This window comes from Malania oleifera, chromosome 4 (assembly GCF_029873635.1).
Source record: "Malania oleifera isolate guangnan ecotype guangnan chromosome 4, ASM2987363v1, whole genome shotgun sequence".
NCBI lineage: Eukaryota > Viridiplantae > Streptophyta > Magnoliopsida > Santalales > Ximeniaceae > Malania > Malania oleifera.
In genome coordinates this window covers 27,336,049-27,480,227 of record NC_080420.1, presented here as the reverse complement: position 1 = coordinate 27,480,227, position 144,179 = coordinate 27,336,049, and the positions used below count along the sequence as shown (strand labels likewise).

The window sequence follows — 144,179 nt, the reverse complement described above, 5'->3', positions numbered from 1 at the left end:
TAAATAAATTATTTTTTATATTTTTTTAAAATAAAACTATTAGTGATGGTTCTCTAAACTGTCACTAACAATCAACTATTAGGGACAAATTTCCAAAATTATCACTAATAGTGTTAAATAAATTATTTTTATATATATTTTTTAAAAAAACTATTAGTGACGGTTCTCAAAACCGTCACTAATAACCGACTATTAGTGACGAATTTCTAAAACCCTCACTAATAATTTTAACAAAATTATTTTTATATTTTTTAAATAAAAGCACTAATACTAACGAATCCCTAAACAGTCACAAATACCCTATTATTAGTGACGAATTTTCCAAACTGTCACTAATATTGTTAACAAAATTATTTTTATATTTTTTAAATAAAAACACTAATAGTGATGAATCCATAAATCGTCACTAATATCTTATTATTAGTAACGAATTTTCCAAACCTTCACTAATAAGTGACTTTTAGTGACACCTTAATCAAGTAATGATCTTGTTTAAAAAAATATGTATATGTATAAGCAATTTCAAGATCAACCTTTTAATACCTAATCAAAGATAGATTTTTCAATAATATGCTCTATGAACACTATTTATATAAACTTATATACTCTTGAATCTATAACAATCAATTAATAGCTTAAACAACTTCCTCAAGTAATGATCTTTTCAAAAATAATTTTTTATATGTATGAACGCACACAAGATCAAATTTTTCTAAAGATAATCAAGAACACGTAATGAGATGAGAAGTTCTTAAGAATAATAACTTGAATGATCAAACCTTAATACTAGATTGAAATACAATTGAATGAATGAATGCCCTTTGATTTTCGGAGTAGATTTGCCCAAAGAAAATGAAAGTAGAATGAAGTGCAGACAATCATCTCAAGTTTCTCTATATTCTTGCAATAAGGTGTGTTCTTCTCTTGTTGTGTGTCTTAGCTTTGTTCTAGTATTTAGATATTCAGTATATATAGTGTCTTACCCTTAGGATTGATCTCAACCATTGGATCAATGAAATAGCTCGCGAGTTCTTTTAATAAAAAATAAGTTTTTAAATTTCCCGCTGGTTCAGGCGCCTGAGCGTGAAAGCCCAGGCAACCAAGTCCTTTAAACCTTTGAAAGAACAAGTTGAGCTGCAGGGTCAGCGCCTAAGGATAAGGTCAGACTCCTGAAGTGGTTCAGGCGCCTGAGGTTCCAGGGTCAGGCGACCAAGATGCCTCAGCCAACTTACTGTGTTTTCCCATTAATTCTTCAGGCTACCGAACTTAATCTTTAGGCTCCTGAAGAAATTCTTCAGGCTACTGAGGGTGAGTTCAGGCTACTGAAGTCCCCTTTTTCTCAATTTTTCTTTTTTTTTTAATTTAAAAATCTATTTTACTTTCTTTCTTGGCTTTTTTATAAAGGTACTTTCCAAGGTTTTAAGAATATTTCTAAGTCCATGAATGTCCCCTAATAATATACATGAAATGCATGAATCCTAAAATCATTCTAAGTTATGTTGAGCCTCAAATTAAATCATATGAAAATGTAAGTACATGAGTTCTAAATACCCATTCCCAAGATGTTCTTGAACTTTATCGCTTGCATCTTGATTCTCGTACTCTTTGAGTTCCATGGATCTTGTCAAGATATGTTAGCTTTACTTTGTGACTTCCATAACTCGTTATTTTTCCGTGTATGCTTAATATGGTTCCTGTTCACAAACTCAATGCACAGATCAAATACGAAGTGATTTGTCATTATCAAAACAGGATTAGACTCGTAGACTCAACATTCCAGGTTTTGTGAAATTGCCATGTCTCGGCTAATTACAGTGGGCAAACGCCATGTCTCGGCAAAATATTATGGGCGAGAGTGTCTGACTCTATATCCGAGGGTGTGGAATATCACATGTTTGTTTCGGTTGGTCACCGATGGGTGTGAGTTGACAACGTATTAGCAATGATATCGCTTTGGGGCTTCGGCTAATGCTAGGTTATCGAGTGCTCGTATTAGCAACGATATCATTGTGGGGCTTCGACTAATGTCAAGTTATCGGGTGCTCCGTGTAATGCAGCCAGTTTCGGCCAAAAAGTGTGACAACGTTAACCGTATGTTTTGTATCGTATGTACTGGAACTAGATTGTGAAAATACTAGAATTGTATCGTGTTATGTTTTATGTCGAAATAACACTTGTATGCCACACACTGATATAACTTGTTTCTTCCCTACTGAGAGGTGTCTCACCCCAATTATACAAATATTTTTCAGGTCCTTCGAGTAGCCGTCACTAGCGTCCTAGCGTAACGAGAGTGTGGTTGTTGGTTAGCTGCATATAGTACTTGTGTAAGTACAGATTTTGTAACTAGGTTGTCATTATTGGGTTTTGTAGACACACAGGATACGTATTGTATTTTGGAGCATAGAATCTAGTTATGTATAAACTCTGGTATGGTATGTTGTATGTATTAGAAAGAACATTTTCGCTATGTATGTGATGTGTATATATGTATATGTGAATGTGTATAGGGTATACATGTACCCTACGGGGTTGAACCCTCATTGAGTATAGTATCATGTATGTTTTAATTGATACAAAGATAGGTTACGTTACTAAATTCACACCTGGGGCCCATCCGTAGGTTTGGGGCATAACAACTTGGTATCAGAGCTAACCAGGTTGTTAGGTCTTGTAAACTTGGTTAGACATATTTATGTGAACATACTAGAGTATAGGATGTAGGAAATGGGTAGATTAGGTCGAGGGTTGTCTTCTAGCTAGACGGGGACTCATTGGCGGTGTTTTGTGTTTTTCGTAGAATGGCGATTTCAGTAAAATCATGGCAAACCATTGATGGTTTCGTGTCAGTGTGGTAGGATAAACCTAGACCTGTGAGAGTTGTAGTTAACATGATTAGCTTTCAATGATTATGTTAACTGTGTATGATATAGGAATTCTAACCGATTCCTATCTTACTTTCATAATGGAGCCCAAGGATAACAACTTGGATAATGGCTCCGAGGGGACTGCGAGTGATGAGTCTCCTTCTGTGCCTTGGGGTTTGACGAGGCAGATCATGCGGGAGATCGAGCGAAGGGTTAGGAGACGTGAGCATTCTTCTACTGCTACAAGTTGTACCACAGAAAGGTTCACCCGCATGCACCCTCCGACGTTTACGGGAGGAGTTGATCCGATAGAAGCATAAAATTGGGTGTAGAAGATAGAGAATATATTGGAAATTCTGCACTGCACTGACTAGTAGAAGGTTCTCCATTCTACCTTTCAGTTTGCAAAAGAAGCTGAAAAATGGTGGACGGTTGTGAGTCTGCTTGAGAAGCAGAGAGTTGGTACATCTGGTATGACTTGGAGCCGCTTCAAGGAGGTATTTTTCGAAAGATACTTCCTAACTTTCACTTGTAATGTGAAGGCCGATGAGTTCTCGAGCCTGACTCAGGGAACCCTGACGGTGCAGAGATATGCTGCCAGATATATTGAGTTATCTCATTTCGCACTGTGTTTGATCTTGAACGAGTATGAGAAGACTCGGAGGTTCGATAAGGGTCTAAGGAAGGACATCCGCATGCCTGTGGGAATGCTGAATTCTTTGTTGTGGTGGATAAATCCACCATAGTTGAGGCTGACCTCTAGGGGGATGAGGTGGTACAAGAATAGAAGAAGAGGCCAATGTCTTCTGGTTCTCAGACTAGTTCTTGGCAGGGACCGTGGAAGAAGAAGAAGAACTATGGTTCGAGTTATTTCCTGAATACTGAATGGCAAGGTTCTCAGGGGGATCCATCTTCCGCACAATACACCAAGTGCCGTAAATGGCATGATGGTGAATGTCATCCGTTTGTGGATAACTGCTACAACTGTGGCAAATCAGGCCACATGTCCCAAAACTGTTCTGCATAGATGAGCAATGCGCCTGTACCGAGCCAGAACCGGGGAAGTAATTAGGTACCTCAAGGAAACTATCAGGAAAACATGATCCTGGCAAGGGTGTGCTCACTTACTTCAATCGATGTTGAGCTTGCTGGAATTATGGTGACAGGTATCAAGTTATTGCTTTCGAATAGAGTAGTTGTTTTATTTGATTCGGGAGCAACCCATTCTTTTATATCTGCAAGTTTTGTGAAATTGTGGGTGTCACGCCCTGACTGCGGAAATGGGACCCAAGGGTGAAAATGTAATCTAACCTGTCCCTGTATCCATGAAATCATCCAAAGATACAATACAATGAATGAGGGTCCAATCCCGTGGGGTTCCCAAACACCCTATACACATTCATACACAACAGAATATACGCAGCGGAAAAAAAAGTCATTCTACACATAATTTGTACCATACCAGAGTCTATACACAAAGGAATCCAGGTCCATAATACAAATACAACTCGGGTGTCAACCAAAACCACAAAAGACCACCCGATACAATCCTACTACTTACCCAAGTACCTCTCGCAGTACACCAAACACTACGCTTCCAACTCAAAGGACGCTAGTTCCGGTTACTCGAAGGACCTGAAAAATATGTAAATACAGTAGGGGTGAGACACCTCTTACTAGGAACACTTGATCTAGGTTTATGGTATCCAAAAGATACTGATTTCAAAATGATAAGTTATTCTGATGCTGATTATGCTGGATATAAAATTGATAGAAAAAGTACAAGTGACACATGTCACTTTCTCGGACAATCCTTAGTGTCATGGTTTTCAAAGAAACAAAACTCCATAGCTTTATCAACTGCCGAAGCTGAATATGTGGCAACCGGAAGTTGTTGTGCACAAATACTATATATGAAACAACAATTGAAAGACTTCAATCTGGATTACAAAATAATACCAATAAAATGTGATAATACAAGTGCGATTAATATATCAAAAAATCCTATCTCACACTCAAGAACCAAGCATATAGATATAAGGCATCACTTTTTAAGAGATCATGTTCAAAAAGGAGACATAATTCTCGAATTTATAAATACACATGATCAATGGGCGAATATATTTACTAAACCTCTCACAGAAGATATATTTATAAATATTAGGAGAGAGCTAGGTCTATTGCACAATAGAGAAATTGAGTGAAGAATAAATAAATAGGATGAAGTTAGCCGACTAGCTCCAGACCCAGCCGACTGACTGAATAATAAATATTCGAAATAGAGAGTAGTCAGCCGACTGTCTCCAAACCCAGTCGACTAACTGACGAAAAACCCGAACTTTATTTATCGAAATACGAGTCATTCGCGTGGTCAGCCAACTGACCTAGGTTTTCCTCTCAGTCGTACATTCTACCTCTTCCTCTCCTTTGTTATTCTTTCTCAAAATATCACCAAAGATCCACCTCCAACACCGAAAAATCATCAAAATGCCAAGGATCAAGTTCGTTGGAAGCAAGAAAGAATCTACCTTTCTGCAACAACACATAGAAGATCCAGCCATTGAACTATGGCTCATGGCTCTTCATGTCAAAACCTTTTACAATAATCAACTAAGTATGATGGAACCTCTTCTTGGTAAAATTCTCGACACTTCCTTCTTTTCCTCTGATTTTCCACACATCCTTTCATTATTCGAAACTCTTGGATGGAAAAACTTCATTATATTCCAAGCTAAGGGTCACTTCCCGACTCTTATCAAACTTTTCTATGCGAATCTTGTTCAAGAAGCGAACAGGCTTTCAACAAAAGCCATGGGGAAGTCCATATCTCTTACACCGAAATCACTTGCAAAAATTTTTCACATACCAAATGGCGAGTTTAGATGTCTTACTTTTGGAACGTCTTGGATTTACGAACAAGACTTCACTCCGGAAGAATTTATTCCTTTTGTATTGGACCATGCCTCTGTTTCATTTGAAGGTCCTCCCTTATATAAACACCTAAATCTTCAGGCGCAAATACTACAGAAAATCATCACATATAACATCCTTCCTCAAGCAGGATACAACAACAACAACAAAACCAAGCCTTAGTCCCACTAAGTGGGGTCGGCTATATGAATCCTTTTCCGCCAATTTATGCAATTATGGACCATTTCTTTTGATAGATTCAAAGACATTAAATCCTTACTCACTATCTCCTCCCAAGTTATTTTAGGTCTACCCCTACCCCTTCTACTGCCCCCCACAGTAACTAAGTCACTCTTCCTCACAGGTGCACTATAAGGCCTATGTTGCAAGTGTCCATACCATTTGAGTCGTCTTTCTCTTATCTTATCTTCTATAGGAGCTATACCTAACTTACCACGAATATGTTCATTCCTTAATTTATCTTTTAATGTTATACCACTCATCCATCTAAGCATCCTCATCTCGGCAACTTTTACTTTTTGGATATTATGTTTCTTCATCGCCCAACATTTTGATCCATATAGCATAACTGGTCTTATAGCTGTCCTATAAAACTTCCCTTTCAATTTTAAGGGTATTCTACGATCACATAGAACACTTGAAGAACTTCTCCATTTTACCCAACCTGCTTTAACTCTATGCATTACGTCATCTTCAATTTCTCCTTCAGCTTGCATAATAGATCCAAGGTATCAAAATCTATAAGTGCTATTTATTTTTTCATCATCAAGTTTAACTTTGTCTCCAATATTCCTCCTATCATTACTAAAATTACATTTCATATATTCTGTTTTATTTCTACTTATCTTAAAGCCTCTAGATTCCAAAGCTTCTCTCCATAATTCTAACTCAGCCTCTACTCCATCCCTAGTTTCATCAATTAATACAATATCATCTGCAAACAACATACACCATGGAACCTCCTTTTGAATACTCTTAGTCAATTGGTCCATCACTAAAGCAAAAAGATAAGGACTCAAAGCAGATCCTTGTACACCTATGGTAATTGGAAATTCTCTAGTTTCTCCATCTATAGTCTTTACACTAGTCATTACTCCATCGTACATATCCTTCATGACATCGGTATACCTACAACATACACTCTTTTTTTCTAAAACCAACCATAGAATTTCCCTAGATATCCTATCATATGCTTTCTCAAGGTCAATAAATATCATATGCAAGTCCCTCTTCTTTTCCCTAAACTTTTCCATTAATCTTCTTAAAAGATAAATAGCTTCTGTGGTAGATCTCCCAGGCATAAAACCAAATTGATTTTCAGAGATCTTCGTTTCTAACCTTAATCTTTGTTCAACTACTCTTTCCCATAATTTCATTGTATGACTCATAAGTTTAATTCCACGATAGTTATTACAATTTTGAATATCTCCTTTATTTTTGTATATAGGTATTAAAGTGCTTTTCCTCCATTCATCTGGCATTTTCTTAGTTTTTACAATTGTATTAAATAAATTAGTTAACCATATAATTCCGTTATCACCCAAGAATTTCCAAACTTCAATTGGGATGTTATCTGGTCCCATAGCTTTCCCATTTTTTATCTTTTTTAGTGCAAACTTAACTTCGTTAACTCTAATTTTTCGAATAAATCTTATATTTTTAGTCTTTTCCTTATTTGACAATTCTAAATTTAAGCCTTCTATTTGGTTTTCGTTAAACAACTTACTAAAGTAACTTCGCCATCTTTCTTTAATATCTTTGTCCTTAACCAAGACAATATCATCCTCACTTTTTATACATTTTACATTTCCTAAGTCCTTGTTCTTCCTTTCTCTAGCTTTAGCAAATTTAAATTTATCTCTTTCCCCTTCTTTTGTACCTAATCTATCATACAAACTATTAAATGATCTATATTTAGCTTCACTAACGGCCCTTTTTGCATCTTTTCTTGCCTCTTTATATTTTTCAAAGTTATCACCGTTTCTACATTTTTGCCACGTTTTATACCAAATTCTTTTTGTCTTTATGATTTTTTGTACATCTTTATCCCACCACCAACTTTATTTGCTATTTGAGAATCTTCCCCTTGATTCGCCTAAAATCTCTTTTGCTATCTTTTTAATAGAGCTAGCTAATCTATTCCAAAGAGTATTTGAATCTATCCCATCCTCTAAGGTCCAATCCCCATCTTTGATCATTTTATCTTTAAATTTTATTATATTTTCTCCTTTCAGGTTCCACCATCTAGTTCTCCTACACTGGTTTATTTTATCCTTTTTCTTCCATTTTTTAATGCATATATCTAACACTAAGACTCTATGTTGTGTGGTTAGACTTTCACCTGGAATAACTTTACAATCCTTGCATGACACACGATCTACCCTCCTCGTTAAAAAAAAAAATCTATTTGACTTCTATTTTGTCCACTTTTAAAGGTTATTAAGTGTTCTTCGCTCTTCTTAAAGCAAGTATTCATTATACTAAAATCATATGAAATAGCAAAGTCTAAGATCATCTCCTCAGACTCATTTTTGTCTCCATATCCATATCCTCTATGTATCCTTTCATAATTTTTATTATCTCTTCCAATGTGTCCATTCAGATCTCCTCCTATAAATATTTTCTCAGTCCCTAGTATGCCTTGTATAATACTATCCATATCTTCCCAAAATTGTCTCTTAAGATTTTCTGCTAAGCCAACTTGAGGAGCATAAACACTAATGATATTTATTATTTCTTGTCCTAATACCATTTTGATTTTTATAATTCTATCCCTTACTCTAATTACATCCACAACGCTATCTTTTAAGTTTTTTACTATAATAATGCCTACTCCATTCTTATGTTTTTCTTTTCCAGTGTACCAAAGTTCAAAACCTGATTTATCGATTTCTCTAACTTTCTCCCCCACCCACTTAGTTTCTTGAAGGCAAATTATATTAATTCTTCTTCTAATCATTGTATCCACAATTTCCATGCTTTTACCCGTAAGTGTCCCTATATTCCAAGTTGCTAATCTAATCATAGTTTCCTAAACTAACGTCTTTACCTGCCCACGTCCAAAATGATGCAGGAATCCTCCCATATTTGACACCGTACCCAGGCGCCGACACGGCGCGTCGCTTCGAGGCGACGACCTAGCCCACCCTCGCCCACTTTTCACTACACCCGGGTGGTTCAAGTGCAACGCGTCGCTCGTAGGGGACGCCCCAGCAAATATTCGGTAAGGATTCATATCATAGTGATCTAACAAATTTTACGTTGGCTGTCAGCTACCTAACGCAACCCTCCTCCTTAACCCGGGCTTGGGACCAGCTGTGTGTGAAAAAATTAGGACATTTAAGTGCATCACAAGCGGAGTTTCCTCAAGCAGGATCTCATGCCTATATTTCTTATATTGATTGCTTCGTTCTCTAGTGCCTGCTCAAGGGCAAGAAGCTGGACTTACCAAACCTTATGCTTCAATGGATGATCACACATGTAGAGGCACGACGAGTTACCTTGCCTTATGGAGGAACTCTAAATATGCTTTTTGCCAAATTACATATATCCTCATCATCTGATCTTTTTGTCAAACGGACTCACTATGATATTTTTAACTCTACTACTCTTAAGTTGATGAGATATGAAAAACGCAATGATGATTGGGTTCTTAAAGGAAGTGGAGGTCACGCACCTCCTCCTCCTCCTGTTGCTGGACCTCCTGCTTAGTTCAATCCATTTTTTCAGCAGTTTACTAGTTTTAGTCAAAACATGCAAACGGAACTTCACTCTCTTCAAACCAACTTCTCCACTCTTCAAGCAAATTATTCCTCACTTGATAAACATGTTGGTTGCATTGAAAAACACCTTGTTAGTTCATCTCGTCCTTCAGATCCTGTGGATATTAGTTCAGCTCTTGCGAGTACTGATGGTAGTGATGAAGATGACTCTCAAGATGGCAACGGTGATGATGAGACAAATACAGAAGAAGAAAATGAGGAAGGTGAAGCTGATGAATCAGGCGAAGAAGAAGAAGATGAAGGTGAAGCTGATGAATCAAACAAAGAAGAAGAAGATGAAAATGAAGCTGATGATAATTGATGTTCTATTTTCATTGAAAAACTGTTTTTTATGTACTATAATTTTGGATGGTAGATTTGCTTCTTTATTTCTCCTACTTTTTTATTGATGCCCAAAGGGGGAGAGTTTTTGTGACAAGCAAAGATGGAAGTATATGAGTACTTATGTTATGTTATGACTATGCATTTTTTTCCTATGAATGGAATATTATGAACTATGTATCTGATGCTTATATGGATGTATATTTATGGATGTGTATGTGCATGAAAACTATGAGTTTTGATACTGGATACATATGCATATAGTAAGGAGGAGCATATAGTAAGGGGAGTTTATTTTTATCCTTATCTTTGCTTCTCATTTGTCATTATAAAAAAGGGAGAGATTGTTGGCCAAACGAGGCTTTTCAATATTATTTTGATGATAACAAATGACGCTGGTATAACTTGCTTGTTGAGTGATTTTGTTTCAGGAATATATATCTCAATACAAGAAAAAGAAGCTATGAATTAAAGCATCATCAAGAGAAAAAGTTGTGCATCTTCATCATATCAAGAGAACAAGTTATGAATATCATGAGAAAGCTTCAACTAATCTTTTCAAGCAGTAAAGAAAAAGACTTGATGCCTCAGTACCTAAAAGCTTAAAGATAAAAAGGGGACTTGAAGTCAAAAAGCTTATCGAAGACTTGAAGCATCATGTTTAAAGAATAGCTTATTGTAAGTACTTCGTATCAAGTGACAATTTAGAAAATATGAAGCTCTTTAAAGGACCAATATAAACTTAAGAAACTCACTTTTAAATCCCTGAAATATTTTATGAAAAATCAAATCATAAGTGTAAAGTTGAAATAGAAAAATCAAAAAGAGAAACCAAGTCTTTTGTCTGTCCAGCCGACTAACTTAACCAAGGCAAAATTACCTAGCCAACTGACTTAAAATGAACTGTGTTTTGCCAGTCGACTGACAATTTCTTGAAACTATTTTTGGGAGACAGAATGTTTCCAGTCGCTTGTACAGTCGACTAACCCTATGATTTTTGGACTCCCCAGTCGCCTGTCTAACCGACTGACTCCACGAATTTTATTTTTTAAAAAAACAACAAGAAAATTTCAAGTTTTGGTTTTTCAAAATATGAACGTTGTAAAAACTTGGAAACTACTCAAAAACTCTTGGGAACAAGGAAACTAAGCCAAGAATGCCTATAAATACTCCTTTAAACTCGAGAATTCAATCATCTAAGCAATTACTCAGCTCTCTTGAAATTAAAGCCTTCAATCTCTCAAAGCTTTTTATTGCTCACACTCCATTTGGGAGAAAAATTATGAAACTCTGCTGAAATATCAAAGCCAAGATTCATACTCTGAGTTTGATTATTCAAAACAAACTCTTGATGATCTCTAAACACTTGAGCTTCATAGTTTCTTTATTGTTTATTTAATTGAAGTATTCATTGCGCTCTAACTTGTACAACTCTACTATATTTTAAGAGTCTCTTTTGTACACAGATCATTATAGCAATCTCTTTGTATTATTGATTGTTGACCTGATAGGTTATACCCTGTTTTGATTATGATAAATACTCTGATATTTAATGTCTATCAAGTTTGTGTGCAGGTTTATATTAGCTTGATCATTTGATGGCACGTGAAAGCTTGAAGACTGAAGACCCTGAAGACTATCTTCTTGTTGTAATTTATATTATTTGGGTATGTAATAGTAATTAGGATATGGTCTGTAATAATCTCTACATGTCATGCATTTAGGTTTCTGTAAGCTCAGAAATGTCATAGATTGACCATAGAGACCGAATGACTTTAGGGCACCCTTCGGGTCGACCGACGCCAGGTTTTTGGGCGTACTTAGAAGGACCCTAGGTCCCGGAACTTGCACGTAAGAAAGTCCCCATAATCACTTGCTCAATCAAGGGATCAGATTGAAATTAAATTGAACATAAAAGGAAAATATGTGAGAGATCGGGCGACCGAACCCTAGGAGTTCAAACCTCCTCGGGCACCTGAACTGCTAGAAGGTTAGCAGTTTGACCAGGTTTCGGGCAACCGGACCTATAATGAACGTATCTCTCTCGGGCAATCGAACCCATGTCAAAGAGCTTTTTCACCAACACGGGCACCCAGGCCTTCGCGTTCAAAAAGGCCTCGGGCGACCGAACTTGCTGGTTTGGTTAACTGAACTTAGCTTCGAGCACTCGAACCACGGACAAAAAGTTTTTGTCTTCAGTTCAGCCACCCGAACCTTTCTTCGGGCACCCGAACCTTTAAAAATTGATTTTCTAACTGAGTCTATTTGGGCACTCAAACCTTAGACCGGGCACTCGAATCTCATAGGTTAAATTATTTTTACCAGGGATAAATTTTAATTAAACAGGGTTAATTTTTACTAAACTTCTTTAACAAATTTGAGAATACCCTATGTGTCCCCCAACAATCATAATTTACCCATTCTCTATATATAGGGGTTCATTTGCAAAAATTAGTAGTGATTAGCAAATAGGATTAGCCAAAGACTCTCTCAAATTTCCTAAACCCTATTTGTTCATTCCAACCCTATAACACTCAAACACCTTTATTCCTTTGAGAAATCTTACTTTGTGAGTGTTTATTTATTGCTTAGTATTGCTCATACTCCCATTATTTTACTCGGTTGATTGATATTGATTTTGGGGAGTTAAGCAAGGTTTTCCCACAGATTTCATTTAATAAATCTTGTGTTGGGAAAAGCCTAGTAGCTTAAGGATTTTTGCATTGTCATTGCGAAGATTCCTATAGCTTGGATTTTTGTTGTGCAAATATTTTTAAACAAGCAAACTATTTTCAAACTAGTATTGTGCTTATTTCATTGAGGAAAATATTTTTGAACTAGTTTGATTATTTGATTTGTATACTTGGAATATTGATGTGCTATTGAAATAGCTTTGATTCCAAGATACTGCTTGTTGTGAACACTCTTGAGCATATTAGCGATCATATCCTGTTGAGTGTAGCTTGCACAAAAATACACATCACTGAGCTCACATTTACCTACATGGTTGATGTGCGTTTGATTGATTAAGTTTACTGCACGTATCTGGATACACATCTACTTTACATGAAAACATAATCACTGTACCATTTCGTTGTATTTCAAATACAGTTGTATTTCCAGGCACGGGCCTGAAGAGGGAGACTAACCCTGTGGAATAGTCCCGGATTGGCTTTGACCCGGTTAGGAAAGCTAGGTGCACCATCCTGATAAGGCGTGTTGGTTGAGGTCAACCCTTTAATTGACCTGTTTAAGGTTGAGGTCAGTCCTATGGTAATTAACCTAGTTGTATTAGGTGCTGCTCCACTTGTTAAGTGAGCTTAAGTAGAATCCTCAGGCTTGCGAGCTTGAGGCGGGGACGTAGGCACAGTTGGCCGAACCCCGATAACATATTGTGTGTTTGTTTATATTTCGCACTTTATATTTACCGCACGTGTATGTTATTATGTGAACGATGCGCTTGATCTAAATTTTCGTATATTATATTTATCGGTGTATTTGGAATTGCATAGAAAGACCCTAGGTTGTAATATTCTGCTAACATCTAGTTCAACCTGGGAGAAAAGTTTAAAATTCCAATTCACCCCCCCCCCCCTCTTGGGAGTACACCAATTTCTAACAATTGGTATCAGAGTCTCGTTGCACTAGACTTAAACATTTTTGCAAAAAGATCGCTATAGCTCAAATTGGTGTATCCCCATTTAGAGAGGGACAGTCACCTACTAGTCCTCCATTATTTTGTGGTGTGGATTACACCACGTGGAAAACTAGAATGAGCATATTTATAAAATCTATGAGTTGTAGGGCTTGGCAAGTGATTGTCAAAGGAATTTGTATGCCTGTAAACGAAAATGATATTATCTTGATACATGCAAATTCATATGCCATGGAACTATTATATTGTGCTTTGGACTCTAACATCCTTCTTGAGATCATGGCATGTCGTAGTGCACAGGAAATCTGGGATGACCTAGAAAAGAAATATGGAGAATCCCAGGAGATGGATATCGTAACTCTTCCGAATGCTCCAAGCTCAAATGATTAGGAGGAGGTAAATCATGAGCTAGAAATCAACGAGGAGGTATATGATTCTCACTCTCACTCGTTTGATGATTCTTGTGATGATGTGTGTGATGATTCTTATGTTGAATGCTATGTTATGTCATATGATGAATCATCAAATATTCCCTATGATAATACTGTTGAACATGCATGCAATGATTCATATAATAATTATGACATATCTTTTGATGAATCATGTGCTGAATTGAATATTAAAAACATGTTGTCACATGAAAAACTAGAAAAGACTCAAATTAGGAATAGCTTCCCAAGAGGGGGGGTGAATTGGATTCTTTTTTATTTTAATATTTTTTAAGCTTTTGCTTATGATACCAAGGAGAACACAATTAATAACTGATAATCACACTTGAAAATACTGAAATTTAAATTCATAAGCCAATTAATGAAATCAAAACAATTCAATCACTCAACCAAGAATATTAGTGCTTTTGTTAATTTTCCTGAAAATGTTTATCACCTTCTTTGGATAAGCTCTTAGTATGCACTTCTCTTGATCAAGATTTCCGTAGCTTAACCAAAATACTCCCTTTTTGGGTTTTCGCAAACGGTTAATCAAAACGTACTTTCTAATTATCAAGAGTCTTTGTTTCTTTCTCACTTTAAAACCTGCAACCTACACTTTTAAATCATACAATAGCAACAAGTACAGACTATAAAATAAAGAAGAGAGAAAGACAATATTTTTTACGAGGTTCAGCTTCAACACAGCCTATGTCCTCGCCCTTGGCAAAACACCGAAGGGTTCCACTATAGCAGTTCCGTTACGAGGTGGAACAACGCCTGTTTACAACCACTCATTGGCCAAGGATGGAGCCCGCCTTCTCCAAACAATATACCCTTGTTTGGTCAACGATCCAACAACCTAGAATCATCCAAAATCTACAAAAGAAATATCAAAAAGCTGGTGTACAAGAGATGCTCACACAAAGAGCAGATTAGTACAAATTGAAACTATGTACTTCAAAAGATAAATATCAAGAAAGAAATACACTTTTGAAGCTTTATAAGAATTTCACGAAATTCCTTTTCTCCAGATGAGAAATCAGTAATCTTTCTTCAGGAATTGATGAGCAATAATATTATAACAACAATACTTTCAACTTGCAAGAGATTGATCAAGGAGAGATTTTGAAAGCAAGAGAGCTTGAGAGATTTTCAATGCTTGGTATATTTTTTATTTACAAGAACCATGTATTTATAGGCTTCCAAGCAAGTTTCCTTGTTGCAAGAATTTCCTTAAAAAGTTTCCTAAGTTGTTAGAAAATTTGGGATTCAAACGGCTATAATTTAAAAAAATAAGATTTTTAAAAATTTGCCCATTGAACATTGTTCAGATGTCTAAGGATTCGAGGTCAAACATTTGAAGTTCTTGAAACCCTTTAAAAATTAAACTAGATACAGGGTTAGATGTCTAAAGATAAGGTTCAGACGTCTGAGGTGCCAGGTTCAGATGTCTAAAGTCACGAGTTCAGGCGTCTGAACTGCTACTGCCTCTTTCTATTTTGATCCATAAAATCTTCAAATGCTTGCACTTAATCTTCAGACGTCTAAAGTAATTCTTCAGATGTCTAAACATGAAGTTTAGTCATTTGATCTGCCAAGAACCTGTTTCAAAAAATATTTTTCTTTAAAAACTGATTTGCTCTCCTATGATTTTTACAAGACTTGATTCAATATACTTAAATAGGTCTTTAAGTCCTCATAATCCCTTGGAAGAGCTTCAAAAACATATTTCAAACAATATTTTAGCTTTTGAAATACTTACAATATATTTCCTAAATCTTTGTAGACCAATCTTGATATCCTTCTCAATCTGGCTTTTGAAGTTCTTTGCTTGAGCTGCAAATGTCTTAGATTCTCCTTGGATCATTGATTAGTTGTCCCACACTTGATTCATACTTGATCTTTACTTGAACCATATTTGAGCTTTACTTGAACCATACTTGAGCTTTGTTTGAACCATACTTGATCCTTATTTCCTGAAACATAAAAACTCAACCTTTCTAAGTTAAATAGTCATTTGTTTGTTATCACCAAAACCGATTGAAAAACCTTGTTAGGCCAACAAAGACTTTATTGAAAATGCACAAGTTTCTAGTTAGAGTTTCTAAGCATAAAATATTTTTGAAGAGTAAGAACAAAAGAATAGCAAAACAATTAAAGGGGTTGGAAAATTCTTATGCTATTCTTGAAAAGAAAAAGATTAAGAAAATATTGAAAATTACATGCTTAGATGAAGAAATAGATGATTATTCTAGATTTACACTCAAAGTTAAAAATGGGACGAATAATCATAATAAACCCTTTGGAGTTAAAAGAAATAAATCGTTTAAAAAGGGTTCATTTTATAAATCCCATTGTCATCAAAATTTTCATGTCTCATTGAGTAAAAACAAAATAAATAAGCATATCCCTTCATGAAAATGCAATACCTGCTTATTTTGCAAAACTATGTGGTACGTATGGTTTAATTGTTTACTTAAAAGTGCCAGAGGCTTAGAAAAGGAAATGAAATGGATAATTAGCAAAGCGAACCCCGTAGGATCTAAGGAAAAATGGATTTAAATTAATACTATTTAATTATTTAATGCTTCCTTAGATCTTAGGTTTAGGTTTAGGGGTTTGTGACGACTGTAGGTTTGGGAAGTTGTTGTTGCGTAAAATGAAAATCTTAGTATATGCATTCACTAAACACTATCCAGTCATACTAAGAATCTTTATCCACTTCCAAATGGATTGGGCATCATTGCTAGGTAAATATTTCCAAAATGCTTTACTCATACTTTAAAACAAAACATCTTAAGTTAAGCAACTATTATCCATTGCACAAAAATGAACTTTAGGGTCTCATCGTATTCTATATATCCTTAACCCTAATCTAATCAACCAAACACTAGTCATCACCCTAGGTATAAGCAATGTTCATTAAAATTCCATATTTATTGTGTGCTTATTAAAAGTCATCATTCTCAATCAAGATTAGAGGCAACCACTAAGGGATTCACATTTCATTGATAAAATCAAAATATTCCCTTTGACCAAAAATACAAAAATCCTCTAATTTTGGTTTATCTCATCTATAGGAAATCCTTACCAAACCATGATCACATTTGGTAAGGTTTCACCTATCTACTTGTATCCTTGATTTAGATTGTAATTATATTTATAGGATACTTTCCATTCTCCGAAGAGCATTATTCACAACATTTACATATCTTATATGCTCTTTGCCCAAGCATGGACATGATTACTAAACACAAAAACATTTTTGAAAGTGTCCACTCATTCTAAATACTCTTCTGAACTAAATGATAATTTGATTGTCAAGAGTATTTACTCATCCTCACTTCACAAGCTCCCAAATTATTAAGTCATATCTTTTAGAGCTTTATATACTCATAGATGAGTTGAATGACTAACTTGATTGCCTAGGTCTCAATCTAGATGAATGCATAAAATTCAAGTAGACTAATGCATGTGTACTTTTAAATTGAAAGTCATTCTAACTTGTGCCTCTCACACATATCGAAATTCATATCAATAGAAGCAATACTGGCTTAGCTCACTTAAAGAAATATCTATTGTGACTGTTTGGTCCTCTAAGCCTATTCATCCAAAGCCAAGTATATATCATCAAAAATCTTAAAACACTTGGCTAAAGAACTAGAAAATGAAAAAGGCATAAATTGAATAAGTGCATAACTCAGGGGGAGCATTTCTCTTCATGAATATATGTATATATATATATATATATATATATATATATATATATACATTAAATGCTCTTATTTGTCTTTCATGCTCATATGCCTTCATATGAAAAGCACTGAATTCCTACTATTCATTATGCTTTAAATGAGTATATCTTATAATAGATAGCTTATCTTTTGTATCATATGTTGATTATACTACTAGATTGCATGTCTGTGTTGAAAGCCTCCTGCATGGCGAATGCAGTTGATGAGAATTGCATGCTGGTAGTGGATTATAGGTTCTCGCATGCTCAAAATACTATTTTGAATTGATTGCTTGAATCTATCAGGTTTTGGTGCATGAAAATTTGGAAAATGTTCGATTTACAGACGGCATGTTGCTGAAATTTCGACAGGATTTTTTCCAAACCAAAACCTTGTGTTAAAGATGATTATGATGAAATTAACTTCAAAATTTTTTTGAAAGGATGAGTGAAAACTCAAATAGATAATTAATCTTCATCCTAACATAATCATCAATTGTTTAGAAAGGCTCAGATCCATTCCGATAGGAAGCGCATAAATGATTTATATGTATTACTTTCATTTATTGAATATCGAGGCTCTTGGGAATACCCAAAACATTATATCTTGTGCTTAAAGGCTTATGTTTCGATATGAAATGTTCTTGGGTCATGAACGCTATTGCATGCCTTAATATACACTTTTATGATGCATCTTTGGTCTATAGGGACAACTATACTGATAGGGGTAAATAGAGTTGATTAATATTCAGTATAGATGTTTTTAAAGTGTCAAAATGAATGGCTTATACTACTGAGCAAAATGAAATTAATCTTTGGATAGTATAAGTAGTTAAAGAATCTAAGCACGTACTCAAATTGATAAGGGGAGCATCTAAACATAAATTCCTATCTTGTTATGCTCACCAATACTTTTGGCTTAGATCATTTTGTTATTCACTATGACATGTGCTTAATTGTGATGACCTTATTGAATATCTAAATTGAAAAGTATAATACTTAGTCACATGTTCTTTGTGTTTGTCATATGATCCTTGTTTTGAATTTGCTATATTCTTAGGATTTACATGGTTGTATTTTTTTGGTCATGTTTTATTCTATACTTAAATGCTAAACTAGAAAAATGTTGCTTGCTTGCATGATCTTCAATTTTTTTTGGCAAGCAACCCCCAGTATTTTAAGAAAACATCATAAAGGGGATATATATTTATATATGTGTATATATACATATATATTTAGTGGAATGCTTTATGGCAAGAACTAATTTCAAAACTAAAACATTTTCTCCTGCCTCATTATTACTATATACATATATGTTTTTATGTCACATAACTGGTTCAGTAACTAAACATGAAAATGCATGCGAACTAGTTAGACTGTTTTTATGTTCAAACCTTCTATTTAGTATCATATGTCGTGTGGTTTTAACTCAAATCTTTCACGGGTCTTATGATATTATTTAAACTGCTATGGTTTGTGGATAATTTTGGTCTAATTATGTTTGTTTTTCATTTAAATCTTTTAATGACCAGTTACATAGTTTGTGTGTTTAATTACTAAATCTAAATTTGAAATGCATGACTATCATATCTCTTACATGATTGATAGTTATATTTATGTTTTGAGAATACTGAACTGTTTGAGTTAATTGTTGTGAAGATATTGTAAATTTAAAACTCAATCGGGTCATTTCTATACAGGTATTTTTGGGAAAATACTCTATTTTCAAACGGTATGCTGCCAAAATTTCAAAAATTTTCCCAATCTTATCGTGTATTTAAGTGATTCATACTCAAATGTCTTGCTTACATGCTTTATATTTATAGCCCTTTTTGCAGTTGCCAAAAGGGGGAGAAAAGGCAAAACTGGGTACTTTGCTAAAATCTAAATTTAATTACCCACTGATAAATCATTTAATTTGAGCTTAAATTGTCTTTATGCATAAAGTTGGGGGCAGTCTTTCTTGGTTATACCAACTTTTACATAAAGTATTTGTCATCATAAAAAAGAGGGAGTTGTTGACCTAATAGGTCATACCCTGTTTTGATTATGACAAATACTCTGATATTTAATGTCTATCAAATTTGTGTGTAGGTTCATATTAGCTTGATCATTTGATAGCACGTGAAAGCTTAAAGACTGAAGACCCTGAAGACTATCTTCTTGTTGTAATTTATATTATTTGGGTATGTAATAGTAATTAGGATATGGTCTGTAATAATTTATGCATGTCATGCATATAGGTTTCTGTAAACTCAGAAATGCCATAGGTTGACCATGGAGACTGAATGACTTTAGGGCACCCTTCGAGTCGACCGACGCCAGGTTTTTGGGCGTACTTAAAAGGACCCTAGGTCCCAGCACTTGCACATAAGAAAGTCCCCATAATCACTTGCTCAATCAGGGGATCGGATTGAAATTAAATTGAACATAATAGGCAATTATGTGAGAGATCGGGCGATCGAACCCTAGGAGTTCAAAACTCTTCGAGCACCCGAATTGCTGGAAGGTCAGCAGTTTGACTAGGTTTCGGACAACCGAACCTATGATGAACGTATCTCTCTTGCGCGATCGAACCCATGTCAGAGAGCTTTTTCACCAACCCGGGCACCCGAGCCTTCACGTTCAAAAAGGCCTCGGGCAACTGAAGTTGCTGGTTCGGTAAACCGAACTTAGCTTCGGGCACCCGAACCACGGACAGAAAGTTTCTATCTTCGGTTCAGCCACCCAAACCTTTCTTCGGGCACCCGAACCTTTAAAAATTGATTTTCTGACTAAGTCTATTCGGGTACCCGAACCTCGGACCGGGCACCCGAATCTCGCAGGTTAAATTATTTTTACTAAGGATAAATTTTTATTAAACAGGGTTAATTTTTACTAAACTTCTTTAACAAATTTGAGAATACCCTATGTGTCCCCCAACAATCATAATTTACCCATTCTCTATATATAGGGGTTCATTTGCAAAAATTAGTGGTGATTAGCAAATAGGATTAGCCAAAGACTCTCTCAAATTTCCTAAACCCTATTTGTTCATTCTAACCCTATAACACTCAAACACCTCCATTCCCTTGAGAAATTTTATTTTGTGAGTGTTTATTTATTGCTTAGTATTGCTCATACTCTCATTGCTTCACTCGGTTGATTGATATTGATTTTGGGGAGTTAAGTAAGGTTTTCCCACAGATTTCATTTAATAAATCTTGTGTTGGGAAAAGCCTAGTAGCTTAAGGATCTTTGCATTGTCATTGCAAAGATTCCTATAGTTTGGATTTTTGTTGTGCAAATATTTTTAAGCAAGCAAATTATTTTCAAACTAGTATTGTGCTTAATTCATTGAGGAAAATATTTTTGAACTAGTTTGATTATTTGATTTGTATACTTGGAATATTGATGTGCTATTGAAATAGTTTTGATTCCAAGATATTGCTTGTTGTGAACACTCTTGAGCATATTAGCGATCATATCATGTTGAGTGTAGCTTGTACAAAAATACACATCACTGAGCTCACATTTATCTACATTCTTGATGTGCATTTGATAGATTAAGTATACTGCGCGTATCTGGGTACACATCTACTTTACATGAAAGCATAATCACTGCACCATTTCGTTGTATTTCAAATACTGTTGTATTTCCACGCACGGGCCTGAAGAGGGAGACTAGCCCTGTGGAATTGTCCTAGATTGGCTTTGACCCGATTAGGAAAGCTAGGTGCACCATCCTAGTAAAGCGTGTTGGTTGAGGTCAGCCCTTTAATTGACCTGGTTAAGGTTGAGGTCAGCCCTGTGGTAATTGACCTGGTTGTATTAGGTACCGCTCCACCCGTTAAGTGAGCTTTAGTGGAATCATCAGGCTTGCAAGCTTTAGGTGGGAACGTAGGCATAGTTGGCCGAACTCTGATAACATATCGTGTATTTGCTTATATTTTCGCACTTTATATTTACTGCACGTGTATGTTATTATGTGAATTATGCGCTTGATGTAAATTTCCATATATTATATTTATTGGCGTATTTGGAACTGCATATAAAGACCCTAGGTTATAATATTCTGCTAACATCTAGTTCAACTTAGGAGAAAAGTTTAAAATTTCAATTCACCTCCCCTCTTGGGAATACACCAATTCTAACATTGACGGTTCAAGGCTTGTTTGGATCATTGTACCGAGTGAGGATTGTTCACTTGGAGAGATTTCTCTACCTAAAAAAGGGATTTTTGTAAAGGCTTGCTCTGCCTGGTAAAAAACATACTTAGTGGAATCCTTTGGTGAAATTGACCAAAGGCGAGGATGTAGGCTGGGAACAAGTTGAACCTCGTAAATCTCGGTGTTCTTCTTCTCCTTACTCTCTTTACTTTCTGCATTATATACTGCGTATATCAAGTGTAGGTTGTAGGTGTAAGAACCCGATTTGTGTTGTACGGGTTAATTATGTAAAAGAGGGGTAAAAAGGGAATTCTGCAGATTTCGTCGACGAGGCCATAATTCGTCGACGAAGGCAGAAGGCTTCTTGTCAACGAATTTCAGAGGTTCATCGACGAGGAAAAGTCGAGAGGTTTGGAAAATTTAAATATCAAGGTTCGTCGACAAAATTGCTGCTTGGTCGACGAAATCCCTGAAGACCTCGTCGACGAGGACACCATTTCATCGACGAAATCCTCTGGGTCAAAGGTCTTTATAAGGATATTTTAGTTTTCTTCTTAGCTAAGTTTTTGAATTTCTCTCTCTCTCTCTCTCTCTCTCTCTCTCTCTCTCTCTCTCTCTCTCTCTCTCTCTCTCTCTCTCTGTCCCTCCTTGATTGCTTCGCTATTTGTTGCCCGAATCGTAAATCCAAAGTTATTGCGAGGATCAGTGAATGATTCTCTACGTTTCTAGTGGATTGGAATCTCGTTTGGAGCGATTTTGGGTTTCGGGCTAAAATCGAGGTAAGACTCGATTTTCGTTTCTGATTTAGTATATGTATAGTAGTACAGATTGTAAGTATGTTTTGTAATATGGTTTGTAGGTTTTGGAGTCTCAATTTGTAGTTTTGAGGACCGTAGAGTTCGTAGTTGGTTTTCGAGTTAAGGTAAGGGGATTTTGTTTATATCAGTTCATTTTTGAAATCAAGATCGGTAAGCCTGTAGGCTACGATCGTATGTATGTTTTGACTACTTATTTGGGGAAATCTATCGGGTAAAAATGCGGGATTTTTGGGTTACAGTTTTTCGGGAAAATTGAGGATTTCGGGTATCATCTCTATTTTGTTTGGAAAATTGTTTGATGTATTAAAATTGTATTATTGAGGTGACCGTAATCCATATTTGCATAAAATGTGTACTTGAATTTGTAAACAATATGATTTTCTGTAGACCAAATAAGTGTGGTATGTTTGTATGTATGTATTTTGTTCCAGATATTTGTGAAACAGTAATGGGGCGGCTAATTACCGTACGCTGAAATGTATAGGAACATGAGTTCCAAAATGATTCCAGGAGTTTGTAAAAACCGCCATGTATTGGTTAACTACCGTGGACGAGAGTGATCGGCTCTATATCCGAGGTGTGAAATATCACTAGTATGTTCCAGCTGGTCACCGAAAGGTGTGTTTTACACCGTATGTAGCAATGGATTTATAGTGGGCCTAGGTCGTCACAGCGTAGTTGTGCATGTGGAAATGTAATCGGGGTGAGACTCGGTGACCTTGTGTAGTTGCATATGTAGCAATGTAATCACTATTGGGCCTGAGTCGTAGATCTTCGTAGTTGCATGTAAAGTAATGTAATCACTGTGAGACTGGGTGACCTTGTGTAGTTGCAAATGTAGGAATGTAATCACTATTGGACCTGAGTCGTAGACCATTGTAGTTGCGTATGTAGCAACGTAATCGATGTGAGACCAGGTGACCCTTGCGTATGTAGCAATGTAATCGATGTGAGACCAGGTGACCTTGGGTAGTTGCTTATGGAGCAATGTAATCACTATTGGGCTTTGATCGTCGCAGCGTAGCTGCGTAGGTAGCAATGTACTCGCTGTGAGACAAGGTGACCTTGTGTAGTTGCGAAACTGGTGTGACAACATTGACCATATGTATGTATGTATAGTTGGGTATCGTATGAAGTTGAATGGTTTTTGTGGAAAATACTGGAACTGTATGGAAATGTATGAAACTGTACGAATTGTTTCAAACTGTATCGTATGTATAGTGTTATGAAGTATGTAAAATGACACTGGTATGCCACACACTGATATAAATTGTTATCTTCATTACTGAGAGGTGTCTCACCCCGAATGTACGTACAATGTTTTTCAGGTCCTTCTGGTAGCGATAAGTAGCATCCTAGCATTTGGGAGCAAGGGTGTCGTAGATTCTACTAGTACCTTTTAGGTACCCATTTTGGTATCCAGGTTGTCAGGATAGTTTTGTAAACACCTGAGTATGTTTTGTATTATGGGAATGTGTATCCTACCTTGTATAGCATAGACTCTAGTATGGTATCATTTATGTATAAAGATCGTTTTCCGCTGCGTATGTTGGATCAGTATGGATGTATGTATGTATGTATGTGGGCATCCGTTCACCCCACGGGGTCGGACTCCCTTTAGTATTGTATCATGTATGGTTTAAATTGATACAGAGACAAGTTATGTTACTTTATTCACACCTGGGACCCATTTCTGGGTTCGGGGCGTGACAGTAGGGCTTATACATCATATTCAAGGAAGTCTCTTGATTTAAGAAAGTAAGTTTTTATTAACCGTTTGCGGAAACCCAAAACGGAGTACGTTGGTTAATTTGCGGAAATCTTGGTTAAGAGATAAAGTAATAAAAATTCATTCAAAACAGGCTTTGCAAAACAGCTGCAGGACTTCTATCAAAGAAAAAAATTATTCTTGAATGATTGGTTGAGTTTTATATTTGATTGGATTGTATTTTTTTTTAAGTTTGTGGTGTGATTTGGTTTAAATTGAAAATTGATTAATTCACTTTTAGAGTCTTGAATCACAACAAGTAACAATAAAAATAAAAATAATAAGTTTAATCTAAATATACCAATTCACCCCCCCTCTTGGTTGCTATCCTAAATTTCAAATACATACCCTCACTTATGGTGGAGAAATACCGTGGTTACATATACAACCGTTTCAAGAGTTCACAATACACATACTTCCAATGACTGACCGCTTATCCCAACCCAAAGTAGGGCAATTCAGACACTTAGAGCAACTGCGGATACTTCCAGCGTATTTCCGTTTTTAGTTCCCAAGAGGCTTCCCCAACCTCATGATTCCGCCACAATACCTTCACTAATGGTATATCCTTAGTGCGAAGCTTCTGAATTTTACGGTCCAAAATCTGAATAGGTATTTCCTCATATGCTAAAGTATCCCCAATCTCCAAGTCTTCATAACTAATAACATGTGAAGGATCCAACACGTACCTTCTCAACATGAATACATAAAACACATCATAGACCCTCGAGAGTGCTGGGGGTAGTGCAATCCTGTAGGCTACCAAACCCACTCGCTCAAAAGCCTCGAATGGTCTGATATACCTCGGGCTCAGCTTGCCCTTCTTTCCAAATCTCATCACCCCTTTCATCGGAGCGATTCTCAGAAATACCTTACCCCCCCCCCTCGAACTCCAACTCACGGCAGCAAACATCTGCGTAGCTCTTCTGCCAACTCTGAGCAGATTTAATCCTCTCCCAAATCAAACCCACCTTCTCAGATGCCTTCTGCACAAGTTCAAGTCCTAACACCTGACGTTTACCAACTTCACTCCAATATAGGGGAGATCGACACCTCCGACCATACAAAACCTCGAATGGTGCCATCCCGATACTAGCCTGGAAGCTGTTGAAATAAGCGAACTCTACTAGTGGCATAAATTGTATCTAGCTACCACTGAAATCTAACACACAAGCCCATAACAAATCCTCCAAGATCTGTATCGTCCTCTCCGACTGTCCATCAGTCTAGGGGTGGAACGTTGTACTAAAAGTAAGTTTCATCCCTAATGCTTCCTGCAAACTCGTCCAGAATCGAGAAGTAAACCTTAAGTCTCAATCTGATACAATGGACACCGGTACTCTATGCATCCTAACTATCTCATGCACATACATGTCTGCTAGTTTACTCAAAGGGTAGTTAACCTTCATCGATATGAAATGAGCATATTTCGTCAATCTGTCCACGATCACCCAAATAACATTCTGCTCGTGAAGAGCTGGCGGTAATCTGGTCACAAAATCCATAGAAATATGCTTCCATTTTCACACTGGAATAGGCAAAGGCTGCAACGGCCCTGCCGACCTCTAATGTTCAGCTTTCACCTGCTGACACGTCAGACACTGCTCCACGAACTGAGCAACCTACTTCTTCATATCACTCCACCAGAAGGTCTCGCGCAAGTCCCGATACATCTTTGTACTACCAGGATGTACCGTATATAATGAACGATGCGCTTCTTCCAAAATTGTCCTTCTGATCTCATCGTCGTTTGGAACACATAGGCTAGTCCCAAACCTCAACACACCTCCCTCAAGGATGTTGAACTCCGTAGCCAACCCCTATTGTACCTTTTCCATAACCTCCACCAACTCCACATCACTGGCTTGCGCGGCCTTTATACGCTCAAACAAAGTCGACCGGACCACCAAACTAGTAAGAAAAGCCTAATGATCACCAAGCACCAACTCTATACCTGAGCTCTCCAGATCTTCTCTGATGTGATGCTGAGCTACAACTGTACATACTGCCACGTGATCTAATTTCCGACTCAACGCATTGGCTAGCACATTAGCTTTTCCTAGGTGATAACTGATGGTGCAATCGTAGTCCTTAATCAACTCAAGCCACCGTCTCTACCTCATATTCAACTCCTTCTATATGAAAAAGTACCTGAGACTTTTATGATTAGTGAAAATCTCACATCGCACACCATACAAATAGTGTCGCTAGATCTTCAATGCATATACAACAGCAGCCAACTCCAAATCATGCGTAGGATAATTCTTCTCGTATTCCTTCAATTGCTGAGAAGCATACGCTACTACCTCACCCTGCTGCATAAGCACACATCCAAAACCTTTCAGAGACACGTCGTTATAAATCACAAATCCGCCATCCCCTGAAGGAATGGTCAAAACCGGAGCAGTAACTAGTCGGTGCTTCAACTCCTGAAAACACTGTTCGCAATCACTGGTCCACTCAAACTTCATTCCCTTTCTGGTCAATCAAGTCAGAGGCCCAGACAGTTTAGAGAAACCTTCCATGAACCGACGATAATACCCTGCCAGTCCCAGAAAACTCTGAACCTCCTGCATACTCTTCAGCTTTACCCAGTCAACCACAAATTCAATCTTGCTAGGATTAATTGAGATACCATCTCTAGATACCACATGGCCTAAGAATGCAATCTGATTCAACCAAAATTCACATTTCTTCAGCTTAGCATACAACTTCTTCTCTCGTAGAATCTGTAACACTAACCTCAGATGGTTCTCGTGCTCTTCCGAACTCCTCGAGTATACCAGAATATCATTAATGAACACCACTACAAACCGGTCCAGGTACTCATGGAAAACCCTGTTCATAAGATCCATAAATGCTGTTGGAGCGTTCGTCAACCCAAAAGGCATAACCAAGAACTCATAGTGGCCATATCTGGTTCGGAAAGTCGTCTTTGCAACATCCTCCGATCTAACCCTCACTTGATGATACCTTGACTGTAGGTCGATCTTCGAAAAAACCTGTGTCTCCTGCAACTGGTCAAAGAGATCATCGATACGAAGTAAAGGGTAATGATTCTTCACCGTCACCTTATTGACCTCATGGTAATCAATGCACATGCGCATCGAACCGTCCTTCTTCTTCACAAACAATACTGGAGCTCCCCAGGGCGAAACACTAGGTCGAATGAAACCCTTATCCAGTAATTCCTGTAACTACTCCTTCAACTCTCAAAGTTCTGCTGGAGCCATCTGGTAGGGAGCTTTAGAGATTGATGCCTTACCAGGCAACAACTCTATCGCAAACTCCACCTAACGATTCGGAGGTAAACCGGGTAAATCATCTGGAAACACATCTAGGAACTCGCTGGCTACCCGAATATCCTCGAGTCTCAACTCATCCCACGACAGTTCCTTCACACAAGCTAGGTACCCCTGACATCCATCCAAGAGTAATCTTCTCACCTGTAATGCTGATAAAATCTGTGGCGTCGAACGCACACACAATCCCACAAACTCGTACTCCTGCTCCTTAAGAGGTCTGAACACTACCACCTTCCTACAACAGTCGATCGCAGCAGAACTGGAGAACAACCAATCTATCCCCAAAATAACATCGAACCCCGACATGTCGTATATCACAAGATTCGCCAGTAACAGATTCCCCTAGATTACCACTAGGCAGTCTTCCAACATCCTCCTACAGAATGATACACTCCCAGATGGTGTGGCTATAGACAATACTCCATCCATGACTTGGGTCTCCACTCCACACAGTTTCACAAAGTTAACAGAGATAAAGGAGTGGGTCGCACACGAATCAAATAAAACCACAGTTCTATTTAAAAGCAACGTCATAGTACCTGTCGCCATATTCCCCGTATGCTCTGCATCCATTGGAGTAAGCGAATACACTCGTGTCGGAGCTATGTTCGCCTGATAGGTCCTCTCGGATACTTGATTACTCCCCCAATTATGACTAGAAGAAGGCGTACCCCTTTTCGGTGCATGACAATCTCGAGCCATGTGACCTGACTGGCCACAGTTATAACAGTTACCCCCAAACGACTGGCACTCACCACTATGCCATTTACGGCACTTGGTACAACGATCACCCGACTGGCTCACCTGAGAACTCTAGCACGCTGTATTCTAACGGTAACCCAAGCCCTGTTCCTCCTCCTCCATGATCCCTGACGAGATCTAGACTAAGAACCAGAAGGTACTGGCCTCTTCTTCGGCTCCTGATCCACCTCATCCTCTAGGATACCTGTCTCGATCACAGTGGCTTTATCCACCAAAACTGAGAAGTCACGGATCTGAAGCATACCCACTAATCTACGGATGTCCTTCCTCAGGCCCTTCTCGAATCTCCGAGTCTTCTCATACTCACTCGAGATCAAACACGGCATGAACCGGGATAGCTCTATATACTGAGTAACATACCCCTGCACCATCATACTCCCCTAAGTGAGGGCAGAAAACTCATTCGCCTTCGCATCACGTACAGAAGCAGGGAAGTATCTGTCAAAAAACACCTCTTTGAAACAACTCCATGACATCTCCTCAGGACCACCCCTCTGCTTCTCCAGCAGATTCACTGCAATCCACCATCGACCCGCCTCCTGAGATAGTTGGAAGGTAGCATAGAGGACTCGCTGCCTATCTGTGCAGTGTAAGACTTCCAAAATCCTCTCAGTCTTCTCCACCCAGTCCTTTGCTATCGTTGGGTCAGGTCCCCCAAAGAATGTCGAAGGATGCATGTGTGTGAAACTCTTAATGGTGTACCCCGCAGCAGTAGGAGAGCATTCGCGTCTCTTGAAACTCCGCCCGATCTCCCACAAAACTTGTCTTGTCAATCCTTGAGGCACAGTAGGAGACTCGTCACTCCCAGTCTCCTCGGAGCCACTTCCCAGGTCGTTATTGTAATGACCCAAATAATAATGGTATTTAAATAATAAAGAGGGAGGGAAATGGAAACAGTAACAAAAGGAAGCAACCAACTTCGTCGACGAAAGTGAATTGGGATGCAATGACCCAAGAAAATTTATCACGTCCTCATCAATGAACACATGGGTTTTATCGACGATGGTACAAGAGGGCCTCGTTGACAAAGACAAGTTTCGTCGATGAGAAAATACTAAGAGAGTATTTGGGTGACTCTAAATTTCGTCGACGAAGGGTAGGGTTTATCGACGAATTGTCTCTTGACCTCGTTGAGGAGGTGACGTGGCTCGTCGACGAGGGTCAATGTATAAAAAGGCCAAACTTCATTTTTCAGCAAAATTTTGATACACAAACCCTCTCTCTCTCCTCCCTATGGCTCCTCCCTCTTCTCTCTTCGATTCTGACCCCGTTAGTGGCCAGATCAACGATCTGAGGCCACCACAATGCTCCTTTGGAAGTTCTCTCCAAGTCTGCCAGAGCGGATCGTCGGTGGGACGAAATTGGATTTCATCCTATATTTAGGGTAAGGACTTTTTGTTGAAATTTGATTTTCCAGAAGTTGTAAGAAATGTTGTAGATGTAGAAATAATAATATTTTTTCTGGGATATATGGTTTTCAGGGTGTTGAGTGGAGGACCCTGCGCGTCAGAGTAAGGGATTTTTAGCAAGAATCAGGTAAGGGAAATATGCTATGCTAGGCAGTCCTAGAATGATTTTCAGTATGAAATGTATATTTTTACCAGGTTATTATTCACAGCAGAACTTTATATAATTTATCAATTATGAATAATATGTTTTAAATTACTGTGTGACTTGAGAATATAGATATAGTACAGAAACATGTTTTATAGTATTTTTAAGAGTTATGTTTTACAGAATATACAGACATTGGATATGTTTTATACCAATTATAGAATACTATGATTATACAGTTTACAGTACCATGACATATAGATTTACAATTAATTTCAGAAACACAGTGGATATAGATACAGTTTACTACAGCGTCATAGTTAATACAGTTATTACAGAATCATGGTAAAACAGATAGTTGTATATAGAGATGTATTATATAGTATTAGACCCTGATGGACCATTATAGATTCAGTTTACAGAGCACAGTACCGTTGCTATATACACAATAGAGTGCAACCACCTATTTAGATAATACGTGGTAAGTAGGTCGATCGTGCCCATGTGTGGACAGGCTCCCCATCAGATATAGGTTGAGGAGAGCTGATTAGACTGACGGAGTATAGTGGTTTATCCTGGTCAGCCAGCCAAGTTAGATCCCGCCTATGGACCGCACAACCCTGTCATGAGGGGTTAAATCATGACATATAGTTATCCATCCAAGAAAGTTTTCAGTTATTATTATGTATGTACAGTTTCACAGAAACAGGGAATATACGTATATATATATTAAAAATATTATGTATAGAAACCTAAAACACAGATATGTTAAGCAACATGGTAAAAGGTGGTGGTTTATATTACTTGTATTGTATTTACAAATTCAGTTATACATGATTATATAGAAACATATTTTCATAGTATTGTAACTCATTTGCCACACACTAGCAATAACATATTTCGTCTTATTGAGCGTCGTCTTATCCCATTAAATTAGTATTTTTCAGATGATCCAGCCAGGTGAGCATAACAGGCTCGCAGGTATTGGGGTTTCAGTACTGCCCTATCAGTAGAGTAAGTATTTTTGGGAATATTTCTGTATAGCCTTAGCCCAGTTGAGGGTATTTTGAGAAACAGTCATTTATGTATAGTTTGGGAACAGTGTAGCTCTCTAGTATTGTACATATTTATATATGGTGGTGGTTATGTGATTTTAGCTTCTCGCTGCTTAAGTGAATGACTAATTTTATATAAGAAGGTATCAGAGAAATTGAATTTCACAATAATTTTTTTAAAAAATATACTGGAAAATAAATAGTAGGTCATTACAATTTGGTATCAAAGCCTAGGTTGCTAGGTTCTGTAGACTTTAGAGTGCAGCGGAAGCAATACCAGAGTATAGGAAAGGATTTAAGGTTTGTTCTGTGGTCTGGGTACAGGATTATCGTGGTCGTTTCTATGTTTTTCCTGGGGTGACGATTTCAGGAAAACCATAGTAAACTATTGTTCGTGTGTTTAGAAAACAGAACTGGATATTGACTTAAGGTCAGGGAAGGTAGTTAATTTTGAATTGGTATATGATAGGTCTATGTAGGAGATAAGGTACTTAAGTGTGTTTCTTATTTTTAGGATGGACCCGGGAAGCAGTGGCACGAATGCTGGGGGAGACAGGCCAAGACCTTCCAGCATATGTGGAGGAGATAATGATGTTGTACTGTGTAGCATCACTCAGCAGGTGATGGCTGAGATGGCCAGAAGCTCTAGGGAGCGTGGCTATTCGATCGAGCAATTTATGCGAATGAAGCCCCCATCCTTTGTTGGAGGAGATGACCCGATTGTAGTTGAGAATTGGGTCCGGGACATCGAAGAGGCGTTGGTAGTGCTTCCCTGTTTGTATGAGCAGAAGGTAGTATTTGCAACATTTAAGCTGACAAGGGAGGCGAAGCGCTGGTAGAGATCAACGCGATTGATAGAGGAGCAAAGGTCGGTTCTAGTACCAGTGACGTGGGACCGATTCAAGGAACTGTTCTTCAAGCAGTATTTTCCTGCTATAGTTCGGAGAGCGAAAGCAGCAGAGTTTATGCACCTGGTACAGGGGCAGATGACCGTATCTCAGTATGCGGCTCGGTTTATCAAGTTGTCGCCTTTTGCTCCACATCTAGCACCTGATGAAGAGAAAAAGGCAAGGAAGTTTGAAGAGGGACTGAGACAAAACTTGTTTGAGCAGGTGATTGGCTTCAGAGTTCAAACATTTATGGAGGTTGTAGACAGAGCTATAATCATTAAGAGTGGTATACAGAGGGGTATAGTGGCCCAGAGTCAGAGGAAGAGGTCGGCGCCTCAGGGTTTTCAGGCCGGCTCCAGAACGGGTCCATGGCGATGAGGTCGTGATAGGGGAGATCAGAGACAAATGATAGGACCTCGTGAGAATCAGGGTGCGCCGACTTTCCTGGTGTGTCAGATGTTTGGAAGACGTCATTTGGGGGAGTGCCGGGTAGGGAGAGATGTATGCTATCACTGTGGGAGACCCGGGCACATGGCACATGCATGCCCAGGTCTACCAGACAAAGTCCCAGCTTCCACGCTTTATCGGGGAGGATACCAGGTGTCTTGTGGAGCTTAGTAAGGAATGTGGCTCCGGCGAGGGTTTACGTGTTGACGTCAGGTGATGCTGAGGCTGCTACGGATGTGGTGACAGGTACTTTTACTATTTTATCACATTCCGTTATTGTTTTATTTGATTCAGGCGCTACTCATTCCTTTGTCTCTACATTGTATGTTAAATTATTTGGAAGTGAGACCCAATTATTAGATATGGAATTGTCAGTAGCTACACCGTCAGGGTCAGTGATACGGCGTTAGAGGATGCTCAGGGGTTATCCAATAGAAATTCAGGGGAGAGTGCTACCAACAAATCTAGTTGTGTTTGATATGTGTGGGTTTGATGTAATACTGGGAAAGGATTGGTTGGCAGTTAATCATGCTAATATTGATTGTCATCAGAAAGAAGTAGTTTTCAGACCCCCTCGTGAGAAAGAATTTAGGTTTACTAGTTCACGTGTACGTGCGCTGTCGCAGTTGGTATCTGCTATACAGGCAAGTAGACTACTCCGGGACGGAAGTCAGGGATTTGTGAATTTGGTAAAGGAAGTGTCATAGAATGATTCAAAGTTTGGCAGTACACCAGTCGTGCAAGATTTGCCCGATGTATTTCCAGAGGAGTTACCAGGGTTGCCTCCCAAACGCGAGGTAAATTTTTCTATAGATTTGCCTCCAGAAACAGTGTCGATCTCTAAGGTTCCCTCCTATATGGCTCCAACTGAATTGGGAGAATTAAAATATCAATTGCAAGATTTGAATAAAGGATTTATATGACCCAGTTTATCGCCATGGGGAGTTCCAGTATTGTTTGTAAAGAAGAAAGACAGGTCTTTGAGAATGTGTATTGATTACAGGGAAATCAACAAGGTTACTATTAAGAATAAATATTCTCTACCGCGTATAGACGATTTGTTTGATCAGCTCCAGGGTACGTGGGTGTATTCCAAGATCGACCTCAGATCAGGTTACCATCAAGTGAGGGTAAAAGCAGAGGATGTTGCAAAGACAGCTTTCAGAACCAGGTATGGGCACTATGAATTCCTCGTTATGTCGTTTGGTCTGACAAATGGCCCAATTGTGTTCATGGACTTGATGAATAAAATTTTTCACTAGTATCTAGATCAGTTTGTAGTAGTTTTCATTGACGATATATTAGTGTACTCAAGGAGTTTTGAGAATCATGAGGTGCATCTAAGACTTGTTCTACAAACATTCAGGGAAGAGAAACTCTACGCTAAGTTTAGTAAGTGTGAGTTTTGGCTTGAGCAAGTTGCATTTTTAGGCCACGTGATCTCAGGAGATGGTATTTTAGTAGATTCCAGCAAGATTAAGGCGGTGTTGAATTGGGTCAAGCCGAAGAATGTGCAAGAAGTCAGAAGTTTCTTGGGACTGGCAGGTTATTACCGACGATTTGTGGAGGGATTTTCAGCCTTGTCGGGACCTCTCACGCGATTGACTAGGAAAAATGCTAAATTCGTGTGGGATGAAGAATCCGAGCAAATTTTCTAGGAACTAAAGCAGTGGCTCATCACTGCACTAATTCTGACGATTCCATCAGGAGGTGATGGGTATGTGATTTACAGTGACACGTCTTTGAAAGGACTTGATTGTGTGCTGATGCAGCACGATAGGGTGGTAACGTATGCTTCTAGACAATTGAAAGAATATGAAAAGTACTACCTTACTCACGATTTGGAATTAGCTGCGGTGGTACACGCGCTAAAGATCTAGAGACATTACTTATATGGTGAGAAGTGTGAAATATTTTATGATCACAAGAGCCTAAAGTACTTTTTTACACAGAAAGAGTTGAATATGCGTCAGAAGAGATATTTAGAATTCATCAAGGATTACGACTGTACCATCAGTTACCACCCAAGTAAAACAAATGTGGTGGCTAATGCTTTGAGCCATAAATCAGAAGATATAGCACGGTTAGCAGAAGTAGTTTAGCACCCAATTCAGATGGACTTGGAAAGGCTCGGCGTGGAATTAGTGGAAGATGATCCTCGGGCATTTATTGTCAATCTAGTTATATAACTTACACTTTATGAAAGTATTAAAGCCGCTCAAGGGAATGATCCAGAATTGGCAGGAGTAATAGCCAGAATACAAGATGGACAGGGAGAGGAATTCAGTATTTCTGATAATGGGGCTTTGAGATTTTGCACCAGCTTGTGTGTGCCAGCATATGACAGTATCAGGAGGACAATTCTAGAAGAGGCACACAAATCTCTATACACTGTTCATCTTGGTAGTATGAAAGTGTATAGGGACCTGCGGGAGTATTTCTAGTGGAGTGGCATGAAGAGGGAAATAGAAGAATTTGTATAGTAGTGTTTGATGTGCCAGCAAGTTAAGGCTAAGCACCAAAGGCCAGCAGGTCAATTGCATCCACTTTTTATTCTTAAATGGAAGTGAGACCACGTATCCATGGATTTTGTTACTGGGCTACCGCCGGCGCAGCATAGTCAGAATGTCATTTGGGTGGTGGTTGATAGGTTAACGAAGACAACTCATTTTCTTCCTATTAAGGTTAGCTACCCTATGAACAGGTTAGCAGAGATTTACATACAAGATATTGTTCGATCCTATGGAGTGCCGGTATCTATAATGTCAGACCATGATCCACATTTTACATCGCGGCTCTAGAAGAGTTTACAGGAGGCACTAGGGACTCAACTAGCATTCAGCACCGCTTTCTATCCTCAGACAGATGGTCAGATAGAGAGAACTATTTAGGTACTTTAGTATATGTTGCGAGCGTGTGTATTGGATTTGGAGGTAGTTGGACTCAGTATTTGCCATTGGTGAAATTTGCCTACAACAATAGCTATTAGGCTAGCATAGGCATGGCTCCTTATGAAGCACTCTATGGTAGGAGGTGTCGTACCCCTTTATACTGGAGTGAGCTGGGTGAGAGGTGAGTTTTGGGGCTAAAGATAGTCCATCAGACGTGCGATAAAGTTCGACTCATTCGAGATAGGATCAGTGCAGCACAGAGTCGGCTGAAAAGCTATGCAGATACCCGCTGCCAGGAATTGAAATTTGAGGTGGGTGATTATGTATTTCTGAAAATCGCACCATTGAAGGGAATCATGAAGTTTGGAAAGAAGGGTAAGTTAAGCCCTAGGTTCTTTGGCCCATTTGAGATACTCGAGAAGATTGGGTCAGTTGCCTATCGTCTGGCTTTACCGCCATCTCTATTTAGGATTCACGACGTGTTCCATGTTTCTATGTTAAGGAAATATGTCCTAGATCCTTCCCATATCATCAGCTATGCAGAATTGGAACTCAGTGGTGATTTAACATACGAAGAAGCTCTAGTGCGGATTCTAGATAGAAAATAATAGGTACTGCGCAGCGAAAGGATACCGTTAGTGAAAGTCTTGTGGATGAATCACGCGATAGAAGAAGTTTCGTGGGAGCTTGAAGATGAGATCAAACAAAAATATCCCCACTTGTTTAGTGAATATAGTAGTGATGTATAATTAAAGTAATAGTAATTTTATTTTGTTAAACATAGTGGAATTGTAATATAGTGTATAAAATAGGTAGTATTTTGGTTTTGGGGGAATTTTCTTTTATACTTATAATCTCCCAGAACTACCCATGTAACCACGGTATTCCTCCGCCATAAGTGAGGGCAGGTAATAAAATAAGTAGACCATTTTGCCTTTGAGGAATGATAAGTTGTATGAATAGTAAATTTCGAGGACGAAATTTTATAAGAAGGGGAGAAATGTAATGACCCAAATAATAATGGTATTTAAATAATAAATAGAGAGGGAAATGGAAACAGTAACAGAAGGAGGCAGCTGACTTCGTCGACAAACACAGGAATTTTGTCGATGAGGGTACAAGAGGGCCTCGTCGACGAAGACAAGTTTCATCGATGAGAAAATACCAAGAGGATATTTGGGTGACTCTGAATTTCGGCGACAAAAGGTAGGGTTCATCAATAAATTGTCTCTTGACCTCGTCGATGAGGTGATGTGGCTTGTCGACGAGGGCCAGTGTATAAAAAGGCCAAACTTCATTTTTCAGCAAAATTTTGACGCACAAACCCTCTCTCTCTCTCTCTCTCTCTCTCTCTCCTCCCTACGGTTCCTCCCTCTTCTTTCTTCGATTTTGGCCCCGTTAGTCGCCAGATTGACAATCTGAAGGCACTACGATGCTCCTGGAGAAGTTCTCTCCAAGTCTGCCGAAGCAAATCGTTGGTGGGATGAAGTTGGATTTCATCTCAGATTCAGGGTAAGACCTTTTTGTTGAAATTTGACTTTCCAGCAGTTGCAGGAAATGCTGTAGACGTAGAAATAGTAATATTTTGTTCTGGGACATATGGTTTTCAGGGTGTTGAGTGGAAGATCCTGCGGGTGTAGGACCCGTCATAGTAAGGGATTTTTAGCAGGAATCGGGTAAGGGAAATATGCTATGCTAGGCAGTTCTCAAATGATTTTCAGTATGAAATGTATATTTTTACCAGGTTATTATTCCCAGCAGAACTTTATACAGTTCATCAATTATGAATAATATGTTTTAAATTACTGTGTGGCTTAAGAATATAGATATAGTACAGAAACATGCTTTAAAGTATTTTTCAGAGTTATGTTTTACAGAATATACAGACATTGGATATGTTCTATACTAATTACAGAATACCATGATTATACAGTTTACAGTACCATGACATACAAATTTACAGCTAATTTCAGAAACACAGTTGATATAGATACAGTTTACTACAGCGTCATGGTTAATACAGTTATTACAGAATCATAGTAAAACAGATAGTTGCATATAGAGATGTATTATATAGGATCAGACCCTGATGGATCATTACAGATACAACTTACAGAGCACGGTACCGTTGCTATATACACAATAGAGTGCAACCACCTATTTAGATAATATGTGGTAGGTAGGTCGATTGTGCCCACGTGTGGATAGGCTCCCCATCAGATATAGGTTGAGGAGATCTGATTAGACTGACGAAGTATAGTGGTTTATCTTGGTCAGCCAGCCAGGTTCAGTTATACATGATTATATAGAAACAGATTTTCATAGTATTGTAACTCATTTGCCACACATTAGCAATAACATATTTCGTCTTATTAAGCGTCGTCTCATCCCATTAAATTAATATTTTTCAGGTGATCCAACCAGGCGAGCAGAATAGGCTCGCAATTAGTGAGGCTTCAATACTGCCCTGTCAGTAGAGTGGGTATTTTTGGGAATATTTTTGTATAGCCCTACCCCAGTTGAGAGTATTTTGGGAAACAATCATATATGTATAGTTTGTGAACATTGTAACTCTCTAGTATTGTACATATTTATAAATGGTGGTGGTTGTGTGATTTTAGCTTCTCGCTGCTTAGGTGAATGACTAATTTTATATAGGAAGGTATCATAGAAATGGATTTTCACATTAATTTAAATATATATATTGGAAAATAAACAGCAGGTCATTACAGTTATCATTGGGCTTCATTCTGAAAACACAATAGGAATTCTATCAAGACTCCTACAACACGCACAGTTAACACAAATATCTACAACTAATTGTGTTAACTACTCCCTGCCAGGTCCAGGTCTGTCCTATCACACTAACACGAAAGTCATTAATAGTCTGCCCTACTTTTAGTGAAATCGTCATTTCAAGAAAAACATATAATACCGCCGACAAGTCCCGGTCTAGCAACGGAACAACCCTCAACCAATTCTACCCATATCCAACATCCTATACTCTAGTATGTACACATAGTTAAGCCTAACCATGTCTACAAGACCTAACAACCTAATTAGCTCTGATACTAAGCTATCACGCCCCAACCCCGGAAATGGGACCTAGGGGTGAAAATGTAATATAACTTGTCCCTATATCCATCAAATCATCCAAAGATACAGTACAATGAATGAGGGTTCGACCTCATGGGGTTCTCAGGCACCCTATATACATCCATACATAACAGAATATATGCAGCAGAAAAAAAGTCATTCTACACATATTTTGTACCATACCAGAGTCTATACACAAAGGAATCAAGGTCCATATACAAATACAACCCGGGTGTCAGCCAAAACCACAAAAGACCACCTGATATAGTCCTAGTACTTACCCAAGTACCTCTCGCAGTACACCGACCACTACGCTCCCAACTCAAAGGACGCTAGTTATGGTTACTCGAAGGACCTGAAAAATATGTACGTACAGCAGGGGTGAGACTCCTCTCAATAAGGAAGAATACAAGTTATAACGGTGTGTGGCATTTGAGTGTTATCATGATACACAACACATACACAGTTAAATGCAGTTCCAGTACTGTTAGAATTTGTGTATTCCCAAGAGGGGGGGGTGAATTGGAATTTAAAACTTTTTCTCCTAGGTTAATCTATCCTACAACAATATATACACAACCTAGGGTCTGTCTATTCAATTTCCAAATGCGTAGATAAATATAATGTGAAATTTAAGTCATACGCATCATTCACCCATAACATACATGTGCGGTAAATATAAAGTGCAGAAATATAAATGAACACACAATATGTTATCGGGGTTCGGCCAACCGTGCCTACGTCCCCGCCTCAAGCTCGCAAGTCGGAGGATTCCACTAAAGGCTCACTTAAGGGTGGAGCGACACCGTTTACAACCAGGTCAAATTAACACAGGGCTGACCTCAACCTACACCAGGTCAATTAGCGGGGCTGACCTCAACCTACACGCCTTAACAGGACGACGCACCTAGCTTTCCTAACCGGGTCTAAGCCAATCCAGGACTATTCCAGGGCTAGTCTCCCTCTTCAGGCACGTGCCTGGAAATACAACCAAAATGTATTACAATGAAATGGTACAGTGATTGTGCTTTCAAGTAAAGCAGATATGTACCCAAGTTCGCGCAATAATATGCACCACAAATATGATTCAATATGTAAGCTCAATGTGGTCTAAGATGTCAACTCTCAAATAGATTTACTATCGTTGTAATGAGTGCGTGAGAGTGCAAACCTAAATGATCTTTGTATCACAGGCTATTCAATCTAAGTGCTCAAACAAAGATATCATCCAAATTTCATATGTTTCAATCAACAAGTTTTCTCAATATATATATGTATATGAAGCTCTAGCAATGTATAAGTTTGGTTTGCAAAAAGAGTTTAATCTTTGTATTCAACTATGGATATAAATCAATGAATATTGCAACAAAGATTTTTCTCACACAAACAAATGTCTCTTTAAAGATTTATAAAGACAAAGCACACTAGATATTTGAATGTATTTTGAAAATGTTTTGCAACCAAAAACAAATACAATCTTCTTAAGATGTTGCAATGAAGGTGCAAATCTTAGAAGATCTATCAAAGTCTTCTTAGGAAAGACTTATTAACAAAGTCTCCTAAGAATACTTAGGTTTAGCTCTCAATGAAAATAAATCAATCAAATATGAATGGGAGAGCAAACCTATTAAATATAAACACTCAATCGACTTACAGAGGATTTAAGAGATCGAAGAAGGTAAGCATGAGTGAATGGGGATTGGATATGAGTATTATAGGATTTGGGATTTTCAGAGAATTTCTCTTAATCAATATTTTTAATCCCTTTACTAATTATCCCAAATGAACTCATATATATAGGCAAGGGAGAAAATATGACCGTTGGGGACCTATTGGATATTATTAGAAAAGTTTAATGACGTTTAAGACATTTTAACCCTGTTTAAAAAATTATTAACCACGGTAAAAATAGGAGCAACCCGAGAGGTCCGGTCGACCAGAAATGGTTCGGTCGACCAGGACTCAAGTGGCTCGGTCGACCAGGGGCATTTTGAATTGAGTGGTCGGTCGACCGGGCAAGGGCGATTTTCCAAAACTCTGAGGTTCGGTCGATCGGCCCCTTTTTGAACTGCATGGCTCGGTCGACCAGACCGTTGGGAATCCTCCCAAGACCGCTCGGTCGACCAGGTAGTTGGAGTACAAATCTGGTCGGTCGACCGGGAGGTCAAACTGTTGACTCCCAGGTGGTTCGGTCGACCGAGGTCAAATGACCTATAAGGGCTCGGTCGACCAGGCCTAGGTCAAATAGTTGACCTGGACCGGTTTCGGTCGACTGAGCCAAATTGAACTGAATTGGCCGGTCGACCGAAAGTGCACCAAGTGTGCATTTCGGTCCCGTATCGACCCAAATAATTCTTATTCAAGTGCCTAACAAATATATGTGAATATGTGTGTCCTAGGGTCACTTGGGGTCCAATTTGAAAGCACCGAAAAAATCCGGTGTCGGTCGACCGAAGGGCACCCTAAGGTCTTTCTACGGTCCTTTCTCATTCATGGTTCGGTTTGAGCTTACGTAGTAAATCATACATGTGATGTGCGCTAGCTTATTACAAACCGAATGCCCTAATTACTATTACAGACCAATATAAATATATTACAAAGAATATGATTTGGTCTTCAAGCTTTTCTTGCTTTGTGCACATCTTGATCTTATCATTCTTGATTCCTGCACAAAACCTCAAACGTTCATTAGATACAATGAGTATTTGTCATAATCAAAACCGGGCGTGACCAATAAGGTCAACAAGTACTATTTTCACAACAGTACATACAAGCACACACACACACACACAAACACACACATACACACATGATCAAGCAACCCGATGTCGTCACACCCTTCGGCCCATAGCCGGCTCGTGATACTCGGCGTCGGCCTGGCCGACCCACAGTACCCGACGCCACCGGCACATGGCTAATCCCAGACTCCCATGGCATCATATCGGCGCAAACTGGTGGATCCACACCCTTCGATGATCAGTCGGTAAGGCTCACGCCCTTGAATATAGTGTCGAACACTCTTGCCAAACATGGCCAAGCGATTTCATATGCCTACGGATATAGAACCGGACACTCTCAGTACTTGAAACAACTCAAAACCCAGTTTGGATTGCATTCCACAAAAACACAACCATGCGTGCTCATATAACCAAACATACCATACCCATTTGGTAATCTAAAATCATGGTTTTCCAAACATATACAGTTTAAATGAAATCAGGGCACGACCATCCCTATTATACAATATAAATCATTATATACATACGATTTTCCAACAAAACCAAGGATGCAACCCAATACCCCATCTTTCCAAAAACTATAATCATGAAAAACCCATAGTTTTACTCGTTAGAACCCCCCAAATGAGTAACCAAAACGCACACAGGACCGTGAACCACAGTTATACTGAGTCTGATTTCAAAAATAACCAATATAAATATAATTCCCATTACCTTTCCCCAAATGGTAAATCCCGAACTCTAAGGCCCCTAAACAGTGAACTGAGTTCCAAAACCTACAACGTATAGTACAGAAAATACTCACAACACTGTTCTCTATAAAACTACCGGATCAGAATTAAAAATCGAGTCTTACCTCGATTTTGCGCTAAAACCCGAAAACACCCGAAACGAAGATCCGATCCGTAGATATTGTAGAGAATCCTTCCACAATCCTCACGATAACTTTGGATTAACGTTTCTCGCGACAAACAACGAAGAAATCTAGAGAGATGAAGAGTAAAAAGAGTTTTTAGAGAGATAGAGAGAGAAAATGAGATTTCTTAGCTGAGAAGTAATGAAACTGATATTTATAACTCCTTTGACTCGACCGCCCTCGTCTACAAATGGCGTCCTCATCGACGAGGCCATATAGACAGCTCGTCGACAAGACGAGGACCACGTCGACAAACCTGATATTACCGGTTTCCTGAAACCCCTTGGCTTCTCCTTGTCGATGAGCCTTTGAATTTCATCGACGAGCAGCACATGGACTTCGCCAACGAACTCTGGCTTCATCGATGAAGCCTACTAAATTCCCAATTTGCCCCTCTTTTAATTAATTAACCCACTTATTACGGTTCGGGTTCTTACAGTGGGGGTTGAAACCCAAGTGAAGAATGAGTGGTTGTCTGTGGTTACACTGACTGGGAGTGTGACGATCTGTAGTAAGATGTTAGAAAGCTACCCAATGGTTATTCAGGGAAGGCTACTACTAGTGAACCTAGTAGGGTACGACATGTGTGGATTTGACGTCATACTGGTGATGAATTGGTTATTCTTTAATTATGCGGTGATTGATTATCGTAGGAAGGTAGTAGTGTTCAGACTTCCTGGGGAGTAGGTGTATGAGTTCATTGAATCGTGTGTGCATTCGACTCCACAGATTCAATCAGCTATACATGTGAGAAGGTTACTTTTGGACGGTTGTCAGAGGTACCTAGCTTGTGTGAAGGAACTACCACGGGATGATTTGAAACTTGAATATATCTGAGTGGTTAACGACATTTCGGATGTAATCCCCGAAGACTTATCCAATTTACCTCCTGATCGTGAGGTGGAGTTCGCTATTGAATTGCTATAAGGCAAGGCACCGATTTCTAAAGCTCCATACCGGATGACTCCAACTGAACTTAGAGAGTTGAAGGAGCAGTTGCAAGAACTACTAGATAAGGGCTTTATCAAACCTAGTGTTTTGCCTTGGGGAGCTCCAGTATTGTTCATGAAGAAGAAGGACGAGTTGATGCGAAAATGTCCATTGATTACTGCGAGATCAACAAGGTAACAGTGAAGAACCGATACCCGTTGCCTCGTATACATGATCTGTTTGACCAGCTGCAGGGAATGCAGTTCTTTTCGAAGATCGATCTATGGTCAGGGTATCATTAGGTGAGAGTTAGGATGGAGGATGTTGCGAAAACTGCTTTCCGAACCAGATACAGTCACTACGAGTTTCTGGTCATGCCTTTTGGGTTGACTAACGCTCCGGCGGTATTTATGGACCTAATGAATATGATTTTTCATGAATATCTAGATTAGTTTGAATTGGTGTTTATTGATGATATTCTGGAATATTCTAAGAGTTAAGAAGAGCACGAAAACCATATGAGGTTTGTACTTCAGGTTTTACGGGAGAAGAAGTTGTATGCCAAGCTAAAGAAATGTGAGTTCTGGTTGAAGCAGATTGTGTTTCTAGGCCATGTTGTGTCGAAGGGTGGTATCTCAGTTGATCCTGGTAAGATAGAAGCAGTGGTTGACTAGGTGAAACCGAAGAGCGTGCAGGATGCTCAGAGTTTCCTAAGACTGACTGGGTATTACCAATGGTTCGTTGAGGGATTCTCTCAGTTATCTGACCCTATGACATGATTGACAAGGAAGGGTGTGAGATTTGAATGGACCAACGAGTGCGAGCAGAGTTTCCAAGAGTTGAAACACCGACTGGTCATTACTCTGGTTTTAACCATCCTATCTAGGGATGGTGGTTTTGTGATTTGCAGCGACGCATCGTTGAAGGGTTTGGGACCAGGCTGTGCGTTCCAAATGATGAAGGTATAAAGAGGATGATTCTGGAAGAGGCACATCACTCTTTGTATACGGTACATCCAAGTAGTACGAAGATGTATCGGGATTTGCGCAAGTCCTTTTGGTGGAGTGGCATGAAACGGGAGATTGTCTAGTTCGTGGAGCAATGTCTGACGTGTTAGCAAGTGAAAGCTAAACATCAGAGGCTGGTAGGACCATTGCAGCCATTGAGTATTCAATAGTGGAAATGGGAGCACATTTCCATGAACTTTGTCCCCAGACTGCCACCAGCGCTTCACGGGCAGAATGCAATTTGGGTGATCATGGACAGGTTGACAAAATTTGCTCACTTTATACCAATGAAGGTTAGCTACTCCTTGAGTAGGCTAGCAGATCTATACATGCAGGAGATAGTTAGAATGCAAGGGATACCAATATCCATTATTTCATATTGAGCCCCAAGGTTCACTTCTCGATTCTTGAAGAGTTTACAGGAAGCACTAGTGACGAAACTTATTTTCAGTACAACGTTCCACCCCCAGATTGATGGACAATCAAAGAGGACAATACAAATCTTGAAGGATATGTTACAGGCTTGTGTATTAAACTTCGGCGGCAGTTGGATTCAGTTTTTACCGTTAGTGGAATTCGCCTATAACAACAACTTTCACGCTAATATCAGGATGACACCGTTCGAAGCATTGTATGGTTGGAGGTGTCGGTCTCCTCTGTATTGGGATGAGGTTAGTGAACGGTAGATATTGGGTCCTGAACTCGTACAATAGGCTTTTGAGAAGGTCTAATTGATTAGGGATAAGATTAAATTAGCTTAGAGTCGCCAGAAGAGTTACGCGGATGTTCGTCGCCGTGAGTTGGAATTCGAGGTGGGGGGCAAGATATTCCTGAGGATATTTCCTATGAAAGGAGTGATGAGGTTCAGGAAGAAGGGCAAGCTGAGCTCGAGGTATATCGGACCATTTGAGGTACTGGAACGAGTGGGTTCGGTGGCCTACAAGATTGCACTACCTCCAGCGCTCTCTCGGATCCATAATGTGTTCCATGTATCCATGTTGAGAAGTTATATGCCGAATCTGTCACATGTGATTAGTTACGAATCCTTAGAGATTGGGTATACTTTGGCGTATGAGGAGATGCTGGTTCAGATTCTAGACTAGAAAGTTCATAAGCTGCATACCAAGGAGATACCGTCAGTGAAGGTACTATGGAGGAATGAGGCGGTTGAAGAAGTTTCTTGGGAATTGGAGACGGAAATACGCCGGAAATATCCATAGTTGTTCTGAATAGTAGCTTTGGTAGCAGGATTGGTATAGGTATGTATGTAATATTTTGTTATTGTAGTAATGGTGTGTGGTTAGTCTCTGGGAGAGTTTTGTAATATTGTGAGCTCCCGAGATGGTATGTATGTAACTATGGTATTCCTCCGCCATAAGTGAGGGTATGTATGTATTTGGGACGGGATTGCTATGTGGGTGATCGTTGGCTCTTTCTAGAATCGGGTATGCATTTGGGTATGTTGTTGAGTTGGTAAATGAGAGATTACAAATTTCGAAGACGAAATTTTTGTAAGGAGGGAAGGTTGTAAGAACCCGGCCCAAGATAGGTGTATTAAATAAATAAGAAAAGAGAAGGAAAATTAAAAAGGTATAAATCAACAGGGCTTGTGGACGAGGCTTCTTTTCTCGTCGATGAAGTCTCTTGTGCAGCTCGGTGACGAGATTCAGTAGCCCGTCGACGAGGAGATACCGAGGGATTTTGAGAAATCCTGAAATCTTAGGCTTGTCGACGAGTCCACCTTGGCATCGATGAACTTCCTTCTACGGCCCGTTGACAAGGATGCCGTCTTGTCGACAAGTTTGGTCAGGTCAACTAAGTTATAAATATCTAAATCACTTGCTTGATGAAGAAGAAACCAAAATCCTCTCTCTCTCTCTCTCTCTCTCTCTCTCTCTCTCTCTATAACTCGTACACACACACACACACTCTCTCTCTCTCTCTCTCTCTCTCTCGGATTTCAGGCCACCTGTTACCGGAATCAACGATTTGATGTTGCTACGTGGATCAGGAGGATAATCTCTTTAAGGATAGCGGATCAAATCTTCATTTTGAAGATTTTCGAGTTTTGACCCAAAACTGAGGTAAAGCTCTGAATCTGTTTTCGTTTCGGTAGATATGTAGAGAATAGGATTGTAAAGAAGTATTGTTCTTTATTGTATAGGTTTTGGGGACTTGGTTCGTAGTTTTGGAGCCGTAGAATTCGTGTTTTGGTTTACGGGTTAAAGGTAAGGGGATTCTGTTTATATTAGTTATTTTTGAAATCGGAATCGATAAACCTGTAGTTTACGATTATATGTATGTTTTGACTACTTATTTGAAAAATTCTATCAGGTGAAAATACGAAATTTTTGGATTACATTTTTTAAGGAAAATTGGGGGTTTCGGGTATCATCTCTATTTCTGTTGGAAAATCGTATGTTGTATAAAAACTGTGATATTGAGATGACCGTACCTATATCTATATTAAATTGTATTCTCGAACTGAAAACGATATGGTTTGTTGTATACCAAATAAGTGTGGAATAAACTATTGTATGTAAAATGTTCCAGGTTTGTGAAATAGCCATGACGACTAATTACCGAAAGCTAAGAGGTATAGGAACATGAGTTCCAAAATGTTCCAGGTTTTGTAAAATTGCCATGTCTTGGCTAATTACAGTGGGCAAACGCCATGTCTCGGCTAAATATTATGGGCGAGAGTGTCTAGTTCTATATCTGAGGGTGTGAAATATCACCTGTTTGTTTCGGTTGGTCACCGATGGGTGTGAGTTGACACCGTATTAGCAACGATATCGCTGTGAGGCTTTGGCTAATGCCAGGTTATCGAGTGCTCGTATTAGCAATGATATCACTGTGGGGTTTCGGCTAATTCCAGATTATCGGGTGCTCCGTGTAATGCAGTCAGTTTCGGCCGAAGAGTGTGACAAAATTAATCGTATGTTTTGTAATGTATGTACTGGAACTGGATTGTGAATATTTGGAACTGTATCGTGTTATGTTTTATGTCGAAATAAAACTTGTATGCCACACACTGATATAACCTGTTTCTTTCTTACTAAAAGGTGTCTCACCCTGATTATACAAATGTTTTCAGGTCCTTTGAGTAGTCGTCATTAGCATCCTAGCGTAACGGGAGCGTGGTTGTCAGTTAGCTACGTATAGTACTTGTGTAAGTACGGATTTTGTAACCGGGTTGTCATTATTGGGTTTTGTAGACACCCGGGGTACGTACTATATTTTGGAGTGTAGACTCTAATTATGTATAGACTCTGGTATGGTACGTTGTATGTATTAGAAAGAACATTTCCGCTGCGTATGTGATGTGTATGTGAATGTGTATAAAGGATACGTGTACCTCACGGGGTCGAACCCTCATTTAATATAGTATCATGTATGTTTTAATTGATACAAAGACATATTAGGTTACTAAATTCACACCTGAGGCCTATTCGCGGGTAAAATGTAATTTCAGTTGGAAGGAGTAGCAATAAAGAGAATATTAAACCTGATAATCAAGAGATTAATAGCATTGGTAGATTTAGATATCTTGGATCTATTATGCAAGTTGAAGGGAAAATTGAAGAAGGTATAGTACATAGAATTAAAATGGGCTGGGTAAAATGGAGGAATGCATTAGGTGTGCTGTGTGATCGCAGGATACCCTTAAAATTAAAAGGAAATTTTTATAAGAAGACGATAAGGCCAACTATGCTTTTATGGTTCAGAATGTTGGACAACTGAGAAACAACATATACAAAAAATAAAAGTTGTTGAGATGTGTATATTAAGGTGGATGAGTAGTCTGACATTAAAATATCAAGTAAGAAATGAATATAGAAGAAATTATTTAGGAATAACACTGGTATAAACACAAGATAAGAGAGGGGCGACTGAGATGGTTTGAGAATTTAAAACAGAGGCCTAGTAGAGCATCCAGAAGAATGAGTGAGCTAGTTATTGTGTTTGACATGAAAGGAGTAGGGGTAACCCAAAATAACTTTGAATATGATAGTGAAGAAGGATTTAATAACCCTTAATCTAATACAGAGAACACTCTTGATCGGGTGGATTGATAATAAAGAATTAAAACGATCCCAGCTCGTGGAACTTAAGGCTTGCTATTATTGTTGTTGTCGTCATCGTCGTCGTTATTATTTTATCGAAAAAGTAATTGCCTTGCTTCTATTATTTGTTTTAGATGATTAGAAGTCCACGTCAAGCTTGCACTACATAACAAAATATAATATATTTCTTATCTTACTCTTCATTTTTTGAAAAAAGTTTAGTCTAAAATTTTGACATAAAATTTTAATCCAACGAAATTAAATTAAATTTGTATCACTTAATCTAAATAAATGGACGCACGCAATGGATTAGGCTTTCATCCACTCGGCCCCACTTTTGTAAGCAAGTGGGGCCCACACGAGTTATTTCATGGAAATCTATGATACGCAAATCGTATGGTTGTGCGTGCTTGCCACGTGTACTCCAAATCCAAAACTATACTCTACCCCAAAACGGACGCTTACCGAACCGTAAAGGTACAAGAACATATTAATTCTACATTCCCAAATCACCCCTTTCATTCTGACGACCCCTACCAGTCTGACCAATCAGGCGACGTCCCTTCATCTGATCCTCGTCATAAAGCTCAAACGCGATGGCATTTTCGTCGCAAATGAGAACTAAGAACTCACTCTAGCGTGAAATCGAAGTCACAAGGAAGAACGTCTCTTTCCTTGAGAAGGTATCTTCAATGTCGGGTTCTCGCAATCTCCTCCCCGTGTCGGTTTCCGCAGTTCGTCCGACTGATTCGTGCATTGAATCGAGAGTTTGAGTTTTCTGAGGTTTGATTCTGGAGGGTCCGTTCGGAGAATGTTGGTTCAGAGGGAAGTGGTGAGCTGGAGGAAAGCGGGGAAGTCTCTGCAGGCACTTGTTGCCCATGGCTTGCTGTTCTCCTTCACCCTTTTGCTTGTTCTCAAGCTCGATCGCGCCGTTTCTTACTCTTGGTGGTCTGTTCACAACTCTGCTATGTAAATTTGTTTATTTTAAATTTAGATTACCTCTATTTGTTTCTTACTCTATTTTCTTTATTTATTTTTTTACTCAATGTTGGGGAAGGAAGATATGGAGGTGATGGCCAAAAGCACAAGATAAACCTTTACTTAGTCCAAATCAATACTAAATAGAATAATTAATATCAAAACTTAGAGTAATTATTAATCAACAATACAAATCAGCTACATAAATACAAAGAGGGCACCAAGATTTAAGTGAAAACCTTTCAGTGTTAGGCTACAATAGGAAACTAAAGGACCACATTAACAACAATAAGAATAACAAATTCTTGGTATACAAAAAAATTATAAGTCATCACCAATAAGGTGGAATCAAACTCGAACAAGAAATGGAGAGGTCTCACCAAAAACAAAGGTTGTTGTTCAAGCCACGGAACCAAATCTATTGACATAAATGATAATCAAACCATGCAGCCAGACAACACATGGAGACATTGGGAATATAATAAGTTTTAAACATCACACAATAAATGTTGACAACAAAACTAGAACCCAAGGGTAGGACCTCCTGGTAACTAGCTCTAATACCATGTTACAATACTACTGTACCCCAAAAGCTTAAGTTGTAGGTTGTGGGCACAATGTATCTCAAGCTTTAACACATAAATTGTGTGTGAAAACCATATAGTAGTTTGTTATTGAATTTGAATGGAGAAAGTGAACGGGTGTTTCCCCCTTGTATCTTCCTTCTTCTCCTCTCCTCCCTTCTATCTCTCATGGCTGTAGATCATTGATGATGTCCCGCATCATTTGGTATCAGAGCCCAAATTTTCAATCCCCCATTCCCCCCTCACTCTTCTCCTCTTCTTTTCTTCTTCCTCCTTTCTTGTTCTTATTTTTTCTCCATTAATCTCCAGCAGCATCTGCCCTCTTCTTCTTCTAATCCTCTTTTTCCTTCTTTTTGTCTTCTTCTCTTTTTGCTTCTATCCCTTCATTCTATCTCTTTGATTCTTATTTCTGGTTCTTTGTTATGAAATTTCAGTCTTGAAAAAAAAAGGAAGAGCAGTTGAACTTTTTAAAAAATTCCGGCCATGAGTCATGTCCCCAAATTTTTGAATACTCCATTCTTGGAATATTTTCACGGCACCTCCTCAAAACCCATCAAGCTTCCCCCAAAGTTTCATTGCTGTCTAAACATTGGAGGGCCCCTACGCGCCAGCCAAACATCCTCGAGCCATCGATCCCTTCGAAGTCCAATCTTACCAGAGGTGTATTGACACACCACTATTACGATTAGACTCACCACCGTTCGATCTACCACTTTCTAGAAAATTATTGCTAGAAGGTCACTGCCCATGGCACATGTGCCCCACATGCCAGCGATGCATGTGTGATTGGACTTAGATTCTCTGCATTTTCTAGTTTTGCAAGATATTGCCTCCGACCATGATATTTGAGTTTTCTCCGTGATATTTTGATCTGTAGCATGACATTTTGCATGTGGACTCGATTTTTCTTTTTTGAATGCATTCAAATAGATTTCATTCGAAAGAGAGGAATTTACAAAGAGGAGAATAACACATCTTCTATCAAAATTCTAGAAAAAAAAAAAAAAAAGAAACTAAAAGCACAGAAAAATGCTTTGAAATTTCAAAGCAAAAAAATTCTCCAATCTCGCTGGATTTCTGAAAAGCTCGCTCCCTTAGAGCATCTAGAGTCAACATACCATAAAGAAGCCGAATAATGAATCCTCTACCAAACTAGCTACCAAATCAATCTTATCCTTGGAAAATCCCATGCATTGCGCTCCAATCATAAATCCCACAATAGTAAAAACATTCCAAAATTCTACAAAGCACCCTTTCTTCTTTCGAAACCCTCAAAAGAGGTAGCCAACATTCCATCCACCATCACTGGACACAAACCCAAGCTTCTCCCAACACGCCAAAAAAATTATTTAAGATGCTCCAAACAAAATCATAGTGTAAGAACAAATGAGGAGTTGGCTTAAAATTCAAATAACAAAGCACACAAACCTCTAGAGAATAAGGCCTTAAAAGCTCTCCTAATTTGCAACATATTATTAGTATTGATTTTATTAAGCATAGTTAGCCAAATGAAAGCCCTAATCTTTGAGGGAGCTTTGGCCTTCCAAATACATGAAAATAGAGGAAAACAAAAGTTGGAATGGGTCAAAAACTCGAAAAAAGATTTACAAAAATATACCCCCGAATGATTTGAAGCCTAAAGACCGAGTATCCCTAGCTGAAGAAAGATGACAATTGTTCAATAATGACAATAAGGAGAAAAGCTCCATCATCTCTTCATAATTTAGAGATCTTTTGAAGTGAAAGTTCCAAGAAACTAGAGGGCTAATCGAATCGACCACAAAAAAAGAAATCATACTATCTTGCCTTGATCTCAATCTGAAGAGGCGAGGATAAGATGTGGAAAAGACATCATTCCCCAATCACGAATCTTTCTAAAAGAGAATCTAAGAACCTCTGCTCACGACAAAACTAATGTTGGAATGAATAAGGGATAAATATGAGAAATAGATCTCCATGGACTCTTTGAAGAACATTGCAAACTAATAGTGGTATCCCACCCATTCACACCCAACCCATGCTTACTTCTAATCACTTTATGCCGAAGGGAATGATCTTCTAAGGGAAAACACTATAACCATTTAGCTAGGAGAGCGATGTTTTTAGACCCCAAATTTCCAGGGCCTAGCCCTCCCTCCTTTCTCCACTTGTAGACCTCCTCCCAACTAGTTGAATGATCTCAAAATCCCCCTACTCTTGATCAAAAGAAATCTCTCATTATTTTCTCGATCTTATTTGCAATCCTCGTTCAAATTTTAAAGCGAGAAGTGAGAAATTTTCTGCAAGAAGAGTGAGAAATTATTGCTGCAAGCGACTGTGATAATTTGATACAAAAAGCAAGAAATTCTCGCTGCCGGCATCTGAACTCTGGTTTATTTTCTGCATCTTGTGAATTTTACAAGTGAATTTGTTTCTCTTCATAGTTCATACTCAAGATCAAAGGTGAATTGAAGATAGCGGTTGAAAATTTGAAATCAGATTTATGGTTTGCAAGGATAGATTGAGCATTATTAGCAACTTGTTTAAGAATCCTTTTTTAAGAATCCTTGGTGATATATAATTGCATCACGGTGACCAATGTTGAATTTTGCAAAGGTGGAATTGTTATCTGGTAGGGTACGAAACATGGAAAATGCCTAGGACTATTACCAATGCTTTGAATAAACTAACAAACAAAGTTGCTGCCTTGGGGAAAAGGCCCATGGATTTTCCTACCAAACAAGATGGTGGAATTGCTGCTCCCCGTCACACTTTTGAGTTGTGTGAAGGCTGAAATGATCATTTGAGTGAGGGAATTAAACTTGAAATCTCATATTTTAATGGTGTTGGTTCTCTTGATGAATTTGATGATTGGGTGTATTTTTTGGAGTACTATTTTTTATGGTATGACATGAATGGGGGTTTTAAGGACCACTTAGTGAATTGGGAAGCAGTGTGTAGGATTAAGAGAGAGGGTGGTTTGGGTCTTGGAAATTTGGTGTGTAAAAACACGACTCTTTTGGCTAAATGGCTTTGGCGGTTCTTGTTAGATGTTTTCTTCTTGTGGCATAAAGTTATCAAAAGTAAATTTGCACTTGATGGGAATGGGTGGGATACTAATTTGGGTTCTAGATGTTCTTTGGAAAGCTTGTGGGAAGCTATTTCTCAGATTTATCCTCTTTTTATTCCCCATACCAAATTTGTGTTGGGTATGGCTTGCAAGTTGCAACATTCGCTTTTGGAAAGATATTTGGTTGGGGAATGTTGTTTTGGCCACCTGTTTTCCTCGTTTATTTTGTTTTAGTTGAGGGCAAAATGATCCCATTTCTTCTTTTATTGTAGATTCGGGCGATTCTCTACCTTCTTGGGATTTTCATTTTAGAGAGCCTCTAATGATAGGGAAACTATTGAATTATCTTCTTTGGTGGTTATGTTGAATAATTGTAGGGTATCTTATGATGATGATAGTTGATATTGGTTGTTGGATTCCTCGAGTGTGTTTTCTTGCAAATCTTTCTCTGATTTCTTGGTTGGCACCCATCATTCCTTTCCTCTCTTTAAAACAATCTGGAAGGTCAGAATTCAGCATAAAATCAAAGAATTTCTTTGGTTGGCTGTGCTTAATTAGGATAAATACTATGACCTGCTGCTGATGAGGAGACCTTTAATGGGTCTATCCCCTGAAATATGCATGCTTTGTTTTGATTGTTCAGAATCAATTTCTCATCTTTTCTTGCATTGCGATTTTGCTTGGAAGGTTTGGAATAAGCTATTCAATTATGTTGGAGAAAGCTGGGTTTGTCTGAGAATAGTGAAGGAGTTCCTGGTAATATCTTTTGTGGGGTTTGGGAGGAGGAGCTAAGGTATTGCTTTATGAAATTGTGCTTTATTGCACTGGTTTGGGGTTTGTGGAAGGAATGTAACTTATGTATCTTTTCAGGGAAGAAGATTCCATATTGGTTGGTGGGGGAAAAGGTGCTTTTTATGGGTTCTTTGTGGTGTGTGGGCAATGGAAATTTGAAGGGGATGTGTTTGATAGATGTTCAGCAGGATTGGAGATACTTTCTAGGGTCGTGCTGATTTGAGTTTGCTGTAGTTTTTTTTTTTTTTTTGTGTGTGTGTGTGTGTTTTTTTTTTTACTTTGTGTTTTGTTTTTCTGGGGGATCCCCAGATTTCGTGAAGGAGATGTCTTCTCTCTTGGTTGTACATTCTTTCCTCATCTAATGAATTTATTTTTCCATAAAAAAAGGAAAGTTGTATTTGGCTAAATCAAAATTGAAGGGAATTGCTTGAATTTGGTGGATTAATCAACTGATCTTTAGAAGGAGATATGGTGAGATTACAACATGGGATGAGATGAAGCAAGCGATGCAATAGCAATTTGTGCCTCCCAATTATCAGCAGCGTGTTCATCTCCAACTCTTTGATTTGAAACAAGATGAAAAGACAATGATAGAGTACACTAGCAGGTTCTATCATTTGGCCAGTATGCTAACGTAGAATGGGAAGAGAATGTGATGATAGCTACGTATAGGAAAGGTTTGAAGCCAACCAATGCCTTAAGGTTTGCTGCATTTCTCATTACAATTGGGGATGTAGTACAGGTTTCCACTTAGATTGAGGAGGATATGCAACGCAATCCTCCTAGAGCTACATCAAAATTGCTTAGGTGAATAATATCAACTTGGAGGTCCATGATCGTTGCTTACTTACCTTCAAGATTGGTTCCATTGTGAAGACAGTGCCGTGTGATATCATTCTTCTCAAAATTTGTCATATCCTGTTGGGCCATCCATCGTTATTTGATAGAAAGGTTGAGCATGATGGATGTGAAAATTCTTACTCCCTCTCCATTGACAAAAGGAAGTATAAGTTGATGCCATCTTGAGCTCTTCTGCTCACCAAGTTGAAGTGTACCACTGGTTCCATGTTTATGAAGCAAGATGCTGCCATTCATGGTGATGAACTCCTTGGTACTTTCCCCAACTAGGGTGTTTGGATGGATCCATCAGATCCAATTTGGAGGCTTGTTTGTAATTTTTGTGTATTTTAGGGGTATATTTGTAAATTTCATATGATTTTAGGGGGTAAATGTGTAATTTCATTTAAAAAAGGGCGTCCTTAGTCTGCAAGGCTCCTTGCTTTGCAAGGGCAGGGTAGCGTAGAAGTTGGTCGTTGAATTTGATGTGAGAAAGTGAATGTGTGTTTATCCGTTGTATCTCCTCTCTCCTCTCTTCCCTCTCTCTTCTTCCCCTTTCCTCCATTCTATCTTGCATGGCTGCAGATCATTGATGCTGACCTGCATCATCAAGATTCTGTGTAGAGACTAAATTCAGTCTGATGTCTATAATATGTCCCACATCTCTAAAAAGTAACCCGCTGCCATTGTTGGTTTACAAGTATACATCTCCAAGGCCAACAACTATAGAAAAACCATCATTTCCCATCTTTACCACACCCAAACTCACCGGGTGTATATGATGAGCAGGACTCCCTTCTATAAGTTGCATGAATGGAGGCACCACTGTCTATTACCCAACTAGTTTCCTGGCAAGCAAGATTAATTTGATCATTATCAGAAACAATAGAAAAACATCAAAAGTAGTAGCAACTTTGTCTTTCTTGTCATATTTTTCTTTTCTTTGCTCTTTCTTCATCTTTCGGCAATATTTTTTTGTATCACCTTTCTTGCCACAAGGAAAGCATTCAATGTCATTTCTTGATTGAGACTTGCTTTTGGTTTTGTCACGGTTTCTAGGACCTCTGCCCCCCCCCCCCCCTAAATTCCCGTGAGAGCTTCTGACTAAGAAGATGAAGAGTTTGCTGTTTTTCTCGTGGTATCTTCATTCAATAAACTATTTTTTACAAACTTATACAAAAAATTCTTTCTTGTCATCTTTTTCCTTTCTTTGCTCTTTCTTCATCTTTCGGCAATATTTTTTTGTATGACCTTTCTTGCCACAAGGAAAGCATTCAATGTCATTTCTTGATTGAGACTTGCTTTTGGTTTTGTCACGGTTTCTAGGACCTCTACCTTCCCCCCGCCCCCCTAAATTCCCGTGAGAGCTTCTGACTAAGAAGATGAAGAGTTTGCTGTTTTTCTCGTGGTATCTTCATTCAATAAACTATTTTTTACAAATTTATAGAAAAAATTCCTTCAGGGGTGGAGTTGCTGATGGAAAATCTAAGAGTCTCCCAATTGACTAGTAAAGAACCAAGAGGCCCTACAGCTTGCATCTCTTCATTATAAGAAATTTTCATAGAAGCCGATTGATTTATAATCCCTTGCATTTTATTCAAATGATTAGTAATTAAAGTACCATCCTTATATTTCAAATTCATAAGCTTCTTAAGCATGTATAGTCCATTTCCCCTTATTTTTCTAGTAGAAAGCTCAACTAGCTTTGTCCAAAGAGAGTGTTCATCAATTTCATCAGCCGCATGGTTATGGGCATTGTCAACCCATTGCTGGATGTAAGCACATACTTGGTCTATTGAAAAACTTCCAATCATCAATGGTTTTCTCACTAGGCTTGGCCAACTCACCAAGAATTGGAGCATGATAATTTTTGTGATAAAGAATGTCCTCCATTCTTCCTTTCCAAATGTGATAATTACCTCCGTTCAAACTGACCATTCTACTAGTATTCATCTCCATGGCTACGTACTAACAAGCTCTAATACCACTGTTGGGAAAGGAGGTATGGAGGTGATGGTCAAAACAAAATTGCCCTAGATAAACCGCCTCCTAGTCAAAATCAACACTTAGTAGAATAATCAATTACCAAAAATCAGAAGTAATTAGCAATTAACAACAAAATCTGCCACACAAACACAAAAGGACACCAAGATTTACATGGTGAAGGGAAAAACCACACATCGAAGTCCGCTTCTAGTCTTCCGTTATATCAAAAGTAAGTTACAATAGGTCTTCTTTAATTGAAACTAGAGACACACATCAACTAAAATAATCAAGAATAACAAGTTCTTGGCATATAGAGTAATATGAGTCATCACTAACAAGGCGGAATCAAACTCGAATGAGATATGGAGAGGTCTCACCCAAAAGCAGAGGTTGCTGTCCAAGCCATGAAACCAAGGCTATTGAGCTCCAAATGACAATCAAAGCCTCCAGAATGAAGGAGTATGAGTCATGAACAAGTGGTCATAATTCGAGCTCAATTGCATGAGAAACCACCATTGGATTGTTATCAAGTTGACTGCACATGCACCTTTAACCCTAAATTTTTAGCAAGCATTTTTCTTCTCTCCCTCACTCTCTTCTTGGTAGGGGTGGCAAAACGGGTCATGACCCGATGGGTCACCTGTGACCTGCCCGTTTAAAACGGGTTCGGGTTTATGAAAATCAACCCGTTTAAAACGGGTTCGGGTTTATGAAAATCAACCCGTTTATAAACAGATCAACCCATGACCCGCCCGTTTATAAACAGGTCAACTCATTTTCGGGTTGGGTCACCCGCTGGATGACCCATTTATTTGGCTCCTATATATATATATATAAACCACCCGCTAACCGGCTAACCCTACCCGGCTGCTACCCTCCCTGCTGAGATAAAACATAAAACCCTAATCCTGATCCCTGCAGGCCATCGCTCTGGCTGCCTCCTGCTGCGAATCTGCGACCCACTCCTCGTCCTTGAGCTCGAGTCCTCGTCTCCTCCACAAGCGTCAGGCCCCAGCTCCACAGACCAGTCTCTACTCTCCACTCTGGCTGCCTCCTGCTGCGTTGCTGCGCCTGTGAATCTGCGATCCACTCCTTGTCCTCGAGCTTGAGTCCTCGTCTCCTCCACAGGTGTCAGGTCCCCAGCTCCACAGACCACAGTCTCCACTCTCCACTCCACAGCTCCAGCTGCTCCACAGTCAGATCAAGCATTTAAGCTCCCTCACCATCCAGTCATCCTAAGACGCAAATCCACCATTCTACCGCAGATCTCCCTCATGTATTATGCATATTTTTATAGGTGTTTTTTTTTTTTTTTTTTTTTTTTTAATTATACATTTTTTTAAAAATTATTAATTAAAGAGATGTATTATTTTTACATTTTGTTTTGTTTTTATTTAGATATTAATAAATAAAATGGAGCGTTTTTTTTAAAGGTCATTTTATATGGAATTTTTTTAAAATTATAAAGTAAATAAATTATATTTTTTAAATGGGTAACTTGTGCGGGTTAGGTTTGGCAGGTGTGTGACCTATTTAACATCGACCCGACCCGTTTATGACCCGGCCCGTTTACGACTCACGTGGACCCGGCCCATGAATCCATTTTGCCACCCCTACTTCTTGGCTGTCCCAAGGATGCATGAGGCTTACCTACTGGCAGCGATAGCTTCTCAAATTAATTGTTTTAGGTTCTCCAAAGATGACCATTCATCTCCCAAAGAAAGCCCCAACCAACAAATAAATAAAGCCCTCCATTACAAGACAACAAGTGGGCTACCACCAAGCATAAATTCTATTCTTACTTAGACATGGATCCCACTTGGGCATGACCAAGAGATCCAAATATATCATTCCACACAGGCGGGCTGTCCTCCACAGAGGAGGGAAACACAACACTCAGAAACTAAATGTGCTCGATGTTTTTCAAAAGTAATTATTGGGGCTTTGACTTGTGAACTGTTCAGAAATTGATGGTTTCAAATTATGGCTTGTGAAGAAATTCATTTATTTGTTTTTGTTAGCAATTTTTGTGATACATAATCTAATATGTTGTGCATTTGACATTTTTCGAATATTTGGACACCATTCTTCTGATGTTTATGAAATCTATTTATTTAATGACTGTTTTGTAATATTTCTTGCTGGCACCAAAATCCATTGAGTAAACTTCATTCTGTTGCGATTTGGACCAGTTTTATTAAGTTATGGATGGATACATTTTAAATATAATTCATTATATATCTTGACCTTGTTTAATGTTCCTATATTGCCTCTTACAGAGCTGCTCTCCTCTTAATGTAATTCTTAGTTTTAAAATCAAACCTCATTCTTTTACGAAATCTTGGAAGCTTGGAAACAAGTTATTGGTGCTAGATCTTGTTTATTGTTCAGTGGGAAGTATGTAAACAAAATGAATGATGAAGACCCACAATATTCAAGAATTTTACATGATTTACCTAGCAGCTAGTTTGTATGCATGCATGATGGACATTAGTAATAAAACAACAATATGAATTCTTCCTAAAACTCGGTGCAAAATAAAAATAAGGACAAAATTCTGAAAGAGATGCAAGACCCAAAGCATGAAAACTGAATACAAATCATCAGACTTGTGGATACAATAACAATCCCTACTGCTCATTGTTTCGATACCAAGAAGAAAAACACAGGAGATGTTTGTGTTTTTGTGGAGCATTAGACCTAAATGTTGTGCTAGTGATGGAATCATTTTCAGGGATCTTTTTGGAGAACCTGGGTGAAAAGTAGACTCAATGCCATAGTAAGCTAAAATTTTAGATGTTCTAATTTCAATAATATTTAGAATAATGCTTTGTAAGGAAACTTCTCAAAAGTCTTTATGTGATGCAGTCATCCACTAGCCAATTGCACAAGGTTTAGTTCCAAGATTGTATAAATTGCAGCTGAAGGTTAAAGGGTATCGCTTGAATGAGTTGAGCAAACTTATCTGTGAACTACATATTATTGATTTTTAAGTGAAAGATGAGGGACAATGCTTAAGCAAGTATCTGGTTGAAGTAGTGAAAGATGAGGAGCAATGCTTAAGCAAGTATCTGGTTGAATTACGGAGAAATTTTAGGGACTTTTTAAGTGGTGGCATGACAATTACAATATTGAATAATCAGGATTCAGATTTTACTCATTTGGACATATTTGTGTGGTTGATGAGTTGTGTTTCTTTTAAGTGCAAACACAAGGAGTTTTCTTGCATGTGAAAGTGTGTGATATGTGAATAGTGGTTGCTCTTAGTAGAGGTCTTTTGGAATGTAATAGCATCTTGAACTTTCTTTTAAAGAACATTAGTGAAAAACCTCTACTTATAGCAATTGGCCAACCACATGTCCAAGTGCAAGCATGCAGATGTGTACATGTTGTTTCTTATCTGTTCTAGGCTTCTAACTACCTATGCCCTTCAATGTAATAAATTATCAATCATGTATAGGCATTTCCCAAGTCGAATGCATCATATTTGAACCATGTTTTTATATAGTTCTACAGTATACTTGACATGTCCTGTTTGTGGATGCACAAACTACAACATTATTTTTTTAACAAGTATAAGTAGCTTTTCATTTTGGCTTGAATTTGCAGGCGTATCTTTTCCCCCCTCTGGCTATTTCATGCAGTTGTAGCACGAGGCAGATTTTCCTTACCTGCTCCATCTATGCCACATGATCGACATGTATGACATCTCCAACTAATTTTTAGATATTATATAATTATTATATGACAATATTATGCTATTCTAAAGTAATTGTAAGTTTGGTTAAAATATGAACTTCTTTTCATGGACAGTGGGCTCCTTTTCATGCTGTCGTGGCCACACCTTTGCTTGTTGGTTTTGAACTACTCCTTTGTATATATCTTGAGATCCATCATGGTACACTACCAATCCTTATCTATTGATATGTTGACTCACACATTTAGTCAGTTGTTATTGTTTGTAATAATTAGCAGTTATGTTAATTACTCTTTGATGTAGTAAAACTTAGGATCATTACTTTAACTTATTTGATATGTGAGCTTAATTATTATGCTGTTTTTTCTGGACCATACAAAAACTTATGCCTTTCTGAATTTCTTTATCTGCATGACAAGGCTAAATTGTCTGTTGATAATTTTTAGTATGTTTGAGGACTTCATTATCTTACATTGCCTGCAAATCTCCATGTGTTGCAGTGGTTAACTTGAAGATTGTTTTTCTGCCCTTGCTAGCATTTGAAACATCAGTCCTGATTGACAATATTAGGTAAGTGCTTCTCTTGTGAGCAAGTTCTTTCCTTTTTGGGCCTGTATTTTTGTTGGCACTCATCTGTAACGCTCAGCTAATGTAGAGAATCTTCGCATCAAGAGATGATGGTGGACTTTTGTTTTTGTAATAAATCCTACAGGTTTCTGTGCGTTTCTTGAAATGATACTTCTTTTCACATTGTCCGGTTTATTGTTTATCTCTGAAGGCATGGTCTTTTAATACAAAAAAATAAAAAAGACTACAAAAAATTGCTATATATCATGGAAAAGAAGAGCTCCTCATGGATAATAGCACAAACATTTTTTTGAATGCTTATTTCAAATTGAAATTCACTCTCTGCTAGCAGATGCAATTAATGGAAGTTAGAAACATGTATCTGTGGGGATGGTTTCAATTCAGTGCTATTTTTTCAAGTCAGTAAGATAAAGTATATTTGTTATGGTGAAGTCCTAATTGATTGAAATTTCAAGAGTCATTCATGTATGTTCCATAGTCTTTTTATCTTCAAAAGGGGCTTTTGGCTTCAGAATCTCACATAAGTAATGTTAATCCACAGCTCATTTTGGAAAGTATCAAGAATTTTATTCCATTTGGAATCGATATTGGTTTTCCATCCCTAGAAAACTCTTATTCCCCTACGTAACTCTATAGTCTTATACTCTGGTACGTGGGTATGATCTAAAAGACTAAGTCTGACATCAAAAAGTGTGATTGCTATGTGTGTTTTAGCTCCATTTCAATTAGTAGCATTGATGCAATGATGTTAATTGGGGATATTGTGTTGCATGTAATTGTATGAGCTCTGTACTTGTCACTCTATTTAATTATTTATTTTACTAGATTAAAGAGGGTAGCAATGCGTGCGTGTTTTTGCTGGTTTAAAAAGTTATTCACTGTAATCAGTGAATCAGGAGTTATGAGTTGTATAATTTGAAAAATCGTGATGCAAGTAATGTAGAACATGACTGAGATAAGGCACCTTCTTAACTTGTTCAATTCTAAATTCAAATATATTTGCACCATACAGTTGCCACTTGAATTTTGTAAGTTTTGCCTTGGTTCCAAGTGTCGTTTTCTTTTTGCTGCATGTTTGTTCTTTTATCTAGGATGTGTAGGACTTTAATGCCTGGAGATGATGAAACCATGACGGATGAAGCAATATGGGAGACTCTTCCTGTAAGTCTGTAATTATTTCTATGATTACTTTAGTTTTATACCAAACTTCTATCAAAATCATTAAAATTTTAGAAAAATGGCATACAAGCATTGGAACAATCAAAATGCTATCGGTAGTATAAGAAGGGTGAAAATTTCCACTAGTCCCATAAGATCCTCCATGTCGTTATACAATACATGGGTGCAATTATATGAGGTAAATTTGTTTCTTCAAATTAATAACTTGATTATAAACTATGCATTCAGGTCATGACAGTTTTTAAATTTTTTTAAAAAATATTTAGTGTGGTTAGGGGAGGTTGGGCTTCAAAATTTATGGAACAGTTACAGGTTGTAAAACACATGTAATTACAGTTTGGGGTGCCTTCCTTTTTGACATAACATATCTTCTCGTATTCTTTAAAATAAAAAACAATCACGCAGTGAAAGTCCCATATAATGCATGTCTTGAACCATAAAAGACAGTAGGTAGTTGCAATGAAAATATAACTGTACCACTAAGCTTTTCTTTGCTTGGTAAAATTCACCAAGCTTCCAATGTTTTCTCAGATTTTCAAATTTGGTTTTTTTTTTTTAGTTTTGTTTTAACCTGCAGGTTATTGCATTTTCTTATAGAATTATGTTTGATCTACACTTTATTTTTTTTTATTTTTTTTCCAATTTTTCATTGAAATCTACAAGGGACAAAATGTGCAGGAATGACTAGAATCATTAAGATTTAGTTGTGAGATGACTCGAAATTTCATTTTAGTACCTTATAGAAGTCTGATTTATTTAAGCTTCAATAATTATTGGGGTGCTTTATTTGAGATTCAATAATTATAGGGGTGACTATAAAATGATTTTATGGAAATGTTATCGGATGCATAATATTTGATAGCTCCATTTAGGACCATTATCAGCTACCATGGCTTTTCTCAGTTGCACACAATATATTCTTTTTGATACCTGAGTTCATGTAACTTCAACATGAACAAACTCGTTTCTTTTTTGGTGTGCGATCTTTTTTATTTTGGTTTGCATATGCCATAGATTGTTGAGCAAGCTTGTTTCTTTTTACTTGTGCAGTCCCCCCCTCCCCCTGCCTTACTAATCAATCTTGTAAAATTTTCATGAATAATTTTAATTTTGAAATAACCAACGGCTTAGGCCCAGTTAGTTACATCCTTCCTGTCATGCATAATTTTTCTTCTTTTCATTTTTATTGCAAAAAATAAATATTTATGGGTGTGCCTTGTAGAACCCAGCAGGCCCTCTTTTCTTTTAGGAAAGAAATCTACTTTCTAATCTGCCCCATAAATAGAAATCATCCGAAGAGTTTATCTGTGCCCTCAGGAAATTGTTCATATCTTCAAAGAACTTAATATCTTGAGGCTTTCCTGTTAATATGAAAAATGAATCATATCAACCACCAAAGTAATCAAGAGAAAAACGTCAACTTCCTTCAAATCAGCAGTAGGTGCTCTGTGCCAAGGCCTTGAAATTTTTAGTGTTGAGTATGTATTGTTTGTAGAATAGCTTATAACCTATATAGCTTTCTAGTTGTATTATTCTCTTATTTTATCAATGATGCGTTGTCCAAGGTATGATAAGCATCCTTTTGCAGGGATTGTGTTCTTGTATCTCACACACTTGCTTGTAACAGTGTTATGCTTTGGGAAAGGGGAGAAGCCAATCATGTTAAAGTTTTGTCCTTGAAATATGCAACATTGCATGGTGTTTGAATGGTATATTGCGTATTGCATTCTAAAGTCGGGTGTAATTGTATATGATTACAATGAACAGTAATTGCCTCTGCTAAACATTACTCATCATTATACATGGTTGTTACAGTTTTATTAATGTTATGCTCTGATTTTACCTGGCACTAATATTAAATTTTTAATCCTTTGTGTTTTAGCACTTTTGGGTTGCAATATCAATGGTTTTTTTGGTTGCTGCGACAGTGTTCACCCTTCTTAAGCTATGTGGTAACATGTTCGCTCTTCTTAATCTATGTGGTTGAGTGCTTATTTGTTTATTAAAATGATATCTTTATTACAACGCACTCCCACTGTCCATTGTCATTTTATAGCTTATAAGAGTTAGTTTTCATCTGGCAATAGGTTGATCTTCTTAATATCACAATTATGATACACTTCAGCCTATTATTTACCATTTGTGTCTCACACAACTTGACATTTGTTATATGCAATGATAAAGTGACCCTACTTTTAAGTTTAATGGATGACTAATCCCTGTCAATTTTAATTCACTCAATTTGCTGACAAATGTTGAAGTGGTAAGGGCCCTCCCTGAGGAAGAGGGAGTTAATAAAAGGGGAATTTGCAATTACTAAAAAAATCTATATATGGAGAAGGAATCTTGGAGACCAACTGTTTTGTTATCTCTGTAAAAAAACTGAATTTCTCCACGGCTTGGTGGCTTGAGAGATTGTTTGAAGAAGAGGAAATTGTTTTAGTTCTCAAGAGCCGCAACGGAGACAAGGCCCACTGATCTGAATTAACATGGCATTCTTCTAATGAAATTGGGACTCCCTCAAACGAGACATTACTGGAATCTTTAAAGATTTCCACAGCTCAGTCAAATTTGTCTATCTGATCCCTAAAAGATCTGGGGAACTAAACATCAAAGATTTTTGTCCCATCAGCTTGGTTGGTAGCATGTGTCTGTATAAACTTCTCTCCAGAGTTCTAGTTGCTAGGCTCAAATTGGCAATATCAGAAGTGGTTGGGAAGCACCAGCATACCTTTGTGACTGGCAGACAGATCATGAATGCTGCCCTCATCGTGATTGAGTTTGTGGATACCTATTTAAAGGGAGGAAAAAAGAGGAATGGTTTGTAAATTGAATATGGAAAAGGCCTTTGACCATGTGAACTGGAATTGTCTGCTTTATATCCTCAGAAGAATGAGTTTTGGAGAAATTTTTTGCAGTTAGATCACTCATTGTGGTTCTGGCCCTTTATTCTCAGTGCTGATTAATGACTGCCCTCTGGGTTTTTTAAGATCCTCATGTGGTTTGAAGCAGGGAGATCCTTTATCCCCCCTCTTATTTATCTTGGTTATGGAGGTTCTGAGTCATATGATATCCAAAAGAAAACACAGGCGGCCTGCTTAAAAGAGGCTTAACAAGGAGCAATGATAATTTTGTAGGCTCCCATCTCCTTCTTGCTGACGACACTCATATTTTGGAAGGACTTCTAGAGCAAATTCTTTACCTTAAGATGCACCCTTCTTGGGTTTGAAGCAGTCATGGGTCTGAAGGTGAACTTGGGGAAGAGTGCTGTCATTCCTATGGAGCCTTATGATTGTGGTACCCTCCTCGCAAGCACCCGAGGCTGCAACCTCAAAAGCTTTCCTATTTCTTACCTTGGCCTCCCTTTGGGTGCCAAGTTGAAAGACAAGGTTGTTTGGGATCCTATAATTGGCATATGTGAAAGGGAACTACTGGTTGGAAAAGGAATTACCTTTCCAAGGGTGGTAAACCCACTCTTATTGACAGCGCCTTAGCAATTTCCTAGTTTATTTTGTCTTTGTTTCCCATCCCTAGTGCAGTGATCAATTGATTAGGGGGCATTCAAAGAAGATTCCTTTGAGGGAACACTGGAGGGGAATTCAAATATCATCTTGTGAGGTGGGGGATGGTCAAACACCTCAATGGTTGGGCTGCCAGGGAGGCATCCGATGGCTATGGCACAAGTGTTTGGAAATTCGTTAGGAGAGGGTGGGAGAAATTCTCTCACATTCATTTTAGCGCGGTAAATGGGGCCGATGTGTTTTTCTGGCATGACATCTGGTGCAGTGGCTCCCAGCTTAGTGCCTCATTCCCAAATATTTATAGACAAAAACTTACAAGGAATGCTTCCTCCATGTAGGATTGGAACCTGCCAATCACAAGATGTCAAGTTAGCACTTAGACCTATACAAGTAAGAGGTATGAATTGGTGTGGCCCCACTTATGTGGGTCTCGCAACATTTTAGTGGACCCAAATATTAACATAACATCTTGTGATTGGTGGGTCCTAAATCCTACATGGAGGAACAGTTTCTTGTTAGTATTTCTCTTTAAAGGCTTGCCTATGATAAAAATACCCCCATTTGCTATCACTGGGCGGGAACGCTCACTCCATGGGACGTTTTGGAATGGCCCCTTGATCAAGAATGTTTCCAATTGGGAGATTGATACTCTTAGTAAGTTTTATAACAGCCTTTACAATTTTTTAGAGCGAAGACTCCTCGAATAAACCCATATGATCTTTGAGCTAGGAAGGAATTTTCACAGTCAAATCTTATTATAGCTAGCTAAGCAGCCTAGTGGAGTGAATCAATTCTTTTCTCTGGAAGCCCATTTGGAAAACAGTAGCCTATTCCAAGGTTGCTTTTTCCACTTGGGATGCTGCTTTGGGAAAGATTCTCACTCTTGACAACCTCTAAAGAAAGGGCTTTCTCTATTGTGAATAGGTGTTTCTTGTGCCTTGAGGAAGTGGAATCTATGGATCACATCCTTCTTTACTGCCTTTTGGACCAAGTATCCTTCTTGTGATAACCTTTATTTTCAATTTAAATTTTTGATATTAAATCTCAATGTTCAATTTGGAGGAAAATTTGTTCCATACTCAACTTTTTGAAAAGTTTTGTTAAAATTTTGAGATTGTCAATATTTTATGACTTATGGAAATCTTTTTGTAAACTGGAAATTGATTGCCATTTTGATTTTGAGGGTGGTGGAAAGCATAATATTTTTGGCAATTTCATGGAAATTTAAGATGGCAGTAAAAAGTATCAAAGTTCTACAAACTTAGGATCAATTTGTTTGGAGAGAGATTGAGAGAAGACAAAAGAAACTTTTAAGAGAGAATAGAAAAAGAAATTAGTTCCTGTACAGGTTGTTTGGTTTAATAAATGAGAGAATGGTAAAGCTATCCACTTTGCTAGTCTTGTTGAATAACTATCGTTTATTTATTTATTTGGGATTAACAACATTATCCCAGACATTTTTTTTTTTACCTAGACTAATCTGTTGCCTACGCCAGCCGTGCCCACAGCCAACACGCAGGAGGTAAATCGTTTTTCTTTAGAGGATGGTTGGTCTGGGTCTTTGGATCCTTCAGGGGTTTACTCTTGCAGATTTTTTTTAAAATTTTTTGAATAGGTCTAATTTACCTTTTACTCTCTATAGATCCATTTGGAGGTCCAAGGTCCCCTTTAAAATCAAGGCTCTTTTATCTAGTTGGTTGCACTTGACAGAATTAATACGAATAACTTGCTGCAGGTTAGGAGACCTTTGAAGGCTATACTTTTTTGTTCTTTGTTTTAATTGTTTAGAATCTGCATCGTATTTGTTCATTCATTGTGATCATGCTTGGAGGGTATGGAGTAAGCTATTTGGTGCTTTATGTGGATGTTGGGTGACAGGGTGAGTTCAGCGGCAGTGGAGAACTTTCTGGCTGTTTTTTTTGCTGTTTCTTTCGATGTATATCATTCACAACAATACCACACAACAACACTCCCCCTAGACAACTACTTTTAAAGATGTCTAAGGGTGTTTCAGCCTTTTTACATAGTTTCTTTATCTTTGATTGGAGGAAAAAAGTGGCTCTTTTTCACCTCCCCCCCCCCCCCCTCCCCTTGTCTCCATCTTATGTGAACCAAACAAGAGAAGTGGAGAGAAACCCATTTCTTTTATTCCCTTCTTTCCTCATCCATCTAACCAAAATTGGAATCCCTAAGCACCAATTCACTTTTTAGATTTTTAATAAACTTACTTTGCTGGTAAAAAAAAAAAATTTAACTAAATTGATGCTTAAGATTCCCCTTTTTTTTTCCGTTTTTTTTTTTTTTAAATTTTATTTTTTGATAAACAAAGAAATTTGTTGACAGAAATAAGTATGATAGAGTGTGGAGGATGAGGCATCCTCCAACCAAACAAGAGAACAACAAAACAAAGGAAATTATCTCTGGATGTATGTACTTTATGTTTTGATGTTCATAATCTGCTTCTCATCTATTTACTTTGCTCCTTTTCTTGGAGGATTTGGAGTAAACTAATTGGGTTAATTGGAGAGAGTTCGGTTTATTCGGAGGCGGTGTATGATTTTTTGGCTTTCTCATTTATAGTTTTTGGTAGGAGTAGGAATGGTTTGGTTTTGTGGGTGTCGATACCAAATTCCGGTTCCAGGTTGCTGACAAATGGGAGTTGCATGGGTGATCCCCAAATAAGAAAACCTAAAGGAAGAACAAAGACTTTAAGGAGACATGCGTGATTGAAAAAGCGGAGTTGCCACCTTTATTTTTCTTAAAGGGAAAACAAAGGAAAAAAACGCTAAGAGATCTACGAAATAGAGAAGAGGGTATAGGAGTACACTTGTGCGTAAGGAAGGCGGTGGACCAACCATTCTAAGGGAGATTGGTTTGCCAACACACCTATCGACACCCGTTCTAAAGACGGTTACCACTCTGTGTGTGTGTGTGCGCTTTAAATGAAAGAAAAAGAAAAGGAAGGAAAAATGTCCCTTTTTCGATCATATAATGAAGTAATCATCACCCAAGAGTCTCAATAACAGTGTTAGAAAACCCCGGTATACTCTTGCTTGAAAAAGGGTTGGCCTTAGGCAACCCTAATTTTTTAAAAAAATAGAAAAAAATGGTAAGGAATGAAAAAGTTGTGATTGATTGCACATGAATGAATTCAAAAATGATTTTGAAATCAAGGATTAGTGGAAGTTAAAATTAAAATATCTCAATTTAAATCAGGGATTGAATGGATTGCATGAAATCATTGATTGAGTTAGCGATTGGTGAAGATTATGATTGGAATTCCATAATTGAAAAATTAATGATAAATTAGTTGAAAATTCTCTTATTTGAAATCCAGAATTTATGGAGATGAAGATTTAAATCCAAGATTAAAATCAAGAGTTTAACGATGATTGAGTTGAAAAATTACTTGATTGAAATTTAGGAATTTAATGGGGAAGGAGATTTAAACCCACAATAAAAATCTAGAATTTAATGATGATGAAGTTGAAAATCTCTTGATTGCAATCAAGAATCTTGTGTAGATGGAGAATTAAATCTAAGATTAAAGTCAAGGATTTAATGTTGATTGAGTTGAAAAATCTCCTATTGGAATTATGAGTTTAACGAAGGTAGAGATTTAAATCCAAGATTGAAATTGATCATTTAATGGTGATGATTTTAAAAATCTCCTGATTGCAACAGGGAGTTTAATGCTAATGGAGTTGAAAATCCAAATGATTTTGAAGTCAAGGATTAGTGGAAGTTAAAATTAAAATCTCTCAATTTAAATCAGGGATTGAATGGATTGCATGAAATCATTGATTGAGTTAGCGATTAGTGAAGATTATGATTGGAATTCCAAAATTGAAATAAAAAATTTAATGATAAATGAGTTGAAAATTCTCCTATTTGAATTCCAGAATTTATGGAGATGAAGATTTAAATCCAAGATTAAAATCAAGAGTTTAACGATGATTGAGTTGAAAAGTTACTTGATTGAAATTTAGGAATTTAATGGGGATGGAGATTTAAACCCACAATAAAAATCTAGAATTTAATGATGATGAAGTTGAAAATCTCTTGATTGCAATTAAGAATCTTGTCTAGATGGAGAATTAAATCTAAGATCAAAATCAAGGATTTAATGTTGATTGAGTTGAAAAATCTCTTGTTAGAATTACGAGTTTAATGAAGGTGGAGATTTAAATCCAAGATTGAAATCAAGCATTTTATGGTGATGAGTTTGAAAATCTTCTGATTGCAACAGGGAGTTTAATGCTAACAGAGTTGAAAATTCCCTGATTGGAATCAAAGATTTAATAGAGGTGAAGATTTAAATCCTAGATTGAAATCGGGCATTTAATGGTGCAGTTGAAAAACCCCCTGATTAGAATCAGGAATTTAAGTGAGATGAGATTTAAAATCCTAAATTGAAATCAGGAAATTAGCGATGATGGAGTCGAAAAATTCCCAGATTCTCCCAGATTGGAATAAGGAATTTCATGGAGATGAGATTTAAATCTAAGATTAAAATTGGGAATTCAATGATGATGAGTTGAAAATTTTCTTGATTGCAATCAGGTTTTTAATGGAGAAGGGGATTTGAATCCTTGATTGGAATTGGGAAATGAATGATATGAGTTGAAAAATATCCTAATTGCAATTCGGGTTTTAATAGAAGGGATTTGAATCTTTGATTGGAATTAGGAAGTTAATGATAATGAATTGAAAAATCTTTTGATTGCATTCATTGTTTTAATGGAGAAGTGGTTTCAAATCCGTGATTGGAGTTGGGAAATGAATGATGATGAATTGAAAAATCTCCTAATTGCAAAGGGGATTAAATCCTTGATTGGAATTGGGAAATTAATGATGATGAATTGAAAAATCTCTTGATTGCAATTAAGGTTTTATTGGAGAAGGGGATTTAAATCCGTGATTGGAATCAAGAAATTAATGACAATGAATTGAAAACTCTCCTAATTGCAATTAGGGTTTAATGGAGGAAGGGATTTAAATCCTTGATTGGGATTGGAAAATTAATGATGATGGAGTTGAAAAATCTTCTGATTGCGATCAAGGATTTAATGGAGAGGGAGATTTAAATCTTTGATTAGAATTGGGAAAGTAATGATGATGGAATTGAAAAGTCTCCTGATCGTAATAAGAGTTTTAGTGGAGTGGGAGATTTAAATCATAGATTGAAATTGGGAGTTTAATGGTGATGGGGTTGAAAAATCACCTGATTACACTTAGGAATTTAATGGAGAATACCTTTAAATTGCAATCAATCATAGAGATAGATTTGAAAGTAGAAGATACTTGAGATTTAAAGAAAAAAACAGACAATTCTTTTTTGAAAAGAGAGTTTTTGACAAACATGAAGAGGATTTTTGAAAACATTACTATATTTCATCATCGGCTATAAAAGGAAACGATCAAAAGGTCTTTTTGAATTGAATGACATTTAAAAAAAAAAAAAAAATGGAATTCCAATTTTGCCTTCTATGCCTTCATCCCGTGGGGCAAGTACCTGCTCCCATTCACCTATACGGGTTGAAGGGAGAGTACTTGTCCCGCCTAGGGATGAGAAAGACACCATACGCTGGATTCCTCCTTTTCATTTTATCATCTATTGGGCTGAAAACTCGAGGGGAAAAACATGGAGAAATCTAAGAATAAACCTTGAAAGAAAAAAAAAATAGTCACAACCTAATCATTCTCAGTAGACAAAGCTAAATCATGCAAGCATAGGGAAAATTTACCATGATTTCCAGCATGCAATATAATTAGTAAATACACACAGGGTAAGCACATACTTTCTCTTTCTTGAAATCGTGCATCAAGTAAAAAGGGCTCTTGTGGAGATCAACCCTAGGATTTCTTGCTCACAAAATCAATGAACCTGAAAGTTGGATTCGGGAGCTCACGATCCAAGCCGATTTCCTCCACCTTCGGCTAGTGGAGATGTATTTCGAGCCATGATGAACCAGTATACACGTTTAAGAGTGTGCCTTTCTCTTCCCCTACCTCCAGTGCGAAGAAGATTACCCCCTCTCAAATTTCTGTGTGCAAGACTTCCTCTTTTTTTTTTTTTATTCAGAAGCCCTACTTTTTCTCTATTCTCTCTTTCTTTAACGTGCCAAGTTTCCACGCTTTTTCTTTTTTGTGTCCCTTGCCCTCACCCTAGCCTCCTATTTATATGCAAAGGCTAGGGATAAAGCAACATTTTCCATAATGCCTCTAGGAGCATGGAGGAATCACTTCCTTGTCCCTCAACACACAAGGGGCTTAAAATACCCCTTGCAAAGGCTTATGCTATCCTGGATGAGACCTTAAAGATCCACATAAAGCCCTCCTGGGCTTGTAAGGTGCAATTAAACGTGCCTGGTCAAAACGTGCTTGGACACTTGCCTCTCTTTGGTTAATATCTTTGTGGGAAGGCGTAAAACAAAGAAAGAGATGCATTTTGACACAGAAGAGGTCACGAACAAGCCAAAAATAAGTCAGTCTTTAGGAATTGATACTTTGTTTTAAATGATCTTGGAGTGTGAGTAATTGGGCGGAAAAAAAAATAATTAAAAAAAAAGCACTTGAGCATTTGTAGGGATTTCAATTCAATCAGGAGATTTTTCAATTCATCATCATTAATTGTCCGATTCCAATCAAGGATTTAAATCTCCTTTACCATAAATTCCTGATTTCAATCAAAAAATTTTCAACCCCATCATCCTTAAATTCTTGATTTCAATCTAGGATTTAAATCTCATCTCCTTTAAATTTCTAATTCTAATCAGGAGATTTTTCAACTCATCATTATTAAACCCCTAATTTCAATCTCGGATTTAAATATTCATCTCCATTAAGACCCTGATTGCAATCAAGAGATTTTTCAACTCATCATTATTAACCTCCCGATTTCAATCTAGGATTTATCTCACTCTTCATAAATTCCTAATTTCAATCAGGAGATTTTCAACCTCATCATCATTAAATTCTCGATTTCAATCATGGAACTCCAATCATAATCTCCATTAATTCCCAACTTAGTCAATGCATGCAATCCATTTAATCCCTGATTTAAATTGCAAAATTTTAATGCCGACTTCCCATGTTCCCTGACTTCAAAATAATCTTTAAATTCATTCATTGCAATCAATAGCTTTTTCATTCTTTTCTCTTTTCCTTTCTGTTTTCAAAAATTTAGGGTCACTTGATGTCAACCCTTTTTCAAAAGAAAGGGCATATCAGGGTTCTCAACCTTGTTGTTTGGGTCTTAGACGGTGATGTTTCATCGGATAACCAAAAAGAGGAATTTTTCTTTCGCACTTTCTCTTTACTTAAGGCACACACACATACACACATCGGTAATCGTTCTTATAACGGGTATCGATAGGGGTTCTAGTTGACTGATCTCCCTTAGAATGGTTAGTCAATCACCTTTTCTTTGTGCAAATGTACTTCCGAACCTTGTTCTTTGTGTCGTAGATTTTTTAGTGTTTTTTTTCTTTGTTTTCCATTAAAACAAAAAATAATGAAGGCAACTCCCCCCCTTCCACTTTTTTTTTTCAATCTTTTGTATCTTCTTAGAGTCTTAGTCCATCCTTTTGACTTTCTTGTTTGGGGAAATCACCATGCAATGGTCCATTTGTTGGCACACCCCCAAACCAAAATTCAGTGTCGACACATATCAAGGCTTCTAACCTTGTGTTGTTGGGACTCTTGGACAATAATTATTTCATCGGATGATCGAAGAAAGAAACTTTTTCCCTCATTCTTTCTTTTTCTTTTGTTTAAGACACACACACACAACGGTAATTGTTCTTAGAACGGGTTGATAGGGGTGTTGGTTGACTGATCTCCCTTAGAATGGTTGATCCACCACCTTCCCCACGCACAAGTGTGCTCTCAAACCCTCTTCCCCATTTCATTGATCTCATAGGTTTTTTTTCCTTTTTTCTTCCTTTTAAGAAAAATAATAAAGCCGGCGACTCCACTTTTTCAATCATTATTATCTTTTTAGAGTCTTTGTTCTCCCTTTTTAGTCTTCTTATAGTCTTGGGGATCGCTCCATGCAATGTCCCATTTGTTAGCACCCTCGAACCTTTATCTTGTATCGATAGTGGGCATCCACGTTTTTTGGAATTTCGTGGAGTATATGGTTGGAGTGGAATGCTCGTATATTCACTAGGATGAAATGTCTTGGTTTGTGCTTTAGGATAGGATTCATTATGTCTTTGTTGTGGCCTTCTGTAGGTTGGTTTAAAGGGATGCCCTTTTTATATTTATAGCAGATTGGCTGGTAGTGTCACGATGACATAGTAGTCAAAGGTGCGAGGCACATTGAGATGCAAAGGGTACTTGGAGCTGAGGCGTGAGGCGCGAGGCAAAGGTGCTCGCCCCACAAAGGAGGCGCACATTTATTAAAATTGTGTACAATGCCTATTTGATGGGTAATTGATATGTGAAAACACATCAATAGTAATTTTATAATTTAAAATTCCAAATATTCAATACCAAAATATAAACACATAGAAATTATGACAACCATGTACCATGTTCCAAGTGAAACAAACATAGTTCATATAAGTAATTACACATGCAAGAGTTCAAGCCTCAAATTAGAAAGGAAATGAAATTGCCAGGCCAAAGGCCCAAAAGCATCAACATAGTGGCTTAATGCAAGTTAATCCATAACTTGCCAAGAGCATGGTAGCCTGCCAGCCACCAGCAAGCAGTAGCAACAAAATATTGAGCCCTATGGAACACGAAGAAGAAGAAGAATAAGCAGGTAGCAAAACACTGAGCCCTGAAGAAGAAGAAGCATAACAAGAACTGAAAAAGAAGAAGAAGCAGAAGAAGATCTGAAAAAGAAGCAGAAGAAGAACTAAAGAAGAAGAAGAAAAAGCAGAATAGGAACTAAAAAAGAAGAAGCAGAAGAAGAACTGAAGAAGAAGAAGCCAAAGAATAAGAAGGCAACAACAACAACAAAAGAAGAAGAAGAAGAAGAATTGCTAGTTTGAAGCAGCTCGACTAATCACAAAGACTAGCGGTGACGACTCAATGGCTCGAAGCCTCTCGCTTGTTTGAAGGCTTTGGCTAAGGCTCTTTTGCTGGCGGAAGGCTTGAAGACTCGAAGACGAAGGTTGTGCTGGTTCGAAGGCTTGAACCTCGAACACAAAGGGCTCTGCTCTTGCGAAAGCTCTCTTGCTGGTGAAGGCTTGAAGACTCGAAAACTTGAAGATGAAGGTGTTTCGTGCTGGTTTGAAGGTTTGAGAATGAAGATTGTGCCGGTTGAAAGGCTTGAACCTCGTAGACGAAGGGCTCCTGCAATGGCTCTCTTCCTGGTGAAGGCTCGAAGACGTGAAGACGAAGCTTGGACTGCTGGTTTCGTGTTGGTTCAAAGGCTCGAAGACAAAGCCTGGACTTGCTGGTTTGAGTTGAAGCCTCTGGCTAAGGCTAGGGCTAGGGCTGGTTTGAGTTTGGATACGTTTTCTTTCTTTAAAGGTTAAAAAAAATGAAGTTAAAGGTAAGATATATGAGGCGCGACTCACTGCGCCTGGAGCCTCAATGCACTTACCTGCCCCTCTTGAAGGTTGTCTCTCCTCAACCTTGATAAAGTGCTAGCCTTGTCGCCCCACTGCGCCTCGCGCCTAGGTGCGCCTCAGGCACGCTTTTGACCACCATGCACGACGATATATTTTTTTCTTTGTTCTCATCTATTCTAAGGAGGATTTTTTATTCTTTTCTTTGTACATTCTTTTCTCTTCAATAAATAAAGTTATTGACATAGAAAAAACTTATGATAGGATACCTAGGAAAGTTCTTTGGTGGATTTTAGAAAAGGAAGGAGTATGCTGTAGGTATACTGATGTCATTAATGATATGTATGATAGAGTAATGACTAGTATTAGGATTGCAAGTGGAGAGTTTAGAGAATTTATGATAATAGATGAAAATCAAGGATCTATTCCCTAAGCTCTTATCTAATTCTCTTTAGTGATCGATGGACTTACTAGGAATATCCAAAATGAGATCCTATGGTGTTTGTTGTTTGCAGATGATATTATTTTGATTGATGAACGTAGGACTGGAGTAGAATCTACATTAGAATTATGGAGATAAGCTTTAGAGTCTAAAATTTTTAGGTTAAGCAGATATATGATAGAATATATGAGATGTAATTTCAACCATGGTTGGAGTAGTATTGGAGAAAAGATTAAACTTGAACGTTAAGAAATTAATAGTGCTAGTAGATTTCAATACCTTGGATATGTTATCCTAAAAGGAGAAGAAATTGATGAAGAAGATGTAATGCATAGAGGTAAAGCAGGTTGGGTAAAATGGAGTAGAGGTAGACCTAAAATAACATGTAACAAGATAGTGAGTTAATAGCTCTTAGCTGTTCGAGGAAAATACCTTTGATCGTGTGAATTGGCAAGAAAAGATTCATGTAGCTAACCTGACCTAGTTGGACTTGAGGCTTGATTTTTTTTTTCTTTTTTCTTTTTACTTTTTTATTAACAATTCAAAGCTAATGATGCAAAGCATTTGTATCTTGCTGCATATTGGTTAAAGAAAAACCTTTGAAAAAAAGCCATAAATAGAGCACCAAATTGATGCAAGAAAAACCACCTTACTCCAAAAACAAAGCATGCAAAGTTATAATACGCATGAAGATTGTTAGAAGAGAATGTGTTATTTTAATAATTAGGTTGTGTCGATGGAGTTATTTTGTCCTTGAGATTTTATTATTAATAATAATATATAAGAGGCAGACCTGGAGCTGTATGTAGACTCCAGGAAACTGGCACACACTTTTTTCCTCGCTTTTTCTCTTCTCCTCCTCTTCTTTTCTCTCTCTCTCCTCCATCTCTAACTTTACAACATGGTATCAGAGCATTGATTACCTTCAAATCTGATTTATCTGAATTGGTTTTGATACTCTTATTTTCGTTTTTTTCCCCCTTATCTTCCCCTAATCAGTTCTCAAATCTGATTTTCCAGTTTGTTTTGAGTCATTTAAGGACGCCGCCCTCTGGGTTAGGTTGTGCAGCATCCTTGGTAGGAAGCTGTGTGTTTTCATGGTGATTTGCTGATGTGAAGTCAGTTATATTCTATTCTAGCATGCTGCTGCTGCTGCTGCCGCCGTTCCTCTGTCGCTCTGTAGTTTGCTGATGATGCTGTTTTGTTGACGTGTATTCGTGATTGATTGCTTGCAATCTTGTGCCAATTGCTGGTTGGTTTCAATTGGTGTTCAAATATTTTTTCCTGCTCTTCTCTGCATTCATTTCGAGTTGCTGCTAGCTGTGATGCCTGGAGCTGCTGCCAGGTTGTTTATTAAATGCCTGCAGTACTTTGCTGTGGTCTGCCCTGTTCTTTGTGGTTAAGTTATTCTTCCTAGGGTATTGTAAGCTCAGTTCTGGATTTTGGAGAGTCTGAAGTGTTGTAAGTTCTGGTTTTTGTTATCCTGAAAGTTCTGTTTGTGTTAGTGTGCTGCTTGACTTCTCAAACTCCGTCCTGCGATAAGTCAGTCATGGATACTACCTCTAACTGTAGTAGGGGAAGTTTTGGAGGATGAGGTTTGGATTGTGGTCGTGGTAGCGGTTGTGTAATACGACGAGGAGTTCGACATGGAGATCTCGCATTTGCACATGTTGTGGCAAGGAAAATCATACCATTAAATGTTGTTGGGAGATCCTTGGGAAACCAGCTTGGGCCAATGAGTCTCCTGTGAAGGGCGATTCTACTATTGACACTTAATGCTCCTAGCCACTCCATTGGGGAGTTGAGTACATCATCCACTATGTTCTGAAAAGAGTAACAATTTTTTTCGCATGGTTCAGCAACTCCAAACGTCTTTTACATCTGGTGCTACTATGGCCCATTCAAGTACAACTGTGCTTCTTGCCTCTTCATCCTCCTAACTTTGTGTTATAGATTTTGGTGCCTCCACTCTAATATGTTTGAGTATTTGAACCCCACTACTTTACTCTCTAGGGTTACTCTCGCTGATGGTTCGGGTACACTAGTTTTTGGTTCTGGCAATGTTCTCTCAATTCCTTCTATTTCTCTTTCGTTTGTGTTATATGTGCCTAAATTTCCCTTGAATCGCAGTCAATTAACTAAGTCTCATAAGTTTCGTTACTTTCTTTCCTTCCTATTGTGTTATTCAAGATCTTTGGATGATTGAGGTTTGGTGGAGGGCTTGAGAAGGATGGCCTGTACTATTTCAATGGTGTTCATGGTGGGTCCAATTCTTGTCACACGCTTCCTCAATTTCTACTCAATGGTATTTCTCTTGATTAGTGGCATGCTCGTTTGTCATCCATCTCTTCAAAACCTACAAGAAGTTTTTCCTATGTTTAAGTCTTATTTTTAGTGTTTTATGTGTCAGTTGGGAAAGCATATAAGGAAATATTTTCCTTCTAAAGTCAAGTCTCATAGTAAATCATTGTTTTCTCTTATTCATTAAGGTATTTGGAGTTCGTGTGGAGTAAGAATTTGATTGGTCTTTAATATTTTCCAACCTTTAAAAAGTGGATGATTTTTCATGCATGAACTGGATCTATTTGTTAAAGAAAGTCTGAATTTTGAATGCATTTACTTAGTTCAACTAGGAAATAAAAACTTAGTTTGGCTTTTGGTATTCAAATTTTTTGATTTGATAATGCACTTGAATTTATTCAAAATGAGCTTCAGTCTTTTTGCTTGGCAAAAGGGATTATTCATCAAATATCATGTATGCATACCCCTTAGCAGAATGGAGTAGTTGAATGAAAAAATAGACATTTACTTGACATAGCATGGTCTTGACTCCTTCAATTGCATGTTCCTAAAATATTTTGGATTGGTGCTCTTCTTACAACCTGTTTTCTGCTCAATAGAATGCTCTCAAGTGTTCTATGGGTACATTTTCCCTTCTCCATCATGTACCCAAAAACATCCATGTTATCTGTTGTGCCTTTGCCTCTAGCCTTCGGTTTCACCCTCCACCTCCATCGTTGTCGCACACTCTTAGTCGCAACCAGCCGCAAGAACTCCAGCCTACAATCTTCCTTTTTGCTGAGGCTCTCGCAGAGCTGTGAGCAAGAAACCGAGAGAAGAGAGACGAGAGACAAGAGTCCAGAGCCACTTGCGCCCCTCCCTCCACGAGTAGCAGCGGCTCCACGAAATAGAAGGGCTGAAGAGTGAAAACTAAAGGCAATTTGTGGTTTATGTTTTAAATAACATGTTTTAAGTTTTTTTATTTACTCAAAATCTCCCTTGCCCCCAATATATTTACAGCAATGCCCTCCTCTCCCATTTACTATTTACCCCTTAAACAGTTAATGTTACTACTTACTACTTTGCTAGTATAGTAAATAATAAGTTAATAACTAGTAAATTTAGTAACTAAATAAAATTAGAATAATTTACTATTATTGTCTTATTATAGTATAAATTAATAAATTATTTCATTTATTTAAATCTATTCATTTTAAAAATTTATTACTTAATAATAAATTTGTTAAAATTATCATTAATTTTGTAATTTTAATTTAATAATTTAATATTTCTCTTAGTTATTAATTTATCTTTATTTAGCATCTTAATATTTTTATTTTAAAATTGTAGAGTAACATCCAAATATATATATATATATATATATATATATTTTTTACAGATTTAGAGTAATTTAACACCTAATCATTATAGCCTAGTAATTAAATAAATTAAAGTACTTATTAGCTTAATATAGTTTAAATTATTTCATTTATTTGACTAATTTAATTTCCATAATTTATTGGTAATTTTGTACATTATTATTAAATTTTATAAATTTAATTTAATATTTTAATGTTTGTCTTATTTATTAATATTATATTGATAATAAAAATCTCAAATACACCTAATCATTATAGCCTAGTAATTAAATAAATTAAAGTACTTATTAGCTTAATATAGTTTAAATTATTTCATTTATTTGACTAATTTAATTTCCATAATTTATTGGTAATTTTGTACATTATCATTAAATTTTGTAAATTTAATTTAATATTTTAATGTTTGTCTTATTTATTAATATTATATTGATAACAAAAATCTCAAATAATTTTCTTTTAAAATTGTTGACTAATTTAACACCTAATTTTTGATTCATTGTTACCTTGTAGGAAAGTAAAATTATCTACAAAAATGTCTGAAGGAAGAAAACAAGATCCAGCATGGGAACATGGATACCCGATGCCCAATGTAAAGAATGGATTTATTTGCAAATACTGCGGAATACAAATGAAGAGTGGTGGTGCAATAAGATTAAAAATGCATCCAGCAAATTACGATCCGCAGCATAATATAAAATTTTTGCGACAAAGTACCTCTAGAAGTTAGCAGGAAATGAGAATTGTTTTAGAAAGAAAAACAACAGCGAAGGCCAAAAAAATAGAAAGAATGGATCAAATAAAAAATGAATTGCGTGGGAACTTGATGCAATCACAACAAATTGATGAAGTTGATGATGTTGACGATATTGCATACCCGCCTGACATTTCTTCCTATGAAAGGTCTGCATATCGCCAAGCATTCTATGCTTCAAAACAGACGGAATGTGAGAGACCAATCTCGTAGGTTTGTAGGTAGCCAACAAGGAGGCAGTTCAGGGGCTGGTAGTAGTGCAGGGCAACCTCCGATGAGGCGATCTCAAAGTGTGAGAGAGCCAGAAATAAAGCCATATATTTCAAAGCCTTCTCAATATTACAAGTTAGACACAACAAAACAAAAAAACTTGAAAAATTTATTCAAAGGAGGTAAAATAAAATGAGAAATGAATAGGTTGATTTCAAAGTTTTTTATATATGATAATGTTCCACCTGAGAAGGTAAAATCACCTCATTTTAAAAACATGGTATGGGGTTGCCAATCAGCTGGAATGGGAGTCGATCCACCGACACCCTATGAAATCAGAACAAAATACCTTGATTTAGAGGTAAAAGAAATGGAAGGCCACATAGAAGAAGTGAAGAAAAAGTCGGCCACGTATAGTTGCACTGTAATGTGTGATGGATGGACAGACCCTACAAAATTATCCATCATAAATTTCATGGTTTACTCGAAAGGAAGCACAATTTTTCTAAAGTCGGTAGATGCTTCTGACAAAATAAAAGACCATGAATACATATATTCCCCATTAAAACATGTTGTGCAAGAGCTAGGAAAGCAACATGTTGTCCAAGTGGTAACCGATAATGGTAGTGCCTACAAGAGAGCGGGTCTAAAATTAATAAAAAAATTCAACTTGTATTGGACTCCTTGCGCCGTCCATTGTATTGATCTCATTTTTGAAGAGATCGGGAAAAGAGAGGCAATAAGCATAGTGATCTTGTAGGGGATACAGATCACTAATTTTATATATAATCATGGATGGTTGCTTGCTAAAATGAGGGAGCACTGTCAAGGGGATATTGTGCGTTTAGGGGCCACACGATTTGCTACAAACTACATTGCACTTGATAGCCTACAAAAAAAAAAGAGTAGGTTTAAAATCTTTATTCACATCTGATGAATGGGCTGAGCATGCTCTTAGTCGAACAAAAATGGGTCGAGAAATTGAAAGTACAGTTCTTAACCATCAATTTTGAGATAGAGTGACAAAAGTTTGTAACATTTATGAGCCTATATATCGAGTATTGCGTATAGTTGATAGTGAAGTGTGGCCAACATTAGGAGTTGTGTTTGAAGCAATAAGGGTGATGAAAGAGGCCATTGAAATAGGTGCAAGAAGTGCAAGATTGGTTCTCAAAGTCATCAATGACCGGTGGGAAAGAACCCTTGAACATCCTCTTCATGCAGTAGGTATAAAATATTTATAAATTTCAAGAAATTCATATATCAAAATACTTATTACATATTTATATTTTACTTTATTTGATTGGCAGCTTATTTCTTAAATCCAAAATGTCAATACAAAGAAGGTGTTGGGGAAGATCCTTATTTTCTTGATGCAGTTTACAAAGTTTTTAACACCCTTGAACCACATTCCTCGGGCCTGGATCAAATTGGAAATGAGGTATATTTTTAAAATAAAATTTAAATAAAATAAGTCTTAATCCATGTTTAATTATTCAATAACAATATTTTTTTTAGATTATTATATTTAGAGATGTTAAAAGAAGCTTTGGAGAAGCAGTTGCTAAAGCAGCTAGGGCAACCATGGCACCTGGTAAGTATTTATATATGAATGTACAATACAAAGTTACGAACTTCAAGTACAATCTACTAAGTACTATCTTGTGTTCTTAAAACATCTTGCACAGCTGATTGGTGGATGATGTATGGATCAAGTGCTCCAATCCTAAGAAAGCTAGCATTGCGCATTTTGTCACAAATCGCATCTTCATTAGTTAGTGAACGAAATTGGAGCACATTTGCACTCATTCACACAAAGCAAAGAAATAGACTAGCCTACACCAGACTTCAGCAGCTTGTTTTTTGTTATTACAACATGAAGCTTCGAATAAGAGATATGGAGGCTGAAATGGACAAAGTGGCTAAACAAGATCCTCTGGACCTTCTTGACATATCAGTTGAATTGGGTGATGAGGATGAGAATCCACTTTTTCAATGGATTAGGCCATCTCATCTTGATGAACGAGACGGAAGTTCCTATCCACAAATGGCCAAGCATGCACAAGATGACTTTGGCATTGATGTTAATCAGGTAATGGTAGAAGAAGTAATATCTAGTAGTGATGATTCACAAATGAATCTTGGATCTAGATATGGAACTTCATCCACTATGCCCTCTAGTGGTGATGATGATAATGACGACGATGATGCTGGTGGTGACGGATCTAACCCTGGCGGTAGTAGTGGGCAAGGTGGTGATGGTGGGGACTATGGAGGAAATGAAGGATGACAAGATTATAGACCAGAAGTGAAATATACACATCCTTCCCAACTAGAAGATGAGGGTCCACAAAGAGAAACACGTCCAGTTGATAGGTAGTATAGTCGTAGAAAAGGAAAAGGGAAGATGCATCAAATAGAAGAGGATACCTTTTCCTTTAATATGGAATCTATGAGTATAGGAACAGAGCATGACTCTAATAGTTATGGTGGTTATGAATCTACATAGAACAACTCCTTACAATCTACATATGGCCAACCGTTTTCATATGCAAATGAGCAGGCACAACAATATGGAAATTGACAACCACATGCCTATGGGTATGGACAAATAGGCCAAGAATATGGGTATGAGTATGACTAGTATGCAAATGCAAAACAATCCTATGGACATACACAACAAGTAGAACCTGCAAGAAGAAATCCTAGCACACGAAGATCTTCTGGCCGAGTAGAAACTGCGATGAACTAGATGACTACGGAGGAGTATGAACAACACATGTACACCTATACTCAATATTTTGGAAATTATATGACATGGAGTGATTATTGTAAACAATATATGTCATCTCGAAATCCTAATGATAGGGATAGGAGAGATAACTTTGAGCCACCAAGAAAGTTCATGTGGTATTAGATCATTAAATGTATAATTTTTATTGAAAATGTAGTTGTTTAAATAATAAATTGTTGCCTTCAATCTTAAAGGAATAGCTTCAAAACTTTATAATCATTTGAATGTTCTTCAGTTCATAGTTTGTTTCGCGATATGCAATTTAATATCCTACACAATAGAAACTTGTCATATATGCATTTTTTTTTAATGTATTTTGATACCATATTAAGCATAATCATCTATTCTAATATTTCCTAAAGTTTTATTGTAAATTTCCATCATTTACTATAAATTTCCGTAATTTCTTTAAATCGAAATCGAAATCGAAATTTCCATCGAAATTTTTGTAAATTGAGACCATCGAAATTTCCATCGATATCGAAATTTAAGTCCTTGGTCAGGATAGGGTCTCTCCCCGTGCTATTAAATGTGTCTTTGTTAGGTACTTGAGAACTCAAAAAAGATATAGATGTTATGATGCCCACACTTGTGGGAAATATGTTAGTGCTGATGTCACCTTTTTTGAGGGGACACCCTATTTTTCTAGTGCCAGGCTCTCTTTCAATGAATCTATTTTGATTCCATCTGACTCACTTAAAAATGAGCAGCGCAAAAGCTATCCCAAATATAGGAGTTCTGTTGCGTAATAATTTGCCTAAAAGGCCAAATTGTCTCCTCATGGAATGCAAATTTATTTCAAACTTGCGTTAAATCAACAAGGAGAAAATAAGAAAAACGTTTACTGAACACAGTTCATATTCAAATTCTTAGTTTTTTGAGAGTTTGTAACTAAATTAAAACAATGCAAAACATAAACTACGAACCTAACTTGCATAAAGTAAATGACAAGAAAAGGATAATAATAAATAAACGATGGCAAGTAAACGACAAAACAACCAAAGCTTTAAATATTCAGACAATGAACCAAAAATAAGAATTTCGTTAATCTAACAAAAACCATTCAATACTAAAATAAACCCAACACAATAAAAATAACTTAAACAAAAAAATAAATCTAACTATATCTTAAATAAAAACAACTCAATCCAATTTCATTAATCTAACAAGATTTTCATAGAACCTTAAAGTAAAGCATGAAAAACACATTCATTTAATAAATATTCAACCATGAAATTTCCAACCCAATCGTTAACTTAAATAAAAACAATCCAACAAGAGCTTAAACAAAATAAACTAAACTCAAACAAAAGCTTAAATGAAAATAAACTCAAACAAAATATTGTAATACCAAGAAAGAAAAGAACAAAAAATAAATAAACAAGGGAAAAGTTAGAGAGAGAGAGAGAGAGAGAGAGAGAGAGAGAGATGATGGAATGTCTGAATGTCTCTTTGTGGCTGCTCCAACTTCCCTACCTTTGTGGCTGCCCTGCCCTCCCCAATAAAAAACCCTATTCTGCAATAAAATACCCTATTCTCCTCTCTACTTTTTGCCCTAGCCGTGTGGTGCTTGAGTTAGGCACATGGGCCTAACTTTTGGTGGCCCAAGACTCCCCCTTTGCTTCATGGCCCGGCTGCCATAGCAGGTGCAGCAACTTCAAGCCCTATTTCGACCTTGATGCAGCCAGTATCTCTCAAAACTCAAAATATGAAAGTTGTAGAGTTTTTCTTAGTGTTGCACAGCATCTTGAGTCATCTCAATCGGAGCTCGGATGAGAGAGTTATGCCTAGATTACAAAGCAATGTTGAAACTGTCCATAATCGCCCAATTAACTTCATTTTGCACTTAACGTCTCCATTTGCATCATTTTGCATGGCCCGCTTCACTTCTTTGATTTCCAAAATACCTTGCAATAATTAAATACAAAAACTCATAAGTTTAAGGCAAGTATAGGATAAAAAATTCAAATACTATAAATTGAGCTCAATATTGAAATATTGGACATAATTAGGCATTTAAGTGAAATTGCAATCTTTAATTCATGATTTTAAACACCTAATTACGCAACTTTGTCGCGTAATCACCATCAACGATTTTTGGTTCCCCCCTTTTTGTTTATCCTTATATTCCTACCCTTATCCAGTTATCCCTTTTGAGAAATCTTTTGCCCTCTTCCAAGTCCATTAGTTACTAATCTAGAGAACAATTGAAGGTTTATGAACGACGTAAAGCAAGCACAGACATCTCTAGCACCATGCTTGTGCCTCCTCTGGCATCATTATTTCGACTTCAAGTTTTGGAGATCCATCCCAATGTGACTCGGATTTGCCCATTGCTTATCAAAAAGGTAGTCAAACAAGTGCTCAACAATCCTTAGTTGCTTATGATGTTGCTTATTATGTTTCAGTTCTTTTTCTTCCTAGTCCTATGCGCTCTTTTGCCTTGTCTATTTCCTCTGTTTTTATCCCTTCCTCACATGTTGAAGCACTTGCTAGCTCTGGGTGGAAGCATGCAATGGATGTAGAAATGGATGCCCTAACCACTGTAGGCACATGGGACTTAGTGGATCTTCCTCAAGGTAAAGAGTTGGTTAGGTTTCATTGGCCATCAAATATCTTCATGAAGGCTCTATCAAACGACTTAGGGCTCTGTTGGTTGCCAAAGGGTACACCCAAGCCTATGATATTGATTATTTTGCGACCTTCTTTTTAATTGCTCGATTAAATTTTGTTCGTGTATTGATTTCATTGACAATTAATTTTGATCGACCCTTATATCAGTTGGATGCGAAGAATGCCTTCCTATATGGAGATTTCCAAGAGGTATATGAAACAGCCTTTTGGATATGTTGCTCAGGTGGAGGATTGTAAAGTATGCAGGTTGCATACAACCACTTATGGTTTTAAACAGTTTGCTCGAGACTGGTTTGACAAATTTAGTGTTGTGGTCTCTACATTTGGATTTATCCAATGTCACACTCTAGTCATTCAGTTTTTTGTTTTTTTTTGCAAAACGGTGGTAGGTGTGGTACTTCTAGTAGTTTATGTTGATGATATCATCATCATTGGCTATTATCGTAGTGGGATTGTAGATGCTAAGCAGTGGTTTCAAGCAAACTTTCAAATCAGGGACTTGGGTATTCTGCTTTACTTTCTTGGTGTTGAGATTTTATGGTGTAGGAAAGGGTTGAATCTATCTTAGCGGCGAAAATATACATTTGACTTGCTAAGTGAGACTGGATTGTTGGGAGCTAAACTAGTTGATACTTTTATGGATCCCAATGTGAAGTTGTCTAGGGATGTTGGAACGGATTTTGAAAACAAATGTCAATATAAGCAGTTGGTTGGCAAGTTGATCTACTTGACTGTCACTGGACCTAACAAATCTTTTGCAGTGGGGATGGTGAGTAAATTTATGGGAAATCCCAAACAGCTACATTGGGATGTTGTTTGTAGGATTTTGCAGTATCTCAGAGGATCTCCTGACAAAGGTTTGATATATAAATGTAATAGAAATTGTGAGATTGTGGGATACTTTGATGCATATTGCCATATTGGCTGGATCTGTTGATGATCGAAGGTCTTGCCATATTGGCTGGATCTGTTGATGATTGAAGGTCTACTATTGGATATTGTACATTTGTGGGTGGTAATCTAGTTACTTGACGTAGCAAGAACCAAACACTGAAGCAAGATCTAGTGCTGAAGCGAAATATAGAGCTGTGGCTCATACTGTGAGTGAGATTATGTGGTTGAAATCTCTTATGTTAGAGATGGGATTCTTTGTAACGAAGTCAATAGATCTGTTTTGTGATAATCAGGCTGCCATTTGTATTGCTAGCGATCCAATGTTTCATGAGAGGACAAAACACATAGAAGTTGACTTGTCATTTTGTGAGGGACGCTGTGTTGAAGAAGGCCGTGAGAACTCCCTTTGTGAAATTTGTCAATTAGTTAGGTGATGTTTATATGAAGCCTTTATTTAACCTTGCCTCGTCTAATGTTTGTTACAAGCTGGGTTTGGTGATATTTGTACACGTCCAGCTTGAGGGGGAGTGTTAGAAGAGAATATGTTATTTTAATAATTAGGGTGTTGAGAGGGGTATTTTTGTCCTTACGACTTTATACCTATAGCTGTACGTAGACTCCAGGAAACTGCATCTCAGTTTTTCCCTTTTTTTTCTCTTCTTCTCTTCTCTCCTCATCTTTCCTCCATTTCTAACTTTAAAACAAAGATTCTACCATCATCCCTCACCAGCCAAATGCACTTAATAAGTGCAAAAAATTTATGTCTCCGATGAGCTTCCCTCCTCTTTTACTTCCCAAAACCCTTAAATCGAAGAAAACAAAGGCTATCCTTCTTCCCAAAAACACCAAACACGTTATTCCATGAACTCAATAAAAAGCGATAATGGAAGAATAAATCTTCACTGTTGGACAGTGCGCACACATCTGGAGACAGCAACACTTTTCTTTTGAAGCAAATTCTTTTTATTGATTTTATTCAAGGATTCCATTCAAGTGAAAGCCTGTATTTTTAGGGAACCAGAGGCCCTGTTCTCTTGTGAAAAACAGTTTTATTTTTTTTATTTCTGTTTGTTTAAATAATTACAAAGAGACACCTTGCTTTCTAAATTTGCATAGGAAAATTGGAACACATCTTTTTACTGCTTTCTATTTTTCCTATATAAATTCTGGAAAATTGAAGAACAAGTAACATTTTTTGTAATTACTTGGAGATCTAGAAATGAAAAATGATAACTTTTTTCCACAACTAAACATGCCCTTATTTTCCAAATAAAAGAATGCAGGGAGAAGAGGAATAGCATTAGAAACATGAGTCAAACGAGTGAAGAAAGACTTGCAAGAAATGATTTAGATGCACCCAAAGCCTAACTTATTTTATCTCGGGAGATCTATGAAAAAAACCAAGTTTATTAAGACATTCAACAGCAAGTGTAGTTCTCATTCAAATTCCTATCAAAATGAAAATTCCACATTTCCCCACCTGGGTTAAAAAAAAAATAAAAGAAAATAAAAACAATTAGAGACTGGAACATTAGAAGATTAGATTGACAAAAAATATGGGGAAAAGCTTGTGCCAAAGGAGCATCCCCAACCCAATGATCCTCCCAAAAGCAGAATTTCTTACCATTACCAGCCATGTAACAGGAAATTGTCCATGATTGCATAAATTGGCGGAAAAGAATTCATGTAGCCGACTCCATCTTGCGGGACTTGAAGGCTTGGTTTGTTGTTTGTTGTTGTACTGGCCATGTAACAAACATGTGGAAAAAAATAAATGAAAAAATTGGATATTTGACTTTTCAAAGATTCGTTTAAGAAATATTGCTTTAACTTTGACATCCCATCCTTTCTATGGAAGCCCATGCTTATTTCAAATTACCTCGTGCCAAAGAAAGTGAAGGAAACCGCCAGAATGTTTTTTGGACACCAAATTACCTAGACCCTGCCCACCCTTGCCCTTGGTTCTACGATCTCGTTATTCAAAAGATTATCCCTTGTCTTATAATCTTGTTTTCCATTCTGGACCATAAAATTCTCCCACTGCTACCTTAACTTGTCAACCCTGACAGGATTTAGTAAAAGAGATAGACAGTAGAATGATAAAATAGAAAACAAGCCTGAATAGCAGCAATATGACTTTATATTTATTTTTCTCTCTTTTTAGGATCCCTCTTCGTGTGGCCGAGAGTTTAGAGCTGCTTGTGAAATATTTTCTACTGTTTGGTGTGGGAGAGGGTAGGAAGGATCATTTTGTTGGTTGGGAGCTTGTGCGGAATCCTAAGTCTAAAGGATGATTTAGTGTCAAAAAACATCTGTTTACAGGGAGAAGTGGCCGTGGTGTATCCTTTTGGAACTAAGTCCCTTTGGCATAAAGTGATCAAGATTAAAGATGACCTTTGTGGAATGGCTAGGGTGTTTTTTTTTTTTTCCCGTGCTCCCGGGGGGGGGGGGTGATGGGAATTTCACCCATGCTAGTCCTTTGAAATTTCTCTTTTAGATGTATTTTTTTCTTTGGCTTGCTAGAGGTTGGGTGATGGTTTTAAAATTTGGTTTTGGGAGGACTTGTGGCAAGGGGATGTTTATCTTTGTGTTATTTTTCCATGCTTATATCTTCTTTACCACTCATGACGCTCCTATCTCCAATTTTAAGGAAGGAATGACTCTTCTACTTCTTGGAATCTTCAGCTTTCTTGAAATTTTAATGAGGTGCCAGTTCATAATTCAAATAGCATAGCGTGCAATAATCTGGAGATAAGGCCTTCAAAGATCTTTGGATCTGCAACAAGTTATTAGTGTTGATTTTATTAAGCACAATCAACCATATGAAAGCCTTACTTTTTAGGGGAGCTTTTGCCTTCTTGATAGATGAATATAGGGGAAAACAAGAATACACCCCTGAATGATCCAAAACCCAAGACCAAGTATCCCTAGCTGAAAGAAAGATGATAGTTGTTCAATAACGACAACAACGATGAAAGTTCCAACGGTTTTCTTGTTAAGAGGTATTCCGAAATGAACCATGAAGCTGGAGGGCTACTTGAGTCAACCACAAATAAAGAAATCATACTATCTTGCGCTGAGGTCCAACGAAAGATACGAGGAAAAGATATGGCTAGAGTATCATCCCTAACCACAGATATTTTCGAAATTTAATCTAAGAACCCACCCCCACTACAAATTTAATGTGAGGCATAAACAAAGGATAAATTTGAGAAATAGATCTCCACGGGCTCTCTGATTAACATTGTAAACTAACATTGGTACCCCACCCATTATTGCCCACCCCGTATTTGCTTCTAATCACGCTATGCTGAAGGAAGTGATCTTCTAAGGGAAAACACCATAACCAATTAGCTGAAAGGGTGATGTTTTAGACACCAAATTTCCTAGACCTAGCCGTCCCTCCAATTTAGACCTACAAACCTCATCCCATGTTACTATATGATCTTTAAAACTCCCAAGTCCAGAAGACAAGAAATACCTTATGATTTTCTTAAATATTCTTAGTAATCCCCATTGGAACCCTAAAAATAGACAAATCATATGGTAGGATACTTGATAAGTAGGCTTGGATGAGGGTAATTTTGCCCTCTAACAAAAAAGGAGCCCCCATCCAACCATCAAGCCTCTTAGCCACTCTCCACTTCCGAATTCCAAAATTCTGAATGTCCAAGATTGCCACCTAACAAGACCCCGAGATAAGTTAGAGGGCACTCCAACCTATCCACAACTATATGCAACACATCAGCTACTAAGATAAATCGAAAAATGGAAATTGGATCACTCGGTCTAATACCTCTTGAAGCCCTAAACCAAGACTTAGGTCCCCCATTCACTACTGCTAAGAACCACATATTAGACAAACAACCCCCTAACCACCTACACCAACGTTCACAAAATCCCTTTTAACGAAAATTTTGTCCAAAGAACTCCAACTAATTCTATCATAGTGCCTTCTCAAAATCCAATTTAAAAATGAAACCACTTTTTTTACTCCTATGAATATCCTAATATCCTCCACCACCACGTTAGCTACTTAAATAGCATCCACAATTTGTCTTCCCTAGGCAAAGGTACTTTGAGTTGTAGAAATAGACTTGTCTAGCACAATAGCACTGCACTCAGCCTATTAGCTACAACTTTGGTGATGATCTTATAAACGCTAGAGACAAGACTAATAGGTTTGAAATCCTCTACCTTAATGGATCTGGATTTCTTAGGCATGAGGATAATTAACGTGGAATTAATGCTCTTCGTCAGCCTCCTATTCCCATAAAAACAACAACAACAACAAGCCTTTAATCCCTCAAGGTGGAGTCGGCTACATGAATCCTTTTCCGCCTATTCATCCGATCAAGAGCATTACCCTATATTAGATTAAGGGTGATTTAATCCTTCCTCACTATCTCACTCCAAGTTATTTTAGGTCTACCCCTACCGCTTCTTATGCCAGAAACAATAACTAACTCACTCCTCCTCATAGGTGCTTTACTAGGTTTGCGTTTCAAATGCCCAAACCATCTAAGTCGCCCCTCCCTTATCCTGTCTTTGATTGGTCCTATGCCTAAGTTATTGTGTATATGCTCATTTTTTACTTTATTTTTTAATATTATACCACTCATCCACCTTAACATTTGCATTTCAGTAGCTTTTACTTTTTGTACATGTTGTTTCTTAGTTGGCCAACATTATGAACCATAAAGCATAGCCGGCCTATAAAACTTTCCTTTTAATTTTAAGGGTATTCTACGATCACACAACACACCTAACACACTCCTCCATTTTACCCAACCTGTTTTAATTCTATATGCTACGTCTTCTTTAATTTCCCCTTCCACTTGCATAATAAATCCAAGATGTCTAAATTTATCACTGCTATTAATCTCTTAATTTTCGAGTTTTAATCTTTTCTTGACTGCTACTTACATTTCTGAAATTACATTTCATATATTTTTTCTTATTTCTATTTATCCTAAACCCTTTAGATTCTAATCCAGCTCACCAAAGTTCTAGATTAGATTCCACTCCGCTCCTACTATCGTCAATCAACGCAATATCATCTGCAAACAACATACACCAAGGGATCTCATTTTGAATATTCCTAATAAGTTCATCAATCACTAAAGTAAAAAGATAAGGACTTAAAGTAGAACCTTGATGTAGACCTATTGTGATTGGAACTTCCCTAGATTTCCCTCCTACAGTCTTAACGTTAGTCACTAATCTATCACACACATCCTTAGTGACCTTAGGATATCTATTGCAAACCCCCTTCTTTTTTTAAGACCCACCAAAGAACTTCCCTAGGTACTCTATCATAAGCTTTCTCTAGGTCGATAAAAACCATATACAAATCCCTTTTCTTTCCCGTAAATTTTTCCATTAAGTTTCTTAAAGGATAAATAGCTTCTGTTGTTGATGTCCCAAGCATAAAACTAAATTGAATTTTTGATATTCTTGTTTCTAGTCTTATTCTATATTCAATTATCCTTTCCCATAATTTCATCGTATGACGCATAATCTTAGTTCCATGATAGTTATTATAGTTTTGAATATCGCTTTGTTTTTGTATAAAGATACTAACATATTTTTCCTCCATTCATCTGACATTTTCTTGGTTTTATAATAATGTTGAATAGATTAGTTAGTTTAAATATTTCCTTTATCCCCTAAACATTTCTAAACTTCAATTGGTATTTTATCTGGTCCTATAGATTTCCCACTTTTCATTTTTTTAATGTCATCTTAACTTCAAGAACTCTAATTTTGTATATAAATATCCTATTTGTAGTCTTCTCCTCATTTGTCACTTCAAAGTTCAATCTTTCATTTTGGTTTTTATTAAATAACTTATCAAAGTACCTTCGCCACCTCTCTTTTATGTCTTCTTCTCTAGTTAGGACATTATCATTTTTGTCATTTTTACATTTTACATCACCTAAATCTTTGCATTTTCTTTCTCTAGCTCTAGCAAGTTTATAAATGTCTTTTTGTCCTTCTTTTGTATCTAGTCTAGTTTATAAAGTATCGTAAGCTCTATGTTTAGCTTAACTAATTGTGTGTGTGTGTTTTTTTCTCGCCTTTTTATATTTTTCAAGATTTATATATTTCTACAATTTTTCCATAGTTTGTACCATTTTTTTTTTTTGTTTGAACTGCCTTTTGGACTTCTTGATCCTACCATCAACTTTCTTTACTACCTAAGTATCTTCCTTTGGACTCACCTAAAACCTCTTTTGCTATCCGTATGATAGAAATAATAGAATTAGCCATTTTTTTTCAAATAGTATTTGCATCTACCTTATCCCCTACAGTCCAATCACACTCTTTAATCATTTTATCTTTGAATTTTACTATATTATCGCCCTTCAAGCTCTTCCAAACTTTAAGCTAGTCATCCTTAATAATATCCCAGCAGTCCTGAAAAAAAAGCCAAAACTAAACGACCTAAACCAGCCTTATCCTTGTTCATCCCGAAAACTACCCCCCTCATCGCCTCCTCATTAGAAGGTCTCTAACCAAAGCATATATCTCTTGAAATGTATTCGCTCTCCACCAACATATTAAAAGTTGACTTCCATTGCAAAAATCAGTGACACAAAGCACTATTCTCATCACACCTAATAACTCAAGCTGAAAACAATTCATGCCTGTTTCAAAATATCGACGAAAAGCCATACTCCTTAAGGTTTACCCTTACTTGATGACTCACTCGAAAAATGAGCAGTTCGGAAGCTATCCCAAATATATGAGTTACGTTGTGAAATATTCAGCCCAAGGGATAGATCGTCTTCTAAGGGAATGCGGTTTAATCTCAAGTTTTACGTTTTCCCAATCGAAAAATAAAAGGTGACTGAACTCAGTTCACATTCGGGGTTTTCAGGGTTGGTTGAGATTTCTATTGACGAATTAAAGTAACGTGCAAATTAAACCCTAATCCTAGCATGTGCTAAATTAAATAACAAAAACAGAAACCCTACGTCTAATCAAGCAGACATCGAAACACGCGTTAAACTTTGGAATAGAAAAGACGGTAACTTTAGCACGTAAGTAAAACACGTAAGAATGAAACTCACACAAACACAAACGCAAACGCAAACGATAAAAGCCGAACCTTTAACAAAAATCAAGAAGTCGAACCAAAATCAAAATTTAAAGGCAACCAAGAACTCAGACAGAAATTAAGTTTTAACCACCTAAACTAAACTGAACACGATAAAAATGACAACTTTAATAAGACTTGACCTTAAACTAAATCGAGCTTCGACAAAAAAATTTAAATTTTGAAAAGATCAACTAATCCAATTTCTTTAAAAAAAAAAAAAACTCTTTTTATTTATTTATTCTTTAGAACCAAACCGGACTTAATTTAATTGATTAAATAACTCAACATACTAATTAAATCTACTTCTAATTGAGAGAAAATAATTAAATAATTAAATCTACGTCTAATCAAGAAGACATCGAAACACGCGTTAAACTTCGGAATAGAAAAGACGGTAACTTTAGCACGTAAGTAAAACACGTAAGAATGAAACTCACACAAACACAAACGCAAACGATAAAAGCTGAACCTTTAACAAAAATCAAGAACTCGAACCAAAATCAAAATTTAAAGGCAACCAAGAACTCAGACAGAAATTAAGTTTTAACCACCTAAACTAAACTGAACACGATAAAAATGACAACTTTAATAAGACTTGACGTTAAACTAAATCGAGCTTCGACAAAAAAATTTAAATTTTGAAAAGATCAACTAATCCAATTTCTTTAAAAAAAAAAAATACTCTTTTTATTTATTTATTCTTTAGAACCAAACCGGACTTAATTTAATTGATTAAATAACTCAACATACTAATTAAATCTACTTCTAATTGAGAGAAAATAATTAAATAAATAAATTACAATAATAAGAAAACACCCTGAACAATTATTCAAAATCTAAACTTTTCAAATAAACCTTAATAATAAAAAAAATAGCAATATTCAGATAACACTAAAAAAACAAGAAAAGAAGAGAGAGAGAGAGAGAGAGAGAGAGAGAGAGAGAGAGAGAGAGAGAGAGAAATAAATAAATAAATAACTAAATAAACTGCAATATTAATAAAGCACTTCAAATAATATGCAGAATTTGAATTCTTCAATAAAATTCAATAATAAAAAAAAATAACATTTAACTAACAGTAAAAAAGAAAAGAAGAGAGAGAGAGAGAGAAGAAAATGTGAAGCTGGCCGTGGCTGTCCGGAGCAGAGAGGAGTAGCCTCTCGGGTTGACTTCGGTGCGGCTGCTGTAGCTACAGCTCTCGGGTGGTGCTGTGGTTGTCTGGTGTTGCTGTGCTGTGGTGGCCGAAGTGCAGCAGATGATGGCCGTCTCCAGCAGCACAGGGTTCGGGGAAGAGCAGGCAGCTGCGGATGGAGAGAGAGTTGCAGTGGCTGGTGCAGGCTTCGGGGAGGTTGGCTGGGAGTTGTCTGGTGTTCTGGCCAGCAGTGGATGGTCTTCGGTGGCTGCCGGCTGGTGCAGCAGAGGGGGGATACTTGGGTGCTGCCGGCTGCAGCTGAGGTGAGTTGTGGAGCAGAGAGTGTAAGAGACTGAAGGAGGAGGGGAGGGCCGAGAGAGCAAGGTGAAGCCGAGAGAGAGACTGAGGGGGAGAGAATGAGAGGGTTAGAGAAGGAAGGATAGAGACTGAGAGAGAGGGAGAGAATGAGGGAAGAGCCGAGGAACAGGGGAAGAAAAGGAGAAAAAAAAAGACAAGGAAACAGGGTGCGCTCGGGAGAGGGAGAGAAGAGAGAATAAATAAGAAAGGAGGGGGCTGCCCTACGACCTGCCTGGAGGACCCAGAAGTGTGGATCCGACACGGCCTGCATGGCCGGGTCACATCAAAGGTTTGTATTTATTATTATTATTATTTTTTCATTTTCTTTCTTCTTTCTTCTTTTTATTCCTTTACGAACAACGCCAATTTTGATTCTCCTGGAGCCCGTTTCTCTTGAAGCTCAAAATACAGAAGTTGTAGATAATCTTCTCGTCTTTCTCTAGAATTTCGAATCGTTTCGATCGGAGCTCGGATGGAAAAGTTATGCGCAAATTACAAACTGATGCCGGTTTTAGCTCCCGAAAATTTTCTTGCGATAAAAAAAATGCCAAAAATTTATAAATTGCTCAATAAAGCCCAATTATTATAAATAGGTCACCTTGTTAAAATATTGAGAGTAATTAGGCATTTAATTAAAAATATAAGCCCTAATGCTCGGATTAAAACGCCTAATTACGCAGTTTAAGCGCGTAATCAGTTGACATTCAATGAGATTGGAAGTCTTTGTGCTTGCAATGTCTGGAAACTGATGAATTTTTGTGATTGATGATCCTAAATTATAATAAATGATTTCTTCCCCATGCTTGGATAAGAATAACTATAGTTGGAAAATAAGTGAATGATATATGCCTATGGTTTTTTGACTGTCATTATAAGTTGTTAGCCTGGTGGTTTACTCCTTTTTGTTGAAACCCCATTGCACAATTATCTTTGTTTGTAATTGTGCACATTTGGTATTGACATAAGCTTAGTTGAATATATTGTTACCAAAAAAGAATGCTAACACCGAACCACAAATTGGTATGGGTGTTCAAAAAAATTTGTACATTTTGGTTATGGTATGCTAAGTCTAGCTATCCAAGTTTTAATCAATATTTTTCACATAATATTTTTTTAATTAGTTAAAGTGGGGAATCATCACATTATAATTCTATTTACTATCATTATCAATCTATTTCACAGAAGAAAGTCTCTAACATTTTATCCAAAACATACGAGTGCCATTGCACATTTTCCACCAAATCTACGTAAGTATATCCATAAGGTTTCACATTTTAGAGCATGTGTCGTACTGCAATCTTTTTTCCGTTCTTCCATAAACTTCCATATATTCTAGGTAAAATTGGTTGAACATTAAAATAAATTTTCTGAAACTGTTCTAATTTAAAAAAGGCATAAATGAATGAATGAGAAGTGTCCAAACAAGGATATAGGCTTGGGTTCTATTCGTGATCTTAAATTTCTATGAAATTATTGAAATTTTGATCGAAATTTCCATTTTCCGCCACCCTCGAAATCGAAATGGTAGTTGATTTCTGTCTTGCGTAATTTCCATCGAAATTCCAACGAATCATCTAAAATTTATAGAAATCTCAAAATTTTAGCGAAACTTGTCAAAATTTTAACTATAAAATAAGATTTCCTTAGAATTCAAATGTGAGATTTAGTTGCAGAGTGAAATTCCTCTCTTAATTTATCTTTTTTTTTTTTTTGTAGGAAACAAAAGATTATTACGAGAGCTTTTGAAATTATATGAAAATTAAACTTGCAACAACATTTTATCGGAACATTCATGTCTAAATTATCTTTATTTTTATAATAAATAATATTTTTAATTGATTTATGAATTTCATTTATATTAACCTAATATGTTTAATGCACATATTGTATTATGAATATGTTTAATACACATTATATTAAAAATATGTTTAATGAACATATTATTTTACAACCATTGCGCCTCATGCACCCGTAGATATATTTAATTTGTAATATATTAGTCCTAGAACTTACATTATTATGTCTATTAATCATTCTAAAGTTTCATAAAAGAATTCCATGCTTTACTACTAATTTCCATCATTCTTTCAAATCGAAATCAAAACATCGAAATCAAAATTTCCATCGAAATTTCCGTACTTTTGGAGCTTTGAAATTTTTGTCAAAATTGAAATTTAAGACCTTGGAATTTTGTTCATGGATGTGAGGTCTAAAAAAGACCAAAAATTCGCATTTTAATTCTGTTAGATAACCACGTTACCTAAAAGCTTAAGCTGTTAGGTTGTGGGCCAAGTGGCCAACAATGCATATCAAGCTTTAACACTCCCCCGCACGTGCAGCCTGATAGTATGTGGAGAGATAAACACATGATAAATAATGCCCATTACAAGGAATACTATAATTTTTTTAAACACCACACAATAAATGTGGGCAACCAGACTAGAACCCAGGACCTCCTAGTAACTAGCTTTGACAACATGTTAGATAACCACTTCACCTAAAAGCTTAAGCTGTTAGGTTGTGGACTACTAATGTATATCAAGCTTTAACAAAGTAATTCTTCTGATAAGAAGTGATAGTCAAGTTTTTATTTGTGTGATGGGTTATAATGCAGTTTAAGTCAGAGAATTGATGGTTTGAACTTCACTGGGTTAACGTAGCATTCAGAAAATTGCTCTCTGAGAATTGATAGTTTGAACTTCACTGGTTACTGTAGCATTCAAAAATTTACTTAATCCAACTATTGTTATTTTAATTGAGTATTTTCTTGAGGATTCCTCACAAAATGTGGCATGATGGAGAACTAGAAGAATGCACAACCTGAATTTTTTGAACTTTTTTGTGTATTAACAGTGTACAAAGTACCAAGGGGCAAGCTCACTCTGATAGGATAGGTGCATGGTGGGGCCTCTTGATGTCATAATAAACAGGGGGAAAAATACAGTGGAAATTGTGTCAATTCTTAGAAAATTTTAGTAGGCTACCGAGTGTTCTCTGTTCCGCAAGAAATTTTAATGATGGTTACACAACTAATCTCACTTTCCAAGTATAAATCCCATGTATTCATGATCTATCTATGGTAGTTGTATTTGAAAAGTAGTAAGAAAGCACTGATAATTTATTAGAGCCACCAAATTATATGGTCTTGGTGGTTGATTGAAATGTAGATGTATGTGCCCAGTAAGATAGCCATTTTTAATTTGTAAATATATGACTTTTTTTTCTTTTCCTTTTTATCTAAATGTTCAATGAGGAAAATACATGATTCTTGTCAGCTGAGAATATACAGATTTTATTTTTTCCTTTATTTATGGTGCATCTGGGGGCATATAAAAATTTTTATTCTACCTTCTGTGATGCATTTTTTTTTTTGGTCTCCTTTCTGATGATTCTCTTGCAATCATGTGCAGGTGATCTAGCTGCTTTAGGTTGGTGGGACCTATTTATAAATTTTGGGTACCAAAAATTTTTGTTTATGTTCATGTTACTTAATTAGATGTTTCCTATTGGTATCTTTAATTGTTGAAATGATTGTATCTCCTTTTTACAGTATTGCAGAGTGTTTTGCGTTTCTTGTTTGTACAAGGTGGCATAATCCAAGGATTCATAGGCATTTTCACATTAGAGGACCTGGTTCATCCTCAACATCTATTAGATATCTTGATTGGACTAGTGGTACAGACGAAGATCAGGATCAGAGCAGACTCTGCAACCTGCAGGAAATTGGTGGACATATTATGAAAATTCCACTGATTGGCTTTCAGATTTTGCTTTTTATGCGTTTGGAGGTATGGTCGGCATTCAGAAATACTTACCTATAGATATTGTTTCTTTTTAAAGTTTTATAAACCTGTAATTTTAATTTCAGGGAACACCATCAAGTGCTAGACATTTCCCACTTTTTCTTGTCTTTGCTCCACTGTTTTTGCTGCAAGGTTCTGGGGTCATGTTTGCCCTATATAGATTGGTGGATAAAGTTGTTCTTTTATTGTATGACGGGGATGGTGTTGGAAGATATTCTACATTGTCATCAAAAGTCCGTGAATGTTTTGGGTTCCTGCATCATGGGTCAAGGTAGTAAATTATTTTTAATAAACTGAAACTTTGAATGAAATGTTTTAGATCTGTACTAAACTAACACAAACTGTGAATATGTAAAGTTTGATATAGTCATTTGGTCTTTTAAATTTTGAATGAATAGTGGACTCCTGCTGAACTAATGTGATCATGTAAAGTTCTACTTTGGGATTGGTCATTTTGTATGATTAACAGGTTGCTGGGTTGGTGGTCCATTGATGAAGGAAGCCGAGAGGAGCAGGCTCGACTTTATTATTCCAGGGCTTCTGGGTGAGAGTTTTTGTACCCTGATTTAGCTATTTAGCTATAATTTTATCTTTAGTGAATCATATGGACTGCCTTTGTTTTATTCTACTTAATTGGAGTAATTGTATTGGAGATTCATGATGTCATTTATGATTCTTTGGGGGAAAAATCATTCTTCTTTATAGTGTATACATGTGTTGCAAGCATGGTTCGAAATCGCGGTCGCGGGTAACGTCGCGTAATGGTCGTGGGAGACGTGGGTGTTACGTAACGGGAAGCTGGCGTAACGGTCGTGAATTTTTTTCACGCATGCACAACCATGCCAAAATCGAAAAATAAGCATGAAATCCATTAATACATGATTTTTAATGAATTTTGAAGGCTTTCATTCAACCTACAAATGCTTTTTAATAGCCATTATGATTTTTATATTAATGTTAGTGCACTGTTTACAAAAAGAAACATATTTTTTTATAGTTTACATTACTTTAATGAGTAAACAATGTAGAAATGTAAGAATCAATTAATTAAAGTCATAAAGTTACTAAAAATGAATCAATAGACTCAATACTCAATATACACATTACACATACATGAATTTAAAAAGTGATTAATATCAAATATCAATAAATGGTTGAAAATATATGAATACAATATTACAAATTTATAACATAACACATGTCACCACCAAAAAGAATGACGTGAAGGGTCTTCATAATTTGCATCTATATCATGAGATTGGGATGGGAAATTATCACCCCATCCTTGTGGAAATACATAGTTGAATAAACCCAAGTTTGCGTCATTTCGTTGCTGCTCTTGAAAATGTACTGGTGGTGAAAATCCTCCTGAATAATGTCCATAAGTTGGGGTAGGGGTTGGCTCTGGGTAGTGTGTAGAAGAAGACTCACTAGATCCTGAGATTCCTGATCCACTAGCATAAAAATGTGAGTCAGGAGATGCATAATGTGGATATGCTGGATGAGATCCATATGATTGTGATGATGAACCATCTAAACCAAAGTCGCCAAAACTACGAACCACACCATATGAATCTTCAGTAGAATCACTAGGGTCACCACGAGCACTCCTTTTCCTGGGTTGTGAAGATTGGTTCCCTGGAGGAATACCCAAGTCATAATTTTCAGGTATGTCATGTAGTCCATAAGGATCCGAAGGATGTATATCACTTTGCAAATGATGTCCCTGTGTCATATCCATAATTATATTCTACACCGCCGCCTCCACCACCACCACTGCCACCCTGCCCCCAACCCCAGCTCTAGCACCACTATTACCATCATCATCACTTGGTGGGCTCAAACCAAGATTGTCATCACTTTGTGTACGTTCAGGGCTTGAACTTGAATCATCATGCGTGTTTATTGGTGGTTGATCACCTCCTTCTGTAGTACCACCAACTTCTTCATTTAACCAATTTGAATTTTCCTAACCGTCGAGTAGTGGTGTCTCTCTCTCCTCTAACCATTGACGTAAAGGATCATCTTCTTCGAAAATGTAGTCCAAATTGATAGGATTGAAACCCTCTTCAATTTCTTGTTGGCTTCTTCTCATTGTACGTCTTAACTTTAACCTCATGTTGTAATGTACGAAAATAAGTTTTTGTAGTCTCATGTACTTTAATCTATTTCTTGTTTTCGTATGGATGAGGCTAAAGGTGCTCCAATTACGCTCACAGTTCGAAGCTGATGTGGTCTGGTTAAGAACTCTGATTGCTATTCTTTGGAGCTCAGGAGCACACAAAGCCATAATGAATCCACCATTCAGCTGCATGAATAATTAAAAAGAGTTTTATGTTAGTATAACGTATATTTCAAAAGTCAAATTTGAACATAAAGAGAGAAAATAGAGTCATTCATCCATTATTTAGCTATATAGCCATATTTACCAGGATTTGTTTGTTTCACTGCCCTTTGAGCCAACGGGGTTACAAAAGTCTCCTACCTATCTCGATATAGCAACAACTAAAAAATGATGATTGTGAAATATAATTAATTAATTAGATGTATTAATAATTATTCTTGAAAGTATTACAGAATACTAGAACAATTCATTATTCAATTTAATGGAACCAATACTTGATTAATAGCCCGAATTTGAGTATCTATATTGGGTACCAACTTGGTTATCACTTTTTTAACCCCATTCATGACTTCTCTAGCAACTTCAGGAGAGGGTGGGGCACCATAAAGAAATTGTGGGTTCAAAAAATACCCTACAATTAAATTTAGAAACATATTAATCAATAGTTTTGTAATGCAACTATGCATAATTTAAAAGTTAAAATAATAAGAAATTGTATTTGATTTACACTTACCAGCAGTGTGCAAATCTTGGTGCAACTGAAAATTCCACCGGTTGTCAATAATTTTCCAATAGTCTTTGTAAAACCGGCAATCTTTTTGAATGGCCAACTTTGCCCTATCAATTGCTTCGTATATGAAGCCCATGGTTGGCTTTTCATCACCATCAACCAATTTAAGAACTTTCACTAAGGGTTCTTGCACTTTAATTATATCAGAGACCTTTTGCCAAAACTCTTTGCCTAAGATAATTTTCTTTGAATCATATGCTGGGCCTGATTTTGCCATCCCAAACCTTGAATTTTTCCAAGCATCAGATGTAAACATTTCCCTTAATGCTTGTTTATGCCTGACAATAGTCTCAAAAGTAATGAAATTTGTGGCAAATCGAGTGATGGCAGGGCGAAGTAACTCTCTATTATTTGTGAATTTTTTCATGAAATTAATTGTCTATGTGTGGTTGTAAATAAATGAGGTTATTGTTATTGCATCTTCTAAGACCTTTTTCACGCTATTTTTCTCACCAATATCTTCAAGAATAAGGTCTATGCAATGAGCTGCACATGCTGTCTAATAGAGATTGGGCCTCTTCTGCATTAATAATTTTCCTCCTGCCTTCATTGCAACTTCATTATCAGTCACTACTTGGACAACATTCTCCTCTCCAATTTCTTCAACCACCTCGTCCATTAATCTGAAATGAAATTATAAATTCAATAATTATTACTATTTAATTAAAAACATGCAAGTTCATAATACTATTTGTATATACAATTAAAATTAGAAAATTACCTGAAATAATATTCAGCTGTTCTGATTGGCACATCAGAGGCATCAACTGATTTATGAAACATGGTGCCTCTATCGCAATAAACTAAAAAGTTTATAATGTATTTTCTAGTTGGTCCTGACCAACCATCGCACATAAGGGTTACACCTCTCTCCTTCCAAATTCCAGCAAAAGAAGTTATATAATTTTTCATTTCTTGATACTCTTGCTCCAAATAAATTTCAGATATTTCATAGGGTGATGGACCCTTCACCCCCTTTCCAACATTTGCAGCAATATCAAGCATAGGCTGCATAAAGGGAGAGTCAGCTACATTCGCTGGAATCCGATTATAAATTAGGAATTTTCCAACTGCTTTTCCTAATTTTCTTCTTAAACCTTGCGGTAACTTAGTGTTGATTTTTGGTTGTTTCGCACTCTTGCTTCTTTCTAAAATAGGATCCATCATTGCCTTTAGTCTAACTTCAGGGGCATCAGGATTGATCCATTGTCGTCCACTATCTCCAGCTTCTCAACCACTATAAGATCGAGCTCCTGCTCTATTGAAACCACTGGTAGCACCACTGCCAGAGCCACCTCCCTCTTCATAAATATTACCCCCTCTAGATGTTCTTGCTCGAAATCTTTGTCTCTCTTCCCATTGTTGCTGTGATCGTATGCTTTCTTGTCGAGCAAATCTCATACTTTCTTCTTCCAAGTCTTCTTCATCGTTCAAATTCTCAAAATCTCCTCTAATTTGGGCTTCTACTTTTTCTTGCCTTTTTTGTTTCTCTTTTCTTCTCAGCATACTGTTGTAGATGTTTCATCATTTGTTCTCTGACTTGTATGGTCACATTTGAGCATCCAGCTACTTGACCTTTTTTATGTGTCAAGTGTTGTTTCAAGCGTGTAATGCCCCCTTTAATTATCTTCCCACATAACTTACACATAATAACATGTCTATTACCGCCCACCGTAATACCAAAATGCCATCCAATATCCTCACTAGGTAAGTTCTCATTTCCTCTATCACGTGACATATTGATAGACTTAATTTGATGATCTCTACACAAAACATAGAGAAAATACAAAGTTACAACCTTTCTAAAAAAATGACAGGAATAATATTATAATTAATAATTTAGTCAATATTAAATAATAAGTACTAAATAGTCCTTCTAATTTTAAATACTTATTATGTAAAAATAAAATATAATATTTGATTAAAAATAATAAGTAATGTTTAATTTATTTTTATATTTAAATAAACAAAATTATAAAATATTAGATATTTTATTACAAAAAAATATATTCCTTTATCTTTAAAAAATATTTTCATTATTTTTTATAACTTGATTTTATTTTCATTTATAACTATAAGAAATTAACATTGTAATTTTAAAGGTGGAAAAGAATTTTGCTCTACTTTCATATACATCGCAGCATCACTAATGGAGATCCATATAGTACAAATTGACTATTTAACTTTTTAAGCATTTTCTTAGTATATGGATTAAAATAAAATTTTTCTACAAATTCCAGTAGTAAACTAGTAATTAGTAAAAATCTGAATTATTAATATATTAACTATTAGGTTAAATTTTTACTTTATTTGATAACTAAAAACAAAAAATAGATCATGTAACGATTTATTTTACCTAATTTTAAATTTAAGGTCAAAATGATGTTTTAAAACTTAAAAAATATTTATAAACAGGAAATATGTGATGGAACTAGATTTTCCTAATTACCTTTCAAAAAATATAAGACAATTAAAATATTTATAAATTAAGAAAATTTTATTTTACATAATTATTATTGTTTTCTAATTTTTTACTCTATTAAATTACTCTTTTTTTTAACAATTTAACAAACATAATTTACAACAAATTATAATTAAAAAAAAAAAAAACATAATAGAAAGTTTAAGATGTGGGTGTTGAGTGTTGACTAAAATTTTAAAGCTTATCTCATACACTGAGATGAGCAGAGGCCTGAGAGTTTGAGTGAGACCGAGAGAGGGGAGGGGACTGCCTTGAAGCCTCGAAGCTTCGTGCGACGATTGGCGGAGGGTTGGCTGGTGGCGGCGAGTGCGACAACTGGCGGAGGCTGCCGAAGGGCTATCGACGACTCCAAGCTCCGTGCGACGACTGGCAGAGGGTTGGCTGGTGGCGGCGAGTGCAACGACTGGCGAATGAAGCTGCCTTCGGCCACTCTCAAGCTTCAAAGAACTTAGTTAGGATCAAGATTCAGGAAGGCTAGATCTGCTCAGGCTTCGAAGAAGTGAAGGCGTGAAGCCTTCTTATTGCTTCGGCGGCTCGGCCAACAAACTTTCAAGGTAAGTTTTTTTACTCTTTGAATGTTAGATTGCCAGATGGGTGGTTGGGACTCGGGAGAGGGGGAAAGGAGCGCTGCGCAGCAGAAAGGAGATTCTGCAAGCTGTCGGCATATAACGGTCCGTAACGGACCGTTATGGAGTGTAACGTTGGGGTAACAGCCGTTACGGACTGTTACGGCAGTGAATTTTTTTTGAACCGCATTATCGGCCCGTATCGGTTTCGGAGCCCTTGATTTACGTTACGTGTCGGCCGTTACACTACGTAATGGCCTTTATTTAAAACCATGGTTGCAAGGCACAACTATTAGGCAGGTTGTGCTCAAACCACTAATATTTCTTCAATAAAATGATAATCACATGATTGGAATTGGTTTGAAATATTTACATTGTATGTTAGAGACTTAGGGGGGTAAGATATTTATTCCAAATTTTAAGAAACATATTTGAAGTTGTATCATAACCTTTCCCTTAAAATGAGGAAGCTCTTGGTTCTGCCATCTTGGAAGTTAACATGTGAAATTTTTTTTTTGTTTTTTTTTGAAATTATTATTTTTAGTCATGATAATTATTATTGTGATGATTGCAATCACAAACATAGAAACTTTATGGCACATTATTTCGCTTTTTAGCCAATGTCAAGAATCAATGAAAAATTTACACCACACATTCTCTCATGCGATAGCTGTGAATACATTGAGAAACATGGTTCAAAGAAGGATTCTTCACTTTTTGAATGAGAGTGAGGCTTAGCGGGACTTGCGACCTGCATCAAACCACTTCTCTAGCTTCGCAACCTCCTAGTGTATTTATCAGACATCTCAAGCCTGCTTGACGATGATCGTGGGAAGGTTCAAAGCAACCTTCTTTTGTCGAAACCGAGACCTGTAATCCCCATAGCCCTAGCGGGACTCGTAAGTCCAGTTTAGCTCCCTTCCAGCCTCCTAGCCTGGTCTATAGGACTCCTCAGGCATGTGCGACAACGATTTCAGCTTGAATCGAAGATTTTCTTCTATTGAAGCAGCCCACTCTTCATTGAAGGGTTGCCCTAAAGCTATTCTCTGTGTTCTCTCTTGAAAGCTCGAAGCTCTTAGGAATTTGCTCAACGGTTGATTATTAATGAAGTCTCTCTATTTCTCCTTAGAGTCAGTGGGTTAAGGAAGAAGGTATTGAGTGAGTATGGGAGTTCCCACAATGCCAAAATCCATCTTAATAGACAGAAAACTAATTTTTTTTTTAATGGATTCTGTTGTTGGGAGTTGTTCAAATTTTGGAGAAGTCAGTGATGTAGGACGGGTAAGAGTGGCCTAGTCGTATGGTTTCAACCCTCACACAAACACATACACTCAAGATACTTTGATTTAAGTACTCAATTAACTCAATATAAACACATTAAATCAAGCTTCATTTCACATGTTGAATTTTTTAACGGTGTATGATGCCGTTTAGAAATAAGTCCCAAGAGTTCTTTCACAAAGGAATCAAGTTATATACAACAAAGATGTTATTCAAAATTTCAAGAATTTAAGTTCTATTGTTACCAAGCAATATTCCCACAATTGATTTTAAACTAGCAAGTATCAATATTGTAATCTATGGATTCAAAGGGCTTATCAAATATGGAATTTCAGATTTCCAGCAAAGAAAAGGCTTGCAATATAAAATAAGGGTTCAAATAAATGCTGAGATTACCAAGAGAATTGTTTGGATGACTTGACGTTGTTCAACACAAGTCTTAGACCACGCCATAAAATTCCTTAGAACAAGCTTTGAAACATCGAGATGAATGCAGCAATGTAATGGAGGGGAAGTGGCCGTGTGGGGCAGTATTTTGGTGTGGCGGTGTGGATGCGTTGGAGGATAGTTAGAACTTGTCTGAAGTTCTTCGTGCACACTTTGAAATATGGATATGTATGCAGCAAATGAAATGATGGATTGGTGGCCTTGGGGTGTAACTTAGTGATGGCCGTGTGGGTGATGGGATAGGGATGGAGTTGTTGGATATAATAGTGGTCTCTCACCACCTGATCTCCGAGGAGAACGACGTAGCCTCTCACTACACAATCACAAAAATTGGACAAAGCTTAACAAGCTTCACAAAGGAAATACCCTTTAATTCAGTATCAATACTTTTTTCTTTTACATAGTTCTTACAATGAAGGGGTATATATATAGCTAGCATGGGGGGACAAAGACGACATTAGAAAACTAACAATTCCCACACAAGCATGTGAGACACAAATAATAAAGACACCAACTTACTAGACACATTAATTACTCTCACAAGTTACTGACAAAATAAATGATCCAACTTTCTAAACACAATAAATACTAAGCCCAACTTACTAACACTCCAACTCACTAGACAAACTCACACAATTTCCTAACATACACATGCAAGCAAGTTGTCTTGCATGTTTACAAATTAAATACAAACAAAAGTCAAAGGGAGGCCCTGGGCCTAATGGAGCCGTGTGGGGCCCACATGGGTCTTGAACTCGGACTTGCTTCGGCATCTCTACTCAGGTCTTTCTTACATTGAAAAGTCTTCAAAACAAGTCTACAAATAATCCATTCAAAATCTACAGACAATTATGAACCAATGTGGACATCAGGAGGTCGTCCATGTGTCATCATGTCAGCAAAGGAAATGTGGACATCAGGAGGCCGTCCACGTGTCACAACATTAAAAAATGACATAGGTAAGGCATGCTGATCTCCATCAGCCAGGAAGCAATATTTCTCGTTATGTTATGCTTAACAAGTTTCACTAGTTTCAGGAACAAATGTCAGAGTTTTGGTAGAAAAATACTAAAATTCTATGGATTAAGCATATGAAATTCCTAGGAGGTTTGTTGATTGTCAGATTTATGTCAAACAAATTCGGAAGAATGATTGTCATCGAGAAGTTGTTGTGCTCAGGGGGAAGACTTTCGTTGAGAATTCCAAAAGGCAAGGAAGCCTTAGGTTTGGTGGCGTTTCTGCAGATTGTTGAAAGGGGACGTAGATAGCTTGAAAAGGAACCACCGAAAACTCTTAGGCATGTTGTGTGGATAGTGTACTTCTATCAATATAGAACAGAGAAATGGAATGGATACGACACTTAAGGGGTTACCCAACGAGCTCAATTATGGTGCTATGCATGGTTGGAGAAGGAATTACTCCTGTGAAACCAATTGGAAAATTGAGAAAGGCAAGATTTTGTTTTTGGAAAGAGAAAATTTTGGGGAGAGAATATATCGAGCATTGATGAAGCCTAGTTCCTTTTCAAAATTTGAAAGCTCTTTGCGTAAAATTAATGATAAGATTAGTAGGCTGAAAATTATGGAAGTGGACAAATAGCTTTATGTCACTCATTTTGGGCTCGGAGGTCTTGTATTAAAGCCTGTTTTCTCGGCAGGACCAGAAAATTCTAAACAAGTTGGATTAGTGGGCCTAGGATGTGTGGAGAAAGAAAAATCTAGTTCAAGTAAGATTCTAGGAGGAAAACATGAATCTCACTTGCCGAAGGCACCAGTGACCGATAATGGAACATTGTAGCCCTTTGTCCAACAAGGGAGAATCATAGATAGTATTGCAAGAAAAAGTAAAACTTGTTTCTAACCTTTGTTGCTAACCTCTCACTTCAAAGAAAGAGGGAAGTTGCAAATATTGTAGAATCTTTAGGTATGGAAGAAGTGGTTAAAAAGAGTGAGATCCTTCAAAATGTTGTGGAAAGTACAATTCAACTTTGTGGGGGCAAATAGAGGTGTTTTATGGAAGACTTCAATATTGAATTGAACTGTTGGTTGGAGGATAATAATGGTTTGCTTATGGAGCAGATTCAAGAGTTTGAGGACGTGTGTGTGAGCTTTTCTCAACTGAAAGATTTGGATAAATCAAAGATTCCTGAATGTATTGAAAGTTGTGGAAGCGAAATAATGAGGCAGGAAGCTACGTCTTAGGAAATAGAGAATAGTTTTATTTATTCAGGTAAATCGGAAAGTTATAGTGAAGAGATTAAGGGGGAAGAATTGGCTAAGAGTGTCAAGTCAATAACGATATCACAACAGTCATACAGATATTGCCTTTAATCGCCTCTTGAAAATGCTCAAGTAGGTATTAATCTCATTAGTTGCAATTTTGATCATTTGAAAGTCTTAAATGTTTAGGGGCCCCTGCCTTCTAATATTGGCCTTGAGTTCATTTGTTCTCTTGTGGATAATTCTTTTAATCCTTCTTGTGATGTTGGAGGGGATTCTCTTGGGAAGAGAGATCTTTTTATGGAGGACCCTTGCCCGTCTAGAATTAGCAAAAGGTGTTCTACCTATTCCTACCCAACCCATTCTTTCTTTGGAATATTTTTGTGCCTTGAGGAGGACTCTAATAGGAGGAAGGGTTGTGGGTTTAGTTGTGAGGGTGCTGAGGAGACAATCTAGACCAATTTAAACTCCTTGGGGATCTAGGGTTGGAGCTTTTAGATCATGTTGGAAACTCGGTGAAGATGGGCCTTAGTCCTAGGACTTATGAGAGGAGGAAAAAGAAAGTTCCATAAGAGCTTAAAAATATGGTTTCTTTTATTAATTACGAGTGCAGAAAAGTAGTTTTTTTTTTTTGGGGGGGGGGGGGGGGGGGTTAAGTGAGTTAAATTATGAAGCTTGTTAGCTGGAATGTAAGAGGACTAGGGGAGCTTAGGAAGAGGAGTTTGATAAAGGAAGTCTTGGACAAATACTCTCCGGATATTGCCCTCATCAAGGAGAATAAACTAGAAAAGGCTGATTTGGGGGGGTGTTAGGAGTATTTGGAGGGGCACAGTAGGGAGTGGGAATTTTTAACCTCACGAGGTGCTTTTGGTGGCATCCTAGTTATGGGGGATTCTCAAAATATTTCCAAATTGGACACTTTGTTGGGTTTTCTCTCCCTTTCTATGTTATTCGAAGCGAGAGGATGGGGTCAATGGTGGGTTTTTTCTGGGTATGAGCCTACTAGACCAATTCTTAGGAGTTCTTTTTGGGAGGAGTTTTATTATGTTTTTGGTTTCTGCTCCCCTAGGTGGATCGTGGGAGGTGATTTTGATGCAGTGAGATTTCCTAGCAAGAAGAAAAGGGGTGGTAGAGTAATAGCTAGCGTGCATAATTTTGATTTGCTTATCAGGGACTCCGTTTTAAAAGATATTCCATTGTGGAATGCTCCGTTTATTTACTTGGTTTGTAGGGGGGGTGGGGGTTAGAGCGGTGGCTAGCAGACTTGAAAGGTTTTTGTTTTGCAGTGAGTGGGAGGATGAATTTCCAATCCTCTCTTATTGTATTCTTCTTAGGACTACATCTGAACATTTTCCAATCTTGTTGGAATGTAGAAAGGTGTCTTGGGGTTTGGTGACATCAAAATTAGAAAATCAAACATTGATTATAAGGAGGTGTTTGGTGACATCAAAATTAGAAAATCTAACATCTTGAGTGATTTAACTTCACTGGATAGGAGGGAGCAGGATTGTAATCTTACAGATAGTGAGGAGATTAAGAGAGTTTCCTTGAAAAATGAGCTAGTAGAGATGATATTTAAGGAAATGAGGAGTTGGAGACCAAAGTCCAAATTCAAATGGGTTGAGGATGGTGATTGCAACTCTTCTTTCTTTCATAGACTAGCTAATAGGACAAGAAGTAAGAATTTGATTAGGGAGTTAGATGTTGGGGATGGGATAGTGTCTAATAATCAATGTCATATTACTTCTATTATCACCAATTTTTTTCTAGAACTTGTATTCAGAGGAGGATCACTGTAGGCTGATAATAAAGGGATTATAGATTGGAACCCTATATCTGCTGATCAAATGTGTTGGTTAGAGTGACCTTTTCATGAGGAGGAAGTTAGGGGGGTGGTTTTTGGGATGGAAAGGGATAAGGCTCCAAGCTCGAATGGTTTTAACATTGCTTTATTTCAAGAGTGTTGGGAAATAATAAAGGAGGACCTACTGAAAGTTTTTAGCAAGTTATTTGATAATGGAGTCCTTAGTAAAAGCATTAATTCCTCCTTTATAGCCTTGGTACTGAAGAAATTTAATTCTATTAAAGTGGAGGATTTTAGACCTATTAGTATTGTCTCTAGTGTGTATAAGATTATTACTAAAGTCTTAGCTAATAGGTTGAGTGCAGTGCTTGATGATACCATCTCTAGCGCTCAAAGTGCGTTTAAGGGGGGGGGGGGGGCAGGAGCAAATAGTGGATGCTATTTTAGTTGCCATTGAAGTGGTGGAGGATATTTGTAGGAATAAGAAGAGGGGCTTCGTCTCTAAACTAGATCTTGGGAAAACCTACGGTGAAGTGAGTTGGAGTTTCTTGGATAGAGTTTTGGCAAGAAAGGGTTTTGGTGTGTGTTTGTGTCATTGGATTAGGGGTTCTTTGTTTAATGTGTGGTATTTAGTAATTGTGAATGGTGAGCCTAAATCTTGGTTTGGTGCTTCGTGGGGTATTAGGCAGGGAGACCCTTTATCCCCTTTTTTGTTTGTCCTTGTAGCAGATGTCCTAAATAGGATGGTGAATAGAGCAGTAGAGAGGGGTTTGCTTAGAGGTCTAGAAGTGGGGAGAGAGGGTGCGGTGGCATCACATCTCTAGTTCACTAGTGACACCATCATCTTTTTGGATGAACACGGTCTTCGAGAGGGTGTCTGGGCTCAAAATCAATATGGGGAAGAGTGGTTTAGCGGCTATGAATGTGCCAGTCAAGCATGTCAAGGAGCGGGCTAACGAAGTGTGATGTGGTATATTGGATTGGCCTTTGACTGACTTAGGTGTCTCTTTGGGGATAACCCTAGAGCTGCAGATTTTTGGAACCTAGTAGTGGAAAGGGTGAGGAAGAGATTAGATGGTTTGAAGGGAGTCCTTGTCTCTCTTTGGGGTAGAACTACTTTGATTCAGGCTTGTCTTGCTAGCATCCCTTTATATTTTTTTGTCTATTTTTAAGGTTTCGGTGGGAGTTTCTAGCAAGCTGGAGAGGATTGTGAGAGAGTTTTTGTGGTTCGGCGGGGGTAGTCATCGAGACCATCTAGTGAGTTGGAATGATGCTTGTAGATCTAAAAAGGAGGGGGATTTAGGTCTTGGCAAGTTGGTGTCTAAAAACACTGCTTTTCTAGCTAAATGGCTAAGACTCCCTTTAGGGAGTTTCCATTTCTCATATCTATCCTTGTTCCACCCCTCACACTAAACTTGAGGCGGGGAGGGGTTCTCATACTCATTTTTGGAAAGGCCCTTGGTTTTGAAATGCACCAATTTCTACTTCTTTCCCTCGTCTCTTTCATTTAAGTTCTAAACAAATTGAAGCCATTTCTTTTTTTGTTGGTGAATTGAGTAGCCCTTAGGTTTCCTGGAATCTTCATTTTTGAAGGCCTCTAAACGATAGGGAGATGGTGGAATTGCCATCTCTATTATCTTTATTGAGTGGGAGTAACCTTTCTTTAGGGCGGGATATTTGTTCTTGGCCTTTGGACTAGTCAGGAATGTTTTCTTGCGAATCTTTTTTTGAATTTTTGATTCATTCCAATTCTTCTTTCTCGTTATGCTCTACTATTTGGAAGGCTATAGGTTCCCCCTAAAATAAAGGCTTTCACTTTGTTGGTTGTGCTTAATAAGATAAATACTAATAACTTGTTGCAAATTACAAGACCTATGATAGCTCCCTCTCCCAATGTATGTGTTCTCTATTACAAGAACTTTGAGACAACTTCTCCCCTTCTTTTGCAATGTGAATTTTCTTGGAGTATATGGAATATGCTTTTTGGCGTTGTGGGAGAAAGCTGGGTTTGTCCTCCCTCAGTGGAAGACTTTTAGAAATATCCTTTTCAGGCTTTGGTAGAAGAAAAGATAGGGTACTTTATGGAAGTTTGACTTTTTTTTAGTATTATGGGGTTTATGGTTGGAACATAACACTCGGATATTTTCTAGGAAAAAATTAAACTAGATGCTGTTTTGTGGAAAAAAAAAAGTATTTTACCATTTATAGGCAGCCATTGAAGAGCCCAATTGGTTATTCTCTCTCTCACTTTATTTTTATTTTTATTATTTTTTATTTTTTTGATAAACAAAGAATTATATTGGAGAAAGAAACAAAAAGTACATCAAAAAGGGAAATAAAAACAAGGACAACAAGATATTCTTCCTTTACAAAAGGATAACAGCTATAGAAAATGGAGAACAATTACAAGACTACTCAATGAATCAGAAGGCCAAACATTCCCATTGTAAGTCTTCTAAAGATGTGTCGAAAGAAGCCATGTATTGAACACCATAGTGACACAAGAAACAAAACTTTGCTCCATCCACCATCTTCAAAATCAAAATGGCAATCAATTTCCATAAAAAAATTCACAAAACACCCAAAATTTATTGAAATCTTGAAATTTTAGCAAAATTTGTTGACATTTTAACTATAAAAGGAAATTTCCTTGGAAATCAAATTTGAGATTTAATACCCAAATTAAAAATTTTCTCTTAATTTATCTTCTTTATTTTATTGAAACTAAATATTATTCAACAACATTAACGAGCCTTAAGCCCCACTATGTGGGGTTGGCTATATGAATCCTCTTTTGCCAACTCACACAATTGAGGGCATTTCTTCAATTAACCTAATAACTATAAAATCTTTCCTCACAACTTCATTCCAAGTTATTTTAGATCTACTCCTTCCTCTTCTAGTAGCATTTACAATGAGTAGTTCGTTCCTCCTCACCAATGCACTAATTGGTGTACATTTCTAATGTCCAAACCATCTAAGTCTCTCCTCCCTTATCTTATCTTCTACCAATGCTATGCCTAATTTATTTCAAATATGTTCATTCCTTAATTTTTCCTTTAATTTTATACTACTTGTCCACCTTAGCATGCACATTTCCGCCACCTTTACTTGATGTTGTTATCTTAGCTGTCCAATATTCTGATCCATCAAGCATGATTAGTCTTATAGTTGTCCTATATAACTTTACTTTTAAATTTTAATTTTAATTTTACCCATCCTACTTTAACTCTATATACTACATCCTCTTCAATTTTTCCCTTCACTTGCATGATAGGTCCAAGATATTGAAATCGATTAGTACTGTTGATTTCTTGATGGTCAAGTTTAATCTCGTCTGCAATATTCCTCCTTACATGGCTGAAGTTACATTTCGTATTTTTTATCTTCTTTCTACTTATCTTGAAATCTCTAAAGTTGTTCTCTAAAGTTTTCACTTATATTCCGCCCCACTTATTTTCATCAATTGAAACAATACCATGTGCAAACAACATATAACATGGTACCTCATTTTGGATATTCCGAGTAAGTTCATCAATCCTTAAAGCAAACATATAGGGGCTTAAAGTGGGACCTTGATGTACACCTATTGTCATATGTTCTCTAGTCTCTCCTCTTGCAGTCCTAACATTAGTCGTTACTCTATCATAAATATCTTTAATAACATTAACATATCTATTGCATACTCTTTTCTTTTCTAAAACTCACCATAGGACTTCCCTGGTTACTCTATTATATGATTTTTCTAAGTCAATAAAGACCATATGCAAGTACCTTTTCTTTTCTTTAAACTTTTCCATTAATCTTCTTAGTAGGTAAATAGCTTCTGTTGTCGATCTTCCAAGCATAATACCAAATTGATTCTCTAAGATCCTTATTTTTGTTCTTATTCTTTGTTCAATTACCCTTTCCAAACAGTTTTATCTTATGACTCGTGAGTTTAATTCTGCTGTAGTTATTACAATTTTGAATATCACTTTATTTTTGTAAATAGGTATTGATGTACTTTTCCTCCATTCCTCTGGCATCTCTTTAGTTTCTATAATAATGTTGAATAGATTAGTTAACCATATGTTTCTTTTATCCCCTAAACAATTCCAAACTTCAATTAGGATGTTATTTGGACCTATCCCCACTTTTCATATTTTTTAAAGCCATCTTAACTTTAGTGACTCTAATTTTGTGAATAAATCTCAGATATTATGCCTTTTCCTCATTTGTCACTTCAAGATTTAAGCTTTCAATTTGGTTTTCATTAAACAACTTATTAAAGTTCTTTGTCACCCTAAATCTTTGCACTTTCTTTCTCTAGCTCTAACTAATTTATGTATGTCTCTTTCCCTTCTTTTGTCTCTTGTTTAGCATATAGATTATCATAAGCTCTATGTTTAGCTTCACTACTGGCCTTTTTTTTTTTTTTTTGCCTCTTTTCTGGCCTTTTTATGCTTTTCAGAGTTTTCTATATTCCTACAATTTTACCATGTTTTATACCAAATTCTTTGTCTTTACTGCTTTTTGGACATCTTGATCCCACCACTAGCTTTCTTTGTTGTCTAAGACTCTTCCGTTGAACTCACCTAGAATCTATTTCACTATCTTTTTAATAGAGTTAGCCATTCTACTATGCTAATTGTTCGCATCTACTTTATCCCTTATTGTCCAATCGTCTTCTTTGATAATTTAATCTTCAAAATACACTATTTTCTCCCTTCAGATCCCACAACAGAATCCTGTTGCATTGACTTATGAATGATGCAGCGGCAGCATCAAGGTTCTGCTGCCATGGAGAAATTAGAAGAGAAAAAGGTAGGGGCAGGGAGGAGAGAAGAGATACCAGTGGGAGACGTTCACTTCAATTCAAATTCATCAACAGCTAACTGCAGCATGGTTCTGTTTTTGGTGGTGTGGGTGTTGTTCCAGGATGCTCGCTGGAAAGTGATGTTCGAGATCTGGGGACATGACTGGAATTTATGAGAAGATCAGAAACTGCAGAACTGCTTTTCAATTTTTTTTAACTGAAATTCAGAAATATATATATATAAGAAGATGGGAGGTTGGAGGAGTTGCTGGACAGAAACTGCCAAGAGACAGCCACAGAATTCAGAAATGAGAGAGAGTTGAGAGTTATGGGAGAGAATTAAAGGGAAGAAGAAGAGGAGTAGAGAAACAGAGAAGAAGCAAAAGGGCAGAAGGCTGCTGGGCAGCAAAGGATTAGGGACAGGGCAGGAGATCAGAACAGAAAACCAGAGAACAAGAAGAGAAGAAAGAAGAAGCGGCAGCAGAGAGGGAGCAGAAGTTACAGAACAAAGGAGACAAGGAAAGAAGAAGAGGAGGAGGCGAAGCAGCAGCAGGGAGGGAGGGAGAAGTTACAGAGCAGGGGAGGAGAAGGAAAGAAAAAGTTGCAGCAGAGGGAGATGGAAGTTGCAGAACAGTGGGGGAAATGAAGAAGAGAAGAGGAGGGTGGAAGAAGAAGATTGAAACGAAAAGATGGGGGAATTGAAATGGAAGAAAGAGATTGTGGTTGGAGAAGGAAAGAAGAAGAGGAGGCGAAGCAGCAGCAGGGAGGGAGGAAGAAGTATCAGAATTGGGGAGGAGAAGGAAAGAAGAAGTTGCGGCAGAGGGAGATAGAAGTTGCAGAAGAGCGGGGGAAATGAAGAAGAGAAGATAAGGGGGGAAGAAGAAGATTGAAAAGAAAATATGGGGGAATTGAAATGGAAGAAAGAGATCATGGTTGGGCTCTGATACCAAAAGATGCAGAAGAAGCATCAAGGTTCTGCAGCCATGGAGGAATTAGAATAGAAGAAGGAAGGGGAAGGGAGGAGAGAGGAGATACCAAGGGGAAACTCACGTTCACTTCAATTCACATTCATCAATAACTGCCTACAATATTGCTTTCGTACACTATTTATAAGAAACCCTGTTTACATGAAATTACACCAAAAACCCTAAATTAACATTATGTTACAAATATGTCCCTATTTTACACAAATATTACAAAAAACCCCAAAATACACATAATCTTATACTAATTAATACTGAACACAGATAATAAACTACTAACTTAACCCCACAATTCCTTAGCCCAACTCTTCTTAAGTAGTCTCCAACATGGATCTTCCTTAGGTCTTACTTCTTGTCCTATATCAACTCTACCCAATGAAGCAGGGGGAGCATCAAGGTTCTGCAGCCATGGAGAAATTAGAAAAGAAGAAGGAAGGGGAAGGGAGGAGAGAGGAGATACCCAGGGGGGGGTGGGACTCACATTCACTGCAATTCAAATTCATCAACAACTAACTACAACATGGCTTTCACACTATTTATAAGAAAGCCTCTTTAAATGAAATTACACATAAACCCCTAAAACTACATTATGTTTTAATTTACAAATATACCCTTACTTTACACAAATATTACAAAAATGCCCCCAAAATACACAGTACTGTACTCATTAAACTAAATACATAATAAACTACTAATTAAACGCAACGATTATCAATCCAATTTTTCTTAAGTAGTCTCCAACATGTATCTTCCCAAGGTCTTGCTTCTTGTCCTACATCAGTTACTCTTTGTCTTCCATTTATTTGTGCAAATATCTAAAAATAAAACCCTGTCGTCAAGTCAAGCTTTCCCCTGGTATAACTTTACAATCCTTACAAGATAAACAATTCCCCTTCCTAGTTAAGGAAATATTTTTTGGATTTTATTTTGTTCACTCTTGAACATTATTAAGTGTTCCTCTCATTTCTTAAAGCAAGTATTCATTATGATAAGATCACATGACATGGCAAAATTTAAAATCATATCCCCAGGGGTTCATTTTTTATCTCCATTCTAACGATTATTTCAAGAAAGATATGGATACATTTTAGACTTATGAAATTTTATGAAAGTGAAAAAAAAACTATATTACCTACAGCATTTTGTTTGACTATTTATGTCTAACTTACTTTTGTTTTCGTAATTAATAATATTTAACTAATTTTTTAATTTTATTTATATTAATTTAATATTTTTAATATGATTATTATATTACAATTGTTGTACCTTGTGGATGGGCTTCTTGAGAGAAGGGAGGAGAATTTTTGTTGCCTGATGTTCTAGGAAGGCCTTAGAGAGGAGAACCAAGCAATTTCTAAGGAGCTCAAGCATGGATGGTGGAAGGTATTTTTATGGCTGAATGGATTCCTTGAACTAGTGGGAGTCCAGAGAGAGAATGTCATGTCAGTTAGAATGATCCATCTTGAAGAATGATTGAGGGTATTTATAGAGAAAGGGCAAAAGGTGTGAGATGTCGTCCTCCAATAAGAGAATGATATGCCACATCTCAATTAATGAAAAAGTGACAAATTATTGCGACAATGAGATAATGACACAATGAGGTGAGAGAAAATAAAAGGAAGTGTATGCCACAAGTGACACGTGGCACCTACTTGAATAACTTAGGAAAAGGCTATGGGGTCAATAATCCCTATAGTGAATCTTGATTCAAGCCTGCCAAACCAAGATTTCTAGAACATCCAAGATTGAGACTAGTAGCAATCTCACCATGTGTTCTATGGACAATCCTAGAAATGCATTACCAATATCAACGTCCTCCTATAAGAATGCAAACATAATGTAATTATAATTGATTTTATATGTGCACATACAAGTTTAAAGTTGGTTAATTCTACAATCGAAGGAAAGTTGTAACATAGTAACATCATCTATTTACACCATGCACGTATGCTGATGTATTTAATTTGTAAGTTTTTAGTTCTAAATCTTGCATTAGTATGTCTATTAACATTTTCTAGAGTTTCATGAAATAATTTCATGCTTTATTGCTAATTTCCATCATTTTAAAAATTGAAACCAAATCAATCGACATTGACATCAACATCAACATCAAATTTTCTCATTGAAATTTTCATACTTTTAAAGCCTCGGATTTCAGTCAAAATTGAAATTTGAGACCTTGTAACGAGTCTCTCCACTCCAAAAAAAGGGGAGACAAACAACTGGGCAACATGGGCCTTATTAGGTGTTTGCTTCTGAAACAAGTCATTGTTATTGATTTTCTCAAGGATCATAGTCCAAGTAAAAGCCTATAATTTTAAGGAACTTCAGCTTTCCAAATGAAAGAACAAAAGGCAAAAGGAATGACAGTAGAATCATGAATCAAATGAGAACATAAAGACTTGCAAGAATATTCCTCAGAGGAATCTAAGCTCCAAACTTTTTTATCACTCCCCAAATGGACATGAAAAGAATTAGATCCATTAGCCAATAGGGCAAGCTCATTAATCTCTCGTTAAGATTGCTGATAAATGCAAATCCCAAAAATATCCACCCTTTTGAAAAAAGGAGGAAAGCAAGAAATGGGAGTATCTTGAAGAGTAGATTACCAAAAACATTGAGGATACACAAGAGCCAAAGCTGCCTCCCCAATCCAATGATCCTTCCAAAAACGAATTCTCTCCCTATTACTAACTTTGTAATGGGCATTAGGAAAGAAAGAATGATGAATTTGAGACACAAATTTCCGAGGACTTGAATACATAATATCAACTCACACTTTAGCATCCTACCCATTTTGTGGAAGTCAAATTTACTACAAGTGACCTTATGCCAAAGAGAATTAAGTTCCAAAGGAAACTATCATAACCATGGTCTTCAATTTCCACGAAATTGTCAAAATTTCAGATTTTCGTCACCCTCGAAATTGAAATGGCAGTCAATGTCCATCTTGCATAATTTCCGTCAAAATCTCAACAAATCATCCAAAATTTATCGAAATCTCGAAATTTTAGTGAAACTTGTCGAAATTTGAACTACGCAATGAAATTTCCTAGAAATTCAAATGAGGGATTTAGGAGTGAAATGAAAATTCTCTTTTAATTTATTTTATTTATTTTTATCGAAACGAAATGATTATTATAAGTGCTTTTGAAATTATATGAAAAATTAAACTTACAACAACATTTTATTTAACCATTCATTTCTAAATTATCATTATTTGTATAATAAATAATATTTAAAAGATTTATGAATTTTATTTGTATTAACTGATTCACTAAATATGTTTAATGTACATTATCTTACGAATATGTTTGACGCACATGTTATATTACGACTTCTCCACCTTATACACAGCATAGATGTATTTACTTGTAATATATTAGTCCTAAAACTTACATTATTATGTCTATCAATCATTTCTAAAGCTTCATAAAAAAATACCATGTTTTACTAATGATTTCCATTATTTTTTCAAATCAAAATCGAAACTGACATCGAAATCGAAATTTTTGTTGAAATTTCCATACTTTTGGATTTTCGAAATTTGAGTCGAAATCAAAATTTAAGACCTTGGTCATAACCACATCCACAAGGAAATGCTATTAGACACCAATTTGCCTAGACCCAATCCTCCCTTCCTTTTAGACGTGCGTAGAGTTTCCCAACTTACTAGATGGTCCCTGTCCCATTTACCTACTCTTGATCCCTAAACTTGCTCACAACTTCTCTAATCTCGTGCTAGTGCTGCTAGAATTTTAAAAGGGAAAAATAATATAGAGGAATGGAGGATAGGCATGCTAAATAAGAGTAATACAACCCCTAAAGTGAATAGCTCCTTTCCACCCAACATCCTAGCAACTCTCTCAAAAACCAGGCCCTAAAATGAATCAGCAGTAGGATTACCTCCTAACTTAGCAAAACTTGCAAACTTAGCAAAATAATTTGAATCAGCCTATTCCCACTATACCATTCTCAGAAAATCTTATTCTTAACCCTTGCACATTTTCAAACAGCTGCAAATGGTTAGCACATTTAGAAACTGTCCATCATTCTCTAAAAGAAAGAGAATAGTACGATGTGCAAATTAAAGATGTGAGCCCATAACTCTGAGAAACCTCAGCTAACCTGATCATAAGCTTTTTCAAAATCCAATTTCAAAACTGGACTCTTCTTTTTTCTTCTAATCGCATCTTCTACCACCTCTTTTGCCATCACATTGCATCTAGAATCTGCCTATCTCACCATGTCTGTAGCCCACTCAGATAAAACTTTAGTCAAGATCTTATAAACACTAGTCAACAATTGATTGGCGTAAAATCATTAACTCTAATAGTGCAGTCACTTTTAGGCATCAGGATAATAAAAAAATTGAGTTAATACTCCTACCTTCCACCTCATTATATAAAAATTTATAAGAAACTTTGAAAAGATCTTCAAAAAAACCCAAGTCTTAAAAAAACTCATCATAAACTCTATCTGTCCTGAGGTGCCTTATGAATATCCATCTTGAACACTGCACTGGCAACTCTTTTTTTTTTCTTTTATATAGCAGAAAAAGATTTCATCAATAGGAAGATAGTTTACATGAGGGATAATGAGAACTCCCAAAAAAGTCTGGAGCAAACCAGAAAAAAGCAATTAATACATACCAAAAAATAAAAGATCAGCATGCCAATAGGTTCCTACAATCTCTATGTAACTTGTGGAAACTAATTCCTCTTAAAAAACCTAGCCAGCACACCACTGTGAGGCCAAATACTGAATTTTATCCCAAACCAGCACCCGATTGAATTTCTTCCCTTTGAATATCCTTGCATTATGCTCCAACCATAACCTCTATAAAACTGCAAGTATTCCACACTTCCATAGGACTGCCTTATCCTTTCTCCTACCAGAGCCTGTGAAAGAAATAGCTAACAATTCACCAACCGTAGAAGGGCATAACCAGCTCTTTCCAGAAATAACAAAAAGCATATTCAAAATTCTCCAAGTTAACAGTTCAAAGAAGATGAGAGCTGTCTCAAAATTTTTATTATAGAGCAGAGCACACATACATTGGGAGAGCAAGCCTTCAAAGGTCTCTTAATCTGCAGCAAGTTATTAGTATTAATTTAATTGAGTGCAACCAACCAAGTGAAAGCCTTAATTTTTGGAAGAGCCTTGGTCTTCCAGATGAAACGATAGAGTGGGAAAGAAGAACTGGAGTGAGTTGGGAGTTCAAAAAAAGATTACTAGAAAACACTCTTGACTGATCCAAAGACCAAGAGCAAACATCCATCCCTGAGGAAAGATTACTCCCTTTCAATAGAGATAATAAAAAAGAAAACTCTACCAACTCCCTATCATTAAGAGATCTCTTAAAATGGAGATCCAAAGAAACCAATGGGCTACTTAAATCCAAAGATGTGGCTCTATTTTTCTTTGAGCTCAGTCGAAATAGATGAGGGAATGAAGTGGATAAGGATGCATTACCCAGCCAAGGGTCTTTCCAAAAACAGATCCAAGAGCGGTAATCTCCTCCTTAAAGAGCCTTTCTAACCTCTCTGCTTTGTTTGTTGATATAGGGCACCAATCCAACGCCTCAAAACCATAGCTATTCCCTTATATTTACATGAAACAGGTTCCTATAAAATTCAGTAATCATACCTGCAACACAATTAGGATTTCTCCAACTCTTCTATAAAATTCTTTACCATTCGCTACCCTGTGAAAGAGTCTTGTGTTGCAATCCCCGTCCTTAACCCAATCTGTTCTAGACATCTGCCTTTAGCTCACCTCTTCTCTCAAAAGAATTTGTTCAAACTCTTGGATAATTGTACTCCTCTGCCAGCTACTTCTTCTGAGAGTCGCCATCCCCCCCCCCCCCCCCTTTTCTTGTCTATCTATGACACTTCCTAAAGAATCATTTTTTTTTTCTTATAAAAATAGCACCGAAACCTCCACCTTCCAGATTTTGGAGTTTTTCTGTCATAAACTTCAACCTTTTCATTAAACAAAACCCCTTCCAACCTTTCATAATGCATTCACTTAAATCCTAGCCAAGTTCCACAAATCAGAGCATGTCAACCGCATATTCTCAAATCGAAACAAAGCTGCATGTCACTTTGTAGAGATTCAAGTACTAATATGGGTAAATATTAGATATCACTCAGGGAAGCACTTCTTGAGTTAAGCCAAAAAAGGCATTGTCCCATACTATAGTGAAGGAAAACCTATAATTCCTGGTTTAGTGAACTGACTTCAAGAAGTGACTCACACAGGCCCCACCAGCTCTGTTGTGTCGTGCTGATCATATGCCAGAAATTAGTGTGTAATCTTAATGGTGCAACCTTGTCTTGGAGAGTGATGGTGGCTTTCCCTCCAAAAAATATGTGTCTGTGATCTCTATCATTCAACAACGTAGTGATCAAGTGCAAGGCAATCCTGAGAAACCCAACCCTTGAGCTGTCTCCAGAATTAATACAGTGCATTCATGGAATAATTTTATGTGTTAATCTGCATATAGAATACGCTGTATGTGGTCAACAAGTTGGAATGCCCATACATGCTCAGATTGATGTTGACATGCCCAATTAACAATTGATTGGAGGGCCTTTGATTCATCCATGCACATAATTAAGAGATGACAATTAAATTAATGATATGAAATGGAAATTACAAAACAATGATGGATTAAAATAGTTATTTAGAGAACAAAAATTTCATGGATAAATAGTTATCATAACATCAATGCGAAAAACTTGCTCAATGGTCTTGGACATTGTGAGCAATTGTGACCTTCCTTGCGATTGCCACATTTGATGTTCAATATTTTGACATCAGAGGGGTCTGTGTCTTTTTGATGAAACCTTCTGAGAGGTCAATGTATTTTTCCCTTTATTTTAAGTTACAAATCAATCCAAACTTATTTTCCCCATTGTTGAGTTAGTGTAAAGTGGCAAAATCCAGCATGTATGATAACAGCTGCTACTCTGTAGACATGTAAGTGTTGAAAAACCGGTAGCAATTTGCTTATGGTACTCAGTTGAAATTCATAAAAAGTATCTTATGAATTATGAGTTCAAATTGCATCATGTTTAGCAGAAAGATATTCCGTGCTTATTATCAGATTACTTACAAACTTCATGTGGGGCTAATAGTTTTCACTTGCCCCAATGTAGCGGTGCATCCTTTGGGCCAATTAGCGGATTTAAATTCTTATGGTTGGCCCACAAAGCAATATATTGTGGTACTGTAACATGGAAGTTTAATCAGAGTATAATTATTATCTTTCTCAAAGATTTTTTGCTAGGTACATCTGGGACTATCAGTATATGTATTTTCTATTGGTTCCTACTGACTAGCTGCACTTGATCAGTTAATGCGTTTTGAATTGCATCGTACCCTCTGTCTTGAACTGTTATTCAAAATATGAACACAGATATTAGATCGGCTGATTTTTTATTTTTTATTTTTTTTGCTACTCAGGTATAACACTTTCTCACCCGATATTGTGAAGAAACTGCCTAAAACAGACCTTGCTGAGGAGGTGAACTTGACATTTTTCTGTTCCATTTGTGTGGGCTAAAGTTCTAGTTCTCAGTCCTCTTAACTCTCTTTCTACTTGCACGCTTCACATGCTCTAATGAATCAATATTAAATTGAATTTTTTTTTATACCACTATGGTAGGCAATTAGTGTTAACTGGCATGCTTATTTCCATGTAGTTTGGAAGATAGGGCATGAGTTTTACTCCTAGTGATTTCATTGTTCATGCGGACTTCTTGTCGTTTGATCCTCCAACCCAATGCCACTACACCCGTGGCAGGCTAGGGTCAAGCTAGGGCTCAACCATCTTAAGAGAGCAACTTTGGCTCCATGGTGGGCCCATGGCGCACTCGGTATTGGTTTTCCTAGCAGGTAGGAGCTACTATGGCCATGCCCATGGGAGGTGTCCTGCTGTTCACGCCTTCCTACCCCATTTCTAACCTATATGTAGAATTATCTTATACACTACTATTGAGCCCATGTGAGACTGCGAAAGAGGATCTTCACCATCAGATCAAAATTTCATCTGGGTCCCATCATGCAAATGAAAATTTTGTGGCCTATCCAACCATAGGACAATACCCAATGAAGGCATTCAAAGAATAAAAAATATGTTAACAAACGACCTAAAAGTTCTGGAAAAAAAATTTTCAAAATTTTAATTGCCTCGACTTAAATGTTGCTGAGATTGGATTAGACTCAAATTTTATTTAGACAAATTACTAGGTAAAGTTTCAATTTAATATTTGAAATTCCTTCACTTGGTCCCAAATGCTGCAAAAAAAAGTGTAAGACCATTAAACTGGGTTCATTCCTGCTATTGTACCTTGCTATTGCCATGTATAATATTCTTGGTACTTCTCTTTACAGATTTGGAGATTACAAGCAGCACTCTCTGAACAGACTGAAATCACAAAATATAGCCAGCAGGAGTATGAAAGCCTGCAAAATGTATACAACTTTGACAGTCTTCTAGAGATTAAATGTGTGATTTACTGATTTCCTGCTGTATGATAGTCCTGTCCCATAACTGCAACTATAATTTCCTGCTTCATTCAGATTTTGAATTGGTTATCAAGAATGACACTGCATGGTTTCCTTGTCCAATTTTGGTGTCACAGTTTTTCATGTGGACCGGGATACCAAGTGTGGGTGTATGCAAGTCTTTTGTAGTCAACAAGGTGGGATGCACAGACCTTAGTTGACTAGAAAATTTTAAGCTCAAAATTAGCACAAACTCAGTTGATCTTATAATTGTAAAGTCAATTGAGTCATCAGTGTTCTCTTAAACTTGAGCTCGACACAATTGAGCTCAATGTGGTTATAATCTAATACTAGATATATCTATGAAAGGAAAATATATAAAATATATAATATCAAAGACATGTCTAAATTTATTACTTACACTATATAAATATAGTAAATAATAAATGCTCCATTAGGCTTGCGAGAAACTTGAACTTGACTCACCAAGTTACTCGAGTCGCCTGAGCTCGACTCAAACTTAAGTAAAGTTGAGCTTGAGTAGCTCAGGACCCAGCTTGGCTCACACCCCCAGTATAAAAGTTTCAGATGTGGTTGCATATTTAGATTAAACTGCTATGACACAAGGATGAGATTGATTCTAATTCCAATTTCTTTTCTCTTATAGCCTTGCCTTCAAGGCTAAACGAAGTGCAAGTGTAAATGCCTCCTGACTGTGGCTAAGTTGCTTGGATAGAAATGTATGTGCAAACAAGTACATACAAAAAATAAAATAAAATAAAATAAAAGCGATTCTCCTGCAGAACTTATGAGGTAGAAAATTTGTTACTCTCCCTTTATTATTGAGATCTCTCCACTGGGCATGAGTCCTACAGGAGGCATGTTAGCCTCTTGTATATCCATATCAATACCTATATGGTGCCTGTATGACATTGTATCCTTGTAGCTTTGGTTATCGTTAGATAAGGGAGGTCTCATGATCTGAAATTCTGGATCTGATCAATTTAATAAATTTTTTGCTATTCTGCTGTCTTTTTCTTCCCTTTTTTCGCTCTTCTGTGGTTATTTATATTTTTTATTTGTATAATTTTTTTATTTATTTCTCTTTTCTCTTTTGGTTGCGGGCTTGGTTGGGCGCTGGGTTGGTGAGGATGGCTGTCTTGTGATGTAAAATTTGATTATGAAGAACTTAATCCATCTTCCGTTTGCTCTTTTTAAATTTCTTTCTAGTACACACTCGAGGGACCTATTACGGTGCTCACATGTCAATTTGTTGGTTTATCAGGAGAAAGTCCTATGTAGAGTTTGCTTTGAAGAACACATAAACATTGTCCTGCTTCCATGCAGGCATCACATCCTTTGCAGGTATGCGTCTCCCATTTTCCCTAACTTTTATTCCCCCTACATTAGGTTTGGTTTGCAGAACGGAATGAGATAGGAAAGGAATGGAACGAAAATTTGAATGAAAGGCATGATGATATCAAGGGATAAATTCAATTCCATTCCTCTCGATCCCATTCCATTCCTATATGCCAAACATGCAGTTAATGTGAGCTGCCCAGCCTCTTTTTGGGCTGGTACTACAGAACTCAGTCATATGGGGGCAATCTCACTCAACTGCATCGTGATTAACTTGAAAATAAATAGGCTATGCATTGGTTTGATCTTTTCTATACATTCTGGACTGAGACCACGAGGCACTGGTGGGCGAGCAGCTTCTCCCTCCCTCAATGAACATCTTTTTGTTTTTCCTAGTAGTACAAAGCAATGTTTATGCATTGGTTTATGGTTGCCGCTTCTATAATGGAATGGCAGACTTATTTTTATGCTGATTTTGGTTGTCCCAGTACCTGCTGTGAGAAGTGTAAAAAGTGCCCCATCTGCCGTGTTTCTATTGAGGAACGCATGCCTGTTTATGATGTGTAGAGCTTCTACAGCACGTTTCCTCCAGAACTCCACATTGCTGCCTGCTGCCTGCTGCCTGCTGCGAGTGATGGTTACTGTAGCAAGTATGATTTCTCCCAGCGGTGTTTGCACCTTATCGAGAATTGTAAATATAATATATGACTTTTCTCTGAAGCTTCACTGATAGGCGTGAAAAAATGAGGCAGTTTTGAGGCTGCTTTTGGTAGAAGGAAAGTGGATGGAAAGTTCCTTTTTTGTTTGGTCCCTGAGAAATTGAGGAATGAAATGAAAGAAAAAAGGTGTTTTTTCCCCCCTTTTCAAAATCAATCACTTCAAATGTGGGAACAAGGGAAATAGGTAGGAGGTTTCATTCGTGGTGAGTGATGACTAAAACAGGCCTTATGAAATTGTTGAAATTGTCTCTATCCACTATCTTCAAAATTGATGACGGCCGTTAATTTTTGTTTTGCAAAATAAATTTGAAAAGCCATTTTAAAATTTTCCAAATAAGAAGTTTAATGCTTTAATAAAGTTTCTTGAAATCTTGACAAAAATAATTTTTTCTTGAAATTGAATTCTAAGGTTGTAAATTTTCAAATGAAAGACCTTGAATTTGAATTTGGATTTGAAGTTGTATTGGATTTGGATAAGATAAAGTAAAAGTGATATTGAAATTTGTTCACATTTTCTAAATATAAATATAAATCTAAGGAGAGAAAATGTTGTGATAATAAAAATCAAGATTGATACATTTAGGATAGGAATAAAATTTTATGTAGAATATAACTTAAGAGATTATTGCAATGTTTTTTATTTGAAGATGTATCATATGGTTCATGCTTTCTAGTTAATAACATTTAATTTTTGTATTGGATGTCCAGCATGTGATCAATGTGCTTTATTACAATATTCATATTTAAATATTGTATTATTATGTTTATTAATAGTCTATGTGTTGCGTGAATGAATGCCGAAACTATCATGTAGTGCAACAAGCACTATGAATAATGCGAAAATATACACAGATTAAGGAAAGCAGGAAAACATACATAATTTAACGTGGTTCGACAGAATGCCTGTCTATAGGAGCAAGTGGTAACTAAAATATACTATCTATCAAAATGAGGGTTACAACATTGTATTTATGCTAATCCTACACATAGAAAGAGATTAAGAAAATTTCCAAATACACTTTTATCAATTTTCATAGGATTTGTCTCCATATCACCAACCTATTGATCTTCTCAATTCAAATTTCAAAAACAACGTTGAACAAAATCATTGACAGTTTCTTTCCTAATTAGCTTCTGCCTGAAATCATCGATGTAATCGTTGATGCATGATGCAAATCATCGATAGTTTTCTTCCTATTTTGGCTTTTGAAAGAAACTGTTGACATACTAAGCAAGCCGTTGATGGTTATTTTTCAAACTAACTTCCTTGTTTTTCCTCAACTTGCTTTTTTTACACGTATGTTCCACTCGACGTGAGCCACATACTACAACAATCTCCACCTTGACAAATATTTACCCCTTAGGAGAAAATAAAATGTTTACCTAAAGTTCCACGGATAATAGGTTGGGACGCCTCCTATTTAGCATTTGGAGACATTAATTAAGTTCAAGCAGTGTTTAAACTTGTCTGTGGTAACAGACTTTGTCAACATATCTATCACATTCTCGAAAGTGTGAACTTCCTCAAGTAGTAGTTTAACAGAAGAAAGCAATTCCCTGATCTTGTGGAGCCTCACATTTATGTGCTTGGTCTTTGTATGATATACCTAGATCTTTTCCAAATAAATGACACTCTAACTATCATAATGCAACTAAACTCCACCTTACTAAATACCCAACTCCTTGGCCAATCATGTAAGCCAAAAAACATCCTTGGCAACCTCAGTCAATGTCATATATTCTAACTCAATAGTAGATAGTGCAACTAGAGACTGAACCATGGACCTCCAACAAATAGCCCCACTCCCCACAAGAGTGAATACATACCCTGTGGTAGACCTCTTGTCATCTAAGTCCCCTGTATAGTCTCCATCCACGTATACCACAACAAAAGGATCACCCTAGTGTCTGCCAAACATAATGTCATATTCTATAGTACCCCACAAGTATATAAAAAATCCATTTGACTATATCCTAATGGTGTCGTTCTGGATTTAACAGAAACTTGCTCACCACACTAACAGTTTGTGCTAGATTCGGTCTTGTACAAACCATAACATACGGCAAGCACCCTATTGCACTACCTTTGATATGACTTAAGCTTCATCATCAGTTTTCATGCATTGGGTGGTAGAAAATTTAAAATGATTCGCCAATGTTGTAGTCATTGGTTTTACATTATCCATGCTAAACCTCTCTAATACCCTCTCAATGTAGCTATGCTGAGATAACCACAATCTCTTGGAAGCTTTGTCTCTGCAAATCTCCATCCCAAGAATCTTCATGGCTGCACACAAATCCTTCATGTCAAATTCTTTGCTTAATAGAGTTTTCAACTTATTAACCTCACTCATACTCTTCATAACAATCAACATATCATCCACATAAAGCAACAGAAAAATAAATGAACATTCATCAAGGCTTTTCACATAGACACAACGATCATACTCACATTTCTTGTAGCAAATCCTGATCATGTAGGATTTAAATTGTTTTTACCACTACCTCGGAGACTGATTTAGCCTATAAAGTGATTTCCTCAATGTACAACCAAGTGTTCCTGTCCATGCTGACCAAACCCTTTTGATTGTACCATGTAAATCAGCTCCTCCAAATCACCATGAAGAATCACTGTCTTTACATCCATCTACTCCAAATGCATATCAAAATGCGCTACCAATTCCAACACTACCCTGCTGGAAGTGTGTCTGACCACAGGGGAGAAGATCTCATCATAGTCAACTCCTTTCCTCTTTGAGTAACCCTTTGCTACTAGGCGAGCCTTGAATTTTTCTCCTTCTTTTTCTAATACTGCTTCTTTCTTCCTATTCACCCATTTGCATCCTATCACTTTCTTCCCCTTAGGAAGTTCCACCAATTCCCATGTTTGGTTCTTATGCAGAGACCCCATCTCCTCTACCATAACACTCATTCATCTACTTTTCTTTTGGATGTGCACTACCTCTTGAAAAGTAGTAGGATCCCTCTACTAGTAATGAGTGCATAAGAAACTAGATCATCAAAGCCATACTTTGTGGGTGGCTATATTGTGCGGTTGTGCTTGTCTATAACTATATTGTGATGCTACTGATCTCTTGAGCTATAACTCCCTACATTATGAACATTGTCTTCTCTGCCACGAGTCTCTAGCTCCACTTGCACCACATGCTCATTGTTGCTGCAATTTTCTGGTACCTGTTTCTCTTCTTTATGAGTACGCTGCAAAATGACTTTCTCAAAAAAATCACATCTCTACTGATCACCACCTTGTTTGCTTTCAGTCCCTAAAACTTAAAACCTTTCACCCCTTTTTGATACCCTAAAAAGATACACTATCTATACTTTCCATCAAGCTTCGATCCCTCCTCAATAGAAACATGCACATAGGTTGGACATCCAAACACTCTCAAACCAGAGTAGTCTACCGCGTTGCATGTTCACACATCCTCTACTACTTTCCCATCTAGTGTTGCCCTTGGTGACCTGTTAATCAAGAAACACGCCACTTCGTCTTATGTGTGGTTGTCTCGAACTACACCCTATTTTGTTTCCTAAGAATACACCCTTCAAAAGCTTTCTCTTATGAAACTTTGTCATCCCATGCTCACCCATAGGACCTAATTGCATATGCCACAAGACTGTAGTATCTGACTCAGACTCTGCAGCTGCAGCTCCACCTATAACTGTGGTACCTAGTAGTGTGCAGATTTTTCTTGCTAATTTTTGCCACTTTATTACTGTTAAGATACCTTCACTCACCTTCATTACTCCACTTGCATACTTGTAATCAAACTCATTATAATCTAAAGTATCCAATGAAATCAGATTCATTCTTGAATCCGGTATATGCCTAACATCACACAACGTTCTAACAACACTATCAAACATTTTAATTATAATATTCCCTATTCCGACAACTTTGCATGATGCATCATTACCCATCAAAATAAAACCAGAATTTACTAACTTGTAGATGTCAAACTAATTTTTATTGGGTGTCATGTGATAGGAGCATGCTGAATCTAGGATCCAAGAATCCATAAGACGATCTGAAATAGATGACATTGAAAACATATTCTCGTCACTGCTATTTTGAGTCTCCTTCTTTCTCTATATTCATAGATTTTGATGAACCCTCTTTATTCTTTGCATTCTCCTTCTTTTTCTTTGGATAATTTTGTTTTATGTAGCCCTTTTTCCTGCACTGAAAACACCATATATCCTTCCTTCACCTTGTGAATTCTCATTACTAGCTTTCTTCCTCTGATGAAAACCTAACAAAGCACATGCAATCTCCTCCAATTTGAGAGTTTCTTTTCCCCACATCAGAGTTGTAACCAAATTTTTGTACATAGGAGTCACAGGTAGGGAGTTTAAGAGCATCAATGCCTTGTCTTCATCTTCGAACTTCACATCACCTCGCTTCAAATGATAGATGATATGATAGAATACATTGATGTGCTGGTTTAGATCCGAACTTTCTGACATCTTGAGACCATACATTTTCTACTTATGATAAAGTTTGTTCATCACCAAATCGGATATATACCAACTTTCTAATTTCATTCAAACTGCCGCCGGTGATTCCTTATACATCACATCACCAACTAGACAAAGCTTGATAGTTGCCACAACCTTCGCTTCTAATTCCTTCCAATTAATGTCGTTCATGCCTTCTAGTTTCCTTCCGTATAATGCCTTCACCTTGCCTTATTGCACTAACAAATCCTTGACCCTCCTCTACCATAGTTCGAAATTTCCTAATCCATCGAACTTGACAATGTCGCACTTTGTAGAAGAAATCTCAACCATCGTTGTCATGCTCCGAACCCACTAATAGGACCCAGAGGTGAAGAAGTAACACAACCTATCCCTGTATCATACAAATCATCAATGACACACTACAATGAATGAGGGTCCGACTCCGTGGGGTTCCCGTATACCCTATACACATTCATATACATTACAGATACACCACGGAAAAAGGTCTTTCTATACATGTCCTGTACCATACCAGAGTCTATACAAAAAGGAATCCAAGTTCCATAATACAAAATACCAACCCGGGTGTCAACCATAGCCATAAAAGACAACCCGATATAGTCCTAGCACTTACCCAGGTACTTCCTGCAGTACATCGACCACTATTCTCCCAACTCAAGGATGTTAGTTTGGGTTACTCGAAGGACCTAAAAAAATATGTACGTACAATAGGGGTGAGACACATCTCAGTAAGGCAGATCTAGAATATATCGGTGTGTGACATATGAGTGTTATCATGACAATAAAACATGCACAGTTCAATGCAATTCCAGTATTTTCACAAAACAGTTTCAGGATAGTGCATCACACGCACACACTCATGATCAAGTAACCCAGTGTCATCACACACTTTGGCCCGAAGCCGGCCCGCATTACACGGCGTCCTTGGCACGTGGCGTAGCCCTAGGCTCCCATGGCATTATACTGGTACAACTGATGGATCCACACCCTTCGGTAATCAGCCAGTAAGGCTCACGCCCTCAGATATAGAGCCGGACACTTTTACCAAACATAGCAGGTGATATTTCACACCCTCGAATATAGAGTCGGACACTCTTTCACAACCTGGAACAATTCAGAACTCAGTTCCTATTTCATTGCAGTAAAACACAACTCATGCATGTTCATATAACCAAACAATCCACACCCATTTGGTAATCTAAAATCATGATTTTCTAAACATATATAGTTCAAACAATTCAAGGCACGGTCATCCCTATAACACAATATATATATATATATATATATATATATATATATATATATCACAATATGTTTATGGTTTTCCAACGAAACCATAGATGCAGCCCATTGCCCCCTTTTCCCAAAATTGTAACATGAAAAACCTATAATTTTACCCGTTAGATCCCCCCAAATGAGTAACCAAAATACACGCACCCGAATCCGATTTCAAAAATAACCGACATAAACAAAATCCCCTTACCTTTCCCCAAAAATCCAATCTCGAACTCTACGGCTCCTAAACAGCTAATAAAGTTCTCAAAACCTATAAAACACAGTACATAATATACTCACAATTCCATTCCCTACCAAACTACCGGAACGGAAAAGAAAATCGAGCCTCACTTCGATTTTGAGCCAAAACTCAAAAATGTCCGAAATGAAGATCCGATCCGTAAATCTTGAAGAGAATCCTTCCCTAATCCTCGTGGTAATGTCGGATTGACGATTACAGCAACGTACGACGAAGAAATCTAGAGAGAGAGATAGTGCCCTTCGAGTTCTAGAGAGAGAGAGAGAGGATATTTAGATTTCTTAACTAGGAAGCAAAATAAAATGAAAAGTGATATTTATAGCCCTTTGACTTGGCCGACCTCATTGACGAATGGCGTCCTTGTCGACGAGCCAACGTAGATAGCTTGTCGACAAAACAGTGGCCTCGTCGACAAGCCTAAGATTTCTAGTTTCCCGAAACCTCTCGGCTTCTCCTCGTTGACGAGCCTCTGCATTTCATCGCCGAGCAACAAAAGGCCTTCGTCGCTGAGCAATAAAAGGCCTTCGTCGACAAACTCTAGCTTCATCGACGAATTCTACTTAATTACCTTTTTACCCTTCTCTTTATTAATTTAATCCATATATCACGATTCAGGTTCTTACAACCTCCCCTCCTTACAAAAATTTCATCCCCGAAATTTGCAATCTCTCATTCATGAACTCATTCATACACTCAACACACACTTGACTCTAGAAAGAACCGGCGGCTATCACAACGAAGCCCCATTACAATACATATATACATACCCTCACTTATGGCGAAGCTATATCGTGGTTACATACATAAACCATCTCAGGAGTTCACAACACACACTTCCCAAGACTAACCACTTATTCCATACAGAGTAGGGAAATATACATACATACTCAGAACAACTATGGATACATCCGGCATATCCCTGTTTCCAGTTCCCAAGAAGCTTCCTCAACCTCATGATTCTGCCACAATACCCTTACCAATGGTACGTCTTTGGTACGTAACTTCTGAACTTTACGATCCAGAATCCGAACGGGTACCTCCTCGTACGCCAAAGTATCCCCAATTTCCATGTCCTCGTAACTAATAACATGCGATGGATCCAGCACGTACCTCCTCAACATGGATACATGAAACACATCGTGGATCCTCGAGAGTGCTAGGGGCAGTGCAATCCTGTAGGCTACTGGACCCACTCGCTCAAGAACCTCGAATGGTCCGATATAAGTCGGGCTCAGCTTGCCTTTCTTCCCGAATCTCATCACCCCTTTCATCAGAATGATCCACAAAAATACCTTACCCCCCACCTCGAACTCTAACTCACGGCAGCGAACATCCGCGTAACTCTTCTGCCGACTCTGAGCTAATTTAATCCTATCCCGAATCAATCTGACTTTCTCAGACCCTTGCTGCACGAGTTTAGGTCCTAACACCTAACGTCCACCAACCTCATCCCAAGACAGAGGAGATCAACACCTCTAACTATACAAAGCCTCAAACGGTGTCATCTCGATATGAAGCCTTAGAAATTGGTGCCTTACCTAGCAGTAACTCTATCGCAAATTCCACCTCATAATCCGGAGGTAAACTAGGTAAGTCTTCTGGAAACACATCTGGGAATTCGCTAACCACTTGAATATCTTCGAGCCTCAACTCATCCCGCAGTGGTTCCTTCACATAAGCTAGGTACCCCTGACATCCGTCCAAACTTCAAGCTTTGAAACAACCTCTCAGAAACCTCAACTCTCTACACTTCTCTCATATCACAAAGAGAGCAGAATCTGCTATGGAAGAAGTAATTGAAGCTCAACAGTTGCTACATGATGCACCAAGTGACTTAGAAATCCAAAGAAGGCTGGCAGATAGGAAAGTGAAGGCTAACAGACTGTGTAATGCCAATAGGCAGTTCCTTACTCAACTAGCCAAGGCCAAGTAATTGAAAGACAGTGACAAGGGGACAACTTACTTTCATGCACTGATAGAGAGAAAAGCACACAGGAATCACATTTCTGTTGTAACCAAGGAGAATGGTGAAAGAACAACCTCTCAGTAGCAAGTTATTGATGAAATCATGGATTATTACAAAAATCTACTAGGAAAAGAGGACGAAACTGTGAGCATTGATGCACTGATTGTTACCAGAGGGAAGGTTGTGAATGATTCTCAAGCTGCCAATATGGTGGCCCCCATCACTGAGGAGGAAATTAAGAAAGCTCTTTTTAGTATTGGGGATAATAAATCTCCTGGTTCCGATAGGTTCTCCGCATGCTTTTCCAAAAGAACTTAGAGCATAACAAGTAAAGATCTAGTAAATGCAGTTACAGAATTCATTAAGACTGGTAGGCTGCTGAAGCAAATTAATCATATAGTGATTGCCCTAATTCCTAAATCCAAGCATGCTAACACTGTAAAAGAATACAAACCTATCTCTTGTTGCAGCGTTGTATACAAGGTAATATCTAAAATAATTGTAGGAAGGATTAAGCCCTGCTTGCAGGAAATTATAAATCCTACTTAGTCTGCTTTTATTGAGTGCAAAGAAGTATGACTGAAAACATTTACTTAATCCAAGAGATTGTGAGAAAGTATGCAAGGAAAAGAGTATCTCCCAGATGTTTGTTAAAGGTGGATCTAAGGAAAGCCTATGATACAATGTCGTGGAAATTTTTAAAGGAAATGTTGTCTAAGTTGAACTTCCCGGAGACTTTGATTAACTGGATAAACCAGTGTGTGACTACTACTAGCTACTCTTTAGCGATCAATGGTGGGTACTATGGATTCTTTGAAGGGAAGAAGGGACTAAGGCAAGGGGATCCTTTATCCCCCCTCTTGTTTGTAATCGGAATGGAGTACCTGTCAAGGCTACTATCTGGGTTAGAACTGAACAGAAATTTCAGGTTTCACCTGAGATGTGAACATCTTAAAATTTCCCACCTTACTTTCGCAGATGACCTGGTTCTGTTTTCAAGAGGTGACTCCAATTCGGTGGGGGTATTACTGCAATGTCTAAAGATATTCTCAAAATGCTCAAGGTTACATGCTAATAATCTGAAATCAAATCTTCTTCACGCTGGAGTTAAGGAGGTGGAGCTGCAACAAATTAGAAATCTTACAGAATTTCAAGAAGGGAGCTTCCCTTTCAGATACCTGGGCATCCCACTAGCAGCTTCTAGATTGAATAAGATGCATTATTCGCCATTAATCAAAAGAGTGTCTGAATTGCTCCAAGGTTGGCCATCTCATACAATTTCCTATGCAGGAAAGCTAGAACTAGTTAATTCAGTAATTCAGGGTGTTGAATGTTTTTGGTTGGCTATATTTCCAATCCAAAAATCTATCCTGGAACATCTAGTTAAACAGTGTAGAGCTTTTTTATGGGGAGGAAGGAAGAAACCGTCTGTAGCTTGGAAGGAAATGTGCTTACCAAAAAAAGGAAGGGGGCCTGGGGATCTTTTATCTAGAATCCTGGAACAAGGCTCTTCTTACCCGAGCCCTTTGGAACTTACAAAGTAAAAAAAGACACTCTTTGGGCTAAATGGATGCATCAGATTTATTTGAGAGACTCATAGTTTTGGGATGTTGAGGTTAAACATGAAGATTCCCAGCTGTGGAAAAAAATAGTTGATCTAAAAAATCGCTTTCTTCAGAAGGAAGGAAGTAGTATGGCAACTGAGAATTTGTTAAAATCATGGGTTATGGATGGGCAAATTTCTTCATCTATGGCCTATGGGTATTGGAGAAATAGAGGAATTGAAGTAGTATGACACAAAGATGTTCGGAAATGTGGTAGTATTCCTAAGCATGCTTTCACCTTATGGTTAGGAATCAAAGGGAGGTTACCCACAAATGACTGAATAATTGGAGATGGCCGAAACAAGGAGTGTGTGTTTTGCAACTCAAAAATGGAGACAAATGATCACTTATTTTTTGCTTTCTGATTTACTAAAGAAGTATGGAGTCAAATCAGATCATGGTTGGGTATTACTAGAGAAATGTCTACCGTGAAAGCTACACTCAAATGGCTACATAAAGAAGCAAGAGGCATCAGAATCCAACCAACAGGGAAGAAGATTTGCTTAGCAGCTACTGTCTATCTAATATGGCACTTCAGGAATAGGAAGAAATTCGAAGTAAGGATCATCTCAACGCAGGAGCTGACTGGAGTGATTCAAAGGTACACATTTAGAGCAGTCCTTGATAAGTTTAATATGTATTGTTCCTATTGAATGACTTTAATTGATAGGAAAGATTAGTACTTCTGTTGATAGCTTGGTAGGCTTTCTGTTTGTTCTACTATGTTTAATTTTTTTTTTGTTAACAGTTTGGATTCCTAGGTATGCCCAAAGTAGTTGTAAATATTCAATTTGATCAATACATTTACCTTTACTAATAAAAAAAAAAGTAGCCTCCTTGCTTGTAATGCCGATAGAACCTGTGGCATTGAACGCACACACGATCCCTCAAACCCGTACTCCTGTTCCCCAGGAGGTCTGAAAACTACCACCTTTCCACGACAGTCGTTCATAACATAGTTGGAGAATAACCAATCCATCCCCAGTATGACATCAAACCCCGACATATCGTAGACTACAAGATCGGCTGTAGTAACTTTCCCTGAATTACCACTGGGAGTATTCTAACATCCTCCTACAGAATGATACACTTCCAAATGGTGTAACTATAGACAATTCTTCATTCATGACTCAGGTCTCAACCCCACACAATTTTACAAAGTTAGAAAATATAAAGGAATGGGTCGCACTCAAATCAAATAAAACCACAGCTATATTTAAAAGTAACATCAAAGTACCTGTCACCACATTCCCCGAATGCTCAACATCTACTGGAGTAAGTGAATATACCCTTGCCGGAGCTGTGTTCACCTGATAAGTTCCCCGGCATACCTGATTACTTCCCCGATTCTGACTCAAAGCGGGCATACCCCTCTTTGGTGCATGACAATCCCGAGTTATGTGACCTGTCTGGCCACAGTTGTAGTAGTTACTCCCAAACGGCTGGCACTCATCGCTATGCCATCTGTGGCACCTGATACAATAATCACTAGACTAGCTCACTTGAGAACCCTGGCGCTCGGTATTCTAACAGTAACTCGAGCCCTTGTTCCTCTTCTTCCATGATTCCTGACGAGATCCCGACTGAGACACAAAAGGTACCTGCCTTTTTTTTCGATTCCTGATCTTCCTCAATCACTATGGCCTTATCCACCAACATCGAGAATTCACGGATCTGAAGCATACCCACTAGTCTATGAATATCCTTCCTCAAACCTCCGAGTCTTCTCGTACTCACTCGAGATCAAACACAACGTGAAATGGGATAGCTCTATATACCGAGTAGCGTACCCCTGCACCATCATATCTCCCTGCGACAAAGTAGAAAACTCATCTGCCTTAGCATCGCGAGTGGAGGCCGGGAAGTATCTTTCAAAGAACACTTCCTTGAAATGGCTCCATGTCTTGTTTGAAACACCAGCTCTCTACCTCTCCAGCAGACTCACTGTAGTCCACCAATGCTTCGCCTCCGCAAACAACTGGAAGGTGGCGTAGAGAACTCTCTGCTTATCTGCACAGTGGAGGACTTCCAGAATTCTCTCAGTCTTCTCAACCCAGTCCTTGGCCATCATCGGATCAGGTCCTCCTGAAAAACGTTGGAGGGTGCATACGTGTGAACCCCTCGATGGTACACCCCGCAGTAGTAGGAGAACGTTCGCGTCTCCTAACACTCCACCCGATCTCCCGCATAACCTGCCTCGTTAATCCTTGAGGCACAAGAGGAGACTCATCGCTCGTAGTCTCCTCGGAGCCACTTTCCAAGTTATTAACCTTGGGCTCCATTCTAAAAATACGATAGAAAACTATTAGAACTCCTATGCAAGTATAGTTAACACAATTAATTACAACTAATCATGCTAACCACTATCCCACAGGTTTAGGTTTGCCCTATCACACCGACACAGAAGTCATCAATGATTTTTCGTGATTTTACTAAAATCGTCATTCTAGGAAAAACACAGAACACCGCCAACGAGTCCCTGTCTAGCAACAAAACAACCCTCGACCCACTCTACCCATTTTCCACACCCTTTACTCTGGTACGTACACACAGCTATTACTAACCAAGTCTACAAGACCTAACAACCTGGTTAGCTCTGATACCAAGCTGTGACGCCCCGAACCCGGGTCCCTGTATCATACAAATCATCAATGACACAGTACAATTAAGGAGGGTCCAACCCCGTGGGATTCCTATATACCCTATACACATTCATATACATTACAGATACACAGCGAAAAAAGGTCTTTCTATACATATCATGTACCATACCAGAGTCTATACAAAAAGGAATCCAGGTCCCATAATACAAAATACCAACCCTGGTGTCAACCATACCCACAAAAGACAACCCGATACAGTCCTAGCACTTACCCAAGTACTTCCCATAGTACACCGACCACTATGCTCCCAACTTAAGGACACTAGTTTGGGTTACTCGAAAGACCTAAAAAAATCTGTATGTATAGTAAGGATGAGACACATCTCAGTAAGGCAGATCCAGGTTATATCGGTGTGTGGCATATAAGTGTTATCATGACAATAAAATATACACAGTTCAATGCAATTCTAGTATTTTCACAAAACAGTTTCAGTATAGTGCATCACACGCACAAACTTATGATCAAGTAACCCAGTTTCATCACACCCTTCGGCCCGAAGCTGGCCCGCATTACACAACGTCCCCAGCACATGGCATAACCCCAGGCTCCCATGGCATCGTACCGGTACAATAGGTGGATCCACATTCTTCGGTGATCAGCTGGTAAGGTTCACGCCCTTGGATATAGAGCTAGACACTCTTGCCAAACATGACAAGTGATATTTCACACCCTCGGATATAGAGCCAGACACTCTTTCACAACCTGGAATAATTCGAAACCCAGTTCCTATTTCATTGCAGTAAAACACAACTCGTGAACGTTCATATAACCAAACAATCCACACCCATTTAGTAATCTAAAATCATGATTATCCAAACATATATAGTTCAAACAAGTCAAGGCACGACCATCCCTATAACACAATATATATATATATATATATATTTATCACAATATATTTATGGTTTTCCAACAAAACCAGAGATGCAGTCCATTGCTCCTTTTTTCCAAAACTGTAACATGAAAAACCCTTAATTTTACCCATTAGATTCCCCCAAATGAGTAACCAAAACATACGCAGGACCGCGAACCACAGTTCTACCGAATCTGATTTCAAAAACAACCGACATAAGAAGAATCCCCTTACCTTTCCCCAAAAATCCAATCCCAAACTCTACGGCTCCTAAACATCGAACCGAGTTCTCAAAACCTTTAAAACATAGTACAAAATATACTCACAATTCTATTCCCTACCAAACTACCGGAACGGAAAAGAAAATCGAGCCTTACCTCGATTTTGAGCTAAAACCCGAAAATGCCCTAAATGAAGATCCGATCTGTAAATCTTGAAGAGAATCCTTCCCTGATCCTCATGGTAATGTCGGATCGACGATTCCAGCAACATACGGTGAAGAAATTTAGAGAGAGAGTGTGCCCTTCGAGTTTTAGAGAGAGAGAGAGGATATTTAGATTTCTTAGTTAGGAAGCAAAAGAAAATGAAAATTGATATTTATAGCCTTTTGACTCGGCCGATCTCGTCGACCAGCCTAAGATTTTCGATTTCCCAAAACCTCTTGGCTTCTCCTCATCAACAAGCCTCTGCATTTCTTCACCGAGCAACAAAAGGCCTTCACTGACAAACTCTGGCTTCGTCGACGAATTCTGCTCAATTACCTTTTTACCCTTCTCTTTATTAATTTAATTCATATATCACGGTTCAGGTTCTTACAAGCGTAACCTATGACTCTAATACCAATTGTTGCGTGAATGAATGCGGAAACAATCGTGCAGTGCATCAATCATTATGAATAATGCGAAAAAATACACAGATTAAGGAAAGCAATAAAACACACAGAGTTTAACGTGGTTCGGAAGAATGCCTGTGTCCACGGGAGCAAGCGGCGGCAAAAATTCACTATCTATCAAAACCAGGTTTACAACATTATATTTATACTAACCCTACACATATAGAGGGATTAGAAAATTCCTAAAATGCCCCTGTATCAATTTCCAGAGGATTTACCTTTGTATCTCTAACCTATTGATCTTCCCAATTCAAATTTCAAAACAACGCCGAACAAAATCATCAACATTTTCATCAAACCATCGACGGTTTCCTGCCTAATTAGCTTCTGCCTGAAACTCGTTGATATATTATGCAAATCGTCGACGGTTTTTTTTAACTATTTTAAATTTTGGAAGAAACCGTCGATGTAGACGTCAATGTACTATGCAAATTGTTGAAGATTATTCTTCAGATCAGCTTCCTTATTTTTCCTTAGTCTACTTTCTCTGCATATGTGTTCCACTCGATATGAGCCACATACTACACAATATGAGCACCGACCAATTCCTATTATTCTTTAAAATTGAAAGTCAAATCAAAGTTTAAGCCAATTTTCATTCAAATCGTAGCCTTTATTGAAGCTTGAAAGTAGAAAACTTAAGTGGATCAAAATTAAAAATCTTGGCCATAATATTTCTTAAGAAATGGGTAAACCAAAAACACACATCTCTTGCTTTCCATTTTCATTTTCACCTGTCCAATCCATGCCTCGTAGGAACTATCCTTATACATGCCCAAAGGATAAGGACAGCGGACCAAGCCAATCCTTCCCAATTTGGGTGTATTGTCTGAAGCCATTTGTATTTAGGACATGACCCCACCCAATAGCCCATTCTTTTTCTCCTAGTCAATTAAAGCCTTCAAGGAATATTCCTTATGTAAGAACCCGAACCGTGATAAGTGGGTTTAAATATTTAAAGAGATGGGCATTTTGGTAAAAGATCAAGCCTCGTCGACGAAGCCAGATTTCGTCAACAAAGTCTTCATCCTTCTCATCGACGAAATTCAGAGACTCGTCAACAAGGAGAAGCCGAGGAGTTTCGGAAACCGAAAATATCAGAATTATTCAACGAGAAGATTATAGGGCCTCGTCGACGAGGGCACCATTTCGTAGACGAGTTTGCCCGGGTCAAAGGGCTATAAATAGGATTTTTCATTACTTCCTCACTAAGAAAACTCAATCCTATCTCTCTCTCTCTCTCTAGAACTCTCTTTACACTCCTTCTCTCTAGATTTCTTCACCGATTGTTGCTAGAATCTTGAATCTGAAGTTACCACGAGGATCGTGGAAGGATTCTCTACAAGTTCTATGGATCAAAATCCCATTTCAGAAATTTTTGGGTTTCAACGTAAAATCGAGGTAAGGCTCGGTTTTCAATTCTGATCCAATAATTTTGTAGGAAACTGTCTTATGAGCATATTTTGTATTGTGATTTGTAAGTTTTGGAAGTCGGTTCGCTGTTTAGGGACCTTGAAGTTCGGGATTTGCTTTCGGGGAAAAGGTAGGGGGAACTGTGTTTATATTGGTTATTTTTGAAATCAGACAAGGTGAAATTGTAGTTCACAGTCCTGTGTGTGTTTTGGCTACTCATTTGGGGGGATCTAACGGGAAAAACTATGGATTTTTCGTTATTACAGTTTTGGGAAAAGGGGACGACGGGCTGCATCCCTGGTTTTGTTGAAAACCGTGGGTATATGTTGATTTATACTGTGATATTGGGATGGTCGTGCCTTGACTTGTTTAAACTGTATTTGTTCGAAAAATCATGATTTAGATTACCAAATGGGTGTGGTTTGTTTGGTTATATGAGCATGCATGTATGTGTGATATGTTGAAATGCTAGTAGGAAGGCGGTTCCAAAATTGTTCTAGGTACTGAGAGTGTCCGGCTCTATATTCGAGGGCATGTGTTATCGCCTACCATGTGGGCAAGAGTGTCCAACTCTATATCCGAGGGTGTGAGCCTATTCTGAAAAATTAGGCCAAAGAGTGTGGATCCACCAGTTATGTGCCGGTACGATGCCATAGGAGTCGGGGACTAGCCATGTGCCGATGGCGCCGTGTTCATGGGTTGGCTACGAGCCAATGCCGTATGTTGAAGGCTGGCTTCGGGCCGAAAGGTGTGACGACACCGAGGATTACTGATCATATGTATGTATATGCGTATGGGTGCATGTATGCACTATGAAAATTAGTACTGGAATGCATTTAACTATGTGTATGTTGCATCATGATAACACTCAAATGTCACACACCAATATAACTTGTGTTTTTCCTTACTGAGAGGTGTCTCACCCCTACTGTACGTACACTTTTACAGGTCCTTTGAGTAACCAGAACTAGTGTCCTGGTGTAGGAAGCGTAGTGACCGGCGTACTGCGTTAGCGCTTGGGTAAGTGCTAAGACTATATTTTTAGTAGGTTGCCATTTTGAGATTTGTTTGGGCACCCAGTTGTATGTTTTGATAAAGCTTGTTTCTGCTCTTGTATAGACTCTGGTATGGTACTACATATGTTGTTATAGAATGACTTTTTTCCGTTGCGTATATGATTGTGATTGGATGCGTTTATGGTGCTTGGGAACCCCATGGGGTCGGACCCTCATTCATTGTACTGTATCTTTGGATGTTTTTATTAAATACAGGGACAGATTAGATTACATTTTCACCCTTGGGTCCCATTTCGGGGTTCGGGGTGTGACACCTTGTACAAGTCCATCCTTTATTTTGGGTTGTGGTGTATGGTTCCACTTGTGTGTAGGTTGTAGAATTGGTGTCCCCCACCATTTGTCTATTATGTTGCATTTAATTCGTGATGATCATATTTTCCTGAAACTCTATATAATACCCCTTCATTTGCTTAGCAACTTTACTTAGCCTAAATTTTCTCTTTAATTCATTGTTAATCAAAGTTCCCCTAAAATATTTTTACTGTTAAAATCATTCTTTTGGGGCAAAATCTTTTATACAAGTCTCTCTCTCTTTCATGCTTTTATTTCAAAATCATTTTTGAAGAGAGTATTTAGTTAGGGCATTTTATTTGCATATACTCTCACTTAACACTCAATCTTCGAAAAATATTTTTCAGAGTATTGCTTGAGTTTCTCTTGATTATTTTCATGATAAATATTTTTGAGAGAAATTATCTATTGCACAAATATTTTTTCTTGAGCTTAAACTCTAGATTCTTCAAACACTTTTATTTGTTAAATGTTTATTGGAAAACATATTTATCATTTATATATATATTCGTAATTTTTATTTGTGCAAAATTTGTTGAAGAGCAAAACCCTAGATTCTCTTATATTTTCATTGAAATATTTTTTTTTTTTTTTGGAGAAAATGTCTTATTAGGGTTTAAATTTATTTTGAAAGCACTCTTACTCTACTGAACATATTTCATATCA

The 144,179-nt window shown here is 37.4% G+C and overlaps 1 protein-coding gene across 1 annotated transcript; it reads left to right on the top strand.

The window, feature by feature from the left end:
* The first annotated feature begins 48,612 nt into the window (after positions 1–48,612).
* On the top strand, positions 48,613–126,868 carry LOC131153560 (uncharacterized). Its single transcript, XM_058105948.1, has 14 exons — positions 48,613–49,060; positions 59,948–60,038; positions 60,152–60,236; positions 60,536–60,605; positions 61,715–61,784; positions 63,685–63,754; positions 98,239–98,284; positions 98,379–98,616; positions 98,697–98,902; positions 99,101–99,175; positions 123,597–123,657; positions 124,527–124,607; positions 125,926–126,005; positions 126,488–126,868. Exons 1-14 carry the CDS (start codon positions 48,924–48,926, stop codon positions 126,564–126,566), a joined length of 1,389 nt encoding a protein of 462 aa, XP_057961931.1. The 5' UTR covers positions 48,613–48,923; the 3' UTR covers positions 126,567–126,868.
* Positions 126,869–144,179: the final 17,311 nt, after the last annotated feature.

Coding starts and splice junctions, on each gene's coding strand:
- LOC131153560 (XM_058105948.1), top strand. CDS start 48,924: ATGTTGGTTCAGAGGGAAGTGGTGAGCTGGAGGAAAGCGGGGAAGTCT. Junction 60,039..60,151: donor CTATGCCACATGATCGACAT/GTATGACATCTC, acceptor TTTCATGGACAG/TGGGCTCCTTTTCATGCTGT. Junction 99,176..123,596: donor TATTATTCCAGGGCTTCTGG/GTGAGAGTTTTT, acceptor TTTGCTACTCAG/GTATAACACTTTCTCACCCG.